The 144,179-nt window shown below is 38.7% G+C and overlaps 3 protein-coding genes across 12 annotated transcripts; all 3 read left to right on the plus strand.

The window, feature by feature from the left end:
* Positions 1 to 10,598: 10,598 nt before the first annotated feature.
* LOC311288948 (uncharacterized protein) lies at positions 10,599 to 29,395 on the plus strand. Of its 6 annotated transcripts, none has more exons than XM_084406654.1 (12): positions 13,064 to 13,124; positions 17,657 to 17,843; positions 18,252 to 18,348; positions 18,429 to 18,526; positions 20,522 to 20,584; positions 22,700 to 22,762; positions 25,192 to 25,260; positions 26,970 to 27,029; positions 27,297 to 27,323; positions 27,409 to 27,611; positions 28,359 to 28,518; positions 28,656 to 29,395. In XM_084406654.1, the coding sequence occupies exons 2-12, from the start codon at positions 17,660 to 17,662 to the stop codon at positions 28,778 to 28,780; spliced, it is 1,149 nt and encodes a 382-aa protein (XP_084262780.1). In that variant the 5' UTR covers positions 13,064 to 13,124; positions 17,657 to 17,659; the 3' UTR covers positions 28,781 to 29,395. The 6 variants fall into 6 exon arrangements, 4 of the variants coding, with proteins under 4 accessions (XP_084262780.1, XP_084262781.1, XP_084262779.1 ...); XM_084406653.1 differs by lacking the exon at positions 13,064 to 13,124 and adding an exon at positions 13,581 to 17,575; XM_084406652.1 differs by lacking the exon at positions 13,064 to 13,124 and having other exon boundaries at positions 13,581 to 17,843.
* Positions 29,396 to 68,956: 39,561 nt separating this feature from the next.
* LOC311288947 (zinc finger MYM-type protein 1-like) lies at positions 68,957 to 77,608 on the plus strand. Of its 4 annotated transcripts, none has more exons than XM_084406648.1 (5): positions 68,957 to 69,019; positions 69,707 to 69,846; positions 70,295 to 71,897; positions 71,982 to 72,084; positions 75,828 to 77,608. In XM_084406648.1, the coding sequence occupies exons 2-5, from the start codon at positions 69,762 to 69,764 to the stop codon at positions 76,353 to 76,355; spliced, it is 2,319 nt and encodes a 772-aa protein (XP_084262774.1). In that variant the 5' UTR covers positions 68,957 to 69,019; positions 69,707 to 69,761; the 3' UTR covers positions 76,356 to 77,608. The 4 variants fall into 4 exon arrangements, with proteins under 4 accessions (XP_084262774.1, XP_084262777.1, XP_084262775.1 ...); XM_084406651.1 differs by having other exon boundaries at positions 70,340 to 71,897; XM_084406649.1 differs by lacking the exon at positions 68,957 to 69,019 and adding an exon at positions 69,176 to 69,200.
* Positions 77,609 to 99,885: 22,277 nt separating this feature from the next.
* On the plus strand, positions 99,886 to 111,993 carry LOC311288952 (uncharacterized protein). Of its 2 annotated transcripts, none has more exons than XM_084406663.1 (3): positions 99,886 to 100,078; positions 100,800 to 100,951; positions 110,271 to 111,993. In XM_084406663.1, exons 2-3 carry the CDS (start codon positions 100,867 to 100,869, stop codon positions 111,224 to 111,226), a joined length of 1,041 nt encoding a protein of 346 aa, XP_084262789.1. In that variant the 5' UTR covers positions 99,886 to 100,078; positions 100,800 to 100,866; the 3' UTR covers positions 111,227 to 111,993. The 2 variants fall into 2 exon arrangements, with proteins under 2 accessions (XP_084262789.1, XP_084262790.1); XM_084406664.1 differs by having other exon boundaries at positions 100,065 to 100,150.
* Positions 111,994 to 144,179: the final 32,186 nt, after the last annotated feature.

The following is a 144,179-nucleotide window of genomic DNA, read 5'->3' on the forward strand; positions in this document are numbered from 1 at the left end:
CGAAGGCAAATTTCTCCAAATATCCAAAGGCAAAAGTGAGCCATACAACAAAGAGTTGGAGGGACACAACCTCCAACCGGAACTGAACCTACAAAAACGCTGGTACATAGAGGCCTATGCCAAATCGATTGACCTCATGCCTGAGAGCCTGATAGGTTACAAGTTATTGGTGCCCTCCTTATAAGAACAAAAACCGAATTTGATCAATGTCGGAAGTTATCACAGATGCTCGATGGTGTTTTAAAATTAGTTTTGTGCAGGACCTCTCTGGAACACAGGCCTCCACCACCCGGAAACAAAACTACAGCAAACTTGAGCTGATGTAAACTTTCACATAACACCCATTAAAGGGGCCAAGAAATGTCGTGTCATGACACGGTCATCTTAAATGACACGGATCCGCCAGTGGACACGTGTGCTAAATTTTCCGGCTGTGTTGGTGGTTACATGGCACCATGGCACCATGTCACAGAAAAACACCCTTTGTCCCTGGGCTCAAACCACCAGCCTTTCAGAAAACAGCTGAACGCAATAACCGACTGCGCCAAAGATTGGGAACAATAATTTGTTTGAGGGGGGGAAAAAGGTAAGAAGGAGAAAGAGAGAAAAAGAATATAAAAGAGAGAGAGAGGGAAAAGGAGAGGAAAAGAGATTTTTTGTCACTTTGTGATCCCAACATCAATGTTTTTGAAAGTCTACATTTATCATAAATTATAGCAACAACAGTTTTTTTTGTATCTTCCTATACGCGAGTAAAGCTGATCACAAGGTTGCCGTTCAAATCCCACTGCTGCAAGAACTTTATGCTGTGAATTGTTTTATCATTAAAAATCACATAACTGTTTTCCACATTACAGATGCCACTTTACAATATAAATTAATATTGTACTTATGACATATAACTGATTCTAGATATTTTATCTACAGTTCTTAAAACTTTAGTTTTAATTATATTTCCGCCTTAGTTATATATATATAAAATTAAAAAAACTAGTCGATTGATTTATTACTTAATGCATCCTCTCATTACTAAATGTGCCTATAATTTTTTATAAATGATTGACTTTTAGCAACTGAGGGATGGTCCATCAATTATTTTCTCCCAAATCAAGCCGGTTGAAAAACATGGTTTGATGTGAATTATTCCGGCCCACACAAAATTTTAGAGGCCCACCCATCATCCACTTTCTGCATCTGCCACTGGTCTCTTGTTCTCTTTAGGGAGAAAGAGATCCATGACCTGGCAAAGATGCATGGAGTACATTAAAGGGATAGTTCACTTTGAAATTAATTTTTTTTTTTTTTTTTTTTGGCCCACCACCACCCCCCCTCTTCGGAGGACAACTTTATTGTTTAATAAAGCAAATTATATACACAATATATTACAATACTGACGACAGATTCATATACAGTGTGGAACCATTCAACCAGTTTAGTGAGACCCTGGGTACATGAGGGGAGGGGGGATTATAACACCACGAACAGAGTGTAACACGTAACATATAAGACATGACAAGGTGATAGACAGACAACAGAGGGACAAGACAGTTGACAAACACAAAAACGTATTATTATTGATTTAGTAGAATGATCTTAAGCAAATTTTATTTGTTAATCTAAGATTTATATTAGTTGGTCCTGGCTAGGGTGTTTGAGGGGAAAAAGGGTTTGGAAACATGTTATGCATACGGTAAGTGTGTGCCTATGTGTATATATGAAGTGATGGCTGCAAGAACAAAAGCGGGTAATGTACACGGCTTGTAGTTATGTTTGTGTGGTGTTAAAAAATGTCATAAATGGGGACCAGGTGTCTTCAAAGGCTGATGCTTGCTTCCTTCTGTGTGCATTGTGTTTTTCCATTGAAATGTATTCTGAGATTAAATTTGTCCAGTGTTTGATGTGGCAAGATTTTTTTGATTTCCAGTTTTGGAGAACTACTTTCTTAGCGACAGCTAGAGAGATGAGCAACGGATTCCTGTATTTTTGTGGGATATGGATTTCGGAAGAGTCGCCTATGAGACAAAGTGTTGGTGATGATGGGATTCTGTGGCTCAGGATAGTGGACAGTGTCTCAGTGACTGTAATCCAAAAAGAGTGAACTGGTTGGCAATGCCACATTACTTAATGCATCCTCTCATTACTAAATGTGCCTATAATTTTTTATAAATGATTGACTTTTAGCAACTGAGGGATGGTCCATCAATTATTTTCTCCCAAATCAAGCCGGTTGAAAAACATGGTTTGATGTGAATTATTCCGGCCCACACAAAATTTTAGAGGCCCACCCATCATCCACTTTCTGCATCTGCCACTGGTCTCTTGTTCTCTTTAGGGAGAAAGAGATCCATGACCTGGCAAAGATGCATGGAGTACATTAAAGGGATAGTTCACTTTGAAATTAATTTTTGATATGTTTTAGCTTACCTCAAGGGCATCCAAGATGTAGGTGTCTTTGTTTCCGCAGTTGTTTCAATGTTGATATTTTTAGGTCAAACCGTTCTTGTCTGTCAGTCATATAATGCATGTCGATGGTCACTGGCTCAAAACACAAGCACAGAGTCCAAATTAAAACAATTCCCCACGTCCAAATGAAACAATTCCCCATCATAAGTACACATTGATGGCCTAAGACACGAAACGAGCGGTTTGTGTGAGAAAACGAACAGTATTTATATCGTTGTTATCTCTTGAACACAGCACACGTCCAAATGATCTGACGGCGCGGGCGGGTATAGATATATACATAGATGTCGCCTTTTCTCACACAAACCGCTCGTTTCGTGTCTTAGGCCATCAATGTGTACTTATGATGGGGAATTGTTTCATTTGGACGTGGGGAATTGTTTTAATTTGGACTCTGTGCTTGTGTTTTGAGCCAGTGACCATCGACATGCATTATATGACTGACAGACAAGAACGGTTTGACCTAAAAATATCAACATTGAAACTACTGCGGAAACAAAGACACCTACATCTTGGATGCCCTTGAGGTAAGCTAAAACATATAAAAAATTAATTTCAAAGTGAACTATCCCTTTAAGCCCATGATGTCCCTGTGTGAGTTTTTGTACCTTTGGGCCCATGCAGGTTTTGTGTAAGCATGTGTAGGCCCATGCTCTGTTTGGCTGCTTTTTTAAATTTTATGTGAAATTCAATAAGACCTTCCATTTATAACTCTGCACAGAAGGAATAAAAAGAAAAAAAAATCCATTATTTGCCCAGATTGTGTCTACAAGACAACACGTGATCCCTTAAAAACTCATGAACAAATCTTACTTTAAAAATAAATAATAATTTATAATTTATACAGTACAAATATTTTATTTTTATATTTGTTCGTTTAATTTTTTACTTTTGTTCCACAAAGACACAGAATGGACAGCCATTCCAACAGCCTGGCAAACACAAGGCAGATTTGTTGATGCATGAAGTTCCTGGAGAGACATGGAAAGCCCATGAAATCAGTATTTTGGGTACAACAGGTAGATTTTTCTCATTTTCTCCAAGGAATGTAAATAACTTAAATTGAGCATTGCATGAAAGATGTCAAGGAAAATATGAATAGATACAAGACCTATTGACACATTTATTTTGTTTCTTACAGTGGATTATGAAAATGCAAGATATAAAGCCAAAATGGCAGAAAACATTTTAATTATAGCCAGTGAACCTGAAGAATTAGATCACAGTCAGCGGTCATTACAGTAAGTGTTGTTCTATTGCCTTTACTATCTAGTTCATTTATTCAAACTATTACTAACTATTGCGCAAACTCCTCCAGGGAGCATAGGGTCACGATTAGATCCAAGGAGGACAGAGATGATTAAGATAAATAACTCAGAAACATAGCCAGCAGGCGAGACAGCATGCAACGCAAACAATACCGAACACTAGACAGAAAACAGACATTAACATTAACAAATGAAAAAAATAAATCGAGCCAGGACGACGAATTGCACTCTATAATCCATTATTTAGGTCCGGTATTGTCACAATTAGATCCAAGGAAGACAGAGATGATTGAAAGGTAACAAGTTTAATAAAACCATAGTCAGCAGGCAAGACAGCGTGCAACACACAAACAATATCAGACACTAGACAGAACACAGGCAGGAACTTAAATACACAGTGGCGATTAACTAAACGATTAGCAGCTGTGATGATTGTGATTAGTGTCCATGGTGACTGATAGGTGGTGGGAAACACAGACAAGGAAACACATGTGGTGACACATAGGGCATAGCATTTGTATACATTTAAATTATACAAAGCAGGTTAAATATTAAACAAATGATACAGTATTGGTGCATTCTTAGTTGTAAATGTTGTGAACAAGATCCTGACAGCAAACTATTACTATATCTAAAATAGTATGAGCCAGTTATTCGGTTTATGTGTGTTAAAATGCATTCTTGGATTGTTGCTCCTCATTTGTGCATACCTACCAAATGCTACACTGATCTCAAGCCTGAACCTGCACCACCGAAACGGCAGAGACAGTCACAAATGGTCAAAGCTGCAGTCATACACCAGCCACCAGTCCCACCACCACCCATGGGTTTGCCACCTTCTGGTCATAACTCTCTGGTCACTCTGTCTCCAAGCCACCTTCCACTTGAGAGCCACCTTCTATCTGCAAGCCGTCATTCACCTGCAACCTTCCCCCTTCCTGTGAGGCGCTCTCTATCAGCGGGTGTGTTTAGTAGGCTGTAAAAAGGCTGCTACACCTCTCTAGCCTCAAGTATTTTTTACTATTTGTGGCTACATCTTGTAAATGTAATTAGTTCTTGCAAATTGGTTCTTCTTGAGAGAAGTTATTATATGGACACTGTTAGTATCCATTTCTTTCTTATTAGGCTAGGCCTTAAATCACCTAATAATATTTGGATTTTGTCTGTGGATTTTGTTTCATTAGAATATTTCATTATTTTCACCTATTACATATACAGTAGTATTTTAACAACATTCATTATTGTGGCGATATGAGAAAAGAATGGTTGAGGGCACGCTCTCAAATACAGAGCTATAATGAATCACGACTACGCCACCCCAGCGTTAACCCAGCTGGGGAAATACCCATAAAAAATATATTTTTTAAAAAGGCACACAAGTTCGTTTCTCCCTCCCACAATCACAAGACACTGAGACGTGAATACGTACAGAAAAATATAATTCTTTATTTAATGATCATAAATAATTTAAAAGGCTACCCAGATAGCATACATATCCGGGCCTCATCTGGGCCAACTATGGCACATGTGGCTCAGTTCTGGCAACGGCAAAGGTTATATGGGCCGTCTCTGGCCCACACACATCAAGCCGGTTTTAGTGTGAGTCGTGGCATGCTGTTCATGGGCCAGATCTGGCCCGTGTGCAACAAACCGGCTTTAGTTTGAGTCGTGGCATTCTGTTCATGGGCCAGATCTGGCCCGTGTGCAACAAACCGGCTTTTGTTTGAGTCGTGGCTTGCTGTGTGTGGGCCAGATCTGGCCCGTGTGCAACAAACCGGCTTTTGTTTGAGTCGTGGCTTGCTGTGTGTGGGCCAGATCTGGCCCGTGTGCAACAAACCGGCTTTAGTTTGAGTCGTGGCTTGCTGTGTGTGGGCCAGATCTGGCCTTTGTGCAACAAACCGGCTTTAGTTTGAGTCGTGGCTTGCTGTGTGTGGGCCAGATCTGGCCCGTGTGCAACAAACCGGCTTTAGTTTGAGTCGTGGCTTGCTGTGTGTGGGCCAGATCTGGCCTTTGTGCAACAAACCAGTTTTAGGATTGTTGTGTGTGGGCCAGATATGATATTTAGTATGATATTAATTCATAGTTATTAAGTTTTAAAATGTAAAAGAAGAAGGCTGACTTTTGTTCTTTTCCCTTTGTTTGTCTTAGATCTGATAAAGAATCATTGGATTAAGTCATCCTTTCTTTTTCATAATCTGACAGATTTGTCTGTATAATTAAGATACTATTCTGTTCTTTAACTTTGACACTGAACTTGAGGAATTCTGTAATAGCAGTCATTCTGGTCATTCATTAGTAATCAGTAACCTAGATATGAATAGCTTATTCTAGATTGCCAAGGGCATGTTGTTTATTTGTTAATTTATATATTGGACAATGATGGAAATAAACTAGGATACTGACATTTGCAATTAATGTATACAGCCTTATGAAAAGCAGCAATCAATTAGATCAAAAGTAATCAGAAAAAAAAAATTCAGTCACCTGCAACATCTGAATATTCAATCAATAATTTTTTTGGACTAATGTAGTTTGCACATGCACGCAGATTATCTGTTATCTTTGTGGGCACTCTCAATAGACATCTTTAAATGTGCAGTCTGTAAGAATGTCTGTGAGCTAGTGGTGGAAATAGGTACTGCAGTCCAAATTCAAGTTATGGGAGATTGTTGTTTACCCCGTCCCCTCCTCTTCAGACTCGACCCTCATGCAGGTTGCCAGTTTAAGGTCACGCAACAGGAACGAGCGCAATTGACAATGGAAGCCGAGGAGACTTACTCATAAGTTGATGAGTTGATTTATCCATGTTATTATATGCTCTTGGTCATACCCTTACAATGACCTGGGGGTCCGCCAGCATTTTTTTGGTGAGCACAAAGTCAGCGGCTTGATACGGTTGGACCTAAACTGGGAACTTCCGCCAATAGCGTTATGAATTATGAAAAGGTTCCTCCAGTGCGAAAGCCCTTTATGACGTTTGTATACCAGTTAAAGGCAGCAATGCACTAATCTGGCTTTAACACACAGTTGTCTTCATTAAAAGTAGGAACACTTCTTATCAGTGCTGATGCCACCAGTGCTGATTTTCCATGTCGGAGAACTTTAAAATGGCACTTTATGACAAAAAGATTGCCCAACCCCTGTTGTTGAACAATTTTAAAATAGTTTGCACTGTCACTAATTTGTAAATGTGATGAATGGAACCTTTTTTTATCGATTTATAATGTATGTGTGAAGTGCTTAAGTGGAGTAAAACATATTTTAAGGAAATCAGTTTGCATTGTTTTAACAAGATGTATAATTAAATACAACTGAAATTCCAAGTTGCAGGAAATATTCCATTATTTAGCTCAATTTACACCACTAAATAAGCATTTGTTACAGCATTATATTCTTTCATTTTACTAAGTTAAAGGCAATCACTTTGCATGATTTTTTGAGGGAGCTTAACAAATAACAATTTACTGTGTAAAAGAGTCTGAAAGCACAGAATAAAATTAAAAATTGTGAGATGGACTTATTGACAAACAAAAACAAAGTTAAATACAAATAGGTTGTAAAAATCGATCGTGTGAACATTACATCCAACAACACAACATGTTCTTCCCATAAATCCCATGACTTTCTTCTGTTATGTAACTACAAAATTGAAAAATTACCAGCAATATTATCTGATTTTCACAGGCAATCCCTCTTGGCATGATATTCTTTGAGTCTTTGATATTCAAGCACAACTTTTCACCTCATAAATATTTTATTTGGAATAACTGTAATATCTTATACATGTGTGTGCGTATATATGTGTGTGTGTGTGTGTGTATATATATATATATATATATATATATATATTAAATATATTAAATATATTAAATATTACAGTTATTCCAAATAAAATATTTATGAGGTGAAAAGTTCCGTATCAAACTGTAATATGTAACTGTCTATATTTTTTCATAATTGGTTTGATAAAAATATCTTGTTAGTTAGTCAGTTAATCAATCCTCAAGGTTTGTTGTTTTCATATAAGGAGTTTTTATATCACTTTCAATTTCCTGTTTCTCCCAAAGAATTTTCATTATTTATGGGTTCAATCCCATCAGGTGCTCTTGCTTTATTGAGAGGAACTCAACCTCTACAGTCTCTATGAGTTTGGTCAATACTCCTGTTGGCAAATTGTGCTTTGCTTCTCCCTGTAAAAACAATCGATCAGTCCGTTCATTTTTTCAGCAAAACATTGTTACTTTACCGTCTGTGACCGCTTACTGGAATAATGCAGTTCCACATCTTTTTCTTTTTTTTAACCAATAAAGTAAAAGAGATTTCTTTTAAAATAATTCATAAATACTACCCTGCAAGTCACTACCTCAAAAAGTTCAAAAAGGATATTTCCTCCAGTTGTTCTTTCTGTGACAACTCTGACGAAACTGTAGTTCATCTTTTTTTTTTTTTTGGTATTGTCCATTTACCAAAATGTTTTGGCAAGATGTCTTAGGATTTATAAGCCTGAAATCTATAATGAATGTGTGTTGTATTGGAAGGATGTGGTCCTAGGCTTTGTAGATTATAATCAATCTAAAAAAAGGTCATTTTTATGTAATTAATCTGATTAGCAAAGTTTCATATTCATAAATCTAAATATTTAAATATGAAACCTCTTTTTCTTACATATTTTAAATAACTTGAAAAATACCTCTTTTCAATTAAGTTGTCTGAGAACAAAAAGGCCTTAAAAACATTATCTGTTTGCAGGGGTGTAGTTTGTGGGGGTTGGGGGGGAGATAACCCCCCCAATATTTAAATCTATGCATTACAACCCCCCCAATATTTATACATGAAACATGAAAAATATGCAGAACCCAAACTTCAACCCCCCCAATGTTCAAATCAAATCTACACCCTTGTCTGTTAATTCTTTTCCTTTTTTCAGTGTCATGTAATTCTCATATATGATTTATCAATATGTTTAATTTACATGATTCCCCCCTTTGTGATTTTTATTTTATTTTTATTTGTTTTAGTTCTGTTGTTGTCTGTTATTATGTATATTTTTGTAAGCATAAAAAAAAAAAAAAATCCCTCTTCGGAGCATCACAAAGTGGTCTCACAAAATGGCAATTTTACCCATCAACCACCGCGGCGCTAGAGCCGCGAAGCTCTATTAACCAATCACAGCAGTTTTATTATTATTAATAATTGAATGCCAGGATAATTTAACAAGGTATGCTGTGTGATGATATACATTTTATATATGTATAAATATTAAAATATATAAACTTTGGTGCCAGACTCGCGTGCAAAGCCCGCGAAAACAATAGGTAGCGAAAACGGAAGTCTGGCCAGTCAGAGCCAGCGCGTGCACACATCCTGACTGTCTACTCGTCTACTCCCTGCTGAGAGGAATAACTTGAGTTTTCTGGAGGTAAGTACTTTAATTATTCGATATACTTCACAAATTATAACTACAATTATCAATGACGTTTAAAAACATGAACTAAGTAAATTATACAATCTATTAACAGAGGCAAACAACCTGTTGCTGTTAAATCTGTTACGTCATTTGTGCGTGCGCATGTCTGTCATGTTAACGTTTGGCCCTACTTATTAATGATAATTACAATAAAGTATTTTAAAAAACTATGAATCACAGATGCGAAAGGGAACTGAATTCGTTAAACATAAGTTACTCCTGAAGCGCGGCCTCTTCTCAGACAGCGCGTGAACACTGCTCAAGCACCCACAGAAATGGCCGAACGACACGGGAAAATACGATATTCTCTTTTAACCTCACAGCGGTTCTCGGCGCGTGTATGGCCGAAAACATAAATATATGTGCCCATACATAAATATATGTGCCCATGTTATCATTATATCTGCCTGAGAAGTTTTCCTTTGTAGCTTAGATGACATTTTTTTGAGACCATTTTGTCCTGTAACGTTAAAAATTCAGGGCTTTTCAGAGATACCAAATGTTTGGAGTTTGCATCATGACAACCCCCCTGTCCTGACTGACACTGACTGGATGATTAAATTCAGCACTCTTATAGAAATATGATTTGATCAATTACATTTTTTTTTTTTGTAATAAATTCACATCTTTGGGGTTTTAAATAAGAATATGACGTTCTGTTATGAGACATGCATCTGTTTTATTCATGTCCACTGTAGAGGACACCGGGACATGCTTGTCAGGCATTTTAGGAGACAAGTGAATAGGAAAGAAATGCTAAATATTTATATGAAATATGAGCTATTATAAAAATGTTGTCTATTTATTACTCGTTATAGCTACTTTTTTTCCATTACATGTTTCCTAAAAACACATTACTATTCAAATTAGAGACAATGAAAATATACATATCGCATATAATGGAAAACCAAATTTTTGGCCATGTTTACAAATAATGTAAATATATATATATATATATATATATATATATATATATATATATATACATATATATATACATATATATATACATATATATACATATATATATATATATATATAAACATTAACAAAACTTGTTTTCCCTTATGGGTCTCAGGGAGGATATTGGATTAGGTCTTACAATTACAGCAACCTTAGAAACGTGGTGCTGTCTGTCATTAACGTCAATTAAACAACCAAAGTAAACACGGTATTCTTATGAACTGTTATACGGCCTAGCATAACAAGAATTTCTCCTTCAATACGCAAAAAAGCCCCAACAGCGTTCATAACTCAGGCATCAAAATAAATAAACACAATTCCAACAGCTTCCCTTTCACCCTTTCATTTCCGCTGTTAAAAGACGGACACCGCTGACCAGTTAGGGTAGAACAACCTATGAGAAATGGGACAGGAGGGGAGACAGTGGACACAATGGAGGGAGAGAAACACACACCCTTTTTTTTTTTATTTTTTTTTTTTTATTCCAAGTAATATCAATCAGCAGCTGGGTTGTTTTGATTAAGTAATAATAACTCAAAGTTTACTGAATGTGTGTATATATATATATATATTGATAAAATTAATTCTGTTCAGTCATGTTTCTTATTTTTCTCCATATTTGCTATGACCCCCAAAAGCTCTTTTAAGAGCTCTTTCAACCATTAAGCATCTTTATCCATGTAAGTATATTTTTGAGACACTTAAGTTAGTATTTGGGCTTAGCCTATATTCTTTAAAGCTACATCATCAGCCATGTTTTAACAGCTTGAGATGTTTCCCTTATTTGCACTTTATCTTAGCTGTCCATGTTAATGTTTATTTATCTGCCTTTACCAGTTCAAAATTGTGACTAATTGAAAATTATCTGAAAAGATGAGAAACATGGGCATAATTAATGCAGTTTCTCGTGTTACCATAATATTTTGCTAGTCAATAAATTAAAATCCATGATTTTTTTTACCACAATTTGATTAATCAATTCATTTCTTTGACTACTGCACGTCTATACAGACCTAGGTAATAGTTGATATTACAGTAGTTACTCAGTCTTATTTTACCCATTTTTCTTGTCTGCAAACAGATCATTGTGACTGTGGTGAGCAGGGTGTGGCTGAGAGTGAGAGAACGGAGGCTGGTGAGTGATTGATAATGAGCAACGTACAGGTGTCACTCATCAGTAATCACACTGGCCTCCAGCTGTTCTCTCAAAGCCCTCAGCCTCGGCCTGCTCGCCACAGTCATCCTTTGCTATAAGTAGGGATGGCCCGATACCGATACTGGCATCGGGGATCGGGCCGATACTGTCCTCATATACTCGTACTCGTACTCATAAAAATTCGCCGATACCACGTACATTTTGCGAAACGAAACTGGCCGCCGCGAGCGCTTTGTCGAGGTGAACTGAGTCATAGACGCACGAGCTGGTCGAGCACATCCTTTTAAACAGACAACAGTGGAAAGTTTGTTCAGTCCGATGTCAATGGCAACGAAATTAAACGAGGCATGTAGCTTTAGCTTATTATATTAACGTTAACTGACGAGAGAGAGAGGCAGAGAGAGAGACAGAGAGAGAGAAGCGCACTTCTGTTGAATGCTCTTGATTGCTGATCGTTCACTCAGCACATGTTATTTGGATGAAAACTAAATCGTATATGTAAGTAAAGTAAAACATGAACTGTTACCTGACTGAAGTATAACGAGTGGTTCCCTACATTATTACAGGACGTGTGCAGAGGTCAAGAAGTTTCATGAATGCAAACATCCGAAGCGCGCGCCCCTCAAACCAGCGTCTCAGCGCGCGAATACTGAATTAAATAGTCTTTCACGTCTTGCGCTTGTACGGACGAATTCACACACAACTATGTAATAACGCCCGTCTTGGTGAGTATCCTATAGTAAACAAAGTCGGTTATATCTCAAATGGACGTAGCATGTTCAAGTGCGGTCCGTGCGCTCGGTCTTAAAGGGGCAGCAGTTTGATAAACCTGCTTCTGTGTTTTAATGTTAATCAAACAAAGGACAAAGAAATTACTCACTGCTCTTGACTAAATAGGCTACCCTTTTCAACTTCACAAAAATATCCATCTATATATAATTCATACAGTAATGAATATGCTTTTTTTCACATTTGATTACTTTATTCAAATTTCTGTACCTGTTAGATCTACCCGAAAAACTCTAAAAACACTGTTTATTTCATTTGTAGCCTTTCTTTGTTCTATTGTATATATTTGTCCTATTTGTAATTCAATTGTTTGTTTTTATTTTGTTACTGACTGCTTACTTGTTTTAAATTCGCATTAATTAGGCTGCTAGTTTTTGTTGTAGTATCAAAATTGGATTAAATAATTGATATTTCACTGGTTTTGACAAACATCTGAACCGCTGACCCGATCCTCAGCACTGAGCCCTGCTGAAGCAGCTCTAAATATGTGCTGTGCTATTAAATGAAAGATAAAATATGATAGAGCAATAGAATGAACAGTGACAGTAGGCTTACAGAAGCTCATATGCATTTTAGCAGGCTTAATTAAGCATGAAAATAACTGAAAGAAATATATATATTTGATGAACAAATTAAGCCAACTAATATGATTTATAATCTTTTGGTTTATCTACTAATACATTTAAAAATGACAAATGCAGTGAAAATTCAGGTATCGGTTACGGTATCGGTATCGGCGAGTACCAAAAATTACAGTATCGGTATCGGACTCGTTCTGCAAAAAGTGGTATCGGGACATCCCTAGCTATAAGATGTTTTTAAGCACATTCTTAGTTTCACTTTAGATTTATTTTATATATTCATATTAGATTAATTTGCAGCATACACCTCATTCAACATTTTGGACTATTGTAGTGGTTACCTGTAATATATTCTTTTTATTGTTTCCTTTTTTAGATTTTGCATCATCCTCCACTGTTTTTTTTCTTTTCTCTAACCATCCCTTATTTCAACCAAGGTAAGTTGTCTTTTTTTTTTAAGCATCACTTAAAGGTGTTTACAGTTGTATAGTTATTTTCTCTTTAGTGTATATGTGCTTGTCATGGAAGCATAAATGAATTTATTATATTAAGCAGAACTTTTAACAAGGTGAATTAGACTGATGACATAGGTATACCTGCGTTTTAACACAAAAGGTCTTTGGATTTCCACTTACTTCTAAAATGAATGCTTAATTCGTGGTTATTATTATTTTTAATGAAAACAACTCATCAATAAAGATGTACAATGCTAAATTTGCTTACCGTATATCTAACATTAAAGGGATACTTCAGGATTTAGCATTAAGCTTTGTATCAGTAGAAAACCTGTAGTATTTTCAAATTACCCTGCTTTCCACCCTCATATCCCCCTGAGACGAGAGATTTGTATGTTTGTTTTTTGTTTTGTTTTGGTCTGGAAAAAATCCTCCGATGACGCAAAAATCATAATTTTGCGTCATCTGAGGATTTTTTGTCCAAAGGCTAAAGACTACAGCCAGTAGAAGGCGCTGTTCCGCATGTTCTCAACCTGCCCATATGAGGATGCGATCTCACTCACAGCATGAACACAGATAGTGTCAGCTATCTTTTATTTGGAAGCTAAGCTAACAGACTCTTGTTCTGTGGAGAAAGCTGAGTAGTAGGAGAAAGTATTAGGGGTTACCATCCTCTTTTTCCCGGACATGTCCGGCCGTCGAGATCGTCCAAAATGTCCGGGATTCGGCTTTTGCTTTCTGCAGTCATCCATTCATTGTTTACATGCACACCTTTTGTTTCAGTCTAACTGAATTCACTCCGATTGGTGAATCTGAATGTAGTGTTTACATGAACGCTAAACAAGTGATCGTTGCTGTGGATTGATTGATAAGGAAATTCCCGCTCCTCTGTGAGATACGAGAACGGTGCATCTCACCATTGTTGCTCATCATCAGTAAACAAGCCACCAGCCTCGTGTCGCTCTCACTCGTCCTGCTCGCCACAGTAAACCTAATCAATGGAGGATGTAGAACGCAAAAGCCGAATCCAGGAAATTTTGGGCGATCTCGAAATCCCTGTCAGACTCGTCACGGAGACTCAATAGTAGCTAGCCTTGTGTTTAACTGCACTCTCTCACCGGTAGGCGTGGCTTCCTAGGGCAGTGAAGCAAGTGCATTCTGGGAGTTGTAGTTTTTCATCCCCAAAAGCTAAAAATAAATTTTCTGGCTTTTCTCAGTCTAGAAGGCTCCAAATTCAAAAATAATTTCACATTTCTACTACATAAATTACCCATTTTAAATACACATTCATCTTTCCAGAGCTGAAATATCCCTTTAATGAAGCAAACTTTACATTTAATATTAGTCCTAGAGCAGAAAAAGTTTAATACATTTAAAATACTATAATCACTTGACGCCATTAAACGGCTATTATCGTGCAAAAACTGCAACAAATCCATTATTCATGATTAAAAATCTAAACCAAAAGATTACTTTTAGTATCATAATTATTAAACCGTAATGAATTAAAATTAACTCACCTAATATAGGCGGGACTCAAAAGAGGTCCACGCTTCCAGTCAGCACCTCCTGTCTTTCACAATTTTTTTTTTCTTTTTTTTTTTTTTTTTAAATGAATAAAACACACTTTAAGATTCAAAATTAACACTAGAATGCCAAAATATTATATTTAAAAAAAAATACCGACATTAAAGACCCTAGAACGCAATTTTACTCTTTGGTTATGAATGCAGCTTGGAAAAAACTGCAAATTCATTATTTAGGAATAAGATTCAACAAGATTTAGTTTAGTATCACAATTCAAGTGTGATAAAGTTTATGAATACAAATTTATTCACCTTGTTTGCACATATCTTATAACTCGTATCTTATTACACTCATCTCGCAAAGTCGTGATAGCTACACTACACGGAAAGCCAGCTAAAAAAAATCTAGTATGATGCACGTGATTTGATAGATGTGTAAAGAATCAATGCAGGAAAAAGGAGAAAAAAAGAAAAACAAAACCAACTAGATTCAATCCACTGTAGCGTTAGTATGATGACACATGATCAGATATTGTTTTTGCAAAAAAAAAAATTGTTTTTATTTTAAATGTATGGATTTATACTGTTCTACCAAACTCTTGTCTCTTTTGACCTGTCTGTAAATACCTGTAATACAGAATAATACTCTTGACTTGTATATTGTTTAATCACTGTCATTTAATGTTTATTTGTTGATTGTAAAGGATGACAGAATTTTACTGTGAACTATCCCTTTAATTTAACTTGCTCTCCTAATCTGCTGTTTCTCTCTCATTATAGGGTAGTGAACATCCTGAGCTTGAACTCATTAGGGATATTCCATGCATATTTTATTTGTGACTCTGTATTGTGTTCACTAGTGATGAATTACAATGAACGCAGCAATCTTAGGAAAAGGGCCCTCAAAAGAGTTGACACTTTTCTTAAATCAGTGAATCATGAGGTGTATGACCATACTGATAATCTTAACAACTCTCCTGTTACCATTCCTCCTGGTGGCATTCCCTCTGACTGCAGACCTTCAGATCTGAATCCTACTTGCATCTCTGTTAGTGAGAATACAAACAGTAGCTATGATTGTAGCAGTACTGGCGAAACAAACGATGAAAGTGATCTCAGAAGCAGCATTACTGACTGGGCACTTCGTTTTGGTGTATCTCTCATTGCACTTTCTGCTTTATTGGCAATTCTTAGAGTGCATTTACCATTCCTGCCAAAAGATGGAAGGTCACTGTTAAAAACGAAAACAGAGTACAATGTGGAGATGATTGCCGGTGGATCTTTCCACTATTTTGGTATTGTCAATGCTTTCAGAAACACGTTGAGAAGTGTATGTTCTTATTTTACAGACGGGCACACATTTAACATGCAGCTAAATTTTGACGGCATCCCACTTTTCAAAAGTTCTTCAGTTCAACTTTGGCCTATTCTTGGCATGTTCAAAGGTCTATCTAAGAAACCTGTTGTCGTAGGGTTGTTTTGTGGGACCACTAAGCCAAAAAATCTTTCTGACTATCTCAGTCACTTAGTTTGTGAGTTGCAGAGTTTAAGAAGAGGTTTTGTTTTTGGTGGCAAGACTTTCTTTGTCAAGGTAACGTCTATCATGTGTGACGCTCCAGCACGAGCCTTTATCAAAGGTATAAAATCTCACACAGGATACTATGGCTGTGACAAATGTCAGCAGAAAGGTTCCTATGTGAAACACCGCATGACATTTCCTGAGAACGATGCCTCCTGTAGAACAGATGAAGCTTTTCGACTGGGATTAGATGAGGAACACCATCTAACACGCTGTCCTCTTCTAGAAACTGACATTGACATGGTAACGGGTTTTCCTCATGATTACATGCACCTTGTGTGTTTGGGTGTAGTGAGACGTCTAACGGATCTGTGGTGTGGTGCAGTGGGCCCCCTGCGTACAAGACTTTCGAGCATTCAAGTCTTGGGTATCTCTGAGAGACTGGTAGCATTGAAGGAGTTCATTCCAGCAGAGTTTGCCAGAAAGCCTAGGGCTCTCAGTGAGAGACTTCGTTGGAAGGCAACTGAATTCCGCCAACTGTTGCTGTACACAGGCCCTGTTGTTTTAAAGAGTGTGTTGCCTCGCCAGGTTTATGATAACTTTATGCTGTTGTCTGTTGCCATCTACATCTTGGCAAATTCAAAATATTGTATCGAAATGAATGATTTGGCTCACTCCTTTTTGGTATCATTTGTTGAGCATTATGGCTTGTTGTATGGCAAAGAGATGGTGGTATACAACATTCATGGCTTGGTACATCTTGCTAGTGATGTTAAAGTGCATGGTCCTTTAGATGGCATATCTGGCTTCCCCTATGAAAATTATCTTGGTGAGCTTAAGAGATTGGTAAGGAAACCTCACAATCCACTTGCACAGATAATCCGCAGGCTGTCAGAACATGAGGAAAGGAACTGTTATTCCACTGATGAAATATCACTGATGTGCCCCCATAAAAATGGACCTGTACCACAAACACTGACAGAAGCAGTACATCAGTTCAGACAGCTTACTGTTGATGGTGTCATGCTGCGAATATCGAGCAAAGATGATTGCATTTCTATTCATGGCAAAGTGATTTCAGTAAAAAACATCATTGCTTATGGGGGTAAAGAGTATGTTATGTTTCAAGAGTATAGAGAGAAAGAGGCCTTATACACTTACCCTCTTGACTCCAGAAACATGGGAGTATTCATCGTGTCCAATTTGTCAACAGTGATGCACTTTACTGAGCTCACAAAGCCCTGGCAGAAGTGTGTGAGGTTGCCTCTGGGAGACAAATTTGCAGTCTTCCCTCTGACTCACACATCTTAATAATATCACCAATTAATGTACATAGTTCTTGAGAAGCAGCAACACCATTTCTGGATTATATTGTGGGACATGCTTTTGTAAGTGGCATTTATATGAATTCGTTTTTTAAATGAATCTAAATGAAGTCTAAAATTAATTACAACTCTTGTTTTTTTCAGCCAATGTATCATATCGTAATCTTTGTAACCACAAATGAAGTCGAGGTTGTCCCCCATAATTGGGTAAGGGACAATGTTTGTATGTGGCCTCCATACAAATATGAAGATAGAGTTAAAGCCATAAAATCAATGGTAAAGCCAGGACCATCCTGGACTCCCTTCAAAATCCGGATTATTTTTACTAGAGGTACATATCCTTAGCTTCCATGGGTCAGATTTACTAACAGGTTGCACCAGCATAAACCGTCTTTTGGTGTCGGGATTTATTAAAGACACTAAAGGTGTGAACAGTTGTTTTTGCGGCTGACCTTGTTGCATATGCGGTTTTAAGAGTTTCCCTTTCAAACTCATGCTGAATCATTCAGATTAATTTAAATGAATCATGCAAGGTGATTAACTAAGGTTTGTGCTAGTTAATTTCCTGGTATTTGCACCATTGTTTACCTCCCCCCAAAAAAGAGATTGTGCCTATTTAGTAAATCTGGCCTATATATATATATAAAATTTCTTCATTTTCTCCTATTATTTATTCATAATTTCTCTTTAATGTTTTTTTTAGTTTGCTTCACAGAAACCTTGTTGTTTATCTATACAGAAACATATGAAGAAGCTCGCCAAAAACTACCAGAGGCAGAAATAAACACAGACCTTACAGACGTGGACTCGCCCCCCGTGAGAAGAAAAAGACACATGTAAATACAGCACATACAGAGCAGAGTATGGCTGCTGAATGAGGACAATCAATTGAATTATTTATTTATTTTTTCTTCAGTAAAAGGGCACGTTTTTTCGATGATAGTGAAACTGAGGATGAAGCAAACTTTCCACTTCCAGCAGCGCCAGAAGTGCAAATCAACCCCATCAGGAAATGTAAGATTGGCCAATTTGTGCCACAGTTATAGTTCTATTAATTTGTTTTATTAACACATTTGTTTTTTTGTGAATTCGTTTGAGGAATGCTATCATCAGTTCTGGAAATACACTTTTGTCTTTGAATTTAGTAGCGCTGTCACAAACGATTATTTTTTTGTAATCCGTTTATTATGCTCTGCTTGCATGCTCTGATAATATCTTTCTAGGACAATCTATGAAATCTGATTCTGTTGCATAGAACTGAATAAAGAATAATATATTAATTTGAATATATATATATATTTATTTTATTATGGACCTATTTTCTGTCCAATTTTTGTGTTACTTTCAAAATAATTGTGGCTATTTTTGTTTGACTTATTTTTTTTAATTCAGGAAAATGATTGATTATTTTTGCCAAGTGCATCCAGAAGTTTCGGTTTCGGCCCAGAATTTTAATTTCGTTGCATCCCTACTTAATACATATTATGTAAAAACAATGAGGCATACAATTGGTTTAAATAAAGCAGGGCTCGACATTAAGCCTTGTCATGTGCTTGTCCTTCGGACAAGTAAATCGGTCATTCACTTGGATTTTTTTGTGTTGTAAATATAATTTATTTTGAAGCAATATTCTCATCAATGTTAAATCAGCTTTGACGAATCTAAATCTGCATATTTTTACATTTAAAGGGGTCATATAATGCCATTTTTGTACAAGCTAATATGATTCTTTAGGGTCTAAATTAAAAGTTTGTAATATACTTTAATTAAATTTTCATTAGTATTGTAAGAACTAATTTTACCTGGTCAAAAACAGCTCTGTTTTCAGCACGCCGTTTAAGTGCATGTGTCTTTAAATGATAATGAGCTGTGCTGACCCCGCCCCTCTGTTATGTGCGTACACCTTTTGAAATAACACAATAACCATAACGCGCTGTTCATTATAAACGTGGGATTATGAATTATATTGAGAACGCCGTACATAGAAAACATGCCGTAATGTAAACAGCCGCATTCATCGTGAAGCGTGCTAATGATTTGCAAAGATTAATATAAATATTAATATAAAGGTTAATAAAACATTACACTCACTTCTTCTGGAGGTGCAGCAGGAACACGAATAGTTGGTACCGATCCTTTTTTCAGGAGCAGCTTCTTAGCAAGAGCAGCTTCTTAGCAAAACCAGCTTTACTGACCCTAGTTTGTAAAGCAGTCTGGTGTGTGAAATGATTCGCGCAAACATGAAAGCATTGACGTTGATCTTGGGGAATATTCCCTTCGAAAACAAACTCAGCCACTGCATCTTCAGTGGTTCGGATTTAGGAACATCAAAATGATGCTGTGTTCCTTATTACACCCAAGAACAGAACACCACAATCGCTTAGACGCCATTCTGCTCATAGACAGTGCTCCAGTCCAGCATATCAACAGTGACCGCGTCGGTCCGCACGGGCTATGATTTACAGCTCGCTCACGAGCGAGGGTGGGTCTGTGTTGAAACGCTGCTGTCAATCAACAATCGTGGGAGGGGCGTCGATTTTTGTGACGTCACATGGTCGAACGGCTTGATTTGAGAGAGGGGAAAACATATGAAGATTAAAAAAAAAACACTGGATGGATTTTTATCATTTTATGATGGTTGTGTACAGGCACTGCCAACACACATTTCAGTACAATCAACTTGTAAAAGTGCATGTACCATTATATGACTCCTTTTAAAAGGCATTTTTCCCCTAATCGTATTAAATGTCTGCTCCATCGTTCATTTTAAATTCTTACATTTGAACAATTACTTTTTGAATAATGAGACACTATAGGGATTTTATAAATTATCGCAGTATGTTTACTGAGTTTCTATGTGTGCTGCACTCATTAGGTTTGATTTCTCGAGAGGTTAAGCAAGCCACAACAGTGAAAACCTTGCTGACCGTACATTATTATCATTCACTTTCGATCGCCACACACATTAAATTATTGTAGAATCATTTTCCCTCTTGTTTTCCTGTACAGGTACCAGCAGAGCAGGGAATTACTCTCAACCACTGGCCAGAGAGGATGCAGAGACTATGAATTGTGAGTATTTGAAAACACTGGGCATGTGAGTTACAGAGTAGATGTGCTTCAATTTGATAATAGTTAGACTTAAACTTGCCTCAAAGCTCCTGAACACTGACCTCTCCAAATCCTCCCTCTTGTTTTCCTGTACAGGTACCAGCAGAGCAGGGAATTACTCTCTACCACTGGCCAGAGAGGATGCAGAGACTATGAATTGTGAGTATTTGAAAACACCGGGCATGTGAGTTACAGAGTAGATGTGCTTCAATTTGATAATAGTTAGACTTAAACTTGCCTCAAAGCTCCTGAACACTGACCTCTCCAAATCCTCCCTCTTGTTTTCCTGTACAGGTACCAGCAGAGCAGGGAATAACTCTCTACCACTGGCCAGAGAGGATGCAGAGACTATGAATTGTGAGTATTTGAAAACACTGGGCATGTGAGTTACAGAGTAGATGTGCTTCAATTTGATAATAGTTAGACTTAAACTTGCCTCAAAGCTCCTGAACACTGACCTCTCCAAATCCTCCCTCTTGTTTTCCTGTACAGGTACCAGCAGAGCAGGGAATTACTCTCAACCACTGGCCAGAGAGGATGCAGAGACTATGAATTGTGAGTATTTGAAAACACTGGGCATGTGAGTTACAGAGTAGATGTGCTTCAATTTGATAATAGTTAGACTTAAACTTGCCTCAAAGCTCCTGAACACTGACCTCTCCAAATCCTCCCTCTTGTTTTCCTGTACAGGTACCAGCAGAGCAGGGAATTACTCTCTACCACTGGCCAGAGAGGATGCAGAGACTATGAATTGTGAGTATTTGAAAACACCGGGCATGTGAGTTACAGAGTAGATGTGCTTCAATTTGATAATAGTTAGACTTAAACTTGCCTCAAAGCTCCTGAACACTGACCTCTCCAAATCCTCCCTCTTGTTTTCCTGTACAGGTACCAGCAGAGCAGGGAATAACTCTCTACCACTGGCCAGAGAGGATGCAGAGACTATGAATTGTGAGTATTTGAAAACACTGGGCATGTGAGTTACAGAGTAGATGTGCTTCAATTTGATAATAGTTAGACTTAAACTTGCCTCAAAGCTCCTGAACACTGACCTCTCCAAATCCTCCCTCTTGTTTTCCTGTACAGGTACCAGCAGAGCAGGGAATTACTCTCAACCACTGGCCAGAGAGGATGCAGAGACTATGAATTGTGAGTATTTGAAAACACTGGGCATGTGAGTTACAGAGTAGATGTGCTTCAATTTGATAATAGTTAGACTTAAACTTGCCTCAAAGCTCCTGAACACTGACCTCTCCAAATCCTCCCTCTTGTTTTCCTGTACAGGTACCAGCAGAGCAGGGAATTACTCTCTACCACTGGCCAGAGAGGATGCAGAGACTATGAATTGTGAGTATTTGAAAACACTGGGCATGTGAGTTACAGAGTAGATGTGCTTCAATTTGATAATAGTTAGACTTAAACTTGCCTCAAAGCTCCTGAACACTGACCTCTCCAAATCCTCCCTCTTGTTTTCCTGTACAGGTACCAGCAGAGCAGGGAATAACTCTCAACCACTGGCCAGAGAGGATGCAGAGACTATGAATTGTGAGTATTTGAAAACACTGGGCATGTGAGTTACAGAGTAGATGTGCTTCAATTTGATAATAGTTAGACTTAAACTTGCCTCAAAGCTCCTGAACACTGACCTCTCCAAATCCTCCCTCTTGTTTTCCTGTACAGGTACCAGCAGAGCAGGGAATTACTCTCTACCACTGGCCAGAGAGGATGCAGAGACTATGAATTGTGAGTATTTGAAAACACCGGGCATGTGAGTTACAGAGTAGATGTGCTTCAATTTGATAATAGTTAGACTTAAACTTGCCTCAAAGCTCCTGAACACTGACCTCTCCAAATCCTCCCTCTTGTTTTCCTGTACAGGTACCAGCAGAGCAGGGAATTACTCTCTACCACTGGCCAGAGAGGATGCAGAGACTATGAATTGTGAGTATTTGAAAACACCGGGCATGTGAGTTACAGAGTAGATGTGCTTCAATTTGATAATAGTTAGACTTAAACTTGCCTCAAAGCTCCTGAACACTGACCTCTCCAAATCCTCCCTCTTGTTTTCCTGTACAGGTACCAGCAGAGCAGGGAATTACTCTCTACCACTGGCCAGAGAGGATGCAGAGACTATGAATTGTGAGTATTTGAAGAAAACACAGGAGATGTACGAGTCCAGTCGTTTTATGAAAAAAGGTAGGACAAATTGCAACAGAAGCAAATTCAACAGATTTTTGTATCCTGAATATGTCCTGAGTAAGGGGAAAAAAGCCCAGAAGAATCCCTTTAGGGGAAAGTTTAGAAAGACCCAAATATAGCCTATTCATTATTTTTCTCATGATTAGGGTAACATTTTTAACCTGTATATCACCATGAGAATTACTGAGTTGATTTTTTAAATGTTGTTAACATGGGCAAACGGTGCATAATCTAATTATGTATGTGCTAATTTGCATAAATACCACAACAGATCTAAACATTGGGTATAGCCAAGTGAAAATGTCTTGTTGGCATATAACAGTAAAAGACTTGATGTTAAGGTCTGAATGGAACCTGTTTAGGCTACCCATGAGCATTAATACATAGATGGAAGTACTTTAAACCAGCCTTTATTACTTAATATTGCAGAGATGGGGTTTGGGGATGGGTCTGTGGGACTGTTTCTGGGAGATGAGTCTGAGGGAACAGGAGAGAAGGGGTAAGGAAAATGCAGAAGACAAAGGAAGGTAAAATAAAAAAGTGAACTCTCAGTAACAGTCCCCGGGACCCAGCCCCAAACCCCATCTCTGCAATAATAATGGTTTAAAGTACTACCGGTACTTCCTTTATGTATAATCCCAAATGGGATTCTTCAGGGCTTTTTTTTTTTTTTTTTTTTTTTTTTACTCAGGATATATTGAGGATACAAAATTAGTTTAGTTTGCTTCTGTTGCAATTCGTCCTAGGTTGACCCCCATTTTGGCTTAGAATGACTGGATTATAATGTTTTTTTTATCTTAGAATGTTTATAGCTGTGTCTGAAACCGTTCACTCATTTACTAATCCCTATATAATAGTGTATGGCGTTTGAGTGCACTATATCTGCAAGGAGTGAACGAAAGTAAGTGAGTGAATTCGGACGCTGAAGTTTACACTGCGCGTCGGAGAGCTGGAGCTGTCGCAGTAAAGGCTTTGTCACACGTGATAAAACTCCTTTTATCTTACATGTTACTTGCTTTATAAAATAAAATTAACAACAATCATATTGAATATTTTGTAATACCTCTGTGCCAGCTTTGTAGTTTCATCGATTGAAATTGTTAAACTCACGCTCACAGATGACAGGATAAGGATTAAATCAATGTTAAAGCAAAAATAAGATAAGTTGTAAAGTAATCTCTGGTTTAAACTCACTCGCTCCCGGACTTTCATGCAAGCTCAGTCCTCTACGCATTGGATTGTGGGAAATTGTGCTTCAGCAAGTGTACATCGGATGTACGCTCTAGTTCAGAGAGGATTGTGGGTAAAAGTAGTGAACAAATGTAGGGAATGATGTCGTTCACTCAGAATTCGGACACCACTACAAAATGGCCGACACCCTAAATAGTGGATAGGGAGTGATTTCAGACACAGCTTATATCTTTGTGTTTTGTGTTAAAGGAGAACTCCGGTCAATTTTAACATTGAGCTCTTTTTTTTTTTTTTGTAAATTTGGAGTGCTGTCAGTACAGAGAACGACAAAAATCGGTGTTGCTTACACCGTGTTATACTCTTTTTTTTAAATTTCCACCCTGTTGACTTAAATGGGGCACGTTTTAAACCTGCTTTTAGCCTCTTAAAGGGATACTCCACTTTTTTCGGAAATAAGCTCATTTTACATCTCCCCCAGAGTTAAACAGTTGAGTTTTACCGTTTTAGAATCCATTCAGCCGAACTCCGGGTCTGACGGTACCACTTTTAGCATAGCTTAGCACAGATCATTGATTCTGATGAGTCCAGTAGCATTTCTTTCAAAATGACCAAAGAGTTTCAATATTCAATTTCAAGAAAGAAATGCTACTGGACTCATCAGAATCAATGATCTGTGCTAAGCTATGCTAAAAGTGGTACCGTCAGACCCGGAGATCGGCTGAATGGATTCTAAAACGGTAAAACTCAACTGTTTAACTCTGGGGGAGATGTAAAATGAGCTTATTTCCGAAAAAAGTGGAGTATCCCTTTAACATCCTTGATGTGTCATTACAAGTGCACAGCCATGTGAGTGATTCCTTTAGAGTGATCACGGGTGAATCTGACTGCAGTAGATGTGAAAGATATGAATAAAAGTGATGTTAATTCAGCCAGCGCACATACCTGTATTTACTTCCTGTTTTCGGTCGAAGTCCACAGTAGTTGATTGTCGACTCTCGACAATCGACTACTGTGGGCTTCGACCGAAAAAAGGAAGTAAATACAGGTATGTGCGCTGGCTACAAATTTACAAAAAAAAATTAGCTCAATGTTAAAATTGACCGGAGTTCTCCATTAATATCTAATGTTAGCCAAATTCAGGGGTGACATTTATTTATGGCTTGTTTTGATGCCATCAGGGTGCCAAAAACAAATCCACAGCAACCAAAGGAGGACATCAACACCATTGAAACAGACATCAGTAACCCGTAAATTTACGATAAAACCTTTTCTTCCCATTTAACCCATAATTTACCCATATACAGTCAGGTCCATAAATATTGGGACATCGACACAATTCTAATCTTTTTGGCTCTAAACACCACCACAATGGATTTGAAATGAAATGAACAAGATGTGCTTTAACTGCAGACTTTCAGCTTTAATTTGAGGGTATTTACATCCAAATCAGGTGAACGGTGTAGGAATTACAACAGTTTGTATATGTGCCTCCCACTTTTTAAGGGACCAAAAGTAATGGGAGAGATTAACTATCATAAATCAAACTTTGCAGTCAATTACAGCCTGAAGTCTGGAACGCATAGACATCACCAGATGCTGGGTTTCATCCCTGGTGATGCTCTGCCAGGCCTCTACTGCAACTGTCTTCAGTTCCTGCTTGTTCTTGGGGCATTTTCCCTTCAGTTTTGTCTTCAGCAAGTGAAATGCATGCTCAATCGGATTCAGGTCAGGTGATTGACTTGGCCATTGCATAACATTCCACTTCTTCCCCTTAAACTCTTTGGTTGCTTTCGCAGTATGCCTCGGGTCATTGTCCATCTGCACCGTGAAGCGCCGTCCAATGAGTTCTGAAGCATTTGGCTGAATATGAACAGATAATGTTGACCGAAACACTTCAGAATTCATCCTGCTGCTTTTGTCAGCAGTCACATCAATAAATACAAGAGAACCAGTTCCATTGGCAGCCATACATGCCCATGCCATGACACTACTACCACCACCATGCTTCACTGATGAGGTGGTATGCTTTGGATTATGAGCAGTTTCTTTCCTTCTCCATACTCTTCTCTTCCCATCACTCTGGTACAAGTTTATCTTAGTTTCATCCGTCCAAAGAATGCTTTTCCAGAACTGGTCAGGCTTTTTTAGATGCTTTTTGGCAAAGTCTAATCTGGCCTTTCTGTTCTTGATGCTTATGAATGGTTTGCACCTTGTGGTGAACCCTCTGTATTTGCTCTTGTGAGATTGTAGACTTTGACAATGACACGCCTAGCTCCTGGAGAGTGTCCTTCACTTGGCTGGATGTTGTGAATGGGTTTTTCTTTACCATGGAGAGGATCCTGCGATCATCTACCACTGTTGTCTTCCGTGGACCTCCAGGCCTTTTTATGTTGCTGAGCTCACCAGTGCATTCTTTTTTCTCAGAATGTACCAAACTGTTGATTTGGCCACTCCTAATATTAATGCTATCTCTCGGATGGATTTATTTTGTTTTTGAAGCCTAATGATGGTCTGTTTGACTTGCATGGAGTGCTCCTTTGAACGCATGATGTAGGTTCACAGCAATAGATTCCAAATGCAAATACTACACTTCGAATCAACTCCAGACCTTTTACCTGCTTAATTGATTAAGAAATAACAAAGAAATAGCCCACATCTGTCCATGAAATCGTTTTTGATTCAATTGTCCAATTACTTTTGGTCCCTTGAAAAAGGGGGGGTGGCTCTCTCAAGAGCTGTAATTCCTAAACCCGTCCTCCAATTTGGATGTAAATACCCTCAAATTAAACCTGAGAGTGTGCACTTTCAGCCCATATCCATTAAATAACTATAGCTTGAATATGTTTTGGTAAATACCTGAAAAAATAAAAATTGTGCCTGTGTCCCAATATTTATGGACCTGACTGTAACGTGTGCTAAAATCTACTGCTAAACTTTGGCCTTTCCCACTAATTAGCCTTGACAGCAAGGAATCGCACCTCACACTTTAGACATGGAGAGGCAGAAGTCTTAAGTTGTAAGTAATACTGTGTCAGTTCACTAACACTGCATTCAAATCTTACAGGTTTACCCATATTTCCAAAATACTGTTACACAACATGCATTCTTTCACAACAATTTAAGTTCTAAAACTGACCGTGTTTAACTCATTAACCTATTAAACCAAATTATGTACAACCAAATCTGCAGAGCTATAGAGTAAAAAAAGAGTTTTACTCTTCAACTCTTTTGTTTTACTCTTACTGTTCAAACTAATATATTGTTGTGGTGTTCCTCTCTTTAGCATCATCCCACACTGGTTTCAGTGAAGGTTAGTACTGACATTTTTTTTTAATGCTTTTTTTTGTTTTTAACACAGTAATATGCTTTTTTTCATAGCTTTTTCTTTTTTATAGCTTGGATACGCAAAATTCTTGCAAACCAAGAAATGATCAAAGAACAGATGGGAACGTTGGTTAAATTGGTCTACGATCTCAAAAAATTATCAACTACAGAAGACAACCCAACTTTAAACACAGACTGTTTTCCACTGTCAAGTTTTCAACAACTTCAAGTCATTGAGGGGCAGCTGCAGCAGGAAGACTACAAGACAGCTGTGGTAAGATTTCATATTTCAATAGAACAATTTAACTCATCAATTAACTGTGTCAGTGTTTTCATCTTTTGTTCATTGTACATGGTAAAAAATGTAGTCAACCACGTGTTAAAATCATATCTGTACTGGCTGGGCCGGTTCGACATGGAATGGTTAAGCAACAAGAAAGGTTTGGCTTGGTGAAGAAGCGGCAATTGTACTCACTCTAACTGATTTGCTGAAGTCAAAATGTGGATGGTCATAGTTAGCACTAACCAATGAGATTGATGGTTGCGAATAAGTTCCCCCTACTGCTGAAGGAACTGAAATGAATGTAAATTAGCTAATGATTTTCTCATCCTCAAGTCATCCTAGGTGTATATGACATTATTCTTTCAGACAAATACAATGTTATATTAAAAAAATGTCCTGGCTCTTCCAAGCTTTATAATGGCAGTGAATGGCTGTATATTTTCCAAGGCCTGTCTGCTGGAAGCTATTTATTTTTCTTATACGAACGCATCGCTTCGCTTCAAAGAGCCTTTATTAACCTCCCCAGAGCTGTGTGGAGCACTTTTATGATGGATGGACACACTTTTATGCACTTCAAAACAGAAACGGCTATTCGGCTATTCTACTATCCTTTTATAGGCTAAATAATTTCAAATGAACTGTTATATTAACCGGTAAAAGCCAAACCCATTTTTGAACATTCTAATCGAGTATGATGTTTGCTTGTTCCTTTATTTGTCCATATATTTATTTTTACAGATAAACACGTTAGCCTTGAGGGGAGGCACAACAGTAAAGGAAAGTGTATGGCGGATTCTGAACTTCCTTTTATCAAATGACATGGCCCGGCAAATGAACTGGAGGGGAATCAATGGAAAAGCGGCATTCAAAGACACCTCGCTGAAAACTGTAATTAATGGTATGGCTTTCTGAACTTAACTACTGTGTTTTATTTGTGTTTGGTGTCAGCTAAAAAACAATTCCCTATAAATGATAGATTTTATGATAAATAATAATAATTTGCTTATTTACTGTTGGTCATATGTGTCATTTTAGCTGCAGTCAGAAGAAACCGTTTGACTTCCACTGCAACAGACCAGGAAGTAGAAAACTGGATAAAGAGATGGCTGCAGCTTTCCGCAGACAGGGATGGAGGCCGTCGGGCAAGACAAAAAAATTGACTGTTTCTTGGTTCTGACAATTGCCTGTTCTGCCTGCTCAACGGGCTGCCCTTTTGCCTTGCTCTGTTTTTTAACTATAGATCTGATTCTCCACTTGCTTTATTAAATTCTCCTGGTTCTGAGTGACACTTGCTTGACCTTGTTCATAATATGTAGAACTTGTTCCTAATATGTAGACCTTGGTCTAATGTTTTCTTTGGACAGTCCTCCCCTTCTGGACCTCTGCCTGTTTAATTGTATATATTTATAAAATGTATTTATTATATTTATTGTTTCCTGTTTTTGATGTTTATTTATAAATATTTGTTTTCTTTGGACTACCTTCTGGTTTCTGGCAGTACCCCCTTCTGGACCCTGCCTGTTTAATTGTATATATTTATATAATGTATTTATTATATTTATTGTTTCCTGTTTTTGATTTTTATTTATAAATATTTGTTTTCTTTGGACTACCTTCTGGTTTCTTGCAGTACCCCCTTCTGGACCCTGCCTGTTTTATTGTATATATTTATATAATGTATTTATTATATGTATTGTTTCCTGTTTTTGATTACTATTTATAAATTTAAATGTATTCATGAAATATTTATATTTATTAAATCACTTTTGACTGATTATTTGAGTATTTTCTTTATTATATTATGATTAGATCTGGGCCAGATGTGGCCCATGCCATTTTTGAGATTTGGCCCAGGTGTGGCCCATGTCATTTGAGATTTGGCCCAGGTGTGGCCCATGTCATTTGTGATTTGGCCCAGGTGTGGCCCATGTCATTTCTGAGATCTGGCCCGGTTGTGGCCCATGCCATTTCTGAGATCTGGCCCATGTCTGGCCCGGTTGTGGCCCATGCCATTTCTGAGATGTGGCCCACATCTGGCCTGGTTATGGCTGACTTCTAGCTGCCACACTCAGGTTGAGTCATCGCCGTCATTCCATGCGGTATGTGGGCCAGAAGAATTTGGAAGATGTGGGCCACAACTGGGCCAGATGTCATTTGCTATCTGGGTACTAGAGTCAGTAAATCAATGGGGCTGGATGGCAAGGCCACTAGTTTGTATATGAACATGAAGTTCAATCAGTAAACAGACATGTAGGCTCTCGTGACAGAGCTGGGGTGCACCATTAGCTGGGCAGGCTGAGCAGCAGGCCTCGAATCAGCCCGCAAGGAGTACACCGTGCCCAAAACTTCCAAAGCACACACACACAGGTGAAATCCACTACAAGAAAACCTCTACCGCACACTTAAAAGGAGAATTTCTGTTCACCATGCACAGGATGGCTAGCCTGCCCGCTTTTGGCTCACCCCTGCTCCTGGGAAAGAAAAAAAGAAAACTAATTAACAAAAGAATGTACAATGCAGCCTATAAGAAAACAGAATTAATTGTTAATATTGCCAGCAACAGGCAATTAACGCCAAATAAACGCACAGAAACAACGTACCATTGCTACCGACAGTAAAGGCAAAGAGCACAAAAACAAATAAATGAATTATATCCGACTCTAAACATAAGCCAAATATTACAATGAGATAGAGAAAACAAACCAAAAGCAAAACAGCCGTACTCAACACAGCTGTACGCAAAACAGTTGTCAGAAACAGCTATCAGCAAAACAGATAGAAACAAAACAAATAGAAACAAAACAAAACCAATAGAAAGAAAGCAACTAGAAACAAAACAAAACCAGCAGTCACTCAAAGCACGCCGTGTTATACGTGCGATCGAATCTCTTTTATAAACTGGAACTACAGCAGCAATGTAGAGGAAAAACCCTCAAGCAGTACGATCCGTACCTCCAAACAGACACCAGCTGCGCAGAAAAGTCAGTAAACACAATCTAGACGCCAAACCATAACTATGGCAAACAAACACATACCTCACACACAGAGCAAGAGAGCACTGGCAACCATGACACCAGATGAACGCAAGGATGACGCAATATCTTACCACTCTGGGGATGCCCTTTATATAGTCCAAATAAGGCCCGCTAAATAATCATGGGGCGGAGTCATGCTTAAAAGGAGCACTTCACCACATTATCATGTTTCTTTTTGCTTTTACGCTAGCAGCCAAATTGTTTTGTCTCTTGTCAGGTGTGTATTTATCATGATAGTACAGAGCAAGTGACACAGAAAGCCACAAAGGCTACGTTCAGACTGCAGGTCTTAAAGCTATAGTAGGTAATCCTGTTCAGAAACACTTTTTTTTATACTGGGTGAAATGGTCCTTCCATCCTGAGAGTAGTCAATACATTATGTGTTCAGAAAAAGGAATGAAAACAATCAGACCTCTGTAGCAGCTGCAGGACAGTAAAAACTCTGACCAATCACTGCCATTCGGTGCGAATGTAAAGAACCAATCAGATGCCTTCAGAGCCAGGAGGAGTGTCTTAGCAGTGTCAATCAAGTTCGCGTACGCGCTGATCGCCCCTCTCTTGCACAGCGCGTACCTTCATTCAAAATCAAGATTGCCGGTGTTACACCAGAATCCGTGACCGTCATAATCTGTGACCGTAGTGGGCGCGGTTGTCACTGTGCTGCGTGATCTACGCAAAGAGCGTAACTTCTGACTATAAGCCAAAGGTGAGGTATTTATGAAACGTTTGTTTAGAAATGATGGTTATTTACACAATAAATGATTATTTGCTTGCCCAGATTGAGCTCAATGTGGGGTTTTTTCAGAGTAGCCGACTACGTGTGTTTCCGTGTTAATTAATGTTTAATGTTTATGTTCTCACGCGAGAAGAGAACGGCCCTGACGTCCGTGCACGTTTAGGAAAAGTTTTTTCTCATTGTGTTTTGTGTGTTATAATTGGATATTATTTTATAAGATATATGTTTAATTTGCGGAACCACTAGTCAATGAAAGACATGTATGGTGGTGTGGGCGGGTACTACAATGTGTACAATGTGATAAGGCTATTTTAAAGGTTACCAAATTCTGTTACCCTCCTCTATTTCACTCATAATGAAGGTGAAATCCTCCAAATTCACTCTGATGATGTGTGAACTCCTCAGCTTCTTACAATAGAAATCATTTTGGGCTGACATGAACAGAAGCAGACATACAGTATAGGGTCACCAAATCTGATAAGGCTATTTTAAAGGTTACCGAATTCAGGTTACCCTCCTCTATTTCACCCATTATTAATGTGATGTTATTTATTTGCATCTCCTCTTCCAGCTTTTCTCTCTTCTCCTCCTCCATCTGTTCTATCTTCTCCTCTTCCAGCTGCTCACTCCTCTCCTTCATCTGCTGACTCCTCTCCTCTTCCAGCTTTTCTCTCTTCTCCTCCTCCATCTGTTCTATCTTCTCCTCTTTCAGCTGCTCACTCCTCTCCTCTTCCACCTGTTCTCTCCTCTCCTCCTCCACCTGTTCTCTCCTCTCCTCCTGTTCTATCTTCTCCTCCTCCACCTGTTCTATCCTCTCCTCCACCGGTTCTCTCCTTTCCTCCTCCACCTGTTCTATCTTTTCCTCCTCCTGCTGTTCTCTCCCCTACTTCAGCTGCAGTCTTGCCTCCTCTACCAGCTGAACAATCATGTTCTGATGTTCTGAATCATGAAAAATGTACGTAAATTTGATAAACAAACTACATTTCCTACATTTATATAGAAGTACATTTATTATAAAAATAAAAATAACTGTTTCTATTTAGACTTTTAATAATCAACTGTTGTTTTAGTTAAAATTGTACTTAATTTAATTTAATGTTTGATATATTTTTGTTTACATTCAGAGATATATTTCATATACTAAAAATAAATAATGCTGTTGTGCACTACATTATAGTTATTTCAATTACTATTTTTACCTCATACATAGGCATAAGGGATGCCTGGGGAGGCAAAAAAGCACATGTTCTACTGTCGCGAATGGGGCCCTTCAAAATATTTTACTGGGACATTTTGAGGACAGCCCCAAATGGAGAGCTTGAAAGCGAGGTAAGCTTAATTGAATGACTGACTTGTCTACTTGGATTGTATATAATTTATCCAAGGTAATGCTACATACTCTTACTCATTTATCTGTCTCACAGGTAATAAATGCATACATAGCCCAAGCAGTCAAAAAAAAAAAACCAAATAAGAGACGAAAAGGCTCTTCAAATTGACTCCTTTGAAATGACCAGAATATGGGAGAGAAAAAACTCACGACTGAAAGTATGCACAGGAAAATCTTTTTTTGTAGGGCCTTTTTAAGTGGATTGTAATTTAATAGAATTTATTAACTGATTTTGTAAATAAATATTATCTGTTTTAGTGTGATCCAATAAAATACAAAGTGATTTTGGGAGCCGTCCATGAGCCGGGTCACTGGATGTTGGCTGTAAGTACCTTGCTCTGTGCATTGCTGACATTTGTTGAGAGCCACAATATTACTGTACAACATGACTATATTGATACTATACAATAATATATTGTAATATAATAATCTACTGATCTACAGGCAATCTTTCCGGCTGAAAAAAGGAGCCTTTTGCTGGATCCCCTGGGGAATGATGCATCCAAAATAAAACAGTGTTTGGAGTCCACAAGGTAATTGTTGTGTCCATATATGCAAGTTGTTCCCTTTTAATTACAAAACTAAAATATGTGTAAATATGTTGGCATAATTTTACCTTTGTCTCGCCTTTTCAGGGCATTTGTCAGAAACCGAGGCTGCAATGTTTCAAAGCGGACAGCCAGCACAGCTCCACACAGTTCACAATTGGATGGAACGTCATGTGGGGTATTTGTTCTGAAAGTAAGTTTTTATTTATCATGCTGTGTCCACTTTATTATACGGGTGTCTGCATCATTATAACAGTAAAGTATTTTAAAACAATAGTATGCTGGTTTATATAGTACCTATGTATTTATTTACTATGCACCAACAAATCAGTTACAAGCATGTGTCATATTAGTATGCAGAGAAAATTCTGGCAGGGGAGCCTCTGATGTTTGAAAACAAGGCGTCAGCAGTGAACCACTTCAGGAAAAAGATCGCCATGACCCTGCTGGATGAGAGTGGTACGTTTGTTTAATTTATGTACTTTTGATTAATAATTAATCTTCTATGTGAGCGGCTGCACAATAGAAGTGCACAAAATATCACTTGTAAGTCTTTAATTCAAGAACTCTCAATACAAAAAAATGTGAAAATTCAAGATAAAGAACAGAACAAGTAGTATAAATACACAGGAGATTATAACTGAGACAACAGGTGAATGGGATAACTAATCAGACAGAATGGGAAAACTGGATCAAAAGACAGGCACTAAACTAAAACAAAATAAAACATAACCCTAACACCAGTCAAATTTAGAGCTCAACACATCAATGACAGCTTTTACTGTAACTTGTGCTGGCAAATGACCATGGTATAAGGAGGAAAATCCAAGGTTAGCTGTTCATTAAAGGGATAGTTCACTTTGAAATTAATTTTTGATATGTTTTAGCTTACCTCAAGGGCATCCAAGATGTAGGTGTCTTTGTTTCCGCAGTAGTTTCAATTTTGATATTTTTAGGTAGTTTCAATTTTGATATTTTTAGGTCAAACCGTTCTTGTCTGTCAGTCATATAATGTAGGTCTATGGTCACTGGCTCAAAACACAAGCACAGAGTCCAAATTAAAACAATTCCCCATCGTCCAAATTAAACAATTCCCCATCATAAGTACACATTGATGGCCTAAGACACGAAACGAGCGGTTTGTGTGAGAAAACGAACAGTATTTATATCGTTGTTATCTCTTGAAAACAGCACACGTCCAAATGATCTGACGGCGCGGGCGGGTATAGATATATACATGGAGTCGCCTTGGCTACGGTTTCGTTCCAATGAACTGCAGTAGCGAAGGCGACATCTAGTTTATACATCTATACCCGCCCGCGGGTGGGTATAGATATATACACTAGATGTCGCTTGGCTACGGTTTCGTTCCAATGAACTGCAGTAGCCAAGGCGACATCTATGTATATATCTATACCCGCCCGCGCCGTCAGATCATTTGGACGTGTGCTGTGTTCAAGAGATAACAACGATATAAATACTGTTCGTTTTCTCACACAAACCGCTCGTTTCGTGTCTTAGGCCATCAATGTGTACTTACGATGGGGAATTGTTTCATTTTGACGATGGGGAATTGTTTTAATTTGGACTCTGTGCTTGGGTTTTGAGACAGTGACCATCGACCTGCATTATATGACTGACAGACAAGAACGGTTTGACCTAAAAATATCAAAATTGAAACTACTGCGGAAACAAAGACACCTACATCTTGGATGCCCTTGAGGTAAGCTAAAACATATCAAAAATTAATTTCAAAGTGAACTATCCCTTTAAACTCCTCTGAGCCTCTGCCTCTGTGGTGCAATAAAATAGTTTAATGAGCTAGTGGATTATCCCTTACATATAATATGTTATGTAAATGATTTATACATTTATTGACAAGTTAAATTTCTTTTCAATGGTGACCAGATGACCTTACTGATTTGTGCCGCCATTGTGGGGAGAATAATGTGGAGGGGAAGGGCAAGACAACACCTTGGGAAAGAAGCTTTTTTTAAATAAAGAAATCCACCATAGGGTTCTGATCATTCTGGGCATGGCCTGTCTTTGCTAGAGTAGGAAATATATGCATCACGGGTATATGTAACTCATATTCACCCCGAAAATGCAAATTATTATCTTTGTTGATACAGATCCAGTGTGATGTCTGTGCCCGTTGGTTCCACATGAAATGTGTTGGGGAGCCCGACCCCAAGAAATCCTACTGCTGTGCAGCATGCATTTAAAATATATTTGCTTTTTTTTTTTTTTTTTTTGCTTAGTTCGTCAAATTTGTAAATAGTTAATGTTTGAAATCAATGTTTCTAATGTTTTAAAATATTTTAATTATTAAAACATTTCATTATAAAATATTGCAATGGTTTTATTTAAAACACTTCCTGTCCAAAAGAAAAAATAAGCTGCAAATAAATAACATCACATTAATAATGGGTGAAATAGAGGAGGGTAACAGAATTCGGTAACCTTTAAAATAGCCTTATCAGATTTGGTGACCCTATACTGTATGTCTGCTTCTGTTCATGTCAGCCCAAAATGATTTCTACTGTAAGAAGCTGAGGAGTTCACACATCATCAGAGTGAATTTGGAGGATTTCACCTTCATTATGAGTGAAATAGAGGAGGGTAACAGAATTTGGTAACCTTTAAAATAGCCTTATCACATTGTACACATTGTAGTACCCGCCCACACCACCATACATGTCTTTCATTGACTAGTGGTTCCGCAAATTAAACATATATCTTATAAAATAATATCCAATTATAACACACAAAACACAATGAGAAAAAACTTTTCCTAAACGTGCACGGACGTCAGGGCCGTTCTCTTCTCGCGTGAGAACATAAACATTAAACATTAATTAACACGGAAACACATGTAGTCGGCTACTCTGAAAAAACCCCACATTGAGCTCAATCTGGGCAAGCAAATAATCATTTATTGTGTAAATAACCATCATTTCTAAACAAACGTTTCATAAATACCTCACCTTTGGCTTATAGTCAGAAGTTACGCTGTTTGCGTAGATCACGCAGCACAGTGACAACCGCGCCCACTACGGTCACAGATTATGACGGTCACGGATTCTGGTGTAACACCGGTGTGCCGAGCAGCTGTGCTAATGGCGGACAAACAACCAAAACTGCCAATTTCTCGAGTGGAACCTGCTCATACAACAAAGACAGGTAAACGGAAAAAGACCGATGACGATAAACAAGCCCGTCGGAGCCCATTGACTCACGGTACGTTCACACGGGGCGTCAGCGTCAACGCTTGACGGAAGGCGTGGCTGAAGTTTGGCACTGACGCCATGGTCATAGCAGCGTCAGCCAATGAAATTAGACAGGAACTCAACAACAAGCTTCATTGCCGTGATTGGCTGCCGCCTGGCTACTGTATTTGCATAGAGCGATCCTGATTGGCTGACGCTTCCGTCTGCGGCGCTTCACTGGCGTTGCTCGCGGCAGAAGTTGAAAAATTCTCAACTTCTGCCTCGAGCAACGCCAGTGAAGCGCCGCCGACGGATCCACAATTCTTTTCGGCAACGCTTGACGTCACCCATTCAAAGTCAATGGGAAGCGTTGACGCTGACGCCCCGTGTGAACGTACCGTCAGTGTTAAAACTCTAGCCGCATAACCAGGGTTTCCGCGGGGTCTTAAAAAGTCTTAAAAAGTCTAAAATTCTGAACTTTAAATTTAAGGCCTTAAAAAGTCTTAAAAACGGCCAGATTTTCATCCTAGGTCTTAAATTTCATTTAGTCAGGTCTTAAATAGTGTTTACCCTCGTTCATTTCCAGAAACGCTGGCCGCAGAAAGTTATTACAAAGTAGCAAAAAAGTATCGAGTTGTAGCCTACAAAGCGGAGCCCTAGCAGGAGTCTCCAACACGCCGCTCGCGTGCTCCAGTAGCTCATGGCTTGATATGAGCTAGCTCGCCAGAGGCCGTTCACATATCGCGTCTTTTGCGCGCTCAAGTTTGTTCAAATGTTGGCGCGCGGCAAGCGCCTCATAATTGAAGCGACGCGGTAATTTTTTTACCAGACGCAACAAGATGAAAAAAATCTAAACTTTTCAGAATGCTGCAAACGCACCGCAGGTCATGTGACAGGAACCAACCAATCACCCCTTTCCAGAACAACATTGAAAGCTCAGTCAACATGAAGGATGGGGGTGCACCCAAACACTACTAATAAATATAAGCTAATGTATAAATGTCAGTAATTTATCTTTTTTGACTCATTCTTTTTATAAAAAAAAATATTTTAACGCTGAAATATGAGGTTTATCTTTGTATAAATCCTTTTTTGTCAAAACTTTATTTGAACTTGTACATGTTAGTAGATAACATGTTGCAAGACACTCTTTTAAAATCTGGCCATCACTTTTAAAGGTGCTGTATGTAACTTTTTTTATAAAATGAATCCTTTTTTTATTGCCCGTCTGTGAAGGGGTTGTAATCACACATTACAATGATCCACTTTTCGCGTTTTGCTATTACCTCTGAAGGCCAGTATTCCTATTTTTATGTGAAGTCTCCGGGTCAGATTTTCTGCGAAATCCACCGGATGTGACGTGCATGCGCGCTCCCGAGCCTCTCCGTTTTATATATACAGTCTATTGCGACGGCACTGCAGCTAACGACATGGAGTCTGATAACACCAAAAAACGACCTGCCTCCAGCACAACACAGACTCCAACACAAACTCCCAAAAAAAAAAAAAAAATTTTTTTTTATCTGCTGAAGCTCGTCAGGTCAAACGTCAATCGGATCGACTCAGGACGAAAACACGGATCAACATTGGCAGAGCGTTTGAATTATGGAGAGACCTCCGCTTTGTTTTAGGTATAAAAACAGACCCTTTCTAAGGCTTTCATCCTTTTGGACAGGTAAGCTAACAATACTTCAAAGCATGTAAAATATATTGTGATTTTGTGCTTTAGTTGGCTCAAGTTAGACATCATTAGTTCGCCAGCTAACGCCGACCATTTGCTAACGTTATCTGATGTGAAAGACTACAGTTGTAACTTTATTGCTTTTCACGAGCACGAGCGCTGTTGTTGCAATCTGAAACATCACCGCTAGAGGCCGCTGGATCCTACATACAGCACCTTTAATGGTATTTTAATGTTCACGTAAACAAAAAGTGCATATTGATGCTAATCAATTTGTTATTTGCTGTTTTTCGACATAAAACTTGTTGAATTGACTTCATTCTGTAGTATTAGTACTTTTTGAACAGGATTCTGTGATACCCGTGATAATTTTGGTCACTTTAATCATCTCATCATTTCCTCTCTAGTTATGATCAACTATGATCAACTAAAATCAACAATAATTGTGTTTTTACAGTATAATATGCAAAAGTAAAATTTTCTATAAAAAAAAAAAATCTACCTCTCCCTCTCTCACACACACACACACAACACACATACACATCAGATAATCATAGATAGATAGAAAGATAGATACTCTAATGATCCCGAGGTAACTATCTATCTAACTTGGATAATGCGTCGTGTAGGTCTTAAATTTCAATCTTTATGGTCTTAAAATGTCTTAAAAAGGTCTTAAATTTGACTTCCTGAAACCTGCAGAAACCCTGATAACATACAGATAAAATGTCACGCACTGTGCAAAGCAACAATTGAAACCTGCTAACCTTATATCTAGCGACCTTATCCGTCGTCATCGGTGACCCTGCATGTTTACTAGCCTGCGCGTTCACGGCAGGCTCCGCTGTGGGGGGAACTTTACATAACAAAATACATGTTTAACAGCTAGTAGGCCTAACGTTATATGTTATGAATCTTACACGAAATTCATCTTCATCACAGTGCAACTAATGGAAATGGAAAAACGTGCATCAATGCAACCTGTTTTTAGCTTTGCCTTATAGTTATAACTAGCTCGTTAGCGAATCAAAAAATATATATTTTAAACTTTACCAATTTCGATATGATAGCTTGATAGTGAGTAGGCTACTAAAATACATCTTATTTGTTTATATTCATAATGATAAAGTTAGATTTTTTGATTACATGTGATTCTGACATGATGCTACATGCACTGCGCTCCTTCCTCTCCGCTCGTCTCAGGTAAATAATGCGTCTTCCAGTGCTGCGTTCCAGTCCAAAACTGTCATGCCCTTCACTCGCAAACTTCCCTCCGTCTCGTTCACTCGGATGTACGTCATTGCGAGTGCCCACTACTGGCGGAAACTGCAATGGGCTGAACTGGAACGTCCTAAGCCCTTGATCACTTGGAATCAGCTGTGGAGTTGATTTATTATTTACATTTTTTTTTTCCTTTAAGAATTTGTTTAATGCAGCATCCAAATGTTTATGTGTGTTTGGGTTGTTTTAAACAAAAAATATATATAATTAATATATCATAGAGTTGTCTGTTGTGGTGGTGATTAGATGAGATATGTGGTGACGTCACAATCGTACTGCATTGTGGGACATATAGGTGCCTGAAGTGTACATTTGAAGCAGACTCGCTCCCTCGGTCAAAATCGAGGGAACGAGGGTCTGTCCATATAAACTTCCCTCGTCCACTTCACGAAGTGGAACGCACTTCAAAATGGCGGCAGGGATTCCCCCAAGGGGAAGTGCTTAGGGAAGTTCGCAAGTGCGTGTCTAAAAGTGGACTGGAACGCAGCACAGCTCAGCTTCTTCTTCTTCTTTTTCGTTTTTATTGGCAGCTCGCTTCTCAGATAGAGCATTACCGCCATCTACTGTGGGCAATGAATCAGAGACTAGTATTTTCCCTCATCCCATACTATTCAGAACCTCGCCTTTCGATGTTGCTGCGTGTTCAGCTCCTCCATCTACAGCCCAGGATCTTCCAGACTAGGGACGAGGGATAATAATAATAATAATAATAATAATAATAATACTAAAAAATTATTAACAATCCCAAAACTAATATTAAACTTCAAATTCTATGAATTAACTTAGTCCTTTTTAGAAATATTTCCAGCTCAGCTGTCGGAGTCGCGCGTTCATGTGTTTTGGGGGCGTGGCTTTGGAAGGACCCCAGAATAGGCCGTGGGCCGGACCCCGAAATTGTGAATTTCACTGATCCCTGCCAAGGAACTAAGTAATTTGTTTACAGGTGCCATGTAAAAATTCTTATAAGTAGTGTAAGCATTGTTTCCAACTTTGATGTGTGCACATTTGATGAATCGATTTAAACTCTTAAATTTTAAACGGGCAAATTTGTAGGACTGCTAAATCGTAGCGTCAGAAAACGTAAACAAATCACCCGTATCCTTGACAACCTGTCACGTCTCCCTGACAACCAGCATAGTTGATACCGTAACGTTGCTCTCTTGATAACGAAATCCTGCTATTAAAATATGCTTTATATACTTTTTGTCTACACGAGCTATACTATACATTGTGCACTTACCGTCAGAAGACTATTGATCACCCGTGGGTGCTTTTGTCACCTTATTTATTTTCATAGACCGCATAACAACAGAGCGGGACGCGATTGACAGCCAGTATGCGACAATATGAAGTGCTGTATAACGTTAACGTACATGTTTTTTCTAAGGCAAAAAGCCCAATAACCTTATTTTCTCAAACAAGATGGGCATCATTTGTTCAGTGTGTGTGTGTGTGTTTCAGAGAGGCACGGGCGCGATCGAACAGTGGAAACATAAAACCATACATTGTCATTTTGTTCATACAGGACATCATTAAAACTGCAAAGTGTTTAGCCAACTTATATTTCTGTAAAACAAAACATTGTACTTTTGTCAAACTGCCTCTTGTCAAACTGTAACCTACAACTGTCCCCAACCACACACACACACGCTGTTTAAAAGCAAAAATGATCTCATCTTTTGGACATTCATCATATTGCATTGGTTTTCATTTCTTGTCCTCAAACCGAGCACTAATCTGTTTATTTTAAGTTACACATTCTACATTGATTAAATAGAAAATAAAATGTGTTTTTAATGGTAGTATTGTTTTTTACAGAAATAAATTATTTATTTTTTTCAGATGAGAATAAAGTTACTGGTAGTTAATTCAAATTTTAAGCAAACAAATATATTGAAATATAGCAAATTAATTTTAAATTAATTCAGGTACAATTACCAAACATATCTCAAGGTCTTTTGAATAAAGGGTGGCAGTCTTTCATTATCAACTGTTGTTGTGGACTATACAGACCCTTTCCAAAAAATTTGAATATCATGGTAAAGTTAATTTATTTCCATAATTACATAGATTATAGATTCAGGGCCCACACGATTTCAAGTATTTAGTTGTTTATTTGTACATATTTTGGGGTTCCAGCTCATAAAACCCACGAAAACAGGATTTAAAAAAATTAGAATATTACATGAACTCACACAGTAATTACACAGTGATACCATGGTCATTGAACCAGGTTTTGGTTCTTTTGGCAGTGTGGGCAGGTGCAAGTCCTGCTGGAAAATGAAGGAAGCATGAAGTGCTCTGGAAATGTCCTGGTAGATCCCCTGTCCTGGCTGCGTTGATTCTGGATTTAATAAAGCAAATTTTGCATCTCATTTGGAAACCAAGGTCCCAGAGTCTGGAGGAAGAATGGAGAGGCACACAATCCAAGATGCTTGAAGTCCAGTGTGAAGTTTCCACAGTCTGTGTTGGTCATCGGCTGGTGTTGGTCCACTGTGCTGTCCACTCAACGCAACCGTCTACCAGGACATTTTCAGAGCACTTCATGCTTCCTTCAGCAGACAAGCTTTATGGAGATGCTGACTTCATTCTCCAGCAGGATTTGCACCTGCCCACACTGCCAAAATAACCAAAACCTGGTTCAATGACCATGGTATCACTGTGTAATTACTGTGTGATTTCATGTTATATTCAATTTTTTTTTAAATCCTGTTTTCGTGGGTTTTATGAGCTGGAAGCCCAAATTATGTACAAATAAACAACTAAATACTTGAAATCGTTTAAGTTGTCGGCCCTGAATCTATAATCTATGGAAGTTTAACGTTTTGAATGGAATTATGGAAATAAATAAACTTTCCATGATATTCTAATTTTTTGGAAAGGGTCTGTATACTGTAGAAGTATAATTTCTCCATTTGAGTGAGATGTTTTTATGTGGCTAATTGAGCAAAGTGCTTCCATATATTTTATTATTATTAGTATTAGTTCAAGAATAAAATAAAAATATCGGATTGATATCGGTATCGGCAAATAGCCAAAGTATCATAAGTGAAAAGGTGGTATCGGGACATCCCTAATCAAATCCATCAATTCTACTAATTCTCTATTAAGATAATTGTGTATTGGTGCATCATGTAGGCTATGTATGTGTGTATTGTAGTTAGTTTAAAAATGTATGTTAAATAAATCTCACAATACCAGTGAATCTTAATTACACAATGTGATTTTAATTAATGTATATTTTTGAACACTTTGTATCTTTGTGTAAGATTACAGTGAATAGTGTAAGGTTGACACTGAATTGAACACACAAGTCATTGTTTTTTTTTGTTTTTTTTAGGAATGTTTTATTTGAAACAAAGACATTACATGGTTTTCTTCCATATCTAAACAGTGAGATTACTAGATTAAAAGTAACAAACTTTGATAAACACATTATTTGTCCCCCTTTGTTCTGTCCCCTACCTGGTGTGTGTCCCATAACAATGAAGATAAAGCCCAACTGCTGCCAGAGGAAGTCAGTGATGACACTGCATGCGGGTTCGGGTTTTGCGTTCTGCATCAGATGGCCCAAGCCTTCCAAAAAGAGCTCCTCCATCTCCTACCAGTTGGATACCTCATATGCAGAAATAATCAATACATAACTGACACAAAAAGCTGATCCTACCATAATAAGTTACTTCAGATGGTAACGCTAGCCAACTTGTATACTAACGTTACATTTAAAACGACAAATAGCTTAACATTACCCACGTGTGTAGCATTCGGTTCTTGGCTTACATTAGTTGTACAAATACTGATAGCGGTAGCTATTTTGACGGCGTACATATGCCAAGACCCATACATTCAGACTTTTTACAATGTTTCGGATAATGCTAGAGCCAGTTACCTACCGTGAGCCCGTCATTCTCTGGTCCAACGGAGAACTTGCCACTGAACGGCCGCCGCGTCCGCGACTTCAGTTCACATCCGGGTCTTCGGGCACCGGATCAAATAATGACGTGATTGGCCAACTCAAGTTGACAAGGTAACAACACGAGCTTTGATTGGTTCTTACTCCGGCTAACATTTTGTGGTTAGCTAGCGAGATTATATCTACGTTATATTTTTAATGTGCAACAATTGAAGTTGGAAACAAGCAGTAATGTGCTCAACAACAATTTATATAGCTAATTATAAAAAATGAACCAGTTCCCTGGAGGAGATCTATCAAATCGAAAACTAAAGGAGAAAAACAGACTTGGCCCACGGCCTAGAAGGGAGAGGGTGGACTGAATGGAAATAATGAGCTGTCTTTAAAACAGTCGTTAGAGGTCTACATACACTCGATTTTTATACTTTCTTTTTCAGAATACTTACATTTTAATTATGTATTGATATATACATAAAGTTTAAACAAATTTGAAAAATAAGTTTTTTAGACCATTCTTACCTACCCCAGCTTTAATGCTCAATTGCTATTTATTGCCAGATCCGATTTGTTCACATAATTTTTTTAAATGAGGCCCGCATGAACTGGCCACAGCCTGACAGTGACCCGTAATACGACATCGCTGTCGTGCAGAAGTAAACATGGATGCCACAGAGGTTAGCGCTAGCATCTTATCGCAGATATCTGGCTGCAGGTTTTGCTACAATTCGGGATATTGACCCCGGTGCAGTGTTTCTTATAGCGCGTGATGAGGGCAATGGCTGCGTTCTAATCAAGTGCAGTGCTGTATGCTCCATGCTCTGTGCCTCATCGTAAAGTTGCTGTTCTGTCCAGGAACAGGATTGTTCCTTGTCTAGCATGGGATTGTTCCGTTGCCAGCACGGGATTGTTCTGTTTTATTACAGAGAATAACTGTTTCCAGCACGGGACTGTTATGGTTCTAACGAGCTTTCTGTGTTGCTTTTAAATGAGATTCTCTGTGCTTTCCAAGCTCTGTTTGCAGAAGTGTGTCTCAGCGTTATACCAGAGCCCGTCTACGGAGAGCCTGTCCACTCCCTATTAAGCCCTATTGTAGCGAATTTTGGTTGTAGTACCACCAGAGTTCCACTGGGGGCGCTCACCATGAGTGCAAAATGAATGGGAGTCAATGGGGCTAGACGGCTAAATTTGTCTCTTTCACCCGATTGCCGTTGAGAAATCTCAGATGTGATTGTAGATTTTGCAAGTTCAACATGGGTTTTAGGTCGAAAGTTGAATGAACGAGTTCTTATGTCGTTTTGATTTCTTACAGGTTGAGTTGTTGTTGCCCATAACACGCTAGCATTCTGCTAATGACGTCAGCATTCTGACGTCATTGACATTTTGAAAGACTTTTTTAAAGCAAATAAGTGACTCTAAAAAATCTAACACCCAGCAATGTGTAATTTCTTTGCATCTCCTTTCGAATAAAACATTCAAATTACTAGACAAAAAATTATATCCTGAGAAAAGTGGATTTTGAGGGGTATACCGCCATTGACCTCCATTCATTCTGCACTCGTCCTGTGAGCGCCCTCATATGGAATCAGAGTGGAACTGCAACCAGTTCAGAAGCCGGAAGTGTAGTGAGAGTGAAACTTCTCGCCATATTAGACATTCTCTGGTTATACTTTAAATTTCCTTTGTTTTTCTTTTCTAGTTTATTTCTTTAATCTGTTTCAAACGGCTTTGTATTTCTGAATTTGTATTTTGGTTTCAATTTATTTACTGTGATCATTGAATATTCATTTATTTAATTTAACCATTATTACGGTTTAGCTATACGGCAGAAGATATTTGGTTATTTGTTTATAATGCTTCTTTAATTTGAGTTTGCTTATGTTTTGGTTTTTGTTATTTGTGATTTGATTTATGCAGACCCGGAAAGGACAGAGTATTTGGTCACTTCCCTGAACTGCATATAAGTTATACTTTATATTGTTTAGTCACTGTGTTTTGCTAATGCATATCTCTGCTCCATTTTAATGCCTCTCTCTCTTGTCAGAGTCCTTCAAGGTAAACGTTGGGGTGAAGCAAGGCTGTGTCTTGGCTCTGAAGCTCTTTAACATCTTCCTCTCTGCCATCACCTGCCTCTTCCATCGTGTCATGGGACATAAAGATGGTGTCCATGTGGAATACCGACTTGATGGAAGCCTTTTCAACATCTGTCGGCTCCAGGCCCGCACCAAGACAAAGACCCGCCAAATCTGTGAGCTTCAGTATGCTGATGACTGTGCAGTCTTAGCCCACAGCCCGGACTCTATGCAGCACGCCCTTAACACAATATCCAGTCTGTACCAATCTTTTGGCCTACAGGTTAACAATCAAAAAACCTAAGTCATGTCCTATCTCACTACCTCCGCCCCCCCAACGAATCAGGTCTTGTGGGTGTAATTGCAGGCATCCACATACTTTTGTCCATATAGTGTATCTACAGTCCCTTGCCTGGGAATTGACCCATTGTCCTGATCAACTAGTGCCGCTGTTCTAACAACTGTAGCTTCTCAACAAAGTGTCGCAAGAGAAATTTCAAAGAAATTGCTTTTGAGAAATAAAGTTACCAGGGGGGTCTGAAGTAAGAGAACCTACTGACCTACTGACAAAGAGAACCAAGCTGGCAACAGTGCAACTGCAGCTGACTTTCTGCCATAACTTAACAACTTTACTCTTCACTGACTGAAAGTGTGATTAGATTTCTGTTTTTACAGTCAAATATTTATGCTATCTAAATTAATTTGAGAATTATATAATCAGATTTAAATTATACATACTTTTTTTCCAATGCAAATCACTTTTTAATGCTTGTGTATTTCCCTTCCTGTTAGACTGCCTATCTAGGAACCATTGGTGGGTGTAAAGTCCAAGTTGCAACTATGAGAATATTAATAACACTGTTTGGCCATTCTTTAGCCACTCAATTGAACTGGAATGGCTCAAACCAAAAGAGACCTTTTCAGAACCTGAGGCTAAGGAGGTTTGTAACAGGTAAGCTAGCTTGCGGTTTTAGAAATAGCATATATAAATGACTTACCACACACAGTGTTGTTTCATATAGGCCTATTTGCTTTTCAGAGGCTGTAAGAAAATGCTCCTTTCAGCCAAGTCCTCCAGATTCTGAAATTGAGAGTGAGATAAAGGTGTGGCTGGTTAATAGTGCAGGCCCTGTGTGGGTCTTGTGAGGGCTTTCTGGGGGCTAGGCGAAGGCTGCCTGTGCAGGGCCAGCGCTAAGGAGCCAACGTTTTGCCAATGAGCAAATTCTCAGGGGCCCTGCTCTGCGCTGGCAGCCTGCTGGGGGCCCTTAGGCTAGCTCTAAGTAGGCCCGTAAAGGGCCAGTGCAGGCTTGTTTCCAGGGTAAAACATACCTGGCAAGTTCTTATGAGTGTGAAAAAGGCTTCTCTGTCCTCAATGCCACTGACACATAAGTAATCGCTTTCGATTTAGGAGCCTCTCTGCAGTACTTTTCATTGACATTAATGGCCCCCTCTCAAGATGTTTGACCCTTACCCCTATATTTGGTCCTGGCTTAGGGAGAAACATTGTCTGTCAACTGCCAGTAAAACAGGGCGAGACAAATCTGCTGTGAAAATCAGGCCACTTTGTTCTAAACATTAGTGAATGAAGCAATGCTGCCACTCTCTTTTAAAGGCCCCCTGAAATCAAATTTAGTTTTTTAGCTCTTAGGATGAATATGTTATAAATGTTAATGCCTTATAAATTGCTTTAATGTTATAAATAAGTTGGAGTGTTCCAAAACAGTGACAAAATTTGCATTGAGGAGATATAAGCATTCAAAACGTACAGTCTCTCACTTACGCTAAAATGGATCACGGATTTTTATGACGTCACCGCGGACTTAAGCTTCTCATCACATCTTCTGTCCAATCAAATGCTCTCTAGAATCTGAAGCGTCCCGCCCCATAGGCTATAAACACCACCTAGCCAAAGCGACCGTGGCTGTACCTGACTGTATGTTCGGCAGTAAACGCTTGCTAAGTGTCAGCTGCTCGTGCTCATCAGTTCCATCAGTTAACTGTCGGAGTTACTGGAGTAATACATACTCCGGGATATTGTTATTTCGAGTCGTTGTGACTGTCAGGCACGTCCGAAAGCGAGTAAGTTTAGAAAACTGGATCAGCGCTGACTGTGTTTTGAACAATTCAGTTTTATTTGGTGAACTGGTTCGACCGGATCACAAAAAGAACCGGTTCAAAAGAACCGTTGTCACGGCACGGAGCAATATGGGTTGGAGATGTGTGTTCGGTTGCTCAAACGCTCGAGTTTTATTCCGTTTTCAGAATGAAAGGGCTAAAATTTATTCACACCTCTAACGTTACTATTGAATCCAACGTATCAGCGCTCAAATTCACTTCCATGGTGCTGTCAAGTACGAATTGCAGTCTGTGAGGTAAACCAAACGCTATTGGCTATTTGAAAAGGCGGAGGAGCCATGTCCCGCATCATGTCAGCGCATCAACCACTGCCAGTGTCTCTTGATAACACTGGCAGAAAGGATGGAAAGAATAGATAGCAGCATATAAAATGTTCTTTTTATTTTTATCTAATGTTTTTTGGGGGAAGATTGTTCAAATACTGGCCCTGAATGCAAAGTGTTAAAAGGACAAGTTTTAAATCTCCTCATTCTTTGTGCAAGGTTGCTCAGAATGATAGGGCCTGATAGCTCCTAATAGGGCCATTAGGGAGGGTCTTTGTCTTTCTCAGGTGTGAAAGGCTTACATATTAATGATGTGATCACGCCTCCTTCGCATAAAGCTTTCTCACACAAAACACGTCTTACAGATTTTAAATCAATATATTGTCTTATCTGAACGAGCAGTCAGGGTGATTTTGGAGCAAATATTCTAGGCTACGTGATTCAATTTTCAAAAGTCTTGTGAAGAAATAATCAGTATGGGTTTCATGACCTTATTTCAGTGACAATTTTTTTTTGTATTTTCACAAACCACGCATAAATGTCATTATCTCAAAACTACAAACTTTTACACACATGCTGCTGATATATTATTGTAGCAGAGTTTGTGCTGAATACAGTGTAATCAGACTTTAGCCATAAACATGTCACAAGTAACAGAAATAAGCACAAATGTCAGAGCATGTCAGAACACCTCCAGGGCCAGAAAACAGCTCAGACCCCAGAGGGTAAAACCAGCACCAAGAGGATGCACACAATAAACATGTATATGAATAAAATGCCATGCGCCAAGAGCACCAAAGAGATAGAGATGATAAACAGCACCTTACGGTCTGTTTTGATTTAGAAAATGTCATCTCATGTCCACGAGCTGAGGTTAGTTAATTCTTTTATAAAAGGAAGATGAATCTATATAATATGACTGCCCACAGCTTACTTACTAAGAAAGGGTATAGTGCTGTGTGGACGGAGGCCATGTCAGGTAGAGGAGGGAATGACATGGCAAGTGCCATTGTCAAAATCCTTGAAAGAGTTGTTCAAGACCATCCTGAGGTAACTGAGATAGTCACATGGAGTGACAGCTGTGTGCCACAAAATAGAAATTCCATTATGTCTTTTGCAATCGTTGAGTTCTTGTCAAGAAATACCAAAATCCAAAAGATCACAATGAAATATTCTACGCCTGGCCACTCGGCTGTCCAAGAAGTAGACAAGATGTATAGCAACATCGAAAAGGCAATGGCAAGCTCAGAGTTTTACAGCCCACTGTCGTTCTTGCGTGTCCTTCTGAGAGCGAACAGAACTAATCCTTACACTGTCATCCAGATGAAAGATACAGATTTCAAAGACTTTCAGTCATGTTCAAAACTTTTCCAGTACAAGCAGGTACCATTCGCTTCAGTGGCCCAAATAACATTTTCTCAAAATCTGTTCAGTGTGCAGTACAGTACCTCCCATGCTCAGCCTCCTATACAGGTGGATATTAGGGGCTCAAATCCCAAAACCAGGGCTAACATGCCAACGTCTCTTTGGCTGCCCAAGCCAAAGTTGCTCACCAACAAAAACACAATCGCAGAGGCAAAGAAGTCAGACCTTTTATCCATGTTCAAGTACATGCCTGCCGTTGACAAAGCATACTACAAGGCAGTATTTAGAAAGTCATAATCTAGATAGAAGGTTGGAGGGTTGGTTTTTAAAATTTATATTATTTTAAATTATACTTAAGAACTACTGTACTTGATCTGGTATTTTAATTAATGATTTTTCTTATTTATATTTTGTCAGATTGGTGTACTCACTACAAGGATAGCGCACCTGACGCTAGAGAAAACGTAGAGTTTCAAGGGAGGCAGCTGGAAACCCAGAGCGCTCAAGTGGAGGACGTCACGGGCAGAATAAGGCTCCAGCTCTGGGAAGCTCAAATTCAAATCGAAGAAATTCCATCTGGGCTTGCTGACATAACTCCTTATGAAGAAAAAGAAGAACCGGTGACTCTGTATACGGTGTCATTAACCGGGCCGAGGTCGCTGTGTCCCGCAGCTGCGGGAACTGCAAATTTTGGCAGACAGAGTTTCATCCAAAGAACAAATTCCATCGTTGCGAAAAATGCAAGATGCTTCAGAAACCGGGCATGTACAAGTCCACTGCCACTGCATATGTCACTCTTTTCGGAGATTTTGGGGAGAGTATCTTCACAATCCACAATTCTGTCCTGCAAAAAAAAATTAAAAAAAATAAAATCGAGCCATGACCTCACTAACCTTTTACAAGATGGACAGGACATGGAAGAATACTTCCTTGAATGTGGTTCATTGAAAGTGGACATTCAAAACGACAATGTCCTGGCGATGGTAAAAGTCCCAGAGGAAACTGATGGTCCATCGGAATCCTCTCCACAATCGTCCGCGCTTGCAGATGGAATGCCTGTGACTGAAGGTCAAAGTAGTTCTTAATTATGTTAAACAACAATATGTTCATTTTAATTAAACCGTTTAATTGTTCAAAAATAGTTCAAATAAATGTTTAAATGTTAATGATGTTCTACTAAGGGCTAAATAAATGTTGATGTACAATTTCATACTATAAAGTACACACTGAAAATAAAGTTGACAAATAAAATATTTATGTTGCATAGCCTATAAATAAGCTACTCAAGGTTCTTTTTTGTTATTGAATTTTAAATAGCCTTAAATAGTAGTTTTTTGTTCTTAATGTTTCAATTTCATTTCTGCGCGAGGCATTTTCCTTCCTGGTTCGTTGAAATACGCCCCATAATCACAGCCCAATGGAGCAGTATCAGACTCATATTCTGACTAGAATCTGAGTATGACGACAACAGGCTACTAATAATCATGAATGCACTCCGCTATCTTTTAACACATCTCCGGCGAACGGCTTCTTCACGCAAAAGAAAAACTCTTCATGAAGCGCAGTGAAATTCAGCGACCTATGTGGCGTTTCCTCATATATCGAGGTTGTTCATTAACTTCATTTTATACGTGCAATTCACACGAGCTCTAAGCGCATGCGAGACTGCTGCGAGTAGTCAAACTTTATTAATGAAACAGAAAATCAGAGGAAATTATTTCTTTAATGTTTTTTTTTTTTTTTTTTTACTGGTTGGCCGGTCACCCGGCTTTCATAGTTTTCAGATGTGACTGGTGTGGATACCTGGAGTGTTATTTACATTTTGTATTTCGTTTTATTCATATTTTGATTTTGATTTTGAATTAGTTTTATTTTTAGACTTATTTCAGTCTATTGCACAGCAACATTTCTAATTTTGCCTTCAATTCACTGTAATGTTGTAAATCAATTTCATGTCATCAGTAGCCTAGCAGTTGGCTAGTAGCCTATCAGTGATACTGGCCTTCATTTATAAAAAGATGCCATTAAACAAGTATTTAAAATATACTGTCTTCATGTTGTTTTTACATTAATTCGGAGATTAACTATTAAGTTATTGCATTATAAAATAAATGAAAAACTTTAAAGGTTTAATATATTTTATGTTTTTAATCACGATTAATCACAGGAAATAATGTGTGATTAATTAGTTATTTTTTTAATAGATTGACAGCACTAATTTATTCAAATGATTTATTATCTCATTTAAGTTAGAGAACAAGACACTACAGTTAAAAGAACAATCCAGCGTGAGCCAAATGACAGTTGCAGGAGTCAGATTTAATTTATCACGTGACGAGAGTTAGGCGAACTGATTTTCAAAAAGATCTGAGGATGACAGACACGATGGCGGTGGATTTAATTTCTAAATGAAATGCAAAAGCACCTGTTTGGCAATATTTTGGATTCAACCCAAATGCAAATAGGCAACCTGAAAATGTCAATGAGGCAATCTGCAAACTTTGCCTGATGAAGGTGGCAGCATCCGTAGGAAACACGTCTAATTTACACACACACCTTCAAGCGCACCACAAGAATGAGTATGCCAAACTGGGCCCCGCTGCAAAAAATCGACCGCAGAAGCCAGACACCCAGGTACAGGTGTCTATAAGTCATGCGTTTGCGCGATGTACAAAATATAAAAGGGACAGTGCAAGGTGGAACGAATGCACTGATGCATTTACCAAATAAATAAATTGTAAATCTGCCATCGTGTCTCTTCAGAAGACTTGGATTTAGATTAGACCATTCGATTTATTATTTTTACGATGCCTTTATGTCCTATTTTAGATCTTTTAAGTTTTAGGGGAATTGACTTTAAGAGTGTTTTCTCACCTAGTTTGTTTGAGCCATCCAAACGCTCTCGGAGCAATTCATTGTGTGTGTATATGTGGAAAAACCAAGTGATCTCAAACCCCCCTAAAGGACCTAAAAGTTTGTGTTTCGAAATGTGTACTGCTTTTTAGGGCTGTCAAATAAAAATTCAAATTTCAAATATTCGTCAAATTTAAAAAAAAAATCGAATGCAAAAAATGTTTGGGGTGTTTTTGGAGAACCGGGTTCTCTTTTGAGTCCACTATCTTGTGAACACCAAAAGGACTGAGTCACTTTCGGCTGGTTCCCTTTCTGGTTCACTTTAACTGAACTGGGTTTGGTTCTTTTAAAATTAACTTTATGTGAAAACACCCTAAATGGAGGGACAGAAATCTCTCAGATTTCATAAAAAATATTGTCATTTGTGTATGGAAGATGACCGAAAATCTTATAGGATTGAAATGACATGAGGGTGAGTACATGATGACAGAGTTTATATTTTTGGGTGAATTATACTTTATAAATACAGTAAGGTGAGTCTTGGTCTAACTCTGTATCACAAGTGATCACATCAGCAATACATATTGCCGCATTTTTATATCGCGATATCACAATATAACGATGTATCGTTACACCCCTATTGTTTTGGCATCCCTCCACCTCCACAACTCCACCAATATAATATAAAACAGACTCATCTTCCAGTCCCACTGGGGGATATATCTAAGTTTGAGTTTAAGCTGCTTCCTCGAGCCCCTCCACTGCGGCCAGCTAGCCAAATACATTTAACCTTAATAGCTTAAAGATTATATGGGCAAACAAACTCGTAAATTGTAGCCTAGTGCATATATGATCTAGCATACATAGTGCTGGTTTTAATGGCAATTGCTTTGTCCTTTTTTATTTTAATGGTTTTTTTTTTTTAGACCTGATGACGCTGAAAGAGAAGTGCCAAGAATCAAATGAAATGGAAGAAAAATCTGTATAAGGATCATTTACATTTACATTTACTCATTTAGCTGACGCTTTTATCCAAAGCGACTTACAATTGCTATTTATGTCAGAGGTCGCACGCCTCTGGAGCAACTAGGGGTTAAGTGTCTTGCTCAGGGACACATTGGTGTCTCACAGTGGATTCGAACCCAGGTCTCTCACACCAAAGGCATGTGTCTTATCCATTGCGCCACACCACCCCGCACCCCGGATCATGATGATTTCATGACTGGAGAAAAATACACACAGACTAAAAAATCTCAGAAGATTAAATCTAACCGTTATTACGGCTGCCCTCAGTGTGGAAAGCATTTCGATCAAAAACTAAGCGTTAAAGTCCACATGAGAATTCACACTGGAGAGAAGCCTTTCATCTGCCAACAGTGTGGAAAGCGTTTCGATCAAAAACTAAGCCTTAAAGCCCACATGGGAATTCACACTGGAGAGAACTCTTTTACCTGCCTACAGTGTGGAAGCAAATTCACTCGAAAAGGAGGCCTTATGGTGCGTTCACACCGAACGCGAATAGCGCGTCAGGCGCGAGTGATTTCAATGTTAAGTCAATGCAAAGACGCGTTTCGCGCGTAAAAAATTCCTGCGGCGCGAATGAGGCGTAGAGCGCGGCGCGGTAGACGCGAATACGCCTCATTCGCGCGTCAAGTTCGCGCGAATTGAGCGTCTAGCGCGTTAAGCGCGAATGATTTTATTAGTGCTATTTGTGCATTCACACGTTTGACGCGAATTCGCGTCTGCCGCCCGAGTTGAAAAATCTGAACTTCTGCGTCAATTCGCGCCGCGTTAACCAATCAGGAGCCTGCTTGCTGCTGTCACATGGTGAACTGACAGTTTATAATGTTATTTTATGTTTGGCCTCAATAAATTATTTTGTAATATGACTAAAATGCACAACAAAGCAAATCTTTCACATAAAAACTCGATTTCAATATGAGAGATACTCATTTTTTATTGAATGCTATTTATTCCATATCTATTCTAGATTATATGAAACTTTATTAATCTAATGTAAAGACAACAAACACAATTTAGTGTATAAAAACTTAAAAAAAAAAATCACAGGACAGGTTTCACTTTTGGAGGCTGGCTCCATTTATTATCAAAACAAAAATAAATGACAGATTAGGTGCGGGCGAGGGTGAACCTCGCGCCGGGCTGTACAGCGCGGGCTCGTCATGCAGCGACCACTCGAGGCCGAGGCTTATACGGCCTACGCTGTCCTCGTCAGCGTCCTCACCGTTTGGTCCACCAAACCTACCTCCTGGAGCAAATTGTGAAACTCCTGAAACCCTCCGGAGGGTCTGGTGGACCCGAGTACAGCGACGATGTCCCCTACGCAGCTGTTTCTGCTCTCCAGAGCATATACGAGCGGTGACTCTCTCGATTAATGCTACTGCTAATGCTCGATAAACATCTAAAAAAGATGGCTGCCAATAGGTTTCGAAACTTTCGCCTCCGGATTTCGCCTCTGACGCGCGTGACGCGCGTAAATTTCATTTCAAACTTTTGATTTTACGCGCGTCAATTTCGCTCTTGACGCGCGAATTAACACAAAGTGGTCAAGCGTATAACTAGACGCGGCAGGCGCGAATTTGACGCGCTATTCGCGTTTGGTGTGAACGCAGCATTAAAAGGCACATGAAAATTCACACTGGAGAGAAGCCTTACACCTGCCAACAATGTGGAAAGAGCTTCACAACAAAACTTAACCTTAGGTATCATATAAACATTCACACTGGAGAGAAGCTGTTCCCATGTGATCAGTGTGGAAAGTGTTTCAGCCGTAAAGTAACCCTTAATCAGCACATGAGGATTCACTCAAAAGGGGACTGTTTTGTATGTCATCAGTGTGGAACAAGTTTCACAGACATGAAACGTTTTAATGTGCACGTAGCAATTCACTCCGGAGAGAAGCCTTTCAATTGCCAGCAGTGTGGAAAGAGTTTCCGATTAAATAAAAACCTTGAGAGTCACATGAGAATTCACACTGGAGAGAAGCCTTTCACATGCCAGCAGTGTGGAAAAAGTTGCAATCATAAAGTTACCTTTAGGATTCACATGAAACTTCACACTGGAGAGAAACCTCACACATGCTCTGAGTGTGGAAAAAGTTTCAGATTTAAATTAACACTAAATGCCCACATGAGTGTTCACACTGGAGAGAAGCCTTACGGATGTCCTCGGTGTCAAGAGAGTTTCGCATATAAAGCAGCTCTTGAAGCCCACTTGAGAAGTCACACTGGAGAGAAGCCTTTCACCTGCAAACTCTGTGGGAAAAGCTTCTCAGAAAAAGGAAATCTTAAAACTCACATGAGAGTTCACACTGGAGAGAAGCCTTTCACCTGCCCTCAGTGTGGAAAGAGTTTCACGGTTAAAGGAAACCTTAAGACTCACACAAGACTTCACTCGAGGATTTTCTCATGTCTTCAGTGTGACAAGAGCTTCTCACATAAGAAAGACTTGAATTGTCATTTGCGAACTCATTCTGGAAAGAAATTGCAGTGTTCTGATTGTGGTAAGAGGTTTTGTCATTTAATTGTGATCAGTGTAATAAGACATTTATTTTGCCATTACACTTACAGATCATGAAAATGTGAAACTCTATTTGTGTAATTTGTGTGGAAAGAGTTTTAAATGGCCCAGCAATTTAAAATGGCACCAGAAAATACGTATCTGTTTAAAATCAAAGCTACGATCACACCGCAGTTGAATGTGGGCCAGATATGATTGTTCCCCTTCAGGACCACTTTTATTTGCATTTCGATTGTATAGAGACATCACTTCATTCTATATATTGATAATGTATTGATATATTGATCAAATAATGATTAAACTTTTGACTTGCTGTGCCATGAAAATGTAAGATTATAAATAAAATGGCATAACCTTAATGAATATGATCATTCACACAACGATATGCTTACAAACGGAGAAGTTTTTCTTTTGAGTTTTCTGCTTACAGACGACACCATCGTCAAAGCAATCCCCATTCACACGGATCCGCGAAAATGACTAAAAACGCTGTATTCTGCTGCCAGGCCATTAGATGAACACGTAAAACACGTGCATGACATCATCGTTTTCAAAAGCTTGGGTTTTCAGGCACTCAAAACGCTGTTGCTGTGTAAATGTACGGCCAAAACGCATACATTTTTTACATTTTTAGTTGAAAACGGTGTCGTGTAAACAGCCCCTTAGAGTTTAAATAAATATGTTGGTTTCACACAGTATGCATCAGGTAGTGCATGGAACAACATTCTGTGGCTCAACAAACAGTAGCTACAGTGGGCCAGATCAGATTAGTCTTGGCCAGTTCAAGTTAACAATGATTCGCCAGTCATTCTCGACATTATTATATTAAGGAAATATAACTTATCATCTGCGGCTCGTCTGTATGGGCAGATCGGGCAGAGCTCCTCCAAAATATTCATCCAAACATAGACCTTTATATGCACTGAATTAATAATAAATTATAAATGTGTTCAGCATTCTGCAACAAATATTTTTCAGAGTATCTAGACTATTTTAAGTCGTAAAATGAGCAGGATATATTAAAAATGAAGCGCATGGATTCAGCAGACATGTATTATGAAACTAAGCGGGGCAGCCAGTCTCGGAGCCCTCCCTAGCTCTACAGCGCCCCACATATTTCCTGTGTAAATCTGTGGTGAAGAAATATTATAAAGCTCGTTTTGAGGAAAGCTCGTTGTCTGTGTTACTATGATTGGAAATAGGTGTCATTTATGTTTTAACAACGTTTAGCTCACACGTTATTGATTCGGGAAGTTTGAATTTGTGAATATATTGCCAACTTTACCTAACTACTTGAATTAACCTCCCTGAAATGACTTTTTGCAGGTTTTCTGCAAATTTAATGATTTGATTGATCTTTAACGAGAGAATACAGAGGTAAATACGTTTTTAATCTGGATTTGAAAATGGTTACTGTTGGGGATCATCTGATGTTGTCTGGCAGCTGGTTCCAGCTGAGTATGTTATCATTTGTTCCCTTTGTTTAATGTTCACCACCTGTTTCTTGTTCAGTTGTCATTATCTTGGGAATTGAATCCCTCAGTTTGGTTCTCTTTGTTCTGTGTTGTCTTTAGCCCTTTTCGGACGGGACTAGTTTCACAGGGGGACGTTAGAGAAATTTCTGTTTCACAGACGTACTTTGAGATTTTAATCCTGTCCGAATCTGCCATGTCTGTCTTTTTCTCACACGACCTCTGTAAAAATTCCAGAGCAAATTACCTACTGTTTTTCGTCACACGACCTCTGTAAAAATTCCAGAGCAAATTACCTACTGTTTTTCGTCAAACTCAGCGGTCCTCAGAGAAATCTAATCCCGTCCGAATGCGAATGTCTGTGATTGCCGAAAACGTTTTTTTCCCAAACGCTTTTTCTTGTGTGTTTTGGTCAACGTGAAATCCGTTCAATCTCTCGCTATCGCGCCGGTTTTCAAGTTTCTGCTTTTTGCGCACCGATAATGGATGTAGATGTGTTCGGTACACTGCGAAGAAATAAAAAAATGAAATCAACAAGAAGAGCCAAATCACGTAAACTGTTAAGACTGGCTACCGTAATATCAGTTTCAGGTAAGATTACTTTCATTTCTGCACTTAATTACATGACGTGTAAATTATATAAGTTAAAGTTTATTATAAGAACCCAGTTCTATAAAATCATGATGATAAATGTATGTTTAGTTTTTTTTATACTACAATTTTTATAAAATGTTTACAAAACACTAAATACGTTAGGACGTTTTACTTTATATTTAAAAGTGCTTAATTTTAAAAGTACTTAATTTCAAAATACATTTGATCAAATTTCATACGCAATCCACGTATTCTGAACACGTGATCTTCTGCAATGCCCACATGTAAAACACAGACACTCCTACCTCGGTAATAAACACAGAGATGTTAGTTCCGTCCGAATCCGTACATGAAATCACAGACGTAGGTTGATAAGAATTGTAACTCAAACGTCATTTGGAAAACTAGTCCCGTCTGAAAAGGGCTTTTGTGTGTTTTTCAAAGCTGTCACGTTCCTTTTGTTGTGGATTATCTTCTTTGTTTTTGTGTTAAAGTTTAATTGCTGCAAATAGACCCCCTGCTCTTTATCTTGTCTGACTTGTTGTGACAGAACACTGAACCCAAAACAAGTTGAATATCATATCACCCTTTGAATGTCCTTCGAAAGAGTAGGGGTGTAACCCTGGCATCCTGGCCAAATTTGCCCATTGGCCTCTGTCCATCCTCATGGCCTCCTAATCGTCCCCATATATACTGATTGGCTTCATCACTCTGTCTCCTCTCCACCAATAAGCTGGTGTGTGGTGGGCGTTCTTGCTCAATATGGCTGCCGTCGCATCATCCAGGTGGTGCTGCACATTGGTGGTGGTTGAGGAGATTCCCCCTCCCACCTTCCATATGTAAAGCGCTTTGAGTGCCGAGAAAAGTACTATATAAATGTAACGAATAATGAATATTCGGTTTTCCACCCGAGGACCTACTGCTCTCCCTGCATCAGGATGGATGTCCATTGAAGTATTATGTTGAGGGCTTTTTGGAGCTAAGCCACTGAGTGCCCTGGAACGAAGGCACTCTTAAGGTGTGTTTTTGAAGTGGACTGGATGGTTCACTCTGTGTACTGATGACAGTTGGAGAAACCGCCTGTACCCTGGCTCAGTACATAGACATGCTGTGGCTGAGTGGATCTTCCCTTACCATCTGTGAAGTTTTTGAGAACAACAGCAACACCAGCCAAGCACACTGTAAAACGTGGTAAGTTCAGAATACTTAAAACTTTTGTGGAAACTGATTACCCTTAAAATATTTAAGTAAACCAACTCAATCTTTTAAAGTAAACAATTATTATAAATGACGGTTGATTCGAACTAGGGCTGTCAACTCGATTAATTAAAAAATGGCCTCCTCCAGGGAAGACACCTCTGCAGACAGCTGGTCTCACCAGGGAGCACCACTGACTGTCTCTAAAACATGCTCCCCCTCATCTTCCGCCACATCCTCCTCGTGCTCATCCTCCGGGGCCATGATGTCACAAACCCGGAGACATGTGATGGATCATGGCACAGGCTGTGATGACCTGAAATGAAAAAAAAAAATAATAATCCTCTGAAAAATTGAGTGATGAGGGGGGGAGGGGGTTTCGGAGGCATGGGTACCCTCAGTCTGCCAGGATAAAGTGCCCTGGAGGAGGGTGCGCTGACCTCCTGCAAGCAGGAAGTGCCATATATCATTTTAAACAGGAGAACCTAAAGTTTCCAGCTAGCTCATTTAAAGTCCCAGTTTTACATTTCTTTTGTCAGAGAATTTATGAAATTAACAGGATTTTAAGAAAAACGGCAGCAGAAAATGTGGTGTTTTCAGTGTGAACTCAAACAGAACTTCCTGAAGTTTTGGTTTTTTCTTTTAGAAAGTTAGACTTGGTTGTTTTAGACTTCCAGATGAAATTTTGTCTACATGTAAGAATCCCTCAGCAAGTTATAGCCATTTATTATAATATTATTATAGGCGTTTTTGAGTAAAAACAGGTGTATTACATTTACTGACAATGTAGATGTGTCCAAATAAGTTCAGGAAGTAAAGTAAATAGAAAAGTTGTTATATTACAACAGAACACTGAAGCAAACATTTTTCTTCAGAAAATTATATTATAATTTGAACATGAACAACAAATGCAAACAATATAACAAGTAGTGACAACTGTGCAATATAAATACTAACAATACAATATACAGAGTGTAAATGAACAAATGGTTCAAATAATCTTCACAAACTAAATACAAAAAGAAATAAACAGTGCAAATGAAGAAATGGTTCATTGAGGGTAATATACTGAGTGCTAATGAACAAATAGTGCAAATAATCTTCACAAACTAAATACAAATAGATAAATAAGCAGTGCAAATGATTCAAACAATCTTCTGAATCGGAAGGTTCCACCAGGTCTAACGACTCGTTTAAAAAAATCAATTCTAACACATCCTCCGATTTGTACTGCTGTTTTTTTTACATACTCATGCTCTTTCGTGTTTTGCGCTATGGTCAAAAACTTTGCATCCGTTTTCATGCGTAGTTTTCAATGCATTGCGTTTGTTAAAAATGTATAAAGAAACGTGATTGGTTGTTAAAATCACCAATCACTATGTTTGTTGGTTGAGTTGATGACTGTTTGGACGAATCTGGGCATGGGGGTGGGACTAAGCATCAACAATCGTTCCTGTTTGGCTCAGAGAAAGAAACCACATGTGTTTCCTTGACGAATCACTGCTGCAGATTTTGATGACGCAATCACCGGCACTACGCAGCCTATAAATGACCAATAGAGACACCCGTGATAACACGGGAAAGCTGTGAATCTCATCTTTACGGTGCATTTTAAAGCATACAGATTGGATTAGCGACTCAAAAGTTATTAAACATTTTAGAACGATAGTTATTTTATAACTGTTGTATCGGTCTTTAAGGGTTAAGTTCTCCCTTATGTTTCCCTTAAACCTAAGGGTGTTGCAGAAAAAACCTTAAGTGTTACTTAAGGGTTTCTTTAAATGAAACATCATAAACACTTAGAATTTCCCTTAAACGCTGTTTTTTCACTTAAGTAATCCCTAAAAAAGCGTTAAGTGTTGCATAAAACCCCTTAACGGTCATTTCCCTAAGTATAATTTAAGGTTTGAAAATCGTAACTTTAAGAGTAACGCGGACACAAATAAGACGACATGGCTGAATTTATAGAACCAGCTGAAGATTATTATGTGCCAAGAAGAATTTTTAGGGATAGGGAGAACCCTTTGGACCATCTTAGCGATGAAAAATTGCTGCTAGAATATCGATTTCATCGACGCGCAATATTTGACATCGCTAACAAGCTAGACGACGACCTTGAACCTGTCACACATCGCAACCACTCTTTGCCTGCGGTGTTACAACTGCTTATAGCACTGCGTTTTTTTGCAACTGGGAGTTTTCAGACGGTAGTGGGAGATGTTTTCCACGTGCATAAATCGACTGTCAGCAGAGTGGTTCACCGGGTTGCGGGGGCTCTTTCCCGTCATTTAAATGCAACGGTCAATTTCCCATCCCGTCATGACCAGCAGGAGGTCATTCAAACCAGTTTTTTTCTGAAAGCAGGTTTTCCTCGTATATGTGGTGTTATTGACGGCACACATATCAGAATACAGGCGCCCCAAACACACGAAGACCAGTACGTCAACAGAAAAGGCTACCATTCAATAAATGTACAATTAGTGTGTGACCATCTCTGCAAAATCACAAATGTTGTTGCATCATGGCCCGGGAGTACACATGACTCCAGGATTTTGACGGAGAGCAAACTAGGGAGAGATTTTGAAGCTGGAGAGCACATTGGTGTCCTGCTCGGGGACAGTGGTTACCCCTGCCGTCCATGGCTCATGACGCCCTTCATGAATCCCCGTAATGCTGCACAGGCATGTACAGTAATTAATTAATACGTATGAATATTCCTATGAAGTAATTTGGTGCCTAAAGTATTTGCATGGAAAATGGTAATCAAATTGTGTGCATTAAAGAAATATTAGCAGTAGTTTACTGAATTATAGGTATATTAAAATATTTCATGCAATAAATTACATTCATAGTATTTATCTTAAAGCACTGTTGATACTATAGTAAACATCTTTATTTTTTCTACTCGAATAGGAAAGGTACAATAATGCGCTGACCCACACAAGGTCGATTATTGAGAGGACCATCGGACAGCTGAAGCGCAGGTTTCACTGTCTCCACAGCGAAATGCGTGTTGAGCCTTCAAGGGCATGCAGAATTATTGTAGCCTGTGTTGCGCTTTTCAACCTTTCCAAGATGTATTCTGCTATCGAAGAAGAGGATGAGCACGGGAATGAAGAGGGCTATGAAGAACTGCATCTGATTCAAAATCAAGATTTCCAACAGGCTGGATATGCTGCTAGAGATGCCATTGTCAATGCTTTCTTTAATTGATTTGTTGTAATAGTAGTAATCTTAAGTAGTAGTAGTAGTAGTTTTATTATTATAACATACACACAAAAATAATTTTAGTACATTAACAAATATTTAATTATTATAACATAGCCTACACACACAAATAATTAAATTAAATTAACAAATATTAAAAAAAAAATCACTCAATTTCAGTTATTGTTATTTTTCCTTCATCCTATAGCTGTAACAGTTTGTTATTTAGAATAAAATGATAGAGCTCCTGATTTTCCATCTCTTTCTTCAGTTTTTGAATCTCCAGCTGCAATTTCTCCTTTTGTAGCTGTAGAACCTCGCTCTGTAGTTCCAGCACATCTTCTCTTGTTGTGGCTGCAGGTGATGTTTGCGGTGTTCTGAAATACGCAAGTGATGGGGCAAATTAAGAAAATCTTAAAAATAACTTCAAAGCTGTTCTACGTTGGATTAATAATAGGAAGCGATTAACTGAAGCGATAGTTAACACATAAATCATTACTTAGCGGTTGCCCGTATCGGCGTTCTGCTGGCGATCTGATGGTGCTGAAGTTGTTTTTCAGAGTGCTGTAAGGGTCTAAGTGTGAAAGGAATGGCAGGTTATATCATTATGCTATAACATTATGTCTCTAATAATGTAAAAATAATAATGTAGGCCTATCCTCTAAGCCACTAGTGTTAGATATTCTATGCTGATACAGGACAATAATGTCTCACTCTGTGTTACACTGTTGCACTGGTTCAGCTTCACTCTCTAAACCACCACAGATGCCAGACAGGACAGGTGAGTCAGCTCCAATGATGTTTTGTACCATTACAGTACAGTCCGACAACTCAGCCAGTGGGGGTCCTCCACCTGTTGGTCAGTTTTGTAATCGTTAGGTCTTAACACTGTACAGCAATAAAGCGAACTCTTCACCACGGTGCGGTGCATACAATCTTAAAAGCGTAGCCTTGCTTAATCTTACCTGTTTTGTTGGCTTCTTTCTTATAAGCGCTCAGCGCTTTTTTTGCGACCACAGAGATGTTTTCGTATTTTTTTATGACTTCCTGAATCGTCCTCTTCACATCGAAATTCCGTGCATTAATTTTTTCCGTTATTTCTTCCCACTGTTTCTGGGTTTTTTTGCCGCAGTTACATTGGGATTTAGTTTGCTTTTCAAAATTGTTTTTCTTTTACCATATTCATCTAGAAGAATACATTTATCCTCCTCTGTCCAATTAGGCTTTCTTTTTTTGTTTTCTTTATCCATTCCGATAGCTTATTTTATTTAATGAAAGTGCTAGTGTTGTTTTGCGTATCTATGGCAACAACAGACCTTTGTAACGTGAATCCAGGATCGCTGTTGTGAAACACTTAAATGTTTCCCTTACCTAAGAGAACCGTTTAAGAGATTATATGCAACACCCTTAAATTATTATCTTAGGTAAGGGGAAATTGCCCCTTAAGTATCATACTTAAGGGAAAAACTTAAGGTGCTTTATGCAACCGGGCACAGTTCTTTAAGTTCTCTCCACCTTTCAAAAGCCTTCCCGATAACTATTCGTGTCTTGGAATAAACACGATCGTCCTAATCCTCATCCTCCTCTTGGGGATTGACTTAGCCATGTTCAATTTCTCTTGTTCGTTGATAGACGCTGGCTTCTTCTTCAGCTCCGACTTCGTGTGCAGCCGTGCACCAGCGCAAAACCTCGCAACACCCACCCCTGTCGGTGATTGGTTGGAACACTATTTATTTTGGTTTTGAGTGGTGGTGGAACCAAATGTTTTTGTGTGCAGATCTCAGAGCCTACAGAGACGCGTTTTTTTGACGGCCTGCTTATGGGGTGGACAGCTATCGGATTGTTAGGAAAGATTAGATGAATGTGATCATTCATGTTTGGGCCTGAAATCGCTGATACAACCTTTAAAAATTAATTGGTTTGTTCTAACTACTGAGCAAAAACGTTGGCCTATTTTTTTGTTCTGGTTACCAGTTAGAACAAAATAAAATACTGCTTTATTTAATCCAAAAAATAAGTAATTTCAAATGTTATTTGTATATTAAATATTTTATTTGTATCAGTCTACTGCCTGATTTGAGAATAACAGTCTACATTATTGTTTGATTATAGTTAAAAAAAACACACTAGAAATGTAATTAACTAAATGAATCAGGAAATATATATATATATATATATATATATATATATATATTTTTTTTTTTACAAATGTCATGTTTGTGTATTCATTAGACTAGGCTAAAGTTAAATTAATATATTTTCAGAAACAAGTGCAGTTATATAGCCTACATAAGCTAACATTTTACATTTTCTTTGTATAATTATTATTAGACTCCAGGTCGAAATAAAATAATTCTTAATATTATTTTTTAAATGAGAGGAATCGCTGCTTATTCTGAATTTTTACAGAATGCAGTTTCACTGTTTTCTGTCTACAGAGCAAAATGAATAGCCTGAAAACAATTAACTTGACATGGTAACTTATTAGACTTATTTAAATATTAAAATAAGTCTAATTAATATTAATATATCTTGAACCCTTTTTCCCTTTTGCTCCTCAGGGCTTAGCATGCCGCTGTACATCCCTGATAGTAGCGCCATCCGTCATATCTTCTCTCTTGTATCTCAGGACCGGAAGTGTATAAGCGTGAGTGGAAATAGAAACGTCAACCCGTGCAACTAGTCAATACCGGACTTGCCTGGTTTGCTAGGCAAGTACTGCTTGAAAGCGCAGCATCCAGCTGGTGTTGTATGAATGAAAGAAATTACATGTGAGAGTTTATTGTGCCATAATGCTCACATCGCCTTATTTTGGATAAAAATACAACAAAAAATATTCCTCTCTCAAGATATTTGAAGTAAACATCCATAAGTTTTTATCCGAATGAGTAAACTTTTGGACTAAAAGCCTTAAGGGATGTTAATATAACGGAACACAGAAAGGCATCAGGAGTTAACAGGTTAATGTAACATGAAGAGGATGGTAGTATTGCTCCCTTTTGCTCTCACTGTTGATCGACAAGTCCTGACGATGGGGTGTCTTAACGAGTCATTTTCTCTAAATCCAAAAAACTCCCATACTGGCGAGCTTATTTTTATGGAGTGTAGGTAGAGACTTTCCTCTGTCTTATCGGACGAAATGCATGATTTTGCACGGCAGTAGTAGCTGTGCGCTGCGTCTTCTGCTTAATAACAGATGGCAGCGTTGAGGTGCAAAACAACCACCTATTGTACTTTGGGATGTCAACCAGATAACTGCCGCTGGATTGTTTATGTGTCATATCATATGTGTACTATTCATTTAAAATATTACGGTTATCACGATATATTGTCACACTCTTAATAAACAATATATTTTTGAATATCATAGTTATAGTCAACACCAGTATATTACGAAACTCCTAATTACAAACACAATTTCTCCCCTCACAAAAGTCTTAATTTGGAATAATAAAGACATAGTACCACCACAAAAGACTCTCTTTTTAGTTAATCGGATTAGTTATTTTGTTGGTTTCACAACTTTTGAACAGTAATGGTCATTTGTTTGTTCTGCATTTTTAGGAAAATGTAATTTTATGTACCTGTCAAGGAGTACATGAACAGTGGAGATTTTAAATTTATACCTTCCAATTTAAGACTTAAGTTTTTTTCTATATAGTTTTCTAACAATATAAGTTCTGAGGGAACGGCATTAATCACCATAATGTCATAATTTGAAATCTTAGTCTTAAGTAGGAAGGTATAAATTTAAAAGACAAAAACATTTTTATAATAATTATCTTAGAACAGTTTGCCAAATCTCCACTGTTCCTTTAGCCATTGGATTTTGGAGATCAAAATTTCAGGATGTCAATTGGAAAGAGACCTTTAAAAACTTGAGATGCTTTTGTATAACTAATAAAATTAGGGAGGTATCTTTAAAGATTGCTCACTGGGTTTATCCTGTAAAACTGGTGTTTGCAAAGTTGTGTAAAGATATCGACTTGAAATGTGTTTTCTGCAAAGAGGGAAGAGAGCTTTTTTTTTTTTTTTTTTTTTGAACATAACAGCAAATACAGTTTAATCTACAATAACAATAGAATTATAAACAGTAGACAAATAGCAAGTTCAACAAAAAATAAAGTAAAATAAATAAATAATACATGAAAAAAAAAGAATTGATCCAGGGGTAACATATAAATTATTATAAATTCAATAGAGATAGAAATTCCTCGAGTCCCTTTTTGTTTTCATTATAAAAAAGCATAAATATTATACTTTGTGCACAATGTAACTGACTTTAAAGCTTTGGCATTGTTGGAAGAAGAGATAGTACCCAAATAACATTTCACGTCATTGCAAAAAATAATAAAAAGAGGTTTGATAGACAAAAATTTACACTTGTGTACAAAACATTTGGCTAGAAAAATAAATAGATTTACAAGAAAATACTTGTCTTTTAGATTTTTGTCAGAGTTATAAAAACCAAATAAGACATCCTTAAACCCCCCAAAAAAATTGACTAATAAAGAAGCACGTACAAATAGACACAATTTCTTCCAAAAAGTAGCTACATGAACACACTCCCAAAAAAGGTGAGGTACAGACTCGTCTTCCGCTCCACAGAAGGAGCATAGGGGATCCAACTCAGGAAACATTTTTTGATAAAAAGATTGACTGGGTAAAATCGATGTAACAACTTGAATGATACCTCTTTAACCTTATTAGTGATTAAATATTTGTTGGATATAGACCACACTTTCTTCCAAGGAATATCATTAAAACAATTACTCCAATATGATATTATAGAGGGGACAGTAATAATATCATTCTGAAAAAGTTGTCTAATCTTTCTATTCCTAAGAGAGGGACTAGATAAAAAACAGATCTTCCCTATTGCCGTCTCACAAGGATGTATCCAAGAGGTAGAAGAGAGTAAAGAATCACCTGAGTTTTTCAAAAGTGCAATAGCACCACTGGGGATGGCATCCATCACTATGGCAAAGTCTCGTGGGGTGACAGGAATACAATATTTAGTTAAGAATTCAGAATAAGAAAACAAATGAACGTTTGAATTTACAAGTTGAGAAACCAAAAGAATATTATTATTCAACCAATCTGAAAAGAAGAGTGTCTTATTTTTGTATCGGATATCATGGTTATTCCAAATAAAATACCTGTGGGGGCTAAAATTATGTTTGTAAATCAAGTGGCAGGCCAACAGCACCTGCTTATGGAAATTTGATAATTTGATGGGCAATTTAGATATATTATAATTACATACTAACAGAAAGGGGAGACCACCAACTCTAGAAAAAATATAATTGGGAATAGCATTCCATAATGAATCAGAATCGTTCAAAAACTGCCTCAACCAATTGATCTTAAACGAATTGTTTAAAGAGGCAAAATCAAGAAAATTAAAACCGCCATGTTCAAAGCTATTTATGACAACAGATTTCTTGATGTAATGTCTTTTGTGTTTCCATAAAAAATCAAAAAGCATTCTATCAACCTTTACAGAAAATGTCTTATCCACATGCAAAGAAAGAGCAGGGTAGGTCAATCTAGAAATACCCTCCGCTTTGGCGAGGAGAGCCCTTCCTCGTAAAGACAAGTCTCTTTGGAGCCAGGAATTTAATTTTTTCTTAGCTTTAGTAAATACTGGATCAAAGTTTAATTTTCCCCTCGTATTGACATCTTTACAAATTGTAACACCCAAACAATTCACTTGAGACTTCACAGGAATATTGTGCAGGAATGGAGCAGAACAAGACTTTAAGGGAAGAAGTTCACATTTATCTAAATTCAAAGAAAGGCCAGAGGCTTTTGAGAACACTTTGATAAGATCAAGAGCGATAGGGATCTGCAAGTCGTTTTTTAAAAAGAGTGTGGTATCATCAGCTAATTGAATTATAATAATGTGTTTATCTGCTATATTAATCCCTTGTAATTGACTATTCAACAGGGAAGTATAAAGGAGTTGAGCAGCCATCAAGAACAAATAAGGCGATACCAGGCAACCTTGGCGAACCCCTCTAAATACATTAAACCTTGGAGAAGTGCCAGATTTCAGATTAATTGAGCAGTTTCCATTTTTGTATAACGTACGGACAGTTTTGCAAAAGAAATCACCAAAACCGAATTTATACAGGGATTGCAAAATAAATTCATGTTCAAGGGAATCAAAGGCTTTATAAAAAATAAAAAATAAAGAATAAAACTTTCGTCTCTAATCAGATCATCATAGTCCAACAAATCTAAAACAAGGCATATATTGTTAGCAATATGCCTCTTTGAGATGAAACCTGACTGAGTTTAAGTCTTTTGGCCAATAACAAAGCTAATATCTTATAGTCACAGTTTAATAAACAAATTGGACGCCAGTTATCGATCAAAAGAATGTCTTTCTTAGGTTTAGGTATTAAGGTAAGTAATCCCTGTGATAAAGTGTCTCAGATGCAATACTCTCCAAATAGGTTTCAAGCAAGAAAGGTGCTAACTCTAGAGCAAGGGAAGAGAGCATTGTTCATTTATTTTATGAATGTATTCACACACAATTATTTTTACAACTTATAGAAAAAGATATATTTTTTTTATGATAATAATGTTGATTTTAAAATGTGGTATATTGTAAACTTACCTATTATTTGTGGAAAATGTGTATTATTATAGAGATTCTTTTCTCTGTTTTTCTTTTTTTCTTTTTCTTATCCTTGTATTTGTTTTATTCTACTATTTGATTTGATCTAACTGGTGTTATTATGTTCAGTTTTCAAAAAATTGCAAGCAAGCAAATACATACATAACGTTACATACTATTGTTTTAGAAAGCAGCGTGTGAGCAGGACTTTTATTTTGATCTGGCAAAATGACGTCGTAAGGTTGCGCCGCGCTGCTACGTGTGTTTTGTTTTGGCTGAGGAAAGGTTTGTGGTTTTTCCAGCATGTTTAAATCGATAAAACCCCAATTCAGTCAAATGTATAGTTTTTACTAGCGATGTAAAATGATGGAATTATAATTCAATATAATATTGCAATGCTTTAACTAACATTAAGTTTATTTTTGTGAGTAAAGCTCTGCACAGTAACAGAAAAGAAACAGAGAAGGTGCGTCTTATTTCGCTCCCTATATCTTGAATTAGGTTATCGTAAACGAATTTGGCTACTGACTTGTATTGATGAGAGAAAGGGAGCTTTCCGTAAGACCGAGTCAGCTTTAATCATCAAATGCTTCGCAACATTAACACTTTTGAAGCGCTTGAATCACCACACGCTGACGACACATGCTGGTCAAGCCCGTTTAATTCAACGAGAACATCAACCATGTGTAATGACAACTTTTACAAACCAACAGCAAATATTTTGGTGGAAATGTAATTAATAAATACAAATATAAGTCATAACTAAATATCAACCGTCGCTGTATAATTTGTTCTTTTATTAATTTGCAGTGCTAGTTTTGAGTGTTTTTAATCAGGTAATTTAAGATCACTCTGACTGACTCTTACCAGTGCACTAACTACTGAACTATGGAGCTGGTTGAGACGCACCCTGTGATTTAGTTTTGATTTGTCTTTTCTTTCCTTTAATTATTCTCATCTTAATCATGACAGAGTGTCTAAACACCTGGTGAAGCAGCTGAGATCCATGTGACACACTATTATAAAGATGGCGTTTATTAAAGAGGAGAGTGGAGACATCAGGATTGAAGAAGTATTCAGTGTGAAACAAGAAGATACTGAGGAACAAACAGGTTGGTTTCATTCTCAAAACTTAACTCAGTCAATTGATCCTTATTAAAATATTGGCCTCTACAGAAATGAATGATATATTTGAAAAATTGTCATATGAGCAGTGGCGGCTGGTAAATAGGGGGCGCTGCCCCCTTCAAGTTAGTCAGAGAAGAAAGCTACTTTAACATGTTAACAATAAGTTACATATATCGCAAATGAATAAAGAAATAAAATTTAGTCACAGTATTCCACTTTTAGTCATATTAAAATGTATTTCGTTCATATCTGTGTGTGGGGCGCTGGCCAAATGAGTGTGTATGTACTAGGTCTGTAAACTTTTGAAAAGCATGTGACTTGAGGCTGAGCTCTGATTGTCTTGCGTCACATTGTCCTCGGGTCGCAGCGCTCTGCGCCCCAGACCCTCACACTTTTGATTTCAGCGAATCAATGTTGTTTTTATATTTTTAGCCTCATGTGATTGGACCGTTCTCAATGACTCCTATTCCCGCACAGTGGCTTGTCAATTGACTGGTACTGATCAATGTGGAAGCAAGCAAGCGCAATTTCTCTTCGAGATGAAAGAAAATTCAGTTTTATCTTTACAAAAATACCCTTTTACAAAACGTTCTCACAAAGAAAAAAAAAGGATCAAGGAGCTTGGACCAGATCAACCCAACTTGCATATTCAGCAGAAGTCAAGTAATCGCGGGCGAATTTACACCCGGGCCTTCTCCAGCTCTTCTTACGGCAAGCGGAGTTGGCTAGCTGGATGCAATATAAGTCATGCCTTTTATTGTTTTCCCTGTTTGCTGTTTCAAAATCCTGGCACCGAAACGTCGTGGACAACGACAGGGGTCCGCGACTTAAAACATCTTTCTGAAAAGTGCAAACGGCATGAAAGTAGCCGCAGCCATCTTGACAACGCTATGAGACTACAGTTTTTCGGGAAGCTTAGCATTGCTGAACAGCTAGATGAAGGCTACAGGATCGGCATTAGAAGGCACAATGAAGAGGTCGCAAAAAATCGGCACATCCTTTCTAGGATAATAGACTGTGTGAAATTTTGCGGCGCGTTTGAGCTGGCTTTGCGTGGCCATGATGAGAGCGAGAGCTCAGATAATCCCGGGATATTCCGTGGCTTGGTGGATTTTGTTGCTTCCCTTGATGGAGTGTTGAAAGAGCACCTCGAGAATGACACTTTGTTTAAGGGAACTTCGAAAATGGTGCAGGACGAGCTGTTGGACTGTATGTTGTCTGTTGTGAAGGAACACATAATCAAAGAAGCACAGAGCAGCGATTTTCTCTCGATCCAGGCCGACGAGACCACTCATACTGCCACACAGTGCCAACTTGTGCTTGTGCTGCGCTACATTGATGCCAAAAGCAATGTCCAGGAAAGGTTTTTTGAGTTTATTCCACTGCATTCGGCTACAGCTGATTCCATTGCCGCAGCACTGAAAGAGCGTCTTGCTGTCATCCTTCCTGAGGATCAGAAGGGTAAACTCATCTCCCAAGCATATGATGGAGCCAGTGTGATGAAGGGTGCCACTGCTGGTGTTCAAAGGAAGATACAAAATGTCTACCCAAATGCCCACTACATCCACTGCTATGCACATCAACTCAATCTAATAGTACAACAGGCAACTTCTCACATACCCAAAGTGAGAATTTTTTTCTCTGACCTTGGAGGATTTGTCAGCTTTTTTTCGAGATCACCCAAGCGCACAGATGCTCTTGATAAAGCAGTGGCCCATCGATTAGCAACTTCAAGCAATGTGAGATGGAACTTTCACAGCTGTGCCATCAATACCGTGTTCGAGCACAGAGAAGACCTCATCCGCTGTTTTGAAACCATACGAGACTCGGGTGACTTTGACCCTGTTACCGTCAGAGAGGCAGGAGCCTTTGCCATGCTGCTTGAGGATCAGGATTTTAAATTCTTTCTGCAACTTTTCCACAACATCATACCGCATGTGGAAGTCCTCTTTACTCGACTCCAGAAGAAAGACATCGATTCGGTCCACATCAAGAAGAGCATCCAGCAGTTCCAGCAGGACATACAGAAGATCAGGTAGCAGCTATATTCCTTCTTTTGCGATTTTTGTTATTATTATTATTCTTATTATTATTTATACATTTTCTTATTCCTTTGCAGAAATTCTCACCCTTCCCTGGTTGACCAACGCAGTACAGGTGGTTCTAAAGCGAAGAGGCGCCGGTCGCTCAGTCCAGAGGTCCATGAACGGATTGCAGCAGAGGTGAGTTTTATTGTAGTCCATATTACACTGCAGTATGATATTTAATAAAAAAAATGTTTTGGCTTGTCCTCCAACATTTGAATTTTGCATTAGATACTTTAGGCTACGTCTACATTAATCCGGATAGATTTGCAAACGGATTATTAGATTCAAAACGCTCTCCGTCCGTTTTCAAGTGTTTTCTAAAAGTTTCTCATCCACACTGAAACGTCGGAAAACGCTAAATACACCTTTACTGCTCATGCGTAAAACCCTGATAAAAGCTCACTTGAGATGAAACAGATAGAACAAGACATAATTCTAATTTCATAAAATTCTAATTTCAGGACGTGGCGGTGGTGTCGCTACTGTTTTTAAAGACTCTTTTAAATGTAGAATGCTGCCGATGGATGCGTATTCCAGTTTTGAGGCCCAGTTGTTAAAAATCGACATCTTGGGTCCTGTTTTCTGCGTACTCGTCTGCAAACCTCCCAAATTTAACAAGGATTTTATTCAACAATTTTTGAACTTCCTCTCTGGACTGGTGTCTCGTGGTGACGGACTCCTCATTCTTGGGGATTTTAATATCCACGTATGCTTGTCCATCGAAACCTCTGGTAAATGAATTTCTCTCCCTCACTGAGTCACTAAACCTTGTACAGCACATCACTGATCCTACTCACAACAAGGGTCATACATTAGATCTGGTATTATATCTGGTCTTTCTGTGTTCAATTTAGAGATTTTAGATACTGGCATTTCTGACCATTATTCAATAATATTTTCGTCTCTGTCTACCTGCCCCCGCCCTACATACGTTCAGCCTTTATGTAAATCCCGGTCTATTCACTCGTGTACTGCCAATCTTTTTTCAGAATTTTATTTAGGCCTAATGCATTTTTCAGATGATGTCTTAACTGGGCTTGACACTTAATCACTGGTTGAAGCTTTTAATAAATCTTGTACGTTCACACTTGATAATGTCGCTCCACTTAAGTTTAGGACGGTCAAGGGTGTTTCACAGCCTTGGTTAAACAACATCACTCGCGCTCTCAGACAAGAGTGCAGAAAAGATGAGCGCAAGTGGAAACGAGACAAGCTTCAGGTCTCTTATGGCATCTTAAAAGATTGCTTAACAAATTATCAGCAAGCTGTAAAGGATGCTAAAGACAATTTTGTTCTCTACATTAATCTCTGAAAATGCAAATCGACCTAAAGTTTTGTTCAATACAATGAATTGTTTTAAACCCAACCAAAAATACTGTTCTGGATGTTACACAAGAGAACTGTGAAACATTTCTATACTCCTTTACTCACAAAATTTAGCAAATTAAATATGGAATTGTACTTGCTCCATTTGATCAACCATAAATTACTCCACTATCCAGCTTTCTGACTAATTTTGAACTAGTTACATCAGAACAATTAGCAGATGTTGTCTCCAAGTTGAAGTGTTCCAGCTATAATGGATTCCCTTTCTACACGTCTTTTTAAAGAGGATATTTATGACTTTCAGTGCCAGTGTGACAGCTATAATTAACAGCTCATTAGCAAGTGGAGTTGTTCCTAGCAGTTTTAAACATGCAATCTTACATCCCTTGTTAAAAAAACCTTTTCTGGATCTGGCAATACATGACAACTACAGACCGATCTACAAACTGCCTTTCTTGTCAAAGATTTTGGAGAGAGTTGTTTATTCCCAGCTCTACTCCTATCTAAATACATTTAACATTCTGGATACATTTCAGTCTGGTTTCAGATGTTTGCGCAGCACTGAATCTGCATTATTGAAGGTCACAAATGATATTCTACTCTCCATGGACTCAGGTTCGCCTGTTGTCCTAGTTTTGTTAGATATCAGTGCTGCGTTCGATACAATCGACCATGATATTCTTTTAAATCGTTTAGAATGTATGGTGGGCATCCAGGGGACAACAAATCCGCTGGTTTTCATCCTATCGAAAAGAAAGAACATTCTCTGTGAATTTGGGCAACTTTTCTTCTGCATCGGCTCAGCTACTCTGTGGTGTCCCTCAGGGGTAAATTTTGGGACCCCTGTTATTTTCATTGTATATTCTTCCCCTGAGCTTTATCTTTCAGAAGTACAGCATATCTTATCACTGTTATGCCGATGATTCCCAGTTTTATTTCCCTGTGAGTATAAACAAAAATTGCTCATCTGAGAATGCCTTAAATTGTTTTAAAGATATCAAACATTGGCTGGCTAATAATTTTTTTACAATTAAATGAGAGCAAAACTGAAGTCTTGATCTTAGGTTCCTCCTTGTCCCGTTTACCTGGCCTAGCTGTCCAGTTAGGCCTGTTATCGCTGAACGTACAAGATCATGTGAGGAACCTTCGATTGATTTTTGACTCATCTCTACTTTTCAATAAGCAGATCAGTGCTGTTGTAAAGAGTAGTCTATTTGTGGTTGGCAGTGACATCGTTGAATAAATATGAGCACTGGTTCAAAGTCAAAACACCACGTGGGTGTTTTTATATAAATGTATCTGAAATGAACTGACGGTCTTTAGAAAAGTTTCGATGTTATTTCAATCGAATATTTCTTTATCTTTTCTGATAAAGCAGCGTTTATGAGCGTTGCTGGTTTGTGTACAGCCGTTACCGGGGAAACCACTGTTTCTGTCGTTCGTAAAGTGCCTCTTGCTGGCACCTTTTTGTAAACAGCCTTGCAAACCTGTATTAATACTAGTGTGGAATTTTTTTTCTACAATATTCACTCATGACAGTAAAATAGGGCATTCTAAGTCAATCTACTGCAGCATTCCTCTCAATCAGTAGAAAATGTGGTTAACATCCAGTCATGCTTGGAAAAAAATAATACCGTCATATACAGTGAAACCGGTATCATTTTGAAAAAAGTTTGGTCATACCACCGAACACTAATTTATATTAGCATTTTTTTAGGCTCCAGTTTGTCTGAAAGATGGTTTCATCTTGTCTGGATGCCAGTTGTTCACAAAGTCAGGACCTGTAACTATGGACACACGCACACACACACACACACACACACACACACACACACACACACACACACACACACACACACACAGCTTCTTCAAGGTTGGTATTGGTCGAGCTCTAGCTCTGAACAGGAAACCTTCCCAAAACATAAGATTTCAGTGAGAGGTTCAGACAATATTCGTCATTATTCTCTAGTGATTGAAGATGAAAAGTCATTTAATATTTAGAAGGATAAATATTGATAATTAACTTGATTATAAATTACTCAAAAGATATACATTGAATCAGAAGTGGGTTCAAGAATCCAACCTTTCAAAAGTTTACTATGCCATTTATGTAGGATCAATTGGAGGAATTTAATTTGTATTAGTTTATATATTTTTATATTATTATTTAGATATGACTTTAACTTAAGGATCTATTCTTTTCTGCAGTATTTAAGCAAAAATATTGTAAAATCATCAAAGACATGAGAAGACATTTACAAGTACCCATAGAAGGTATATGAAACAATGCAGTTGAACTTGTTGCAAAGGTTTATTGTCTTTTTGAAAGCTTCTTCTGTTGTTCAGCAGGGTTTTTATTATTCTAGTTGCACAGCAATTTGTATATTTTACAATATAGCCGAAAGTGGCAATCATCAGGGTCCAAGCACAATGGCTTCAAACATTAAAACTGGTCTCCCTTTATAACTTAAACTGGTCATTTCAAATGTTGCAGTTGAAATTGACATTTTGTCATCACTACATACTTTATTTTTTTTTATCCTTCACTGTAGGTCTGCGATACCATACTGGGACACATCATGGAACGGTTCTCCTTCACAAACCACCTTGTTAGTGCCACCTTGCTGCAAGGGGATAGGTTCGAACAGTTCATGGTGGTGTTTCCTGAAGATGCACTGAGCAGGACTTTGAAGGCCTATCCAGTGCTCAATGGGAGTAAGCTGAAGACAGAGCTTAGTCTCATCTACTGCAAGGAAGACTTCAGAGCCTGTTGTGGTGCTGTGGATCTACTCCAGCTGTTTATTGAGAACAATCTTGAAGAAATCTTTTCAGAGACTGTCACTCTCCTAAAGATCCTCATCACAACACCCATGACAACAGCAGAAGTTAAGAGGTGCTTCTCAACCTCGAAAAGAGTTAAGACTTTTCTGAGAAACAGCATGAACCAGGAGAGGTTGAATGCATTGGCCATGCTGTCAATGGAAAAGAAACTGGTGACTGAGATAACTGACTTTAACCAGAAGGTCATTGAGAAATTTGCAAGCCAGAATGAACGGAGGGCGATATTTCTTTACAAGTAGTGTTATACTGGCCAGTTGTTTAGGCAACATTACAGTGTGTGTTTGACATTGTAAACTCATATTGAATTCAAATACGTTGATTCGTGGTACCTTTATTTTTGCATTTTGCATCGTGGAATTTTTGCATTTTTAGCGAAGCAGTAATGATGCATCATCACCTGTTAAAAATATGTAACAATTGCATTCAGTCCTTCATTACTAACAGTTGGATTTTCAGTTTGTTTTTAGCACCAGCCGCCACTGAGAATTACAGTATTTCTGTCTTGGCGAGTATTCATGCAAACATTATCTTTTATGTCTTAAATGAACGCTTGGTTAACTGTTGGGGAAAAACATCTGATGTGTAACATTATATTAGATCCGTGCATTACAGTTACCATTACATGCAACACAATATACACATGGTTTTCTTAGCTCACCATAAATTAAACAAATACATACACATCCTGTGACAGCTATAACTTACAAATACAAATAAATGCACAGCCATTCACATTTGTTCTCTGCATCAAAAATATGAACACGCTGTTGCATTTTTGATAACTTGAGGCTTATTTTGGCACTGCATCACTCTCAAGATGCAAACTGCGTTGATGAGCAAGCTGACGTGTCATCAAAGTATTATAGTGTACTTTGTACTCTGTGGACATGTAGATTTTAAACCAAGACGAAAATAGCAGAAAAAAGCTAAAAATTAACCAGGCTGTCTGTCTCATTAATGTTAATCAAACAATTGTGGTATCATTGAAACAATTTTTTTATATATATATATTTCTTCTAGATAGAAAAATATGGGCTGAGAGACACACAGCTCAAACATACTCTCTGCAACTGGTTACAAAGAATGTAACACTCTTGTTTAAAAAAAAAAATCTATTGGATGAACTCACACCTCGATTGGACTCATTTATGTAATTACGTGCTGTCAATTGTTGTAAAACTTCACACCCAAAAAACAACCTGTGGCAACATTGTAAAAGTATTCCAATTCCACTGAAAAACCGCAGGCTTGGCAACACTGGTTAGAATGTGGTTGTGACATCAGCTGTTTGATCATACATAACATATTCAAGCAGCTACTTTAATTTCTTGACTTGACTTTCAGGATTCACACTTGTAAGCAATTGCTGCTGTAAATCCCACAAAGTGACTGTGAACGCTAGGGGTGGGCGAAAAAATCGATTTGCATATGAATTGCGATTCTATCTTCTACCTATTCGCATCGATTCACAAATAAAAAAAATACACTTTAACTTTTACTACTTAAAGTTATTGACACATTAGTGTTATTAATCACAATAAGCTGCGAAAAAGGACTCGATGCTGTGTGCTCACGCTGATGGACACAGCCGAAGCGCATGCACAGATGCCGCCTCTTAATCTCAAATGATCTATGCACAAATGCACATTCAATTATGTCAAAATGCACATTGTGTGGAGTATTCAAGTAAACATTCTGTTATTTCCTACATGAACATAAACAGTTAGGAGAAAATTGGATGTGTAACAGTATATTAGATCCGTGCATTCATTCTTAAAGGGACAGCAGCCTCATAAACTGCTGCCATCATTAGTTGATAAAAAAAAATCACTCACTGCTCTTCACTGAATCACTTTTGTATCTTTAATATCAATCAATTTCTATTTAACTACTACAGAAATTGAATAATCAAATGTAAGAATAAAATACTGTAGTCTTCACTGTATGAATTAAATAGAAATTGATTGATATTAAAGATACAAAAGTGATTCAGTGAAGAGCAGTGAGTGATTTTTTTTTATCAACCTGTAAAACTTTTTCTTTAAAGTCCCCCTGTAGTCAACAATTTAATCCCTTAAAACTCATCTTTGATCACCAAAATGACATTTAAATGCTTTTTCCTTAAAAAAAAAAAAAAAAAAGATTTCCTTAAAATTGCTTGAATGTAACTTTACACCCTTGCCTCATTTAGCATACGGGGTTCTATTAATATGCAAATTAGCCCCGCCTCCACTCACACACTACACCTCATAGATCCACTTGTTGATGTGATTGGTTACAAGGTAGTTTGTGATGACAGAAACTACAGCAATTTCAACCCGCGTTTTTGAGACTGTCTTTGGTTCACTGGAGTTTTATTTTAAAAAGGATTTTTCAATTGCATTTGTCCTATTGTTTGTAATTTGCTTATTTGTTACTATTTTTAATATAACAAGTAATAAAATTGCCTGCCTTGCTTTATTACAGAAGGCTACCGGTCATGTGTGTAATGATTATAGTCAGCTTAAATGGCATGTGTTTTATAATATTAGGTTGACTAAAATGGGAAGAAAAACTAAACAAATTTCAAGGTTTTAATTTAATTGAGTGGGATTTTTTTCTTCAAGACCCATTAAACTGTCAACCACAGTCAAATAGGAAAAGTAACACAAACCAGTAAACTACAGTCAAATCTATATATATGAAATCAAAATTTGATTTAAAATCGAGAATAGATTTTCAATCAAATCCCCAGCAAACACATTTACGTTGTGGCACGTTGCATTTGGCAACTATGGCAACGTCGCTGTCTACGTGCACACAACTTTTTAACAACGTAGAATTTTAAGACGCTACAGGCAGTAGCAACATTGTTGCACGACATTAAGCAACTGAGAGACGACGTTCTGACTATTTATTTATTAATTAATATTGTTTATCCTTACTATTATGTATGGACCTAACAATGAATTAATTATAATCATCACCTGCAAGTGTACACTTTGAAGAGTAAAAATGACATAGAAGGTTAGCTAATTCAACTTTATTAAAACTACATAATTCCAAAAGTCATACATTTGTGAAAAAAATACAAATATACGAATATACAAATTTCTTTTAAGTATAATAAATAAAACATAAAAAGCAAATGTACCGGCTATGTACCGGCTTCTGTACATAGTAGACGGGAGCATAGTTGAAAGCCAGGCAATAAAGGTCGGTAATGGGAATCAGTCCAGGGAACATCAACAAATACAGAGGAGAGATGCAAGCCCTGAAACCAGTAGTTAGAAACATGAGTCCGAAACCAGATAGACAATCCGGGACCAGAGAGGGTGGCACTGCAGGCACAGGTAAACTTGGAGCTTCACATGACAGGAATACAGGGAGTGACTACCATTAACAAGCATGAGCAGACATGAGAAAATCCAGCAAAGAAACGAATGAGACTAAATAGCAGACAAATCAAAGGAAAAATTAAACAGGTGTGCGAGTGGTTAAAAAAAAGAAAAGTTTTTTCTGTGCGTTTCCAAAAAAGAAAAAGAAAAAAACATTAACGTGCAACAAGTACGCTCTTAAATCGCTGTCTGTTCAAGGAGTGCTGAAATGTCAATTACTCCTCATTAAAGTAATTTTGGCTTCATTATGGCATATAACGTTTGGCATAAAGTAAAAATATTTGTCATATCTGACCAGAAGATGTTCAAAACTTTTCCTAACGGTAAGGATTAAAGGACATCTGAATACTAAAATAAAAATAGCTAACGTTAGCATACACTGGTACTTTAATTTACACAAGATCGCAAACTCACTGAATTATTAGCTAACGTTATTCTGTCCCTTCAGTTAGACCGAACAAATAAATGGCAGATTAGACAAGGAAGTTGTAGGTTGTGTTTAAATAATTACGTATCTTATTTAGCTGAGGTAAATTAAACGCAATACCTTCATGTATCCTTGAAGAATGAAACAGCCCAACAGTCGGTTGAAATTTAAAAGGCTGATTCGTGCTTCAGGGCAGTGATGAGTACATATGTTGTCCAGACACCTTAGGCACAAACTTAAGCAATGGCCCTGAACGGTGGTTCAATGTCAACATAGTGACAACGCTGTAACAACCTTCACCACACAACGTAGTTATAGCAACCTTTTGGCCATGTTCAAATCAAATTGTGTGGTACCAAAAGCTTCCTGTCATAAACAGAGGAGGACAGACGAGGTAAGTAGTAAATATAAAGCTTTATTGCAGGAGTGGATGAAGAGGTAGAGCAGGCAGGCAACACAGGTGAGTCAACACGGTCGGATACATTATCCTCGGGCAGGTCGAAGTGGCGGAAGACATGGTGGAAGAGTACTCCAGACGCTTCGAAGGCTATGGGTTGGCCCTTCAGGGGGACAAGTTTGCAGGCTTTGGAGAAGCGATCCACGATGACGAAGACACAGGGGTTGGATCTCTCATGAAGTCGATCCCGAGATGAGACCAGGGACGTTGAAGAATGGCCAGTGGTACCAGCTTTCCTTCGGGAAGCTTGGGCGTGTAGTGGTACTGGCACAGACCGAGCAACCCTTCGGACATCGTATCGGGAGATGTCCTGGGTCATAGAAACGAGGGTTCGCTGACTACCTGGGTGTCCAGAGCCTGGAGAGGTGTGAGCTGAGTCCATGTGTACGTCCTCTAAGGGGGACCCTGGAGGTCGTGCCGACAGGGTCCCCTGTACCGCCTGGTCCATCTGGGACTTCTGAACAGCCGTCTCCACCATGGCCGCCCGAAGGGCCGTCTCCGCCATGGCCGCCCGGAGGGCTGTCTCCGCAACTTATCCTCTTTTGCCTGTCTTATTGTTCTTCTCACCACTGCCTGTGCCTTCTTATATTGGATTAGATTCTGTAGATTGGGGCAAGGGGTTCTTTTAACTAATCTAAATGCTTCTGCTATTTCTATTTCTTACCGACAGGGGTGGGTGTTGTGAGGTTTTCGCGTGCAGCCGTCATAGGCAGCCGTGCACGAGCGCAAAACCTCACAACACCCACCCCTGTCGGTGATTAGTTGGAACACTATTTATTTTTGGTTTTGAGTGGTTGGTGAAACCAACTGTTTTTGTGTGCAGATCTCAGAGCCTAGGCTGCCTACAGAGACGTGTTTTTTTGACGGCACGCTTATGGGGTTGGTAGCTAGCGGATTGTTAGGAAAGATTAGTGTATCACGTGTACTATATTTAACTGGGATATTTTACCTGTGTATTCTTCTTAACTTATTTATTAAGAGTGACGTGTGGTGTGCTTTAAATTCTGACACGTCTCGGGAGGGAAACTCAGTACACACTCTTGACCATTTGGTGTTTTGATTGAGGGAAGTTTCATGAAGTATTACAGTTGTCTTTTTAAATTGTTTATATTATTGAACTATTGTGAAATAAAGAAATGTATATTTTTGACACACCATCTTCCATCTGCGTCCTTTAATTAGGGTGGCTTGCGTGAAACCGGGTAGTTCTTTTGAACTAACTATTTTATAATCATGGGTCTTTGATCTATTTTAGTAGTTCAGAGAGTGTGTAAAAGACCACTGGTGGCCACACAAAGATTAGGTACGGTTATTTATTGGTAAATTAACCAAAGGATTAATAAACTAATCAAAAAATAAACAATTATTCAATTAATCAGAAAAAAAATCAATTGAAAAACGAATCGTTAGTTGCAGCCCTAATTGAATCAAGCAGTATTAAAGTCATGTAAAAAACTTAGCCTGTCACCGTAGAGGTCTTTTTGGAAAGACGGTCTGTTTTGGACCTCTGTCTTAGGGGGTCAAACAATCCTTGGCATTTTCTTTGTGGAGCTCAAGCTGTGCAATCTCCAAACCAATCCGTCTTTTAAAAACTGCCTAATGTTGACGCCTTAAGTGTTCTGTCCTCTAGTTGGGATTATCTATTTACAAACTTTCTCTCTTTCGGAGTTAGTCCGTTTCAGACTGAATGGCATCGCAAATGACAAATCATCTGATTTAGGTTCCTGCATGTTGATTTATAATTTCTTTGAAATTCTGGTTGAAAGAAAAAATTCTGTCTGATTCTGTCTGAAAAATTCACACTATGTGTTCTTCATTTAAATGGCGTTGGTAAGCAAATAAAATGGGCAGTAGCTTAATAATGAACTGCAATGTAATTTAGTATGCTTCTGTAATACCCTTTTCCTATCCGCAGTTAAGATAAGATTATGCACTTAAGAAATGTCATTTTGTTGTCAAATGTCGCATTTGTCCTAAATGAGGTCCTAACTAAAATTACCATGGTTAAAACCCACAATGTCAATGTGAGGAACAAAATCTTGATGGATCTTTAGTAACAGGTGGATTTTTACAGAGAGACTGAGACTAGCTCTTATATGATGCTTAGAGTGAATGCTGCTTGTTAATTATAGCTAAATAATATTATTGTCATAATGACAAATATATTTTAATGGAAACATTGTAAATACTTTTTAATGACTAGTAATAAATATCTTGCCCTGTACCTTTTTTTCATTTCACTCTCTGTTGGCAGGTGTTTTTGTGCCCTGCCCTGTCTGTAGCTTTCGGTCCTTTCTTTTTTGAAATCCGGATTTTAGCATTATTTTTGTAGCTTAATTTAAAGGCCCACTGAAGTGCCCTGAAATGTGCAGCATTATTCAATGTGTTGACGTAATTTCCACTAAAACAGGAAGACAGGGTGGGACATATCAATCAGCTTCTTCCCTTTTTAAAATAGCTATTAGCGTTTTGTTTATATCACAGTTTGGCCAGAGCCGTTGAGCTCGGTAAAGCCACAGTTTCCTCCTAATATCTAACCGTTTCTCCTCCTGATCGCCTCCATATCGCTTTAAAATTTCATTCTGTGCAGAATTCAAATGGGTCCAATATGTTTTGTGGTCTGCGCCAACTTGTGCATATGATCTGCTCTGTGCTGTCGTGTTTCTGGACCGGACCAGACTGTGTGCGTGCTACGGCAGTTTGATTGGCTCTAATGTGAAACCAGACTTCATCCACCCCAATGGAAAGCATATTTACACTGTCTGAATCCCCTATCCCCTATAGTGCACTAGACTAGGGTAATGTCATCAAAATCATTGATCCATATTGGTGGAAGTGAGAAGCACTTCAGTCGGCCTTTAAAGATTAGACACCAAGTAAGTTACGAATCAAATGTTGTGTCTACTCTCCACCGCTGGCTAAACATTTTCTTTAGGAGATTTAAAGAGATCTAACATGAGGAGTCAAGAAGAAGATTAGTATTATAGAAATTCTTTCTGTGGGCCCCACTTCCAGTGAGGCCTCTATTACTCGGGTCCACCATTAACCATTGATAAAGGGATCGTTGATCACGGCCCATGCGAACTCTCCACTCATGAACTGCTCATGCTCACTGGAAAAGCAAAGTCAGCTCAAATAACGCGCTAACATGAAATTTCTATGTAGTAGTATACTTGTTTATGTTTGCAGTACCCGTACTGTGCTGTAACATAGTGGTTTTTTACGATCCGTGCTGGGCAACGCTGGGAAAATGACTATACTGATCCACTCCCCGCTATGCTCTGCTCAAATGCTCTGATAATGCTAGATTTGTAGGACTATACATTATTTGGATAATTGGTCAAAAACTAAATCTGTTTAAATCTGATTCTGTTTAAATCTGATTCTGTAAAAAAAAAAAAAAAAAAAAAAAAAAAAAAAATTATATATATATATATATATATATATTTAGAAATAATGTATTTTCTGTCCAATTTTAGTGTTACTTTCAATAAAAGTGTGGTTATTTTTTATTTTATTGGCTTGTATTGTTTTAACTCAGTATGATTAAAATAAATGAATTTCATTAAAAAGTCTAATATCAATACAATTATATATATATATATAAAAAAGCGGTTACACGTTATTTTAAGGTGTCAGTGTTACAGTGTAATTATACATTTAAGTACTGAGTAATACTAATTAACTACATGTACTTACTATAGGGTTAGGATGAGTGTTAGGGTTAGGGTTAGGGTATGATTACGCAGTTAAATCTCAAAATAACTCATAATACTACTAATAATTGTATTATCATTTTCGTTTGTTTAATTTAAGTCTGCTTGAACAGGCAGACAGAATTTAAATGAAAAAATGTAAATAATTGTAAATACTACATGAGCTTCATAGGAGATTCCAAGTGTTCCAGGGTCTACATACAGCTTCTTTTGTTTCAGTTGAATTTGGTAAATGCTGCTGCCAGTAACAGTTTATTCTCTGTGCAGTCTTTCCTAGATGATGTCGGCAGTGGTCATCATATGTCTTGCAGTATAGCTGGTAGTTTGCCATGGTTCACTTTCTGAGAAGTCCATCCTAAGACTGATGTGTAGGCATTTCAAGGTGAAATCTATCTAGCTGTATGACAGGAAGTGATAGCAGCTCATCCTAGGTGAAGTCCATCATGGAAGGCTGAAATTTACATTTATGCATTTACGTCAGAGGTCTTCAACACATCTACCAGTAGCTTGTGGCCTGATCGGAGGTAGCCAGGGTTTGAAGTGGGGGAAAAAAGTGGCAATACTCCCTGAAGGAGTGATTGGTTTTCTCCTCATTTGGAAGGGCGTAGTTTTGGTTTTAACATTACCATTGCAAAATTATCTTTTGTTTTATTATCCACACATGCAAAGTTGGTTAGTACTAGTTAATCATCAGTTGTTTACAAAGTGCCATGGGAAGTCAAACTAACTTTTCTAATGCTGAAAACTGGTAATTTGCTGTCATCTCTTGGAATATCTTAAAGCCAGGTTTTTCCTAATTTCTGTCATTATTAGCAGAACACATTTTACACATGGGGAATACCAGTTGTTTAGTCAATAATTCAAGAAGGTCCATACTTTAAAGCTCTTGATTCTAACTTGTTAATGAGTACTAAATAAACAACATGCAATTTTTAAAATACCTTAAAATTAAAAAATTAAAAAGTTTTGCAGATCCTACAATGTGTACATAAACACGTACATGTATAATTATTTTAGTTTAGAATGATTTAATTATTAGGAGAATTATTGTGCTATAGTAACTGTATACAGTTGCTAGTCTATTCCTGCACATCCTCTTGAATCCTCTTCATTTAGTATACGCAGAAATGAATATGCAAATTGGTCTCCGCCTCCACTTCACACCATCTCAGAATACCTGATCAACTGTAGTGAGCGCTACACAATGGCAAGTGGAAATATTGACTTAATTCAGCCGTATATCTTTGTACCAGAAACTGATTCAGAAGAAGAAAAGAAAGACCAAATTATACAGGCAGGGCCAGTTCTATGGAACCCTCACTCTATGGAACACTGTAATAATATCATATTGGCAAAACAGACCTGGTAATTGCTCCCGTGCTTATTAATTGCTTATTTGTGTTTGTGCTTTGGAGAACGTCAAATGCTTCTGTTTACTAATTTTTTGTTTGAAGCAGTGAGCAATGTAGCCAATCACAGACATGTGTGCTTAGCTCTTGATTGCAGTGATCAATCAGGGGTATTTAATTGAGTCAGAATCCACTTGCCCGGTCAAAACGAGTTTTTGTTCAGAGATGAATTCTGCACGTTTGTGAAAGGACCCAGTAATGAGCGCTGTGGCACTCCATACTTGTGTAAATAAAGAGATGTCTTATCAAACACAAGTCTTAATGGATAAAAAGGACCTAAACACTGCTAATGCTTGTGCATAAATGCCTAAATAATTCTCAAGCTACCCAAGAGAATGTCGTGGTCTATGTTGTCGTTTCTCTGCAAAACTGGATGTAGTTGTGTGAAAGTGTGCGCTCGTTGTTGATTGGCCAGTGTCATATGAAAAGGGTGAACCTATCAGTAGTCGGGTGTTATGGTATAAAATTGGAGGGCTTTGGTTCCCTGGGATGCGTTGTCATGTGTACCGGCCCTTTTGCGGACGTTTACATTTATGAATGGAATAGTTTGGTGTGCCGTCTCCGCGTTATGCTGCTGTGTGCAGGCTGCCCCGGGTTTACTTTTTGAGTTCTTATGTGTAGTTTGCAGAGATGGGAAGTAACGAAGTACAAATACTTCGTTACTGTACTCAAGTAGATTTTTCAGATATTTTTACTTTACTTGACTATTTATTTTTGTGCCGACTCTTACTCCTTACATTTTAACACGAATATCGGTACTTTCTACTCCTTACATTTTACAAAATTGGCTCGCTACTTTAGTTTCAAATAATTTCAGTGGAGTTATTATTTTTCGCGTCATCAACCCTGTGCAGGGAGTTTGATTGACAGGCGATCTGACCAATCATAATCCGCCATTTTGTACGACAAAGCAGTCAGGAGAGTTAGTAGATTAACATTGGAGGATTTAAACTTGAAAAACGAAGTGTACCGACGTCTTTTTGTGTACAAACAACATTCCTTCTTATGTTCATTCATGTTTATTTGATGCTATAAATTAACTAGAAGGAAGAGATGATCGGTTCACGAGCAGCTTTAACTGAGGCTCTACAGCGATCTGTCATGACACATTAAAGAGCCACAAAACAGTATTTATTGTTTCAATTTCGTTAAAAAATGACTAAATTTGAAAGGTGAGAATTTGTTTCATATAAAAAAATAACCTGGTCTGTTCTGTCTGTCAGCGCCTTGTCAGTGTCCTCTCTGCTCCGCGATGTCTTTTTCACTGCGTGAGAGCGGCAACAGTAACTAAAGGGAACGGAAGGGAATAGTTTGGGACCGTTCGCAAACCGGTCTTTGCGAACGGTCAATTGGATACGTTGCACTTGACCCATCACTACAAGACGACTCAACAGATTCAGGGGCATTCATTCGCGGAAAAATCATTACATAGCCTACATGTAGATTCCTTTATGTTAAGGGGAAGATTAAAAAAGAGAAACTGGATTTGTGAATTCTCACAGAATCACAATTGAATTCACAATTGAATTCATATCTTGCTACTCAGTCAGAATCTCATTAACCTGGAGTCCCAGTCTCTGTCACAATAATCACATAGGCTATGTGATGTTTTAGGCCTATTGGCAGACATCCATTTAAAATGTAGGCAATGGCATATAAAGTAAATTTCCAAGCCTGTACTTTGTTACTTTTACTTGAGTAAAGAAGTTAAATCAGTAATTCTACTTTTACCAGAGTATTTTTAACACAAGTATCTGTACTTCTACTTGAGTACGAGAACAGCTAACTGTATGTTATGTTCAGCGACCACGCATAGTATCACGCTGTGAACATCTCCTGGTATGTATGAGTCGTTTGCCTGTTTTGTTGGTTTTAAGATTGTTTTTAATTCTGTTTCATGTTCGGCAGGTTGATTGCCTGACCAAGGGTTTCATCGCTGTGTTATGGGGTGGAACTCATGTCTAGTGATGTAACGCACTGCTGGCTTGCCTGGGTCTCATTCCGGTCAATTTTGTTTTGTTTGATTCAACTTTGTGTGTGCTTGTTACTTTGACGGATTTTGGATCTGTCTATTATAAACCAGTTCTCCAGGGCCCAGTGTTTTATAAGGTGTTTGATAACTGCCAGTTGTTGTTTTTTTGGATGTGTTCGAAAGAATGTAAAGAGTTAACAATATTGACAAGAGGTTCTAAGATTACTTGCAACACCTCTTTCACTTGCTTATTGCTTATAGGATCTACATGTTGGTTTTAATTGCTATGTTGGCTGTTGCTTTGCCATTAAACTGGTGTTGATTTGTATTTTAATTTTCACTTTAGGTCTGAAGGTGTTGAAAGAGGAGAGTCAAGAACCGAGTAAAATGGAAGAGAAACATCAGTATGAGAAACATCATGATTTTTTAAATGGAGAACAATCCACACAGACAGAAAAGACTTTTTCACAAAAAAGAGATCAGAAGACAGAATCTAACAGTTATTTAACCTGCCGTCAGTGTGGAAAGAGTTTCAGTCAAAAACAAAACCTTGAAGTCCACATGAGAATTCATACTGGAGAGAAGCCTTTCACCTGCCAACAGTGTGAAAAGAGGTTCACTCAAAAACAGAACCTTAAAGCCCACATGAAACATCACACTGGAGAGAAGCCTCACACCTGCCCTCAGTGTGGACAGTGTTTTACATATAAATCATCCCTTGAAGTCCATGTGAGAGTTCACACCGGAGAGAAGCCTTTCACCTGCAAATTCTGTGGGATGAGATTTTCACAAAAAGCAAACCTTGAGGTTCACATAAGAGTTCACACTGGAGAAAAGCCTTTCATTTGTCCTCAGTGTGGAAAGAGATTCACAGTTAAGGGTAACCTTCATACTCACATAAGACTTCACACTGGAGAGAAGCCTTTCACATGTCTTCAGTGTGAAAAGAGTTTCACATATCGGAGAGACCTAAAATGCCATTTGCAAGTTCATTCTGAAAAGAAATTGCAATGTTCTAAGTTTAAAAAAAGGAGGCATTTCAAATCTTCACATCATAACTGAATGTGGGCCAGATATGATTGTTCACCTTCATGGTCACTTCTTTTATTTGCATTCTTCATTTATACATTTTCTTGAGGCTTTTTATTTTCTTTTGTCATGTACATAGCCACATCTGACCATCTCCATTGCTATATTCAAATATTGAGTGGTTATTGAAGACAGTCTCTAATTTTGTATATTGTATAGAGATTGTATAGAGGCGTCGCTACATTCCATATATTAACACCACAGAATCAAAATACTAGTTAAAATTCTGTCTTATATATGTAACTGAAATATTATAAATAGAATGACAAACTGAATGAAATGATGAACATTTCACTAAATTATTTGATTCATCTTGTCAACTCACACTTATTATATAGCACTTTATACAATACAGATAATTTAAAAGTAGCTTCACAGTAAAGCATATGAAAATAAATCAGTGGCAAAGTTAATCAGTTATGAAACCATTTCACTTTTAGCTATAAAGAACCTCTACAAGTTATAATTATGTCATTATCTAGTTCAATCCAATCAAAAGAAGAGATTTCTGTAGCCAGAGAAGTTGAAATGCCAATTAAGAACACCAACGAGTAATAAGCTCAGAAAATGCAAGCAATGCATAGGGAAGGCCATTTGGCCTTGCTTTAATCAGCTATGCAGTTTTGGATTGAGAGCAGTTTGATTAGTAAACAATGCTTCAAATAAAGATTGTATAAAGTACATAGTTACACTGGTGAGTGAATTTTATTTATATTTTTCTCCAAAAATGGAGATTCATCCAGTAATGAAACGAGTCAAGTCTTTATGGCTACAGTTGGTAGTCAACCGGAGTAATACTTTTAACGGAGAATATGCTGAAAGGAAGGTAGTTGACCATGTTGCCCTGCATGAGAGTGGGTATATTGTCCAGAGGTAGCAGTGGGTCAGCAGGTTTACTTACGATATCATCCCCCAGGACGGAACAAGATCCAGGATGCCTGGGCACCCACGGTGTATAAGGTGGTGGAGGTGCATGGTACAACCTACACCGTGAAACTGCTGGAAGGAGGTCCTGAAAAAAGAATGCATAGGTTAAACCAGGGGCGTTGCTAGGGTCTTGATACATTGGGGGCTTAGCCCAGTCCCCACCACCCACCTACCCCCGCTTTTGGTAACTACTTCTTCTACTCATAGCATAGGCACATAATAATAAGCAATAATAATATAAATGGGGGGTCTGGGGGACCTCCCCCAGGAAATGTTGGGCATTAAACACTTCATTTCCTGCATTCAGGTGCATTTTTTGTAGCATTTTAAATGATAGGTAAAAAGATAGAATGCTTTATTTGTAGAACTGTAACAGCTATTCACAGAAACACAAATAAATAATACATGAATATTAAATAATATTTTTAAAAATGAATATAAAACTATATATATACTGTGTATATAGATATTTATCTTTCTATATTTATCTATATCTATTTATCTATCTATCTATACACACACACACACACACATAAATCACTCCAACAGTCTGCTTGTATAAGTCTGGAAAAGGAACTATAGACAGTGCAGGTCCAGTAAAGAGGCCATTCAACAGACAGTAAACACAGGCACTCTGTATATAAAGAGAACTATATACATTTAAATAACATAGCTATAGACGTAAATAATAGGGAAGAGGGGCACTGTATCTTAACGAGCCAGACGCGCGAATGAGGCGTATTCGCGTCTACCGCGCCGCAGGAATTTTTTACGTGCGTAACGCATCTTTGCATTGACTTAACATAGAAATCACTCGCGCCTGACGCGCTATTCGCGTCCGGTGTGAACGCACCATAGTCATCTGACTTGAAGTTCAATGATAGGAATGACACAATGAATGAGTTGTTGTTAATTCTCCATTTTCAGTGTATGTTTCATTAAAAAAACGGCGGCAAAACAGCGATTAAAAGCCGTTTAGCTCGCAAGATGAGAAAAGTGACATCGGTTGCAATAGGTATCAGACAGAAAAGTTGATGCTAGCGATGTTAGGATTTCCTAACCTGAAATAAGATAGGATGAAGCAAGATAGGATTCCTAAAGTTATTTAGTATTTGCTTCGGTAATACCAATTGGGGAAAATCCTATCTTAGACTCTTCCTGTAATAGAGAATGGGAAACTGCGTCATGACGCAGTGCATTCTGGGTAGCGGCGGCCATCTTTTAGGACACGGCTGTTATAACTCCAAGAGGCAGCTGGTGGCGGTAATTCTTTGTTTTCCAAACGAGGTTGTATAGAGAAGAAGAAAAAAGGTAAACAAACACACATGGACCGTGCGAAGATCAAGCTCAAGGTTATCTACCGAGAGAAGCTGAACAAGGAAGCAAAGGAGCGCTACTTGGAGAAAATAAAGGCAATTAACGGGCTCGATCCGTACGAACACAAAGAGTGGTCGACTGATCTGAACAAGCTACCGCAAACAACATTTCCTGACGTGTTTTCTTACCTTGTTTGTGTTGTGAGCGCATACACATTTGAGCAGTTCCGAAATTATAAATCTCTTGAGGCCCATCACCAGTTTACTAATGGTTGGGTTCAGGACCTGGAGATTTACAAACTCGACAACCAGAAAATCGTCGTTCGCACAAAGGTAGGTAATCACCACGCACCAGACACACCTTTCTGTCACCATACTAAACGTAACAACAACACTGCAAAGGTAAACTCTGCGTCGTATATATTTTCTTTTTTTACTTAGGAAACATTTTGGTTAAGTTGTTTACTTTTATTAAATGTAATTTCCAGGCGAAACGCTGTTGTTGTTGTTGTTTTTGCACTGTTCTAGACTAGTTTCTGTACTAAATCAGAATCAAGTTTATTATATAAACACAAATAAAGAACTAGTAAAGAGATCAAAAATACATGTCTACAAAAAATACACTGGAGATTTGACTATGAACTTACAACTATTTTCACTGGTGTGTAAATGTGAAGTGAAGGCTATTTGAATATATATATATACATATAATTCATTTTATGCTTATCAGTGTTATTTATGTCTTAGGTTTTGCACTCTCAACGCCTCAATGAACCTCCACTCAAGCCATGGGTGATCCTCAATACCAGTGGGCAAGTGGAGTGTGCACACTGCACATGCATGGCTGGCATAGCGGAGTCTTGCACACATGTCGGGGCCCTCCTGTTTAAGATTGAAGTAGCAGTGCGGATACGGGGTACCAAGACAGTCACTGATGTTCCAGCCTACTGGATGATTCCGAGTAGTGTTGACAAGGTCCAAGCAGAGGTGGGCTACAAGATTGACTTCTCCTCTGGCGCAGCTAAGAAGAGGGCGCTTGACAAGTGCATCAGTGGAGAGAGCACAATGTCAGGGATACGGACTCGTATTGGCTGCACAAGTCCGTGTGGACACACAACGACACTTTCAAACTTGTCCCCTCTACTTGAAATTTTACATACTCATAGTAAGGCTGTTTGCCTTTCTGGAATGGAGGGCTACTACCAAAATTATGCAGACCCTGTTAAGCCATGTGTAGTCCCAAAGTCCCTACAGCACCTTCGTGACCCGGGGAAGGATGGATGTGAACTGTCTGTCCTGCAGCAGCATTGTGAGGGCCTCACACACATGGTAGCAGTAACAGAGGCACAGGTGGTTGCGGTGGAAGCTCTGACAAGACAGCAGCATCGATCCCCTGCCTGGTACACATCAAGAGCAGGAAGAATAACAGCTTCCAACATCCATGCCGTTTTGTCCACCAGTGTTGCCAGACCAGCTTTCTCAACTGTGAGGAGGGTGTGCTGCCCCAAAAAAACAGCATCCACAGCTACCATCAGATGGGGGATAGACCACGAAGAAGAAGCAAGGCAGACCTATGTCACACTGACAGCTTCCCAGCATGATAACCTGAAAGTGGAGCAATGTGGGTTTATCATAAATCCATCATTTCCGGAGGTTGGGGCATCACCTGATGGGCTCATTCACTGCACATGTTGTGGGAAAGGATGTCTGGAAATGCACATATAAGCACCAAAACAACTCCATCCTGCAGGCCTGTACAGATGACAGCGACTTTTGTCTTCAGCTAACTGATGGAAAGTTAAACTTGAAGAAGAAACACAAGTACTACAGCCAGGCACAAACTCAGATTTTCGTCACCGGGTCAGGGTTTTGTGACTTTGTTGTGTGGACGCAGCGAGACTGTGCTGTGGTTCGGATCTTACCAGATGTGGAGTTCTGGACAACACTTCTGACAAAGACACGGGAGTTTTTCCTCAAGGTTTCTCTACCTGAGCTTGTGGCTTGCCACTACACCCGAGCAGCCTCCACAACTCCGCATCCTTTAACCGTGTTACAGCAAGCTCACGCAAAAAGGCCAAGAACACAGACACTGCAGAATACAAACCAACTCTGGTGCGTTTGCAGAGGCCCTGAAGACCAGGACGACATGGTGGCTTGCGACAATGAAAACTGTGCAATAAAGTGGTTCCACCTCAGCTGTGTCGGACTCAGTCAGGCCCCTTCAGCTAGTGAGCCGTGGCTCTGTGCCTCATGCACACAGAACTGAAACAGTGGAGCACAAGCAGGTTTTGGTATTTATATCTCCGGTATTGAATACTGAACAAACACTTCTTTGTTCAATAGATTGTGAATAGTTTGTACATAGTGCCTTTTTTTATTATGACATGTTGTCAGTTCTTGAAGTTATATACTGTTATATTTGCACTACATTGTTACTGTGCAGGTCCTATTATAATTACTTATTTACTTACCATATTTACTTCAGCATTGCACTAAGTTCAAGTTGTTATTTATTTTACCTGTTACATTTGCACTACATTGTTACTGTGCAGGTCCTGTTATAAGTGCCTGTTATTTATTTTACCTGTTATATTTGCACTACATTGTTACTGTGCAGGTCCTGTTATAATTACTTATTTACTTACCATATTTACTTCAGCATTGCACTAAGTTCATGTTATGTGACAAATAAAAAGATTTAGAATTGACAGTTTTCCATCATTTATTCCATCATTTATAATAATAATAATACATTTTATTTGTGGGCGCCTATCATAGCACTCAAGGACACCTTACAGATTAAAACAGTTAAAGGTCCCATTCCATGGATTATTTTTATTATTTTATCATGTTTCCAGGGGTGCCCTTATAATGTTAGTATGTTTTTTAGATCAAAAATTGTTATAATTTAGAAATAAAAGGCATATTTCCTAGCCTGATTTCATTCCCTGGTTTGAACACTCTGTTTGAAGGGGCGTGTCTGCTGTGAGACTTCAGTGTAAACGCCCTCTGCTGTGATTGGCTGAAATGCTTGCATATGAAATATTTGGCATTACATGTGGAACTATCTGGAAAACTTTTACTATTACAGCTATTATACGTTTTTACTATTACAGCTATCGGGATTAACGAATCGTGAGAAGTTTTTTAAGTATTTAGATCTATTTCAATCACATAAAAGGTTGCAGTGATGAGCATTGAGCAGATGACAGCCTGTTGATCGCGTGAAAAAAGATCTTATCACTGCAACGCAGTTTCTGCACTCACTAATGATTTCACCAATGCAAACATGAGGCATATAAATACAGTAAGAGCTTCGTTGTGCAGTGAAACAGTGTCATTGATTTCATAACGAGTGTTGGCAAGTGTCCAGATAAACTCGCGCTGTGTGATTGACAGCTTGGACGATTGGAAAGGGATTGTTCTTTGATCGCTTTCTGTATATTAATCACAGTTTAAGTTAGATTATGTTCATCCTACTAAGAGAAACGATGTGAAGTTGATCGCTACTTCCATATTAAATCACTACTTGTACTTACCGCTTGCTGGAATATAGTTGAAATTGTCCCCTTCGTCAGTATGAAACGCTGAGAGAAGTCTGCTTGATATTATCCCAGGTTAGAAAAACAGTCCGTGGTGAAATGGACAGAGCAAACTAACAACTTCGAATTAAACTTTTGCGGTATCCTATTATAGATAAACATCAACCATCTGTTGACATTTCGCCATCAATACGCCTGTGTTCCTGTGGGCGGAGGTTAGTCTAAACACGGTTCTGGTGATGTCACTAATGACGGAAGTAGAGGGGTGTAGTCCAATCGAGCCGTTTTTTGTAGTCAACTTCTGTTAAATAAAATATCTCGCTTGGCATTGAACTTTGAGCTTTATAATTTTACAGATATTATTTATACTCTAACAACAACATTACACACTAACTAAAGTTTGAAACATGGGATCACGTAGAACGGGACCTTTAAAATACATTTCAAGGAGGCAATACAATAAAAAAAAACAATGTAAAGAATAAGAAAAAATTAAATAGAGAAAAAAGAAGCAGTTAAACATGAAGCTGTTTGAAGGTGAAGTTATGTGGGGTAGGCTACATACTGTAACTTTATGGTTTCATGACAACACTAGGGCACATATTAGTCAAGGCACAGCACACAGACACAATCTTGTCAAGGAAAATAATGTCCTCGTCTTCATATGGGAGCACCATGCTCACAGGTATCATCTCACTTAGTATGGTGTACTTGTTGCGCACACATCCAATCACCCTCTCCACATGGACCCTGAGGTGAGCTATCTGCCTTGTCTCCTCCACATCTTTTGCATCCAACTGGCAGCGTCCTCTTGTGAATGCAGGGACTTTCACTTCTGCACACATAAATCCGACGCTGTCCCTGATGTCAAATCCCCGATCCGCCAACACCAAGTCTCCGGGTAATAATTTATTTAGAAGGCCACTGTTTTCAGTCACATGCTTGTCACTGACACGACCTCCCCACCCTTTGGAAATGAAAGAGATAGCTCCCTGTGGTGTAATGCCAATAAGATACTTGAGGGTGTGCCTGTGTTTGTAATGAGAAAATGTCTGTGCTCTAGCTTTCAGATTTGATGCTCTCTCAATGTTAATTTCAAAGCAGTCCACAATAACTGAAACATGATTGCCAAAAGCCTCAACAAACTGATGTGGCATGCTACCTTGCAAGCAATGTCGCTCAGGCCAGTGCACCAGAGGGCTAAGGTGTGTAAACATTGTAGCTATGGTGTCTCTGAATGTGGTGGAAACAGTCTTTCGGTCTATGCAGAAGATGTGTGCAATGTGCTGGATTGGCAGATTCAGCCTCAGGCGCATCAGAGTTAAGACGAGCATCTGAAAAGGCGAAAGTTTTCGGACAGTCTGTGGCAGGCAAGGAAGAAGCTGCTGCAGCACGCCCATCAAAACAGCAAAACATGTAAGCCCAGTGTAGTACTTTACCTTCACATCATCATCTTTAAAGAAATGCTCATCCATCTTCTTTTGGGAGAGCTCTTTCTTCAGTATCCTGTTCTCCTTCAGCAAGCGGTTAATTTCAGCACGCCTGTGGCTACATAAACTGCATTCCTGCTGTTCTCTGTTGTTATCCTCCGGTGCGGTGTCATCCACTTGTGAACTCTGTGCAGTTTCATCTGGAGGTGCAGCATCACCCACCTGTGACCTCTGTGCAGCTTCATCTGGAGGTGCAGCATCATCCACCTGTGACCTCTGTGCAGCTTGCTGTCTCTTCGTCCTCCGGTTAAAACGCTGTGTGTGTGTTGTTTTGACTTCTGTGTGGCCAAGGTGTAATGACGGTACCCAGTCGGGATGACACTCCAGCATTTCATAGGCTGGTTTGCCTGAAAAAAACAAAACAGAATTTCTTAGTCTGTGCTTGCAGTTGTCTGGATACCTGCTCATCCAAATAACTTCACACTCAAGTGTAAAGTTGATCGGATGAACGGTTACAGATACATAATGTAACAGTTACATATGTTATAGAGATTCCTTCCTTTATAGCTTAATTTTATAGCTATGCAGCCAGCTAACTTAGTTTTGCAAAGTTATCTAGTTACTACTCTTTTTGAAGTTAATGTTACGGTTGTTGTGTTGTTACTAGTTTTAACTAACGTTACCATTAGCTAAATTTGCACAACTAAAGTTAGCTGGCTGCATAACTATAAAATTAAACTCAACTAAGCTAAACAAGTTACAGCCTTCATATTATACTGTCTATGGTTACAGCCCTACCTTGTACGGTTGTTGGGTTGCAACTAGTTTAACTAGCTAACTTTGCACAACCGAGTGCTGGCTGCATAACGTTAAGTTAGCTACAAAATTAAGTTTTTATGGGCAGCTAGCGGTAACCACATAACAGTTAAAGGTGTTGTAATGATAACTTACCTGTGTGAAAATGCCGTGAACACACAAACATGTTTCGGGAAATGTTGCTGAAGGTGATGTTTGTCCGTCTTACAGCTGCTACCCATGCCATGCGACGCCTCTTTGTTAGCTCAGCAACTTGATTTCCATTGTTTTTTTTCCAAGCGGGAAAGCTGAAAAATCGTACTCCATTTATTGTACGTTTTCCACGCCGATCGTGAGAACGATTATGACAGTTTACAATGCAACATGCGTTCACCATTCTGTCGTTTTTCTAAACTGAATTAGCCTACTTCTAAAATATACCAATATACTACCGCAAATACTTACTAATATTACTGTTATTCTACGTTTCTCCCGTAACCTCCGTGTCCTAAAATCCCACAATGCCTTGCGTTACTGTGATCCGCTGACGTCACGATCCCGCGCTCTATACGGCCCCTGATATCTAGCTAGCTATCCATCTGAGGGGAATAACGTTAATTTACAATCGTGTTTCAATCGCCAAATCAGATGTATAGGCTACTTCATCTACATTCTTCACGAGAAACGGATTATGGCTCACAAAATGGATTAGCTATAGGCGAAATAGTAAGGTCCCACGTACTTTATATATACAGTACATGTTCTGCATTAATACCACAGTGAGTACAGGGTTAGGTAAGTTAGACCAGGGTTTGCTAAAGAGCCTTCACCGACCTGAGCTTAATGATGAGGGAACGGCACCAGTAGATAACTCTTATTGCCTCTCATCCGCCTCGTATCGTTCATGACTCCTTATTTTACTTTTTAAAAAGTGTCTAATGTCCATAATAGCTACCACCAGAAGCCACAAACAACAATGACAGTCAAGCCCTAAAGCTGTAAGTTAACCGATGGCTCTTTCAGGCTCTCTCCTCTGGTGCACACTCTAAATACAAGCATGCTGTAACCATAGTAACCATAGTAACTTTGATCTGCTTGAACACATTTTAATCGTCTTTAATACATGATTGATTCCGAAGGATAGATTAAAAGACCCGGTCAATTTTTTTAAATAAATACAAAATTATTAAAAAAAAATAATAATTATCAATAAATTCAATTTTTTGAGATCCGGGGCTATGTCTAACGACGCGCCTGGGTTAAACATTAGGCCCTGTCTGAGACCAGTTCCAGTGCCTAGGAGAAGAGTGACACCTGTAGACGTACCTACCCCCGAGTTGGTGGAAGAGATACCTACACTGGATGCAGAATGTGTGCTTGTGGAGGAAACCAGATGGACTGAGGAAGATCCAGTGGACCCAGTGCTTGGAAATTTGCAGCAGCCAGTGGCACAGCCAGAGAATGATGCTGGAAAAGGAGTGGAAGCACAGGGGGAAAATGATGAGTGTTGTCAGAGAGCTCTCACAGCCTGAAACGGAAAGAACTGATTCACCTTTGGATGTGATGGTGACTCGGCCTGTTCCCCGAAAGCCCAGGGCAGTGAGTGCTCAGGTGGATGCACCCTGTCCTTCACCACGCAGGACCCAGCTGTCGACTGCTGGGGTTCATAGCAACCCAAACAGGCTGCCTAAGTCTGCTTGTAATTCTGTGTCCTTCAGTCCCAATGTTTTCTCCCAGGTGTTAGCTGGAATAGTTTTGTACACATCTGGAAAACTACAAGGAGAAGTGGATGATTGAAGGATGTTTGCAGTCATCGAGGACATTGACTGTAGGCAGGGGAGAGTGTAACCGGGGCAGGAATAGCCTGATATTTGATTAATTTCCCCTGTGTTTCACCCTCATGTTTGCTTTGACACAGCTTTGCGTGCAGTCCCCTGTACTGTAAGAGTTTGTGCATGCGCAAAAGAGAGATAGTGTGTGTCAGACTGAAAGAGAGCGCAGTTCGAAACAGAAATAGTTGATAAAACTGTTAAAGAGAGAAAATTTCCAGTTTGATATTGACTTTTGAATCTCTGGTGATTACAGTAGTGTGATTGTATTGAGTGCCACTTAGTTTTATTTAACTTAGAATATTTCAAAATCATTAAGAACATGTAGTTAAGAAAGGTTGCAGAGAAAGATCTATTTTAACTAAAACTGATCCTTATCTTATTCCATCTCAGTTTCTCTGCAGAATATAAAGGAAATAAATAAAATGAAATTGAAACTTTTTTAAAGTGCATTGTATTAAAATGGCCGTGACTGTAAAGGATTACACTGATGGTGGGTTTAAAACAATTCATTTTGACTGTCTGAATGGAAAGCTTAAATTTAAATGGTTAAAGTGTGCACAGGTTTTTTCCAGAATTTATTATTAGGACATTACTAGTTATAAAAAATAAAATAAAATAAAAAGTATATCGACTAGCCTATGCATTTCATTAGGTTTGTGAATTGGTATGTTTTCTAATGGTATCTCCCAAGGGAGAGGATATACTCTTTTTTTCATAACTAGTAATTTCCTACTATTAAATTAAAAAAAAAAACTGAGGTTTTAATTATTGGACCAAATACCTGTGCACACTTTAACTATTTAAATGTAAGTTTTCCATTCAGACAGTCAATTAGCAACCATCGCACACCTACAGGTGATAGGTGCAAACATCGCACCTTTAGCAAACATTAGCAAACATCGCACACCTACAATAAACACCATCGCACACCTACAGGTGATAGGTGCGCGTAAAAAACAAAACACACGCAAGTAGGTTAAAAAATCTACAAAATACAAGGGACTCCCGCACACTATCAGTACTTGCAAATGAGTATCACAATCCGACCTTAATCAGGCATACAACTATTCAAACTCAATCCCATTTAAAATAATCATGACCAATCAACGTAAAGATCCATTTGTAACCAATTAAGCTCAATGACTGAATACATAACACCACATCATCATAAACAGGTACTAAATATAATTGTGAATAATATCAGAGTTAGTTAATGCACTTTAACAAAACAAAGTTGAAATTTTAATTTATTTATTTCACATATTCTGCAGAGAAACTGAGATGGAATAAGATGATAAGGATCAGTTTTAGTTTTAACTAACATAGTTTTTTAACAACATAACATATTCTTAATGATTTTTAAATACTCAACTTCTTTCCAATCCTTTGTAATACGAAGATCAAGATACTTGACTTTATTCATGATTGAGAATATCACAAATGCTCTATAGTTGGTATGATTATATTTAGATATAAGCCAGAAGAAAAAAATATCAGTGGTATTGATAGCTTTGGGAATCTGCGACTGATCCTTTGAATTAATCCTTTATTTTTTCATTTGAATGTGTTTTCTGTATGTGATTTTCGTGTGAGGAGGACTTTTATTATGGTGTGGCGACATGATGTCATAAGGCTGCTCCGCGCTCCTGCGTCTGTGATTCGGCTGAAAAAAGGTTTGTGTTAAAAATCAGTTCAACCCGTTCAGACATATAGAGAACTGTGAAATAAGTGAATTACGAATGAAGGTAACATTAGTAATGTATTATATCTAATAACATTAATGAACGTTCTTTTTTTGGGAGTAAAGCACATCCACACATGAGTAACAGAAAAAGTGCGTCTCATTTCGCTCCCTGCATGTAAATCAGTTCATCATTAACACGCTGTTTGGTCGCTGTCAAGAAATTATATAGAAACTGGCTTTTTGAAACCAATTCAGATTCAATTGAGTCAAATGCTTCTCAAAATGATTGACAGTTTGTGAGTGCTCGAATCACAGCACGCTGACGTCAGCTGCGTTACAACAGTGTAAATGCAACAAGAACAACAACACAAATGTGTGTAATGACAACTTCTACAAATCAACTGCCGATGTTTTCAAGACTGTGTAACTGTAAATGTATTAAATGTTGTATACAAATCAATACAAACCACATGTTAATCATAAATGTCTAAATATTGATTATTATTGTTTAATAATCTGTGTTCTTTTATTAATTTGTAGTGCTATTTTTTTTTATTTTTTGGCATTATGTCATTTAAGGCCATACCCTCTGACTGTCCCTTTTACCAGTACACTGACTACTGAACTAGGGAGCTTATTGAGATGCACCCAAAGATTTTGCTTGGATTTATTTTTCTTTCTGTTAATTATTCTCATCTTGAACATGACAGAGTGTCAAAACAAACAGAAAAACTCCTGGTGAAGCGACTAAGATCCATGTGACACACTGTTATAAAGATGGCGTTTATTAAAGAAGAGAGTGAAGACATGGAGATTGAAGAAACATTCAGAGTGAAACAAGAAGTTACTGAGGAACAAACAGGTTGGTTTCATTCTTTTCATTTAAGTCATTCTACATAATGTACCTCTTTATCTCCATTCATAGATGCAACTTGTCACAAATTAAATTAGCAAAAACAACAAAGAAAAAGCCAAAACAAAACAGTTATTTTGGTAACATCAAGCCATCAACATTAACCCAATAACTAGGCTACTTCTGAATTAAAAACATTGAAAATCGTTCATTTCTATGACTAAATTATGCAACAGTTTCTAAAAAAATACATTTATGTTGCAAAAAATACAAACCCTGAAATGTGAGTGATCAGTGTGGTCTTAAGCACTGTTGTTGTCTATATATCTGTGTATATATATATATAAATACATTTGTCATCCTCAAAATCACTATCAAATCAGGGTCTTGTAAACTTTTTTTCCTGGCATACTGATTGAAACACTTTTACTCCTCAAAATAATAGTGTTTAATAGGAAATAATACTAAATTTTAGTCACCCAAAATTTATGTCGATAACGATGATAAGCTCTGGCCATTTTTACTCAATATGGATTAATCTAACAGCCAATCACACAGCAGAAATAAATGTGACAACAGCCAGTCAGCGTACAGCTTTTAGCTTGCTCGACAATGTACATGCCCATTTCCTACTGCAAAGAAAGCTCAACCCGAGGAAGAAAACTGTGGAAGTGGCGACGAAAGTAAAAGTGAAACTGACCTCGAGTTATCATCAAAAGATGACTAAATTCTCGATTAAAAAAAGCACAAATTCAGTTATATACTCATTTGAACCGCACACACGGACCGTTTATCCGCTCGGTTCAAAGCTCAAATGGCAGCGCGAGCTTACAAGAGCAGATGTGTTTACTCGATGATTGTTCTTGATCATGCAAGCACTAAACAGCGTTGTGAGATCCAGAGAAGTGCTTCAATTCATACTTTGCACGTGACGTCACAAGTACTGGCTGGCGGGCAAGAACGTTGTTCTCTGGCAACGAAACCCAGTAAACTAATCAAGGATCTTGCCAGGACGTCGCCAGTTTTACTATACAAAAGTTGGTGTTTTGAGGTGTAAACGACATGCCAGATAGTTGTTGTGCGATTGGTTGCACTAACCGCAGATGAGATAAGCAACCTTCACAGTATACACGTCTGTGCAGTGATCACTCCATCACTCCATCAATGGGTGTATGATCATGTAATTAATCGTGTCTTTAAGTTACCCTGTAGTTTCGTCAATCAACGCCACCAGCTGGTTCGGCGAGTCAGCTGTTTGTGTTATGAGTCTAAGCTAGGCTAACTGTACGTTAACACCGCGGCCGGTGAGAGCGGCAAAATTCATTGAAAATGAATGACTTCCGGGCACTTTGACGCTCTCGCCGGTGGCGGTGTGAACGCACAGTAGCAGCTGTCGTATTTTGCTAACAACAACAAAAGTGTGTGATAGGTTGTTTTGAGGTTTGTGATATCTATGGTTTTCAATGAGAACCAGAGATTACCCAACAGTAGAGCTAGATTATTTACGGAGGAATTATTACTGCTCGATTATCTTAAAAAACCTTGTCTGCTTTACACAATTTAGCTACCTTGGAGTTAATCCTAGTCCATAGTTATGCAGCTAGCTCGCTAACAGACTTGATAGCTACTAGAAAGACCTGGAACTACAGGACTCTACGTTGAAAATTCCCGTTTGTTGCCCGCCAGGTATCCATGGTAATCACGTGACTGCAAAGTATGAATTCAGCAAAAACACAAATGTCTGTGATTTAAACTAGTTTAAAGCCAGGTGAAACAGCGCTGACAAACAAGAGAAACACTGTATGCAAGATACAGTCATAAGCTTTTCAAGGCTAGTGTAGGAACACTTATGAAGGTTATATGATGTCATAAAGAATCGCATGCGCAGAGTAAGATTTGTGAAAGTGTATATAAGATTGCAAGCGTAAATTTAAATTTGCATGCGCAAAAGAATATTTGTAAAGGTGTAAATCGCCTTTCAGGTGTAAGAATTTTTTTTGCAGCATTTTACTGTTAATCGTAAGTGTAATTCTTGTATTGTAAAACTGCAGCTTCATGCTAACGCAAAATAAATAGGATCTGTATTCTTCTGACTTCCATTTGTTCACGTTTTTTTCGCACAAATACGGCCAAAAGCACTGCAGGCCTGTGAACAGCAATTTGCAACCGAAAACAACAGAGTCAGGAACTGCAAAACAGATTAATTGCGTAAAATCAAACTTTGTGTAAAAAATAAGCTGTTGCAAATGTCTAAATGGCTTGTTGTGTGCATGGGGCAAAAAAGTTCCCGAAAAAACCCGATTTGTACAGTTGCGTCTTTTACTTTTACAGTTTTGGCACGATTCTCTCACTCATTGAGTTTTGCAAGCGCGAAGAAGAGGGCGGGTCCACCTTCTTCATGTAGCCAATCAAATGAGCTTCTCGCTGACTCTCAATTTACTCTTATCTGATTGGTTCAATAAACACGCCAGCATCTTTATTCTTCATTTGGTTCTGAAAGTTCTCGTTGCCGAAATGGTACTTTTACGTACATACGTGTTAAATAAATAATAATAAACAAATAAATCATGATTGCTTAATAAGCTGTGCACCATTAGGCTGATTAAGGCTGACTGACATTCATACTGAATTTCAAGCTGGTGTTAACGTTATTGGATTTAAATTTTATATATTATATAATCTGTTACACCACTGAGCAGATGTTAAACTTTACAATCAAAACATTTAGGCCTTGTTTAATCGTATGTTAGTATTTATTATGCTTGTTTAATTTTTGCTCTTTTCTTTCCATTTAATTATGTAACAATCTGATACTTGTACTGTGCTTGAGATGCTTTTAATAAAAAAAAAAAAAAAAAGAACATTTAGGCCTAATACCCATTCTTTAAGTAATAATACCATTCTGATGCAGTGTTTTTCACATCATGTCTCTGTTCATGGTATTTAACACTCAATTATATATTTTGAAATATTGTCTTGTCTCGCACTGTCAATATCGATTCTGATTTGTGATTACTTTCGTTTGACTGATCAAGCTATTATATGTAGCTGGTATGAATAACAAAATGCTTTCTCTGTGTCCAGATTTGACTGTAATGAAAAACTGATACTAAATCAACATAAACTCAACTTTGACAAAAAGTAACTGATTATGTCTGAATAAAAACCACAGCATCTTGATATGTTTATATATAGGGCTATACAGCCATCTAGTGGTTACACGATGGCATTGCAGGTGATAAATCGTGCATCATTTAGAGATGCTCTTAAAATACATGTTAAAAGGGAAAAATATTATTGTAACACAATTTAGTAAAATAATAATAATAATTCTGGAATCCTCCCGATCAGTAGACAGGTGAAATTATGCATGCAGTAGTAGATACTAGGCCTACATTCAGCAGCATCAAGATTACAAATTGATATGGCCTGATGAGCAGGATACATGCACTAAATACACAGAAATCTTTAACACATCAGCTCGAAATTCAGTATGGACTCATATAGGCAGCCTAATGGTGCACAGCCTATTAAGCAATCATGATTTATTTGTTTATTTATTTAGCATGTAGGCCTATATGTGTAAGTACCATTTCATAAACGAGACCGATGCTGAGCCAAATGAAGATAAAGATGTGTTCTGGTGACTGGCGTGTTTATTGAACCAATCAGGGCCCGGTTTCCCGATAACGCTCACTCTTAGCCTGCTAAGAAGACTCGAAAGATATATCTTACCAAATTTGTTTATTTTCCTAAGTGTGTTCCCCGAACTATACCTTAGGAAGCCGCTTAAGATATACCTTCTTACGGCCCATTCACACCGGACGCCGAAGCGGCGCGGAACGGAGGCCGCTTCCTTTCGGCGCCCATGTTAACCTATGGTGTCGTTCACACCAGACGCGGTGCGCCGCGGCTCGTCGCGGCCGGCCCGCGCCGTGAAGCGCCAGTTTCGGCGTCTGGTCTATTTTTTTCGCGAGCCGCGAGTGATCCGCGTCCATTCTGGCAGGAAGTCACACCAAGAAACACGAGACATCCGGTCAATTGTCAAAATATAAGCAATTTTCAAATTAAAATACCGCGAGTATTCACAAAAAGTATTAATACAAGAAGTGTACAAACTTCTTGGTTACAGAAACATGATGTATTCATTTTATGAGGTTACTTACTTACCCATGATGTAAAAAAATAGCTCTGAATAAACAACAACTGAGCAGAAGCATGTAGACCGCCGCGGAGAATACGCGTCTAGTGTGAACAGGCAGGCGCCGGACCGCGCGTGATTTTCCGTTCCGCGTCGCTTCGGCGTCCTGTGTGAACCAGGGGTTACGTGGGACGTTACCCGGCGCTGTCCGTGCCAATGGTGCTGAATTGTTTGAAATCGATTGCTCGAGAATCAATTATTCTCTCGTGCAGGGGCTGTTTATGTGAAAAAGCGGTCATCTTTATAAAAGAAGCACTTCAGAAATAGTTGAAATTTCAATTTATTATGATTATTGGATATTATAAAAAAATAATTCAAACTATAATAGCCTATAATAGCCTAGCCTACATATTTTAAAATTGTAACATATAGCCTATTGCTGCCACAATAACCTTTTCAAAAAGTTACGTGCCGCCTTTTCTTTCCCATGTTTGTTCGCTGAGGTGGAGCTGCGATGAAATATTGTTCTTGTAAATACTTTCCAGCATTTCAGTAATAAAAGTGTACATCATGTACGGTGCTCGGCAGTGATCAAAAAGGATTTAAACCGTGAATTTTGAATCTCTTGTAAACTCGGAGATGTGGATTCAGACGGCAATTAAATTATCACACGACCTGTTTGTCAAAAAACAGAAGGTACTAATTTGGCCAGGGATTTTTACGCGGATTGGGTGAGAAAAACACTGATATTATGGATTCGGACGGCACTAAAATCACCGACTTACCCCTGTAAATGTTTAAAATACCGGACGAGCCCATGAGAAACAATATTAGCGTCCGAATAGGACTTAACTGACAGTAGCCTATGCTTTCACTGGCCTTTAAAAGAGCGTTTTAATTCAATTAATAATATTGTAAAATAATATAATTAAAAATTTAACAACAATCAGTGTAATGACAATTTTATTCTTTGCATGAAAACACTTGAATTAGCCTAATTTAATACTGTCTGGGTGTATTAAAACTTCAGAATTATATTCATTTAGACCTGCAACAACGCTAAGAGAGAGCTACGAATGGTCCAGACCAACCTTACGAAAGTGTGACTTACAAAAGATATACTTAGCGTACGAACGTTTCGAGAACCGTCCCATAAGGTTAAGAGAGAGGTTAAGGAATAGGTTAAGAACTACTTAGAGATAAGAACGCTTTGGGAAACCGGGCCCAGATAAGAGTAAATCGAGAGCTAGCGAGAAGCTCATTTGATTGGCTACTTGAAGAAGGTGGACCCGCCCTCCTCTTCGCGCTTGCAAAACTCAATGAGTGAGAGAATCGTGCCAAAACTGTAAGCGCAAGTAAAAGTAAGACGCAACTGTACAAATCGGGTTATTTCGGGAAGTTTTTTGCCTGATGCACACAACAAGCCAACAAGACTCTGTTGTTTTCGGTTGCAAATTGCTGTTCACAGGCCTGCAGTGCTTTTGGCCGTATTTGTGCGAATTAAAACGTGCCAAAAGTGTAAGCGTGTAAAAATGGAAGTCAGAGGAATACAGATCCTATTTATTTTGCGTTAGCACGAAGCTGCAGTTTCACAATACAAGCATTACACTTACGATTAATAGTAAAATGCTGCAAATATTTTTTTCTTACACTTGAAAGGCGATTTACTATGAAAGCTTGTTTCCGCCACAGAATAAAACATTTTAAAAGATAATTGCGACTTTTTATCTCACAACTGCGAGATATAAAGTCAGAATTGCGTGTTATAAAGTCAGAATTGCATGAAATAAAGTCGCAATTGCGTCTTATAAAGTCAGAATTCTGACAGTAATTTGTAGCTAGTTTGAACTACAGAACTTAAAGATTTCCCTCTTTTCTTTTTCCCTGTTTTCGCGCAGGCGCAATGAGGGGAAAAAACACTGAGTTTAGGGCAATCGGTTCGTAGCTCTGCTTCAACTGTGCGATATAGTCACGAGGAGCGACCAAAAGGAATGCTTACTTTGACCCGGGAGAACGGATCAGAGATGTCGCCTCAACCCAGAATTGCCAGATTTGTGCCAGTTATATATCAATGATTTTGAATATTTGTTGCAACTTACAAATGCAATTCTTTACAGTTTATTTGAGTAACAACATCATTCCACCTGCAAGGAACAGAGAACGAAAATGTTCTGGAGAGTGATTTTGTGCCTCTGTGATGGTACCAAGAGCCATCGCTCATTTACAGATTGCATGCTTCTGGTAGGGATGTAGACCCGTAGGAGTGAATGGAAGTAGGAGCGTGCTGAGCCTGTATTAGATCTGTAAGCAAGCGTCAATGCCTTGAACTTGAAACGTGCAGCAAGTAGTAGCCATGCAGAGAGAAAAAGAGAGCTGTGATGTGGGCTCTTTTGGGCTCGTTGAAGACAAAAATTGAGGTTTGATTGCACATGATGGAAGTCCAACCAGAAGAGCATTGCAGTAATCAAGCCTAGAAATGACCAGGGCCTGGACAAGAAGTTGTGTTGCATGCTCAGTTAGGAAAGGCCTGATCTTCCTGATGTTGTGCAGTGCAAACCTGCATGACCGAGCAGTTTTTGAAGGTCAGCTGGTCCTCAAAGATTACTCCAAGATTTCTGACTGACCTTGATTATGGTGATTGATGATGAATCTAGCTGGATAGTGAAGTCGTGCTGTAGAGAGGGATAGGCAGGGAGGACGGGAAGCTCAGTCTTTGCCAGGTTGAGCTGCAGGTGATGTTCCTTCATTCATGCTGAGATGTCTGCCAGACAGCTTGAGATTTGTGCAGCTACTGTGGGATCATCTGGTTGAAATGAAAGGTAGAGGTAGAGCTTTGTGTCATCAGCATAGCAATGGTAGGAGAAACCATGTGCCTGTATGATGGGTCCCAGTGATGTAGTGTAAATGGAGAAGAGGAGGGGAATTGAGACCCCTGGATCCAAGGCTATCCCGGATCCTGAAATCCAAGAACTGAACCCTGGGGAACCCCTGTGATCAGTTGATGAGCTTTGGATACCTCCTTCCATGTGGAAGTCAATGGGGTCCATCAACTGTTTGGTTTCCGACATTCTTCAAAATATCTTCTTTTGTGTCTTGCAGATATATAAATTCATGGAATTTGCAGGAATAAATTCATACAGGTTTGAAACAACTTGAGGGTGAGCAAATGATGACAGAAGTTTTATTTTGAAGTGAACTGTTCATTTAACACAATTATAATAAATAAAGTAATGAATAAAAAGAAAGAAAGAAATGGGTCATAAACAAAGTAGCAATATACATTTCAAATAATTATAGTTAATAAAGTAAACAAATAAACAAACAATCCTACACCCCCGTAGCTAATTTGCAGCATGGATTGATACAGCAGAACAAAAGTAACTGATCCCAGCCTGTCTTTTATTGGAACGGACCTCCACTGAAACGGACTGCGCCAAACCTCCACTTTTCTCACATAGGTAACTTAAACTCAAAATATTTTTTTTTTAACAAAATATACCATTAATAACTTTAAAAAAAGTGTGCACCCAAACTAGTCACTTGTGGTATGAAATGAATACAAATTGGAAATAAAACTGAAAACGAACCAAATCTGTGTCTGTCATCATTATGAAATCTATAGCATGTACTGCAACAAACATTTAACCATGAAATGCTAAAAGATAACCAGAATAATGTGTAAACAAACAAAAGAGAAGGATGTATGTATGTGGGTGTTGTTTAGTTACCGTCTTACTGTGTGGCTCCATCGCCGGCCATCACAGGATGGGATCTAGAGAGCATGTGGTAGGATGACTGGAGAGAAGAAGTTTAGATACATCTGCCTTAGTGAGGGGAGAGAAGGAGAGAAGATTTCTGGCTGTGGATGCTTGATCTGAGTTTCTGTGCGTCTGGAGCTGAGAACTGACTGCTGTGGTAGTTTTGTCAGTTGAAGAAACTAGCAAAATGATCAGCAGTTAAAGGGGTGGTGGAGGGGGACAGAGGAGACAGTAGGATGTTTTGAGAAGTTTGCGTGTGTTTGAAACATTAGCCGCGTTTCCATTACCGTTTAAATTGTGCAAACTGAAATTGAAAATTGAAAATGCACCCAATGGAAAACCGTCAATTGCACAAAAACTCCCATTTATCGCAAAAAAGGTTTTACGCTCACATGAGGTGGTTTTTCTGGCAATTCGGAAAAAAGGAAAACATTTTTGCCATTTACAGGTCAGTTTACGTAGATGGCGCGGTATGTTTTGGACAGAAGACAGAGTTCTTTATTAAATTCATAAAAGACAAAAGAATTACAGGAATACTGGATTCTAAACCTCAAAGACATGCCACAATCAAGAGCTTGAAGCAGATAGGAAGGAGAAACACCTCATATGTGCCGCTCACAAGTATAAGGGGGTTTCCTCACCATTAATGCTTGGATAACACGCCTACGTCTCCTTCAATTAGAAATAATGACTAGTGCGGTGGCTGGGATATAAACCATGATTTTTGGAATGACTGATCGCGAGAGGAAAAAAAACGTTTTAGTCGCATAACATCGGTTAATGGAAATGCTGTCATTTCGCAATATTTTTTTATCGACATTTAGAAAAAAAATCCCAAAAGTTTTGCACAAATCTGTAATGGAAACGCGCCTACTGTTGATCTTGTTTTGGAAATATGAAGATTTTGCAGCATGAAGACTTCAACTGAAAAGGATGGGAGCAGAGACTGATACATACTCAGGTCAGATGGGTCTTTTGGTTAGCGCTATTTTCGCTCTGCTGCCATGAGTTTGGTCCGGTGTTCACGCAGAACATCAGATAACCAGGGGAAAGAGGGAGTAGTACACACTGGCCTGGAAGAGAGAGGACAGATGTTGTTTTGACAAGAAGTTAAAGTGGAACATAAAGTGTCCGTTGTGGTATTCACATCCAGAGATGAGAATTGTGTGGGTGAAGGAAGAGAGGCTGACAACAGAGGAAAGATGGGAGGGAGAAACTGAGCGCAGTATTTGGGATGTGTCCTAAAGAAAGCAAAGAATTAACAATATTGACAAGAGATTCTGAGAATACAGGTAACACCTTTGTCAGTTGTTTAGTGGGTTTAGGATTCAGCGTAGATGTTGGATTTGATGTTTTACATGTCTAAAGGTTTTCATGTCTTTGTGCCATTAAACTGGTGTTAACTTGTTTTTGTTTCTTTTCACCCTAGACCTGATGGTGCTAAAAGAGGAGAGTCAAGAACTGAATGCAAACAGTATGAGAAAGAAAGATCAGTATGAAAAATGCCATGATTTCATGACTGAAGAGAAATCTTTTACGTACTCACTGACTCATAAAACAGAAACTAGAAACCTCCAGATGAGAGTTCACACTGGAGAGAGCCCTTTGACCTGCCAACAGTTTGGAAAGAGTTTCAGTCTAAAAGAAAGCCTTAAAGTCCATTTGGAAATCCACACTGGAGAGAAACAGTTCATATGCCCTCAGTGTGGAAAGAGATTTACACAGAAAAAAACCCTTATTGTCCACATGAGAACTCACACTGGAGAGAAGCCATTCACCTGCAAACTGTGTGGGAAGTGTTTCACAGTAAAAGGAACTCTTAAGACTCACATGAGAATTCACACTGGAGAGAAGCCGTTCGTTTGTGAGCAGTGTGGAAAGAGTTTCAGATATAAAGAAAGCCTTAATCATCACATGAGGATTCATTCAGGAGAGAACTGTTTTGTATGTCATCAGTGTGAAAGGAGTTTCATAGACAGGAATCATCTTAATGATCATGCAAAAATTCACATTGCAGAGAAGCATTACATGTGTCATCACTGTGGAAAGAGTTTCAAACACAGAAAAACCCTTGAGAATCACATGATAATTTACAATCGAGAGAAGCATCAAATATGTCATCACTGTGGAAAGAGTTTCGAACACAGAGCCCACCTTGAGAATCACATGAGAATTCACACTGGAGAGAAGCCTTTCACCTGCCCTCAGTGTGGAAAGAGCTGCACGACGAAAGGAAATCTTAAGATTCACATGAGAGTTCACACTGGAGAGAAGCCTTACAAGTGTCTTCAGTGTGAGAAAAGTTTCACATATCACACAGACCTGAAACGGCATTTGCAAACTCATTCTGAAAAGAAATTGCCGTCCTCTAGCCTAGAAATCTAGACGCACCCTAGCGACAGCAAACTTTATTTTGCAGCCAGTGTCGTCTAGCAACTCTCCGTTGGCTTGCGAGCTGGAAAAACCAAACTCTAGTCAGGCCAATCACATTGTGTATAGAGTCGCCGGGCGGGCTTAACATAATGACGGCAGAGTTGTGACGGTTCCGCGTGAATTGCCTGCTACTTGAAAACAAAGAAGAGCTGCTGCTGCTGGCGAACAGCGGTCTTTCGAATCGGCTTTGGCCGCGACTCTGGAAGACTTGGAGTTAAGCTTTTCTTTGAGAAAAGAACAAAGAACGGCACTGAAGTCATTCTTAAAAAAGGAAGATGTGTTCGGAGTTTTGCCAACCGGATACGGCAAAAGTTTAATCTATCAACTAGCTCCGCTGGTGGGAAAATGCTCTGTTTGGTAGTAGCGCTATCCTAATGCATGCAGAGGGAATTTGAAAGACAACCGTTTATCTCACCCCTCGGATTGAGCCCTGCCAATGGTGTGTTCCCAGACCCAACATCTTGATGTGGGTCTGGCTTGTCAGGCTAGCCGTCTTGCTCAGTGTGACTAGGTTTGGAAAAATGAGCAATTTCAACAATCATCTGCGCATTCACTCTGCAGAAAAACAATTCAGTTGTGATCAGTCTAATATAAACATCACACTTGCACATACATATGAAAAGTCTTGTAAATGTGAGACCCTGTTTGTGTTCTTTGTTAAAGAGTATGGCAATAGAAAGTGTGAATCTATTTAAAATAAAGGCTACTTTAACTCTGCAGCTGAATGTGGGTTTCATCTGGTTGTCCGCCTTCATGACAACTTATTGTATTACTACTATTATTTATATCCTTCACCTCTTTATTATTCTTCCCTTTGAGCCCTGTTTATTTTTGCATTTTTATTCCAGTGGCCACACCTGACCATCTTCTTTGCTATAGTTTCAAATATTAAGCGGTTTAGGTAGACAGCCTTTAATTTAGACCAGTGGTGGGGAACGTTGGTCCTGGAGGGCCTTTAGTTCCAACCCTAATCAAACACACCTGAACAAGCTAATCAATGTCTTCAGGATCACTAGGCCACATCCACACGAAGCCAGAGCTTTCTCAATCCAATGTTTTTTTTCCTCAATCTAAAAAAAAGAACCTTTTTCCCTCGTTCTCGTCATCTCAAGAAATATCTGCGTACACACAAAACCACTGAAACCGAATCAAAACGATGTAGTATACATGCTTTTATACCAGTATGTGGCACTGTAATTCTGCTACAGAGATGCACTAAAAACGGAGAAGAAGACTTGGAGCATGCGCATAAACCTTGCGCGCTGTATTCAATAATAGTAGGCTCAGTAGCTTCTTCTTTTCTTTTTCTTTTTTTTTACCAAGAACTTTATTGAACAATATGAACAACCATAAATGGCCTGGTACAAAATAGGGACGAGTCACGATTTTCGAGTATTCGATTAGTTAGCGGACGCATAAAGCTTGCCACAAAGAACCGGCAAAGTAATCATTATGATGTATCAAATATAGCAAGGAGACATTTTAAATGTTTATTAATAAACTAGTGTTTTCTGTGTCAGTCTCGGCTGTAAAGATGTTGATGATGCTGACTCGCCATCTCAGTAGGTGAACGCGCCTATAGAGATAAATGCACATTTGTTTTGTTTAAAAGTAGACATTTCAAGCTTTCTATATATGTATTTCTGAGTTTCGGTTCATTTATGAGATGAGCTCCAGTTCATGAGCAATGCAAGTCGCACCGGCGCCTCCATGTCCTGATTATATTGTCTGCTATATTTGCTTCTTATTAATTAAATCCAGGCAATTGATTGATGAAACATTGATTACAATTAATATACAATTCATACAAAATGAAATTCACTTTAACCTCTTCCACTCTAAGCCATATTTTGGAATTCTGCCTGAATTTAACACACCCAAGTTTAAATATTCACCCTAGACACATACAGTGTAGGAAATTTAAAAAGCTAGTGTCATTGTACAGAAAACCCTTCAAATTTACTAAATCAGATTGCAAAACTTCATAAATAGCATTGTATGCTTTTAAAATATTATGATAAACATAAAAAAAAGGCCTTTATTTTTTTTTTATTTTTTTTTTTAGAATCCTGTCTTTGAAAGTCTGTGATTCAGGTACTGTTTGATCTGGGGACCTGCTGATTATATTGTTTGACTACACTAGGTGCCAGTATCCCAGTATCACATTCTGAGCAAGAGTTACTCAAATATAACCGAAGGGAGGCAAAAGCCGCTTTTCCACCGAAATTACCCGGAACAATTTGTCCCAGGAACTTTTTTCCCAGGAACCTTTTTTGCCCCAGACCGGTTGCTTTCTGCGTTTACACCGCGGTCTAAAGTACCGGGAAGGTAAACTGCGCGCAACTGCTCCTCCCAGTCTGCGACGGACAGTAATCAGTTTTGAGCGCCACATTTATAAGTATGGAGGAGATTCAAACTGTGCTGCAGTTATTGGTTTACTAACGAGGTAATTAACATAACAAAATAGACGAGCACTGATACTAAAGCGTGTTCAGAAAGCTCGTATGCGTATAAAATTAGACAAGGTATGTTGTGAGATGACTGGGACGAACGCGCAAAAATTTCCTTTTGCGCAAATACGCTTAAAAAAAGCCTGAACCCCGTCTATCAATCATAAATAGTGACAGTCTTGTAAATAGTTGTTTGTTACCAACCTCAAAGCGCTATTTCAATCCTGTTATAGTAAATTTGTAACATGGTTTGCCTTGCAATAGATGACAATGTGTAAACATAATGACTTAATATTAAAAGCTGTGGCAGAAAAGAGACGAGCACTGATAAAGCGTGTTCAGAGCTCGTAATGCTAACGTTAGATATAAAATTGTATGTTATCAGCTATTGCGGACATTGGCCGTGAGATGGCTGTGACGAACGCGCAGAAAGTTTCCTCTTCCACAAATACCCAAATAATAAAGCCTGAAACTCGTCGCCAGTCCCCCAGTTTTTTTTATTAAATTCCATATTTGCAGACAGACAACTTTACTGCATGAAGCCACTTTTTAAAAGGGAGGTTAAAAATAAAGAAAATGCTGCGTGGAGTCATCCAACCAAAATGCGGCGTGAACACAACCAATCAGCTTGTGCAGCGCACAAGTCCCACCCCTGAAAGTTCCTGAACTTTGAAAAAGTACTACCTCGTGAGCAGGGACTATCGGAGGGGGAAATATTTACCCGGAACTTCATTTAGACCCTGGTTCCTGCGGTGTAAACACATCGAGTACCAGCCCAAAGTTCCTAGTTCCTGGGGAAAGTTCCTGCGGTGGAAACGCGGCTAAAGTGTCATTTTTAGTGCATATATGTGTCCTTTGGATTTTTCTAATACTCAAATGCAAATATTATTTTTTTTACTAATATTACCCCACAAATCCAACTTTTAATAAAGCACTTAACTTAATTATCGATTGATTTTCTTCATTTTCATTCAGGTTTAATCTTTGTTTCTGAGAAACGCATAATGGCATAAAGGAATGAGACCAAGTAACATTGTTTGTGTTTTGTGAATAAAAGCACATCAAATTTATTCTCCTTTCAGAATAAAAAACTAATCACTTAAAAAACAGTTTTGTAGATTTTATATGGTCTAAAACAGACCACTTGTACAAATTGAAACATAAATAAAAATGAGAAACTATAGAAATATGAAAGTAGCATATAAGAAGTAACAATAAATATGCAAAACTGCAGATTGTGAAATACTGCAACATGAAGTAACATTAACAAAATAGCATTATAAAAAGCTATGAAAACATTTATGAAACTCATTCAAAATAACTAATTAAATAACTCATTACATAACACAAACTTTTGTTTGTTTGCAAACTTTTTGCAAGTTGTTGTACATCAATATGCCTCCATCATCCATGTCCATCAGACCCGTGTTAGCACCAGACAGTTTTGTGTTATAAAGGCTCTCAATATGGCAGTGCTCATTTCCGAAGTGTGTGTCCCTCAATATGCCACCTCCTGAAGCAGTTTAGTCCTGGCACAGAGCACAAAGGCACCTGACATTTTGTGCAGTACATAGGCGTTTTTACCTGTTTTCCAGCCAGGATGCACAAGGCACATCTTCTTCTCTCAGCTGTTCCGTCTGCTCCAAAAAATTCTGGAAAGCATTTCTCATCTTCCACATTTCCAGAGGTGGCAGCATTTGCCAACTCACACACAAGTGCCTCTCTGAAAGCCTTTTGGGTGAGTGGGGTCTTGCCCTGTTCTTTTGCCAGCTGTTGGTGGAAAATAAAACTATTCACCACGGCAATGTCCAGGAAATGGTAAAAAAAATGTTTTGTACCATTTAGTCGTCTTATGCAAGACATTGTAGTAGCCAATAAGGGCATCAGAAAGATCCACACCTCCCATGTTCTTGTTGTAGTCTTTGACTGTGTCAGGAATTGGAATTTGCCGTGTACACCACCCACCTGTGGGATTCCTTGAACGCCTGGTGACCTTCTCACCGCTATAGACAGTTTCATTGGACGCACGCGCGTTGCCAGGGTTACGCGTTGGCCCGAAGTTAACTTCCGGTCTGTGTTTGTTTATTGGTAATAATTATGGCGCCGACTACAAACGCAGTTAAAATTAAGATGATGAGTAGACTGAAGTTGGGCTCAGGTTGTTGTGCTGTGGGATGCAACCTGACCTCTGGAACAAATACCTTATCGAAAATAAAAATGTTTCGGTTTCCTAAAAACGAAGGGAGACGGCGAGCATGGATCACCGCTGTGCAAAGAGAGGCTTGGCAGCCAGGCAAGAATTCAAGGATCTGTAGCACTCACTTCGTTACAGGTAAGAAACTCATGATAAGCAACATATAATAGCTAGCTGACCAGTAACAAGCCTGCAATAGTTATGTGTTTAACTAAATTGATTACTACACACATACAGTGCTATGCATAAGTTTAGACACCCATACTAAAGTTGACTAAAAAGAGGAATAAAAAATCATCTTTTGGAAACTGAACTTAATGCCTTAATTTAAAAAATTTGGGAAAATCCAACCTTTAAGGACACCAATTTTCTTTGTGAATGAATAATGTATCGTAAATAAATAAATGTTCTTCCTTAAAATACAGGGTGCATAAGTTTGGACACCCCTATGTTAAATTCCCATAGAGGCAGGCAGATTTTTATTTTTAAAGGCCAGTTACTTCATGGATCCAGGATACTATGCATCCTGATAAAGTTCCCTTGGCCTTTGGAATTAAAATAGCCCCATATCATCACATACCCTTCACCATACCTAGAGATTGGCATGGTTTTATTTCAGTTAGCCTAATAGCTAGTTTGATTTGCATTGAGAGATGATCTTATGGAAAGTACCCCATGCCAATCTCTAGGTATGGTGAAGGCTATGTGATGATGTGGGGCTATTTTAATTCCAAAGGCCAAGGGAACTTTATCAGGATGCATAGTATCCTAAACAAAAAATTAAAAAAAATACTTAAAAATAAAAATCTGCCTGCCTCTATGGTAATTTAACATAGGGGTGTCCAAACTTATGCACCCTGTATTTTAAGGAAGAACATTTATTTATTTACGATACATTATTCATTCACAAAGAAAACTGGTGTCCTTAAAGGTTGGATTTTTCCTAATTTTTTAAATTAAGGCATTAAGTTCAATTTCCAAAAGATGATTTTTTATTCCTCTTTTTAGTCAACTTTAGCATGGGTGTCTAAACTTATGCATAGCACTGTAGCTGTAACATTGTATACATTAATTTTACACAGTAACGTTAGCTCAATGTTGTAGTTGATACGCTTTAGCTATGATTTAAACTAGCGTTATGATATCTGATATCTATCAAACATAAAAGCCACAATGTTTTTCCATCAATGCTATACAAATAACCTACATTATTTAAAGCTGCCATCGGCAAACATTTTTTGATCAAATTCACTGAAATTGACACTATAATCCGACAGAACAACATAAATAAGGTGGTTTTAGAAAAAAACCCGAGCTTCTAACTCCACCTGGAGCGTGTTATTTGTTTTGCAAAAATCCACCGCTCCCGTCTCATCGGGTCCAATCAGCGCAGGGGGGTGTGAGATCTGACTGTCAATCACAGGTCGTGCACACGCCACAGATCCCGCTCCCCCCTCGCGCACGTTACAATCACATGCACACGCCTGAAGTTCGCGCAGTAACGAAGAGAGATGGCGGAAAGGATTCAAATTCCTCGGTTAACCAAAGGACCTAGGATTTCAAAAACAACGAAGGAAAAGAAAACACCTTTAGAAAATAAAGAATTAAAGAAAGAAAGAGACCGTGCCCGTAATAAAACCAGGATCAACATCGGTGCAGCATTTGGAAGGTGGAGGGATTTGCGTGACTTTTTTGGGTTCAAGATGGATGCAGATCTTGCAATATTTCTCCTCGACAGGTAATTGTGCTTTATCAACCACTTAATTTATTTCTTAGTGTTATGTTAGTAATCTAAGTATGCCTGCCGCATATACCATATTGCACTAATAGCGGTTCAGACAGACGATGTTGTTTATTTACGTTTATTTACGATTAATTGGTGGGTAATCCATTTCGTAACAGTCTACCATCTGAGGCAGCTAGATCATACTAATATCATGTCAGTTTGCATGCTTACTGTCTTATCTTATACAGATACAGAAAATCTGGTGCACACGCACTGGCGTGCACGAACTCGATGGGAGGGTATTCGTTGATAGTGGGGGAGGGGCATGAGAGTTGTAAACATTCAAAATTTTGGCTAAGCCCACTCAATCTTCCAGGGTTGCCGACGGCAGCTTTAACTAACAGTCGCCTTTGGCGTGTTCCCTGGGGACATAACAAATACAATAATGCATAGCTCTTCTAATGAAGCTTTAAATGAAGTACTAAATATGGACTTTTACTATTTTCACTAACGAATTTACTACATTATCACTGATGTATTTTATCTGTAAAGCTGCTTTAAAACAATGTGCATTGTGAAATAAATTTGACTTTGACCTAATTTCATTGTACTAATAGGCTACTTATATATTTTTTTTATCAATAAGTTATGATCAATATCATAGAAATGTACATGAAACCAGAAAAGTTATGGATTATGCAAAGCATGTATGTATGATGCTTAGCAAGGTGCAATACTGTCAACACAAACTGTTTCTGTCTTTATTTTAGGTGCGCCATCAGTGGACCCATGCCATCCAGATTATGTTCCTTCAGTTTTCGCTCATAAAAACACCATTGATGGTTCACAGAAGTTGGAGCGATACCAGAGGAGACAGAGGAGACCATCTGTGGTTGAGTCTATTGATTCACCTTCCTTAGAGGTCACCCATGCTGACCCTGAAGAAGGATGCACTGCTGTGGGTACAGATCTGTCAATGGCAGACATTGACTAGCTACAAAATGAAAACATTGAATTAAAAAGAAAAATGGCTTTACTGGAGAAGAAACTGGAATCTCAAGAAAACTGACTACAAGATCATATGTTTGGCAGTCCGTCTGATTTTATTTTAAATGATGACAAGCACACTCATTTTTACACTGGTCTACCATCTGCTTCTGTGTTTTTCACCCTCCTCACTTACCTGACAACAATATGGAACGCATCATCAACCATACTTACCCTTCCCGAGCAATTTCTTGTGGTCCTGATGAAGCTTCGTCTAGGCTTAACTCATCAAGACCTCGCTTTTCGCTTCAGAGTGAGTTGTGGAACTGTCTCAAACGTCTTTCATGAATGGCTCGATGTGATGGCTAAAGAGTTACAATGCCTTGTCCGGTGGCCATCCAGGAAAGATATCAGAAGAAATCTCCCCACCCTCATCAAGACTACAGGTTTCCAACAAGTTAGATGTATAATAGACTGTACTGAAGTGTTGAGAGGCCAACTAGTTTGCAAACACGGGCAGTCACATACTCCCACTACAAATCACATAATACTGTGAAGTTCCTTGTTGGTATTAGTCCAACAGGAGCTTTTACATTTTTATCAAAAGTCTGGGGTGGTCGTGCTAGTGACAAGGTTATAACAAAAAATTCAGGGTTAATTGACCTTCTTGAACAAGGAGACCATGTAATGGCTGATCGAGGCTTCAATTTTCCAGAATATTTTGCCACCAAATGTGTTCGTCTTCATGTACCAGCATCTACAAAGGGAAGAAAACAATTGACAGGATTAGAGATGACACACTCTAGAAAAATGTCCAGAGTGAGAATCCACGTGGAAAGGGCCATAGGAAAACTGAAGTCATTCAGAATTCTGCGGAACACCCTGCCAGTCAGTATGGTCAAACGGAGAAATGATAACAGTCTTTGCACAATAGATAAAATATTAATTGTTTGTGCAGCACTTTCAAATCTGGGGAAACCACTTAAGGTTTAGGTGTTCACCTAAACACCCTCATGTCGTTTCAAACCTGCAAGACCTTTGTTCATCTTCGGAACACAAATTAAGCTATTTTTAATTACTTAGGCTGTCAATGGAGGGAGGGACAGAAAGCTCTCGGATCTCATCAAAAATATCTTCATTTGTGTTCTTGCCCAAGCAACTGTACCAACATGCTTTAAATGCACTTCCATTGTGCCAGTGCCAAAACACTCCAGCCCGAAGTGCCTTAATGACTACCGCCCTGTAGCACTCACACCCATCGTAATGAAGTGCTTTGAGCGGCTGGTCCTGGCACACCTAAAAGACTCTCTACCATCCACATTGGACTCAAACCAGTTTGCCTACCGTAGCAATAGGAGCACAGAGGATGCAGTCTCCATGGCACTGCACTCTGTGCTCACACATCTGGACAATAAGAACACTTATGCACGCATGCTGTTTGTTGACTTCAGCTCAGCATTCAACACTGTCATCCCAACTAAGTTAATAGCCAAACTTGGAGACCTGGGCTTCAACACCTCCATGTGCAACTGGATTTTGGACTTCTTGACCAACAGACCCCAGAATGTTCGATCAGGCTCCAACTGCTCCACATCCATCACACTCAACACTGGTGTACCACAGGGCTGTGTGCTAAGCCCGTTCCTCTACTCCCTCTTCACCTCCGACTGCAAGCCTGTGTACGGATCTAATTCCATCGTCAAGTTTGCGGACGACACTACGGTGATTGGTCTCATCAGCAACAACGATGAGACTGCCTATAGGGAGGAGATCAAGCACCTGGCCACATGGTGCACCGAAAATAACCAGCTCCTCAACACCACCAAAACGAAGGAGCTCATCGTGGACTTCAGGAAAGTGTCAAGAGGCACACACGACACCATCCACATCAATGGAATGGCTGTTGAGCGTGTCTCCAGTTTCAAGTTCCTGGGGACCCACATCTCGGCGGACATGACCTGGACAACCAACACCTCCAGCCTGGTCAAGAAGGCTCACCAGCGCCTCTTCTTCCTGAGGACACTGAGGAAGAATCAGCTTTCCTCCACTATCCTGGTGAACTTCTATCGCTGTGCAATAGAAAGCATCCTGACCAACTGTGCTACAGTGTGGTATGGGAGCTGTTCTGTTGCAGAGCGCAAGGCACTGCAGCGGGTGGTGAAAACCGCCCAGCGCATCACTGGGACTCCACTACCTGCCATCGAGCACATCCAGAGGAAACGCTGTCTGCATCGAGCTCGCAGCATCCTTAAGGACTCCTCTCACCCAGCCCACAGACTGTTTTCTCTCCTGCCTTCCGGCAGGCGTTTCAGGTGCCTCCGGACCAGGACCAGCAGACTAAAGAACAGTTTTTTCCCCAGAGCTGTCTCTTTATTAAACTCTAACCCTCATTGATCCCACTCCCCTTATATACTGATTGACTCTCCTCTCCCTCCTCACACCTGCCTCCATTTTGTTATTTGCAATACTATAATGTTCATTTGCACTGCTGACTGTTATTACAGTAACAACTGTTTACATATGCATCTTGCACTACTACCTTGACTGGAATATGCTCATTTGCACTGCCGACTGTTTATTTACAGTACCGACTGTTATATATACATTGCAATATCGTACCTTAACTGTAATATGCAATTACTTTCCACTGCACTCACTCGGATAGCTTCTGTCCAAACTTTATTTGCACTACTTTAAATCCATTGTTATACTGCTCATTAGCCTAACTTATACATATATCTATTTGTAAAATTCTGTTTATAGTAATATCCATCTGTATATTATGCTCACATTCTGTTTATAGTAACAGCCATCTGTATATATATTCATAGTACATATCTATCTGTAAAATTATGTTTATAGTAACAGCCATCTGTATATTATATTCAGTACATATCTATCTGTAAACATTCTGTTTATAGTAATAGCCATCTGTATATTATTATATTCAGTACATATCTAGCTGTAAATTCTGTTCACAGTAATAGTTATCTGTATATTATATTCATAGGACAATCTATCTGTAAATTTTTGTTTATAATAGTATTCAACTCTATATTTATTCAGTACATATCCATGTTCTGCACTTATGAACCACTGTATATCCTGCACTTGCTGCTATTGCACTTCTGGTTAGACCTAAACTGCATTTCGTTGCCTTGTACCTGTACTTGTGTAATGACAATAAAGTTGAATCTAATCTAATCTAATCTAATGAAGATGAACGAAGGTCTTACAGGTTTGGAACGAAATGAGGGAGAGAAATGAATGACAGAATTTGCATTTTTGGGTGAACAAACCCTTTAATTTGATACTTTTACCTACAGGATTACTTTTTTTTTTTTTATTAAATATATTAAAATACCAAACACATGCATTATGATATTTGTAGTGTTGAACTTGTATCACAATGTTTCAAATGGATTGTAATTATAAAATTAAATGATATATTCAGTAATGAACACCAACAACTATTGATTAACTGATTTATTGACTGATGAATAAAGTACTATAGACTACGATTTCCGTTTTTAATGTATTTATGTATTTGATGTAAAAAGTGAAAAAGCTTGGTGCTCAAAAAGGCAGGAACAACCTATGCTTTAAGAAAAGAAAAAAACAATTTTTCTTGTAAAACTGATTTCAGATCAGCACTATTGAGCTGCTTTTGAGACAATTTTCATGTAGCTGTCACTCAACTGCAGTCTTCCCTCTACAAATTCATCCACAACTTTTGGCAGCATGTGTTTAAAGTAAAAGCTACGTAGCCTTTGCATAAATGTGGAGACAAAAGCATTGTCATAAGGCACATCAAGTTCCAGGTGCTGTACTGGGGTCCAAATAACAAGACAGGATGTTTTCAGCCCGAGACAGTGCATCCCTAACTGTATCTACCTGTAGTAACCTCTGGGGCCTTTTGGGTTCACAATGTACTGCCCGCCCTCCACTCTGATGCCTTGGTTTGTGGCAGTGAGTGCATCATTAACCCCCTGGGGTCGACAATCACGCCGGCGTGATTTGCTCGGTTTTTTTCTTATCAGTTCAAACGAGACTCCAAATACTCTGTTGACTTTGATCTTACAAACCAGTTTCATACATCAATCGATCCTGTCAAGTGTGTATTATTTTTGTGTATACTCACAATAAAAACAAAGTGTTGTGCTTTTTGCCAAATAAAGAAAAATAAACATGATGTGAGTTCTGCTTTCTCTCTGTCAGTGAAGTCAATTCTGAAACGCGTCCGAAAATGAACAATAACTCAGTAAATACTCAGTCAAACAGGCATACAGACACACAGGCATGAAGCTTGAATTCTCTTCTTTTAAATGAAGTAATTTCTATAAAAAACAAATATTCTCAGTTTATGTAATCTGTATGAAAAAAGCGAGATGTCAGTCGTTCTCATCTCAGCTCATTATTTTTAATATGACCCCGCCCACAGAGAGCGCGCTATTCAAACGCAAATGACTGAGGAATCCATGCAAACTGTGAACGCCCCCATATCAGCTTGAGAAAACACATCAAGTTTATTCAGATCATTGTACTTGTTTACACCGTCTCGCAGCGCTGTGAGGAATAATACTATCATAATAATAATAATGGAAAATGTACCTCAGAAGTGCTGGTATTTCGAGGAGCAACGGATCCTGAGAATACTGTAGTAAGTTTTTTTCATTCTCAAGTGAATCGCGTTTCTGTGTGTGAATGAATGAACGGCAGAGATGCGCGCTGTTTACCACAACTCGCAAAAAGACGGTTTAAATTTGAATCGCATTTCTGTGTGTGAATGAATGATCCGCTTTTAGCAAACTATATTGCTATACTGAGGTGTGTAAAAATCGACTGAAATATGTTGAAATAAAATGTATTTGTATAAGCAACGTATTAAACTGCAAATTAACATTTATATTTCTTATATAAACGAAAGACCTATGTTACAGACATATGAAAGACAACGTTTCGTTGACTAGTTTTGGATAGATTATACATTTTTACTGTAAAATATTTGCCACCTCAAATAAGCTTTTGTTTGCCAATTTTTGCTCATATGTTAAATATAGTATGTTTTGTCAAAAATAAAGTAATCAAATAATATGTTATTATGTGTTTGTTCCAATGTAGCCTAGGCTATAGGCCTATTCAAAGTAATGAATCCTTAACTTTGAAACATGTATGATAAAATGTATACTTTAGTTTTTACAAAGAAAGATTGCACTTGAATTGTTGTTGTAATTGTAACCTTTTTAATAAAAAAATATATTTACAAGGTAGATGTAAACAAACTATTAAAAGGTAAATATAAGCCTTTTCTTTAAATAATTTTTATTGTGTTTTATTAGTGACAAATTTGGGGAGAGGATAAATATTCCAAAACTGAAAATACAGTATGAGAATTAACTGCACAATTACTAGACATGAAAAAAAAAAAAAAAAAATGCTTCCAACTGTGACCCAATTTGGTAGAATATACATATATATATATATATACTGTATATATATATATATATATATATATATATATATATATATATATATATATATATATTGCTCTTGCATTCTTTCTTGTGGCTCAGTGACACACCTGAATGAATGGCTCATTAAGTATGCGGGCCCCATTGTCTCCTCAGGTGTGAACCACTAAATATGCATGATGGTGTTGGATCGTTGACGCCCACTCGCATATTGCCTTTCCAAACAGAAAGTGTCTTGCAAAATTTAAATCAATGTATTGTTTTATGTGAATGATAAGGCAGGATGATTTTCAGATCATTTTGAAGAAAAAACTCTAGGCGACAACATCCATTAGTCAAAAGTCTTATTGACACATATTTAGTATGTGTTTTGTGGCCTTATTTCAGAAACTTTAGTTTTTAGTTTTTTCAATAACCACGCATAAACATTATTCTCTCAAAAATACAAACATGTACATACATGTTGCTCACATATTATGGTAGCCCTGTTTGTGCTAAATAGTGTAATTATACCTTTGCCATTAATATGTTTATAAGCAACTGAAAAAAGCACAAATGTCAGGGCATGTCAGAACATCTCAAGGACCCCAAAAAACCCTTAGACCCCAGAGGGTTAATTATATTTAATATAAACTGTATATCCATTTTTTAAAAACCTTGTTCTTTAGACTGCAATAGAAAAAAACTTTGTAACAAATAACTTGCATGTGAAGCCTAAAACAATGTACTGAACAATATTTTAAAAACCTTGTTCTTTAGACTGCAATAGAAAAAAAAAAAAAAACTTGGTAACAAATAACTTGCATGTGAAGCCTAAAACAATGTACTGAACAATATTTTAAAAACCTTGTCCTTTAGACTGCAATAGAAAAAAAAAAAAACTTGGTAACAAATAACTTGCATGTGAAGCCTAAAACAATGTACTGAACAATATCTTCACCCTTATTTACAACGTTTTGTGATTAGGTATTCCAAGCTCTACAAAAAGCATTTATTTCATCGTTGCCTTTGGCTTGCTCAGTTGGGGATATTCTGGGGATATCTAATTTGATTTTATCAATAAATTCCACTAGAAACAAACCTTGTTGTATTATTTTAATTTAATACTGTGAAGCTGCTTTGATACAATCTGTATTGTGAAAAGCGCTATACAAATATACTTGACTTGACTTGACTTTGTTACATAAAATTTTATTTAAACATTTATATATTGACAACTATATACATGAAGCAGCAAATTCATTTAAACAACATTCTCATATCTACAACTATATACAACAACTTAAACATTTACAACTATATACAACAAGACCAAGAAGAACGTCAACAAGCGGCCATCAGCCACACTGCCTACAGCACTGCCGGTGCTGCTGTTGTTGCTTCAAGGCTGCAGACAGAAGAAGAAAGTTTAGGTTAGTCCAGTGGTAATCCAATCTGTCATGTAAGATGATAATTGATTCTACAACAGTTGCAGTATATTTAATATTGTATCACTGAAGGTATATCAAATATACTTAATGTACTTTTATGGTCAGTTAAGATAATAATACAGTACATCACTGGTACATTAAGTATATTTCATTTACCTTCTTGACTGTATGGGTGTTTACTAGTGGTGTTGTTGTATGTACTTGGATGTAAGCGCAGCAGGTCATAGTCCACACTTAATTATTCACCTGGCAAAAATAGTCATGGTCAAGAGGTGCCTCGTGGAGTGCAGACACCTCGTTGGTCACCGCAGCCCACCAAGCAGCTCCACTCCGGCTCTCCCCACCATCAAGCTCCACAGGTGGCTGGTTGTCCTCCTCCTCCACAACCTCTTCCAGCACATCCCCGACACCAACACAAATGTTGTGCAAAATTACACATGCCGTCACCACCTGTGCACAAGGCAGAGCAAAAGGATACAAGACTGCTGAGATATGGAAAAAACATGAACACAGAAGATAGTGTGACTTTAGCAGTTGTTAAGCATTAACTGTTATTTTGAGTAGGATACCATGATTTGATTAAGAAATTCACTACAGAAGTATTGCAATGATTTATTACCTTAGGGACAAACAGTGTATGTACTTCAAGTGCTTCTAAAAAGATGCACCTGATTTCATCATTCCAAATGCACGCTCAATGATTGTGCGACCTGTGGAATGATGGTAGTTGAACCTTTGCTCTGCCATGCCTCTCACTGGCCTCTTATATGGTGTGATAAGGGCCAGGGGTTCCTGTAGACATGGGTAGCCACCGTCAGCTAGGAGAAAATACCCAGGCGGAGGGTAAGTCCCCCTAGTGTAGATGGGGCTGTTCTTGAGGATGCGTGCATCATGCACACTTCCTGGGTAACCCACAAATATGTCAATAAAGCGACCCTGATGGTCACAGACTGCCTGGAGCACCACTGAAGGGAAGAGCTTTCTGTTGTTGTAATCGTGACCATCAGGGCCGCCGGGACATTTTGTTATTATGTGGCAGCCGTCTACTGCCCCTGCTGCCTTGCCAAATGCTTGGTGATTAGCCAAGCGAGCAAAACCATCCCCAACCACTTGGAGCTCCTCCTGTGAGCGAGGGAAGTGTACAAATTGGGGGAGCACAGCCACCACCTCATCCACCATCTTGTGGACAACTCTGTGCACTGTGGGAAGAGGCATGCTAAAGACCCTGGAGACAACTCTGTAGGCTGAACCGGTTGCCAGCCAGAACAGGAACACGAGTGTCTCCAGGGTCAGGCCCCATCCGTGCTGCCTGTCAGTCTTCAGGGCCACCATCAGCTGCTGCATGGCCTCTCTGCCCAGCCTGAAGTCTGGCCGAGTGTCCTCCTCTCCATAGTACCGCTGCAGTACTGCCACTGTGGCATTGATGGCACAGTAGTGCCGAGCCTGTACAACATGAAGAAGAGAGGAAGGTTTAAGTATAATTTCAGTTTTGCCATTTATTTAATGTTTGTTAAACTATTAAACATATCGGCTCAACTGATTTGCAGAGGGGGGATTTAAAGCTGTTCCCTTTTACTGGTGATTCACCTTGTAATTTTTACTCCATATAGCCTTTTTTTTGTTGGTCACATATTTTACCTATGCATATGTTTTAACAGCTAGAATGTTACGAGTGAATAAGCTTAACACTCCTATTATGTTGTGGGTCAATTTGACAATTTGTCAATTTATTTTTTCTAAATAAAAAGTGTCAATGGAAAAGATGCCAGCTCTGCTCATCTCTACAAGACAATAAAACCAGTACCAGTTGTGTTGAATGCAATAAATACATATGCAGAAAGCACACACATACATTATGTTCAAAATGTGGAGAGAAAGACTGAAGGGATCATTTTGCTCAATAGGGTAAAAAAAAAAGCCTAGTTGGGGAAATTGAAAAAATCTTGTTTGTGAGATAGGACAAATCTTTAACAAATAGTTCTTAAATTATATATATTTTTAAATATCAAATATTATTACATGGCTTGTTTGAAATCCGGTCTGTTATTTCTTGATAACAGACCGCTGCGAAGTACAGATGGTGGACAACCAGAATGCCTATTACCAATCACCGCGGCAAAAATAAACCAGCCGCATTTCAAAGTCGTTCCAAAAATGACCGCCAGGTGGCGCAAAGGGACATTGTGCAAAACAGCAGCAATTGCCGTATTTTAAAATGTAAGTGGGTTAAATATAAAACCCTAAGCCTAATAGGCATATTTTTCATATATATATATAGGCCTGTTAGGCTACAACAGAATAGAACCAAAGATAGAATCAATTTTAGAACTGAAAAAAATAGAATCAAAAGTTAAAAATAGAGACGATATTAGGAGCAATGACGCTGAATATTTTTACTATTCTATTGAGGAATTAGATAAATGAAGAGCTCTCGTGAGCGATACAATTGCATAGTAATTTATAGTGATTTCAAAAGCAGTCCTTAAAAAAAAAAATACATGGAGTAGTGTGGCATAATTTTTGAGAGATTACGCAGAACGCGTTTTAGTTAAGATCCTGGTTTCAATGCCCTTAATGTATAGGCTAGGCTACTGCTTTAAAAAAAATGTCACAACGCGTTTTGAGATTGTTTTGAATTAAACATTGAAGTTTAAAATGTAGTGTTTTGGCACACCAGGCCGAGTGGCGTTACACATTGTTCAAAAATCAGGTTTTATTCTGGCATGTTGAATTGGCGTTAGAATTTTGTTTTAGATTTATTAGATTTATATTTTAGATTTCGTTAGATTTATTTTTCTCATAACAGCTAAAATAACTTAATATATGCCTTGTCTTAATATGACCTACTTAATATAGGCAATAGGCATATAATAGCCTATATAATAAATTAGATATTTATACTAAAATACTAAATATTTAATTTTCAATTATTTTAATTATCACAATTAAAGTTTTCATTTTATTAAATTGAACAAGCGCAACAATCAGCATTTAATCAAATATTCTAAAAGATGTATTATTAATAATAATGTTATTTCAACATAATATTTCGTTTTTTCGACATAATATGTGTGCGTGCAACAAGCAAGATGTGTATTTGTAAATCCGGTGATGCGTGCATTGATTTTTATCAATAAACTAGTGTTTTCTGACAGTGTCGACTGCAAAGATGAAGTTGACGATCGCCATATTTGTAGTGAACGCACCTAGAGAGAAATGCACATAAAGACATAATCAGAGAGTAGCCTTTTTCTTTTCGTTTTGAATGATTTCGTTTGAAGACATTTCAAGCTCTGTGTATTTGATGTATTTATCATGTCTGTGTGAGGCATACGCTGAGTTTCGTTAAGTTAGGAGGATGAGATGCGCTCCAGCTCACGTGCAATGCAAGTGACCGCGCGGGCGCCTCCATGATTAGTGTCTGTTATATTTGCTTCTCTTACTTATTAAATATTATTAAATATTAAATATTTTAACAAATATGATACTAAGTGAGATTATTTAATGGCTACAACAGTATAGTAGGCCTATAGACTCTATTTGTACAAATTGCTGCACATTAATTTAATTAAATGAAACCTTGTAACGAATTCACATTGTAGGGTAGACTGTGTACAGTTGAGACACCTTAAATAACTTGCGTTCGCAGCAAGCACAAGTTGTGATTTTTGCTGTGCACTTGCATATTAGTGTCAGCTGGGAAGGAAATATAGAGACTAGACCTCTTGGAACTTTAATTGAATAGCGTTGGTAAAGCATACTGAAATTACATCCCTACAAATTTATTAGGCCCTACTGAAAATAAATGTTTCGAATTTAAGCAAAGTAGCCTAAATGTTAAGACTGTAAGCCCTTTGCTTTTTTACGTAGCCTATAAAGGATTCTTATAGCCGACTTTGTGTTAATATAATTTGTAGAGAATTTTTTTTAACTCAAACATTAACACTTAAATAAATGAAACTAAATTATTGTAAATTTTTTGGCACACCACGACGAGTGGCGCTATGCATTGTTCTAAAGCCAGGTTTTATTCTGGCATGTTGAATTAGTGTTCGACAAACACGGCGGCGCGTTCATTTGAATGAAGAGCGTTTGAGCGAACACACACTGGAACGTTAGGCCATGTCGCAACGAGTGAATCGTGGCCGAGTGGTTGAACTTACGTTACGATCATTTAGATGACACGGGTTCGAATCCCGAACTAACTTGGACTACTGATATTTGTATATTAGCCTATTAATGCATTTTATAGTCTATTGTTGATGCAGAGAGATTTGTCTAGTTCTAAAACATAGTTTTTTGATTATAGCCTATTTACAAAATAAAAATCACCATGCATTTCCATTTTACACTAAGGAACAAATATTATACAATGACTTTACTTCTGTAGCCTATAATAATTCCAATCGTAATTTCAAAAGCAGTTCTGTTAAAATTTTTATATATATATATGACGTTTAAACGACAAACAATAAAATCAGAACCAGTATTCTTTTGCGTTCATGGGGCTCGATGGTGTTTTAAGCCCCCAATGGCTCCTTAGAGGCAACTAACCCTACCCTCAACCTTAAACCTACCCATCCCCTCGCTGCCTGGAAGGCGCCGTTGGGGGCTTAAAACACCAAGTGCCGTTGGTTCCAGTGGCAGTAATGCATCCACGGCTTTTCAAAATGTCACAAAGCGTTTTGAGATTGTTTTGAATGAAATATTTAAGTTTATAATTAAGTGTTTTGGCACACCACGACGAGTGGCGAACTCTTTGTTTTGTTTTGCAAACTCAGCTAGCCTGTGGGGGGTTTGGAGAAGGCAATAGTTGCTTTATCGTGGGGGTGCAGGACAGAGGTGTTAATGTTCCGTCTTTCATATGGAGAGTGTCGGAGCCAGCCTGATGAGAAGGCAAAGGCAAAATTCTTCTAAGGATTAATCTCAAAATCTCCAAAAGTCCATATGTAGGCCCTATATCTTATTAAATTATAAATATTGTAGTTTTATTGATTGTATTTAAAGGTTTTCCACACACAATTTCAATTTAGCAGATTCAGAGCTCTTTAATTCGCGAACCACCTTTTATTGTAAGGTGAATTCAGCAAGGCATGCTTTATCTTTGAAGGAACAAAAGCTATTTGTTACAGTTTTTTCTTTCGTGATTTGTGTGGATGACACACAGCGACATATACAGTATTATCAGCTGTATGGTGTTTTTTTATGCTGAAATGCTTAATTTCGAGAAAGACCCGCCGCGCGCAGTGAGGGAGACCAAACTTACTAAAAAAATATCCAGCGCGAGAGAGGCAAAGGAAAACGCCTGTTCTTAATTTATGTTGCTTTGAACTTTTTTCGTTTTGTACCGTTTTATTTTTTTAATTTAGCTGCAATTTCTTTGACAATAGAAATTTAAAATGTTGCAAGAATAAGATTCTGTGTTTCTTATTTTGCATCACAAAGGGAATAAACGATGCAACCCTGTTTAAATAAATAAACTGTCCCGACACTTTATTCGTACCTTGAAATGTGCGATGGGTTTTCAAACTTAATTAATTTTCTTTTTCTTTTACATTTTCATTGTTTATTTTTTATTTGAAAGCAATACTGTATTGAAAGTATTTTTCTGATTTGTTCGATCTGTTTTGAAAAATGTCTTCCGTTGCTATGGCCGGGTATCACTGTCAGTCATCTCAATCTCGTGAATGATTCACACACACACAAAAAAGCGGCTCAATTGGAATGTAGCAAATTTATGTTGTACTGTACAATTGATAATTAAACAAGATGATTGACTTTAATAAACAGATGCATATTTAAGCATCAAGAACGGAAAAACATAAACATTGTCGGCTACACTGAGATTCGATCTCAGATCGTTTGAAGCTCCGAGAGGCTATTGTTTATGCATTGACCACAGAGCTATCGTCTGAATAGAATAGTTGAATAGTTATAGCCTACCACTCGGCCACGAATTTGTTTTGTTTTATTTTGTTTGAAATGGATTTTTACATGTTTTGCTTTCGTTAATGTTAACCAATTCTGTTGTAGCATAATAGGCCTATATTTTTTCCCTAAAAGTTTGTTTTATTCTCTGCTTTGTTTGTTTATATTTTTACATATTCAATCAGTCTCATTTTTGTTCAAATAATGAAAAAAGTTTTTATTTTATTTTTATTTTTTACAAGATCTTGCGCCATGTTTTTTTTTTTTTTTTTTTGTATTTTTTTATATAAACAGATAGGAAACTTACCTTTTAAAATGCCGCAGTTGCTGCTGTTTTGCCCTGTCACTTGCGCCACCCGGTATAGCCTAGTCATTTCGCGAACGACTTTGAAATTTGACTGGTTTATTTTTGCTGCGGCAGTAGGCCTAATATTAGTGGTTGATTATTTATTAAAGAATTCAATTGATAATCATAACAACATGTAAGCCTATTTAATTCTGAATATAACAAAGAATGCTTAAACAGACTAACATAGGTTAGCCTAGTAACTGCAAGTCCTGAAAATGTTTTAATTTTACGGTAAATAATTTTAATTTATTTCACTGTTATGTTTCAGTTAATAAATCTACAAATTAAAATAACACGAAGTAAATGACAAGTAACCTATTGACATAGCCTTTCTAAATTATAGAAAAACTGGGCACACAATGTTAACGTGTGTCTACTTTGTTTAAATTTAATGAATTTGAATTCGTTTAACCACAATATTTATCTTGAATTTATCTGTGGCCTCAGCTCAGATTACTGCCGCGGCAGATTACGTAAAGAGAATAAACTGACACTTTTCAAAGTCTGTAATTACAGCGCCACTCAGCGGTAAAAGGCAGCAAATACACATCCCAATTTTGCCGCCGCGGGAACGGCGGTGGTAAAAGTCTCATTCTGGTTGTCCACCATCTGTATAACACACCGTTGCCATGAAAAACAGAGCATTGCTATGGACGCAGTTCTGTTCACTCAGGCAATATAATCGTTTTTAAATCAATATTTTGTGTCAAATTAATTGATTCTTTGACTGTCAAATGTGTTTAAACAGTGCGGGTCAATTTGACCCATAACATAATGGATGTAATTATTTTTAAATGAATGATAAGAGCGTTAACGTTACTTACCATCCCAAGTCTTTGACGGCAGAGGTGGCGACAAATTAAAATTCTCCTCCTGCGAGCCTGACGCCGATGCTGCCTCACCATCTCCATCTCCATATCAGCAAAAAAACAGTACAGCAACCAAACCAGTAGCACTTCCATTTTTCAGCGCCGAAAGCAGACCTTTTCACTGACGTAATGACGCAATGACGTGCACTTGCTAGCCTGTTCCATTTACGTGTTCTCCGAATGCTAAAGAGGAGCCTCGCCTAGCCTCTGAAGGAAATGACTTGGAAGGACCAGTCCTGCCAAGGAAGTATCCTTGACATTGAGAAACACCTAGTGTCTCCGGACAAGATGTCCGCCGCCGAGCCAGTGTCTCTGGACAAGATGGCCGCCGCCCAGCCTGTGTCTCCGGACAAGATGGCCGCCGCCGAGCTTGCACTTCGCGTCAGTCCTGCCCATAGACAGTATATAAACTGGACACAGCGACCCCATTGGATTCAACGGAGACAAGTTAAGTCAATTAGAAGCTCTTACTTCCTGGGGGTCGAGCGTACTGCGCAGACTCAAACTGAGCTTGACGACGTAGATGTGACGTGAGCAACCCATCTGTCTTCTAGTAGCTGTGCCAAGAGAAATCTGAATCATTCCCTTCCGAAACTTGCAGAGACGGATAGTGTGAGTAGGAGGTGTCCATGAGCTAGGAGCAGGAGAAACTTTTGCTATGTATTCTGATAAATTATTTTGTCACTTTGCCTCCACGTCCCCCCGATTGCCCGCGAGCTTCTCCTCCTGTCCATACGGTAATTTCTCTACTGTGCGACAGAGAGTCGCATGGTTATGACGCAATCGTTAGCCTATTTTTACAAAAACGGCTTCTACGGGGCCATAACGTAAGATACAAGGTAATGGAGCCTTTTATACATTTTCGTGTTTCTTTAGAAATAAATAATGGACAAATTGAATCTTTAAACGCCTCAGATGTAAAGTTATTCGCTGTCAAAGTGACGCCAAAATGAATGGGAGTCAATGGGATGCTAACAGCAGGTGGGGGTCCGCTAGCCAATGGCGGAGCCCGGGGAAACTTCAAAATAATATAAAACCCTGCCACCCTGGTTCTGCCGAGCCTGCACTTCACGTCAGTCTTGCCGAGCCAGAGACTGTTCACGTCATGCCCGCCGAGCCAGAGACTGTTCACGTCATGCCCGCCGAGCCAGAGACTGTTCACTTTAACATTTCAAAGCCGCGATGTACAGAAAATCACACAAAGATATAGAAGAAAATGTATAAAAACATTTTGGATCAATAAAACTAAGAAATAACATAAATAACTCCAGAAAGGCCACACTGCAGACAGAATTTGCATTTCACATGCAAATCAAATTAAATCGGCTAAATTACCTGTGCGAGCAGGCTCTAAGTACAGCACAACATCGATGCACCGAAAAAATAAACAATTAATTTACTAAATTAAATTAGAACAGAATATACCTTTCTAATAAATAAAAATACAAAACAAAATAAATCAGAATCAAGTCACAAGATGAGCAAATGTGTGCAAAATGCCTAAAGTACAGGGGAACATATTCAAAACAACAAGCCACAAATAGTTAGATTAGATAACCCTGACAGATCAATAAATAAAATAAAAAAAAAGAAATTATTAAAATAACGATAGTAGCCAGAATTTTCAACTTTGTCTTTTTAACTGCAGAAACAACAATAAATGCTAAACTGGAGTGGCAGTCTTTTTAGCTCAAAATGTTCACAGCATCCAAAAATCTAATTAGAACTGGCTGAAAAGTTTTGAAATCACTTGTACCCTACCTGATCGAGAGAACAAATCCAGTCTTTCTCTGTCTGTGTCCGTTGGAGTCTTTTGTGCGCACGGATAAAATACATTAGAAAACACTTAACGTGAAAAACGTTTAACGACTTAATCTCCTAAAATAGTTAAATTAAAATATCAAATTATGTAAAGAAAACGCTTTACTATAGGAGGAACGCATTGCGTTCATATTCTGGGTTCATCTGCTTATCTGCACATAGTATGGTTTCTTATTAAAGTGTGTACTGTGTACATGCATAAGCCACGTTAAAGCTTTTTTCACATTAAGCATTTTAGAATGTCCCGTGGAAAACCAACTAGTTAACGTTGGCCGGCAGAAGTGCGATCATGGTTTTCCTGATGCTAAATCCAGCCTTGGAGAATATCCTTTCTGATGGTGTACATCCACACTTTAGATTTTCTTATCCCAGACATTGTTAAAGATTTAAATCCTTGCCGCCAAGACGCTCCTCTGTCGGTCACGGATTGAAAGTGAAACTTAAATCTGTCACGGGGTGTTTGGATTTATTCACGCACGTTAAAAAATATTTATTAAAAGCTTCTTTCTTTTGCACATTTTTATATACAGCATTATCATAATAGGCTGAATATTAACGTATTGACAGAAAACCGGTAGTTCTATGTGAAATCAGACATTGAGCGCCCTCATATAGCCAAAGTGGCATGATCCTCGTTTCATAACACCTCTGCGAAGATTCGACCGTGAGATCGGTAGTCGAATCAGGCTCCTCCAATCGAAGCATCGAATCTTCGACTATTCGGGGTCACCCCTAGTCCTGTTAATTATCATCATCTGTCTCACCTGTTTCTGTTCATCAGTGTTAGTATTTAGTTCCCTTCAGTTCAGTTAGTCTTTGTCAGTAGTTGTTGTTGTATACTCGTGTTTTGAGTGTATACCCTACCTTTCTGTACCTTTGGAAGTATATCTGTGATTAAACTCTTACATTGGAGCCTTCAGCCTTATCGTCTTCGTCTGCCTGCACTCACATCCCGTGACAAAATCACTATTATTTTTAACAGTACAATTCATTTTTTCAGAGTATGTGCTACAGAAGTAAGCTTTCTCTGCATGAAGTTAAAAAAAGCTTAAATTCCATGAACAAATTACTATGAACAATGACAGCAAATCCTCTGTCATTAGACCATTCAGATACAGTAAAATGCAACAAAACAAACATTAAGTAAAAGACAAGACACAGTCAAACGTGTAGTGGAAAAGGTGAACCGTAATGATGAGTATCAAGTAGTCCAAAGCTTCCCCTGACGTTTTTGTTTAGCTTCAAGAATTTCCTTTTAAGAAGTGTAATTTATACCAAAAACTATGCACATGTTAAAAGAACCACAAAATAAACAGTGGCCAACCTACTCTATTAAAATGTTTACTCAATATGTGCGATACAAGCAAGTTTTCTTTGTGAGTACATGAAATGAAAAAGAAATGGTCTTTATTCCAAGAGGCGGGAAACTACCTTGTGTCTGCCTGCTGTACCATGGAAACAGCTCACTCAGAGAGTCGGTTTCTGAGAACTTGAGCTTTCTTGGATAGAGTGCAGCCTTCCAGCTCCATAACTATCTTCTGCAGTGCCTCAAAGATATTTTTCATTTCAGGTGAGTAGTTGGGATTTAAAGCATATACCGGTAGTAGACCAAAAAGCATTGCCGTAGCTAATGCAAAGTTATCCAAGCCTTGCCAGATGTTCTGCCCTTCAAGGACAATCCCGATGTCGTCAGATCTGTCATGGAATTTGAGAATGTAGATTCGCACTGTGGTCTCCTCTGTGGATTTTTGGATGAAGGCTTTGTCATCAGACAAAATGAGATTCAACAGAACACCAGGCAATGCTCTGGGAATATTATAACAAATGTAATTTCAATCATTTAATAATGTAGATATTATGAAAAATTTGAACTTTTATGAGAACCAGACAAGGCCAAGAAAGACTGATTACGGATTACTGTTAGACCTCAGTTCTAGGATTGTGGATGGTAGTCCTACAATTTTACACACCCTTGTTGGTGAACACAACACGATAAGTCCGTTTTAGCGACAGTATTCAGGTCAGATGTCACTTTGAAAAGACGCGCTGGCTAAGAGGAGTTTCGTCAAAGCTGACTAAAAGTGATTGATGATGGATAATTTCAATGAACTTGATGAACCCGTGATATCTTCTTCGGGCGTAAAAGTCAAGATATCCAATTGTGCAGTGGTCAGCAAACTTATGGCTGGGGAGAGGGATAATCACAGAATGGTTTGTTGGATCTGTGGTCTAGCGCAGGTTAAAATATCACTTTATTACCTACCTTAATAAAACAGGCTATGTGGAATGATTACCTCAAAATATATGTCCATATGCAAGTTCAAGGGACTTTATTTAAATTAAATACATACACCACTTCAGCTATTATCATGTGCCAGTGATTATCCCTCAATTGCATGCCATAGGTTGCAAACCTCTTCAACAAAAAAAGGTACAATTTATTAAATTATATATTTTGGTGAATGTCTTCATTGGTCGGCAAAATCCCATCACCACCTCCACGAGGTGCCGGCCGGAAACCGATGATTAATTTGATCGGGCTAACGGTGAGGGTGGTCAGTGACAGACGGTGTGACGCGTCGGCTGATTGAAACTTTCTGTCGCATCAAAATTGCAATGCTTAAACGACATTTGGATCTGAATGCTAGGGCGTCCCCCATAGGCGATGCGTGCCGTTCCCGCCCAAACGACGCGAAAAGTGGACGTGGGCTACCTGCCCAAGGACGTGGCAAGCTGAAACGGTTAGTCCAGCATCTACGATTTGCAACCCTCAATATTGGCACGCTTACCGGAAGAACCCGTGAATTGGCTGATTCATTGAGAACCCGGCGTGTCGATATCGCCTGCATACAAGAAACAAAATGGAAAGGCGCCAAAGCGAGAGACATTGGAGAAGGGTACAAGCTCTACTACTATGGAGTGTCAAACAACCGAAATGGAGTGGCGACCATAGTCAGTGAGAAGTTTAGCAACAATGTCGTTGAGGTCAACCGCATCTCGGATCGCCTCATGTCAATTATGATCGACACTGGGTCAGTGATCCTGAGGGTGGTCTCCTGCTATGCCCCCCAGACCGGATGCACTGATGCCGAGAAGGAGGAATTCTGGTGTCAGTTCGACGATCATCTTCGATCAATCAACATCAATGAACATCTCCTGATCGGCGGCGACCTCAACGGCCATGTTGGAACTGCACGAGAAGGGTACGAGCAGGTACACGGCGGACAAGGCTATGGGACCCGAAATGAAGGGGGCGGTCAAATTCTCAATTGCGCAGAGGCTCACGATCTGGTCATTGTCAACACGTTCTTCAAGAAACGTGACTCCCATCTCGCCACCTACACCAGCGGTGGACGATCGACCCAGATTGATTATTGGCTTATCCGACGCCGCGACTTCAAGCTGGTCAGGGATGCCAAGGTGATTCCATCTGAGACAATTGCCTCCCAACACCGGATACTAGTTCTTGATCTCCGGCTGAACTCCGGCCTCCGACCCCGCACTCAACTTACTGGTCCTGAGAAGATCAAGTGGTGGCGCTTTCCTGAGAAGCAAACACAACTGGCTGCCATGCTCAATACATATATCGCCGCCATTGACGGTGACCAGCCTGTGGAAACACTCTGGGTAAACATGTCTAAGACGATCTGTGACGTGGCGGAAGAGTGCCTCGGTGTGACCAAGCCAGGGCGACAATTCATAGACAAGCAGGTCTGGTGGTGGACTGACGAGGTACAGGAAGCTACGAAGGCAAAGAAGGCTGCATTCAAGCTATGGCGTGTCTCGCGGGTGGCCGTCGACTGGCATGAGTATAGACGACAGAAGTCGATAGCGAAGAAGGTGGTGGCTACCGCAAAGGCCCGATACCACGCCGAGCTCTATGCACAGCTCGACACGGCTGAAGGAGCCAACCGAATCCACAAACTCGCAAATGCTCGCCATCGCTCGACACTGGATATTGGTCAAGTAATGAATATCAAAGACTCCAACCATCAAGTCCTTCGTGATCGACCCGCCATTTTGCAACGCTGGAAAGAGTATTTTGACTTGATTTGCAACATGGAATTCCCGCATCCACTGATCACAAGCAGCGCCCCCATCCTCGGGCCGGTACCGCAGATCAGCCTTGCAGAGGTTGAGTTTGCAGTTAAAAAGATGAAGAAAGGAAAGGCCCCTGGACCCGATAACATTCCCGCCGAGGTGTGGAAGCTACTCGGACACAGAGGCATTGAAGTCCTTGCCCGACTGTTAAATAAGATCATTGATGAGGGTACCATTCCCTCAACATGGGCTGCAAGCGTAACGGTCCCGATCTGGAAAGGCAAAGGCGACGTCAGCGAATGCAACACCTACCGCCCGATTCGCCTGCTCTGCCATGCCATGAAGATATTTGAGCGCGTAATTGACACCCGCCTTCGGAAGATCGTTTCCATCAGTCAAAATCAGTGCGGATTTGTTAGAGGAAGCAGCACTACTGATGCGATCCACGGCGTCAGGCTCCTGCTAGAGAGGCACCGGGAGAAGAACCAGCAAGTACACATGGCCTTTCTCGATCTCGAGAAGGCATTTGACCGTGTGCCCCGGGATCTTATCTGGCATTCCCTCCGCTCTCACGGTGCCCCCGAAGAGTACGTACGATGGATCCAGCTTCTCTATACCAACACCACCAGCGTAGTCCGATGCCCTGCAGGCTTGTCCGAAACATTTCCGACCACCGTTGGCGTGCACCAGGGATCCGCCCTCTCCCCGCTCCTTTTTATCCTTTGCATGGATACTGCCACGGGGCATATTCAGGTGTCTCAGCCCTGGTCACTTCTATTCGCCGACGACATCTTCCAAGCTGATAAAACCCGTTGTGGGCTTGAACGTCAAGTGCAAGACTGGAATGAGCGGTTAGACGCGCACGGATTGCGCCTTAACATCAAGAAGACCGAGTATATGGAGTGCGGACCCCAGACTGACGGGACAATCAGAGTTGGAGGGCAGCCATTAAACAAAGTCACCGAATTTAAATATCTTGGTTCTCTAATCCGGAGCGACGGTGACTCTCTTCCTGACGCCCGAGCCCGAGTCAACACAGCATGGCTCAAATGGAGACAAGTCACAGGCATTCTCTGTGATCGCCGAATGCCCATACCACTCAAGGGCAAGATTTATAAAACCGTTGTACGCCCGGTCGCGTTGTACGGTTCCGAGTGTTGGCCAGCCACCACCAAACATGAGCAGTCCCTCCATGTTATGGAGATGAAGATGCTCCGCTGGTCCCTCGGCCTCACGCGATTCGACCGCGTCATGAACGAAGAGGTCAGAAGGCGCATGGGCGTGGTGCCCATAGTCCATAAGATGCGTGAAGCCCGACTCCGCTGGTATGGCCATGTCATCAGAAGTGGCAATGAGACAGTGGCGAAAACGGCTTATAATCTATCACCACCCGGGCGACGACCGCGTGGCCGGCCAAAGAAGCGGTGGCACGATCGTCTGGCGGAGGATATGCGCGCAGTAAATATCACCACTGATGATGCCCTGGACCGAGCCAAGTGGCGAAAAGCATGCAAACAAGCGGACCCTATACAAATATGGGATACACGCTAGGACAGAAAGAGAGGTGAATGTCTTCATTAGAGCTGCACAATTAATCGTTAAAATATCTCGATTCAAACACCCACGTCATCCTATTCCTAAATGACAATTAATTATGCTTTTTGTTAACAATTATTTTTATTGTCATTTCAGAATGGTACAAAGTACAACATATTATTTTAGACTGTAGCCGTACCCCCCCCGCCCACCAACCCACCAACCCACCAACCCACCCACCAGGTAGACTTATTTAGTGATGAGGAAAATACAAGATATTGCAGTGTAAAATGGTACAGAGTGTAATAGTTAATCACAAGAAAAATAAAAACTATACATAAATACAAAATAAACTGTAAATCAAAGAGAAGTAACAAAAGATTTAACAATATCAAAAGTAGCACTCCAGGTCTTCAAAGTTTTTGTTTTTGCTCCATGAATGCGAGCTGTTGATAATTCCAAAGAGACAATGTCGAGCAAAGATAAGCCCCATATACGTCTAGACATTAAATGCGGAGGAATCCATCGACTGACTAACATTTTCTTTGCAGCAGTGAGAGCAGCTAAGAGTAAGTTTCTCTGTTGTGGTGACAGAGCCAATCCAGAAAAATTGTTTAAGAAGAAAAGCTCTGGAGTCAAAACCACATCTTTCTCTAATAAGAATGATATGTCATGAGCAAGCTGAGACCAGAAACGAGAAAGTGCAGAGCATTCCCAAAAAAAATGTAAATATGTGCCAAGGGCCCTCTGCGGACATAGATTGCACTTTGGGGAAGGTGACACATGCATATAAAAGCGTTTTAAAGGGGATAGATAGAGTCTGTGTAGTAATTTCCAGTGGATCATCTGATGATTTGGGTTTTTTGAGGATGATGTAATTGTCTCCCAAATTTTATCAGAGAATAAAGTTTGTATGTCACCAGTAATATCCTTAGACCAGACAGTTGTTATTGATAATGGTTTGTATGAGTTTTTGAGGAGAAAAGAGTAAATACCTGAAGCAGAAATAACAGAGTTATCAGTGGGAAGAATAACTTTCCGCAAGGGATGTACAGGCAGTTGTACATCCCAGGGGACTCCATATGCGCGAAGAGCTGACCTAATGCGAAGATACATAAAAAAGGAGGTTCCTGGTAAATTGAAAAGAGCCTTAATATCTTGAAAAGATTTTAGGCCTTTATCATCATAGATGTCACCAAAGGAATTTACATTACATTTAATCCATTGTGGACAGTAAAATGGGGATTTGTCTGACAGAAAATTGTTATTATGGAACAGAGGTGAATGACAATGCCACCTCAAATTTGGCTCTATCTTTCTGGTCACTGATCTCCAAGTAGAAATAAAATGTGTTATAATAGGGCCAAAATGAAGTTTACATTGTTTGAGTGAGACACCAGCAAAAACCACATGCTTTATATTGTGAGGAGAAACAAGACATTCTTCAATAGCCCACCATGAGGTTGACACATTTGGTTTAAACCAGGTTGACAGAGCACGAAGAGTGAAGGAGTCAGCATATAACTTAAAATTTGGAAAGGACCAGCCCCCATCTGATCTGCTACGCTGTAAAGTAGATAATTTAATTCGTGGGCGTTTACCATTCCAAATATAATGAGATATTACTAAATTAAGTTTTTTCCAATAACCAGCAGGTGGGGGTAAAGGAATCATAGCGGAATAAAAATTAACACGGGGAAGGATGTTCATTTTAACAACAGATATTCTTGCATGGAAAGAAGTAGGAAGATGCATCCAATTTGCAAGATCTAAGGTGACTCTAGCCAGACTGTTTTTAAAATTTTTTGAGGCAGTATCCTGCAGGGATGGATAGATATCTACACCTAAGTATTTGAAGGAATGCACCACCGGAATAAAACCAGAGAGTGTCGCAGACCCAACACAGAAATTGAGTGGGAGCAGATATGACTTTGTCCAATTAATTTTGTACCCTGATAGGGTACCAAACTGATTGAACAAGCTTAAAACGTGGGGAACTGAAAGAACTGGATTGTCTAAGAAAAGCAATATGTCATCTGCAAATAAAGATATGTGATGTAAAGTGTTCCTAACCGATATAGGAGGTATAAGTTCGGATTGACGTACAGCTTGAGCAAGAGGTTCTAAAGACAAAGCAAAAAGTAAAGGTGAAAGAGGACAACCCTGGCGGGTGCCTCTTCCAATTGGAAATGATTGTGAACTTATCTGGCCAGTGAGAATGGTAGCTGAGGGATTAGCATAGAGGATTTTTATCATATTTATAAAGTTAGAGCTAAAACCTAGGTGATCTAGTACTGCCCACAGATAGTTCCACTCTAAATGGTCAAATGCTTTCATTGCATCTAAAGAGAGTATAGCAGAGGGAGAAGTCAATTGTTCAGATGAAGAAATTATGTGAAGAAGTCTTCGTAGATTATCTGAAGGAGAGCGAGATTTAATAAACCCTGTTTGATCATGATTGACAAGCTTAGTCATGAAGCCTTCTAGTCGGCAGGCTAAAACTTTTGCATAAATTTTAACATCTGTACCAATTAAAGAGAGTGGGCGATAACTGGAACATAGAGTAGAGTCTTTGTCTTTTTTTAATAGAAGAGATATAATGGCTATGTTCGTATTTTGTGGAAAAGACCCTTGATCAATTGAATATTGAATCATATCTAGCATAAGCGGCCCTAAATCGGACCAGAAGGTCAAGTAGAATTCAACTGGTATGCCATCTAGGCCTGGAGACTTCCCCTTGCTCATAACTTTGACTGATGATTCTAATTCAATTAGAGATATGGGTTTGGCCAAAGACTCAGAGTCTGATTCTGACAAATGTGGAAGATTAAGAGTAGATAAAAAGGAAGTATAAGATGTGGGTTCACATATAGAATTGGAGCTATATAGTTCATAAAAGAAGGAACGAAAAGTGTCATTTATACTCTTCTGGTCAGTCAGAACCTCACCGGTTTGAGATTTCACCGCTGAAATATTAGCAAATTTCTCGTTATTACGTAGTCTTAGAGCCAGTAAATGGCTAGGTCTGCTACCTTGAAAATAATAATTTTGTCTAGATCTTTGAATGAGAAATTCAGCCCTGTATCTATATAATGAATTAAGTTCTTTTCTAACAGTTTCAATTTTAGCTACCGTATAATCAGAAAAAGTGTGTTGATTTGCCTGTTCTAATGATCGGAGATTGGATTCCATATCAGAAATTTTTTTACGGTGAATTTTCTGGCGAAAGGAAGCATATGAAATTGAAAAATTCCTTATGAAGCCCTTTGTCGCCTCCCACAATATCCGTGGGTCATCTACCGAGCCTTTATTGATGTCAATAAATTCACGTAGTTTAGTTCTGAATTGGTCACAAAAACACTCATCCTTTAATAAATTAGTATTAAAGCGCCATCTAGGGGCTCGTGAAGGTCGCTGGGTCATTGATAGCTTTAAAAAATTACTGCTATGATCTGAAAGAGAGAGGGGAAAGATGTCGACTTCAAGTAGCATTGAGGCCAAGGAAGGGGAAACAAAGATGTAGTCAATCCGTGAATATGTTTTGTGTCTAGCTGAGAAGAATGTGTATGATTTTTGGGAAGGGTTGAATAAACGCCATGCATCTACTAGTGAAAAAGAGGCTATGCATTGGTTAAGCTGCTCAGTAGAAACAGTCTGAGAGTAAGAAGAGCTGTCACCAGATCTATCAAGATCATTAGACATTACAGCATTCATATCTGTTCCTATTACTATCTCAAAGTCTGTAAGATCAGTGAGATAGGAAGATAATTCAGAAAAAAAAGTAGGATCTGGACTACATGGTGCGTAAACTGAAAGAAATGCTATCTTCCTATTCCCAACCATAGTCTTTATACAAGTTATTCTGCCAGCATTGTCACTGTAACTGTCTAAAATGGAGATATTAAATTTCCTTCTAACAATTATCAATACACCTTTAGTTTTATTGTCAGTTGCCGCGAAAGAGACTACCTCATAGAATTTATTATTGCATCTACGAACATCATCCTTCCGCAAATGAGCTTCCTGGATTAAAGCAAGGTCAATCTTTTTTCGTCTTAATAATTCTAAATAACTTGTACGTTTATGGGGGCCATTTAAACCAT

Source organism: Rutilus rutilus (genome assembly GCF_951802725.1).
Source record: "Rutilus rutilus genome assembly, chromosome: 4".
In the NCBI taxonomy this organism is placed as follows: domain Eukaryota; kingdom Metazoa; phylum Chordata; class Actinopteri; order Cypriniformes; family Leuciscidae; genus Rutilus; species Rutilus rutilus.

Bases quoted from the DNA above. Each gene is read 5' to 3' on its own strand.
- LOC311288948 (XM_084406652.1), top strand. From the start codon at position 17,618: ATGAAGTCTAAAATTAATTACAACTCTTGTTTTTTTCAGCCAATGTAT. The intron at 18,527-20,521 runs GTAAGATTGGCC...TTTCCTGTACAG, and splicing joins AATCAACCCCATCAGGAAAT to GTACCAGCAGAGCAGGGAAT. The intron at 27,324-27,408 runs GTTAGTACTGAC...TCTTTTTTATAG, and splicing joins CCACACTGGTTTCAGTGAAG to CTTGGATACGCAAAATTCTT.
- LOC311288947 (XM_084406648.1), top strand. From the start codon at position 69,762: ATGGCGTTTATTAAAGAGGAGAGTGGAGACATCAGGATTGAAGAAGTA. The intron at 69,847-70,294 runs GTTGGTTTCATT...TTATATTTTTAG, and splicing joins AGATACTGAGGAACAAACAG to CCTCATGTGATTGGACCGTT. The intron at 72,085-75,827 runs GTGAGTTTTATT...CCTTCACTGTAG, and splicing joins ATGAACGGATTGCAGCAGAG to GTCTGCGATACCATACTGGG.
- LOC311288952 (XM_084406663.1), top strand. From the start codon at position 100,867: ATGGCGTTTATTAAAGAAGAGAGTGAAGACATGGAGATTGAAGAAACA. The intron at 100,952-110,270 runs GTTGGTTTCATT...TTTTCACCCTAG, and splicing joins AGTTACTGAGGAACAAACAG to ACCTGATGGTGCTAAAAGAG.